At 50.1% G+C, this 121012-nt stretch overlaps 5 protein-coding genes across 15 annotated transcripts; 2 read left to right on the top strand and 3 right to left on the bottom strand.

Annotated features, from left to right (window-relative positions):
* Window positions 1–7792: 7792 nt before the first annotated feature.
* GUCA1B (guanylate cyclase activator 1B) lies at window positions 7793–16303 on the top strand. The gene is made up of 4 exons (XM_006190649.1): window positions 7793–7996; window positions 13669–13818; window positions 15228–15348; window positions 16176–16303. Exons 1-4 carry the CDS (start codon window positions 7793–7795, stop codon window positions 16301–16303), a joined length of 603 nt encoding a protein of 200 aa, XP_006190711.1.
* A 2232-nt stretch (window positions 16304–18535) lies between these two features.
* GUCA1A (guanylate cyclase activator 1A) lies at window positions 18536–95352 on the bottom strand. Of its 3 annotated transcripts, XM_032463072.1 has the most exons (6): window positions 93663–93725; window positions 92026–92058; window positions 23595–23925; window positions 19976–20125; window positions 19522–19615; window positions 18536–19228 (listed from the first exon to the last, which is right to left on the bottom strand). In XM_032463072.1, exons 2-6 carry the CDS (start codon window positions 92052–92054, stop codon window positions 19056–19058), a joined length of 777 nt encoding a protein of 258 aa, XP_032318963.1. In that variant the 5' UTR covers window positions 92055–92058; window positions 93663–93725; the 3' UTR covers window positions 18536–19055. The 3 variants fall into 3 exon arrangements, with proteins under 3 accessions (XP_032318963.1, XP_032318965.1, XP_032318964.1); XM_032463074.1 differs by lacking the exons at window positions 92026–92058; window positions 93663–93725 and adding an exon at window positions 95272–95352; XM_032463073.1 differs by lacking the exons at window positions 92026–92058; window positions 93663–93725 and adding an exon at window positions 24171–24562.
* LOC102503789 (uncharacterized protein 114841037) lies at window positions 27388–99697 on the bottom strand. 8 transcript variants are annotated; one of them, XR_004313593.1, is made up of 6 exons: window positions 99681–99697; window positions 95993–96161; window positions 93663–93728; window positions 92026–92058; window positions 31666–32169; window positions 27388–28708 (listed from the first exon to the last, which is right to left on the bottom strand). XR_004313593.1 is itself a non-coding variant. In XM_032463075.1 (5 exons), exons 2-5 carry the CDS (start codon window positions 96026–96028, stop codon window positions 31840–31842), a joined length of 465 nt encoding a protein of 154 aa, XP_032318966.1. In that variant the 5' UTR covers window positions 96029–96161; window positions 99681–99697; the 3' UTR covers window positions 31650–31839. The 8 variants fall into 8 exon arrangements, 7 of the variants coding, with proteins under 7 accessions (XP_032318966.1, XP_032318967.1, XP_032318970.1 ...); XM_032463075.1 differs by lacking the exon at window positions 27388–28708 and having other exon boundaries at window positions 31650–32169; XM_032463076.1 differs by lacking the exons at window positions 27388–28708; window positions 99681–99697 and adding an exon at window positions 95272–95398 and having other exon boundaries at window positions 31650–32169.
* C20H6orf132 (chromosome 20 C6orf132 homolog) lies at window positions 47980–80312 on the top strand. Of its 2 annotated transcripts, XR_004313591.1 has the most exons (6): window positions 47980–48383; window positions 58950–59056; window positions 72146–72215; window positions 74164–77197; window positions 77837–79326; window positions 79803–80312. XR_004313591.1 is itself a non-coding variant. In XM_032463070.1 (5 exons), the coding sequence occupies exons 1-5, from the start codon at window positions 48239–48241 to the stop codon at window positions 77952–77954; spliced, it is 3474 nt and encodes a 1157-aa protein (XP_032318961.1). In that variant the 5' UTR covers window positions 47980–48238; the 3' UTR covers window positions 77955–80312. The 2 variants fall into 2 exon arrangements, 1 of the variants encoding a protein (XP_032318961.1); XM_032463070.1 differs by having other exon boundaries at window positions 77837–80312.
* A 3937-nt stretch (window positions 99698–103634) lies between the features above and the next one.
* Window positions 103635–120598, bottom strand: TAF8 (TATA-box binding protein associated factor 8). Its single transcript, XM_032463069.1, is given in 9 exon segments — window positions 103635–103778; window positions 110325–110348; window positions 110350–110468; window positions 111966–112113; window positions 114811–114935; window positions 115971–116033; window positions 116357–116455; window positions 119562–119718; window positions 120512–120598. Coding segments are annotated over 9 exon segments (924 nt in total). The 5' UTR covers window positions 120557–120598.
* Between the last annotated feature and the right edge of the window lie 414 nt (window positions 120599–121012).

The raw sequence follows: 121012 nt of genomic DNA, 5'->3' as shown, positions 1-121012 counted from the left end.
GCTGAAGTTAGAAGAACTTTAATTAGAATTTGACAGGAAGTTTGTCAAAATTATTAAAAAGTTTCACACAATCTGTTATCAGAAGCATTCTAAGTAAATCTGTTCTCTAAGAACCAGATCTAGTCCTGCACCAGCCTACTTTTAATAACAAAATCCATTTACCTAATTCAGTTTAATCTTATTTCAGCCCAACCATGCATGAAACTCCTTTCTTAGGGCTCCCCTTCTACAAACTTTTCACAACTTTCTGTATCCATATTAGTTTGTCTTATCTTTTCCCATCTAGAAACAACCAGCTCTAGGACCACATCACTTATTTCTTAACAAAATGCAATTATATTTCTCATACTTTTTTCTCCTAAAAACATATATCCTACTCTCCTACTATATACCAAAATGCCTCCCCCATTATTGTTAGTAATTTAATTACATATTTAAATTAGAATCCTCAATTCTTAAAAATTTTTAATTTCTAGTGGATGTTTCAGTATCTTTGTTTGGAATGACCTAGCTATTCAACTATTCAATAAATTTCCATTATTTAATTTAATTTAGCATAACTCTAAAATTTCAAGTTGCCAACTATCTGGAGAGAATTTTAAGTAGACATTCTTAAAACAACTATTTCTAAAGAGTTCACCCAAAAGCTTTTCTCATTTGCATTTCATTCATTTATAAGAAATTTCATCAAACCCAGTTAATTTTTTTCTTTCTGCTGACAAACTGCAATGGAAGCAATATGAACCTATTGACTTTCAATAAACCTAGGTACAATAAAAGACATGTCTGTATTGATTATATCAATGTGAATGAAAAATACTGCAAGCCATTATCAGTAAACAAAGGATGCTGAAGCCATCAAGTCAGTAGCCGCTGCTGCCACCCCCACAGTGAGCTTAGGTGCAGACAAGCAGGCAGCCTCCACAGCCACCCACGCTGGTGCCCTCTGAGGGACTCAGAATAAGGACAGGACACTGGCCCTAGATAGTTGGGTGCTTGTCAAAGCAGTGATTTCAATGAGACCAGACATTTGCACCTTCCCAAACATAGAAAAGTGCTAAATTCTTTAACTTGAGATGTCTGGTTTTCTTTAGCAGTAATCTTTAATGTTCCAACTACCTGGTCTTTGTTATAAAACGCCTATATATCCTGGCTCCTCCCCTACCTCTTCGGAGCAGTCCCTCAGAGCCATCTGAGAGGCTGTCATCCTGGGCTGGAAGGGGTTCGAGTCCTCAGCAATGTCCCCCGAATAAAACATAACTCTCAACTTTTAGGCTGTGCATTTATTTCAGTCGATGCCAACAAGCTTAAACTACCTTTAACAACAAATAATCAATTCAGTATTAAATATTTCCTAGATCACATGAACCTGAAATTTGCTCTACCTTCTTTTATATTTAGAAGTATTTAATTTGTAAGCACTTACTTTTAAGTCAATTATGTAGTGCTTACAAGTTATAAAGACAGAATCAGGGATCTCAGTTTTTCCACTTGAGTTAAAAAAAAAAAACCCTTTTCCCCCCTTGAGAGGCCAGGTAGATCATGTGCATCTCAAAGGCACAGGAAGAGGAATGCAAATTCCTCCTCTAACAGCTTTTACAGAAAACCCAACCGGCTTTTACAGAAAACCCAACCTGCTTTTACAGAAAACCCAACCATCTAGGCTATTTTCAGGAATTTTTTTTTTCCAGTTCCTAAATATCCACTTCAACTTAAAGAAATAACAGTAATAGACAAGTATCATTCACTCATATGCTTCACTTTCAGCAAAAGCAGGAAGAGAGAATAGGATCTGGACTCAAGTACTGACACACACACACACACACACACACACATACTCTCTCTCTCTCTCAAGTTAAAAGCCAAACTGCAGAAGGCCCACTTTGATAGCACAGCAGAGCCATGAGGGGCCATTGTTCTCCAGATCTCAGGGAGTACTGAGCCCACAGTGTTACAATAAAAAATATTTTCATTCATCTATCATTTTGCAAAATACACCCTAGAGGGACTCTAAGATGGAACAGCGCTCTGATCATCCATACTTAGTTATTCACGGCCAATGTGGTCAAATATCAACCAAATAACAATTCAGAACGGTCTCAGAGTCACAGTCCCTTAGCCCCAAAAAGGGGGATTCCCAGCCAAGGCCCCGTCAGTCCAAAAGGGAAGAACCCCAACCTGCGCCCCATCAGAGATGAAGCTGAACGAAGGACCAAGGCTAGAAAGGGAAAATCCCAACCAATGCTCCGCCAGCCAACAGGGAAGGACAACCTGGTGTCGTCACACTGCCAGCCCTGCTACTCACCAGCAGTGTCTTAACCAACCAGTGCAGGCACTGACACACATGCAGACAACAAACATGGTCCCACAAACAAAACATCAAGTGAGGCGTAGCCCCAAGAGTTCCACTTCCACTCCCAGACGGAGGCCTCCAGAGTGGCTTGCCTCCCAAAAGCGAATGGGCCCAGAGTGGCTCCCAGCGAGCCCAGAACCACTCACTTCCGGGAAGGGAAGGAGCCCAGGTGGAGCAGGTAGAATTTTCCCAACCTGCTCAAGCCAGCGTGGCTCACACCAAAAAGATACACACAAAAATACAAACAACAAATAAGCTACAGTCACACAGAAAATCAGAGGAGGTGAAATCTAAAAATTCCACTTCCACTCCCAGAGGGAGGCCTCCAAACAGATGGGCCCAGCTCTCAAGAGAACAGACCCAGAGTGGCTCATTTCCCACAAGGGAATGAGCCGGATGGAGTGGAGAAAATTCCCAGCCTGCGTGAGCAAGCTGGAGCGACTCACCTGCAAGCGACATCGAGTGTGGACGCAGCTCTGGACCTTTCTTGGCTCCGAACAACTTCATGCCCAGGCGGCCGGCGCCTGTCAGGGGGACTTCCTCCCAGGTCCCTGGAGTGAAGTGAGCTCCTCCGGCAGCTGCTGGGGACCCAGGGAAGGGGCTGCCATGGGCACAGACTCCTAGGCTGGCTCCTCAAAATCGTTACCCAAGGCAAGTTCCTGTGCCTGATGCACAGTGAGGCCAAAAATATACCGAAACGCTGGAGCTTGGGAGCAGAGAAATGTTTATTGCTGGGCCAAACAAGAAGACACGACTCCTGCCCAAAAAACCCAGGATTCCCCCGAAGGATTGCAGCTGAGCATTTTTAAAGGAGGGGAGGGGCGTCCCAGGGTGTGCGATCAGCTGTGCACTATTTTCAGATTGGTTAATGGTGATCAATCCGTAGGCACCAGAAGGTCTGGGAGCTACGTGCTCATGATTATCAAGGAGTTAATTTATTCCATTTGGTGGTGGTTTTAGCATCTGAAGAACTCAGGAAATATGCATGAGATACTGTTATCTAGATGCTCCAGAGAGGAGCTGCAGCAGAGGACAGGGGGAGGGGTGTCTCCTAGGAAGGCCCCGCAGGGTCGGTTACACTCCTTAAATCCTTACTATGTTACTCAGGTCAAGCTATCATTCTCTCCGGAATCCTAATCCTCTTTAAAAGGATATATTTATACCTCAACAGCTCAGCGGTATTTAAGGGCAGGTCATGGGCAACTGACCCACATGAAAAGCCAATTGAATTTTCAATTCCTCGGCCAGAGGCTAAATCAAGTTCAACTTCACTCATACACTCTCTTGAGCACAGGTGCTGTCCTTTAACCACTCCTCAGTGTTGCTTCAATAGCAATAAACGCGAAGAGCCGGACGGGGATGACACCGCCCTCATACAGAGCCACAGCGGCTGCTGGCGGGTGTTGTCTTCAGATGTGATGAGACGGGTACAAGGTTGAAAAGCACGGAGGCCTCTTCCAGCTCTAAAGTCCCAGGATCTTTTCACATCAGCAAAGCCCTGCTAACCCAGGCACTCTCAAAGGAGTCAAGAGCAGTTGTCCTGTGAAGTTAAGAAGTACTAGCTCACATGAGTTCAGCACTGACTATGCCGAGCACTTTGCTCAGTCACCTAACAAGGCTTCGAGCTCCTTGTCTGGGCCAAGCACTGTTCTAGGCTTTGGAAATTCTGCAGTGTGTATGGCAAAGTCCCTCTCCTCAAGGACCTTAGACTAGTGGGAAAGACATAATAGGGGGGAAAGGTAATAATAAGATCATTTCGGAAGCAGTAAAGCACTATGAAGCAAGTAAAGTAGGTAATGTCAGAGTCACTTGAGTAGCTATCTGAGGCTAGGCTGGGAAAGTTCTCTCTGGGGAGGGGAGGATGTTCAGAAGGAGGGGGCCATGTGAGGGTCTGGGGAAGAGCGGTCCCAGCAGCAGGACCGATCAATACGTGAAGGTCCTTGAAACCTAGAATGTTTGAAGAAAGGACTCACCTGGTGAGTGGTGCTGAATCTGCTGGCAGGTGGAGTAAGAAAAGTAGGTCATTGGTCCCCACTGTAGAGTCTTCTCCACAGAGTGATGAGGATGAGCTTCCAGCTGGAGTAAGTTGAGGAGAGAATAAGAAAGGAAGATGATGCAGAACATGCTCAGTTGTCTATCGCTGCCTTAAGAGACACCCAGCACTTAGTGGCTTCATGACATCCACTTTGCATGCAGAGCTGCAGTTTGGTCCAGGCTCTGTGGGGACACTGTCTGCTCCATTTGGTATCAGCTGGGTTGTCTGGAAGGCTGGGGCTGGGGTCGTCTGCAGGGTCACTCACTCCCACACCCACATGGCTGGTGGTTGAAGCTGGCTGTCAGACGGGATCCCTGCGTGTGCTCTGGGCTTCCCCACAACATGGTGGCCGCGTTCCAAGGACAAGTCCTGAAAGAGAGCCAGGTGCAAACCCCATCGCCTTTGATGACCACACCTTGGAAGTCACCTGGTGTCACTTCTGCCCATTCTCTTCACTGGGTACCACAAAGTCCAATCCAAGTTGAAGAGAGGGAGAAACAGACTCTTCCCCTTGATGAGATGAACATGTGAGACCAGGTCTATTGCTGTGCCATTTTCAGAAAGTAACATCTTCCACGAGGGGTTTCGTTGTAAAGGGAGCCAAAGTTAGTACAGTAGCTGGAGGACAGGAGTTCTCGGCGGGGCCAAGGGACCCAGTAGGCACAGGGCCTGGGCCCACAGTATCTTCAATTTCTTTTAAATGTTTTTAAATTTCTTTTAAAATCAGAAGAAAGAATTAATATAACATAGTCTAGACTGGACTGGGTTATTTATATTCATCTTTATACCAATGAGTGATAAAATAGCATTATTAATATTTACTTTTGTAATATTTAATTATCCATATTTATCTTATGACCTGTGAAGGCAAAGTGGGCAGGTCCAGGAAAGTCATGACGGGACCCCGAATGTGGGTTTTGTTTTATTTTGTTTTCATAAAGGTGATAGGTAAGTCCGTCTGCAGACAGGGCTGATCTATTAGCGATGGATAAATGGAGGCTGCAGAAGAGAAAGGGGCTTCTGTGGACGTGCAGGGCTTGAGCAGGCAAAGGGAGGTGACATCCAGACAACAAGCAGAGGGGCTGTCAGGTGGGGCGTGGGGAGAGGGACGCTGCCTCCGTCAAACCAGGAAAAGAGGCAGAGGGTGTGAGCCCGGTGCAGGGAGGTGTGTCTGCGGTGGAGGATGAAGAGGTTGTCTGATGCACCTACTTCTCTGTGAAATAAAGTATGTGACAAGGTCATCAGCTGAACGTGGGAGCAAGGGGAAGTTCTGAGGGCAGAAAGCGTCATGAAATAGTCACCTCCAGGAGCAAGGTAAAGTCAGCCAAGGAGAGCCTGCAGAACGACTGTCTGGTATTACCTGCAGCATATTTTCTGAATTTCTCCAGCTGTGTTCAGCCTCGTGGGTGCTGACTGGGGTGTCAGTGCATCATTGGCGGATGGCCAAAGCCAGCTTCAGGTTTGGGCAAGTGAATAGTCAGAGGGAGAGTGGGGAGAAAAGACCAGGTCTTGGCAAGGAAATGACAAGAGTTCTGGGCTGTGGTGAAGCATAATGAGGAAAGTGAGGCTATGACAGATGTTTAAAAACATAGAGATCAACAGGTTGGAAGTCTCAGTAGGGCTGGTGAGTTGAAGCAGTGAAGCTGTTCAAATGAGTAGACGGAGAGGTGATGTTGGTGTCTGAAAGTTTCAGACGCTCTGTAGAAAAATTCATGGTATCAAGGCCAACAGTAGTGGTTCTCAAACTTCAGATGACTTGGAAGCACCTGGAGGGCTTGTTAAAACACAGGTTGTGGAGGGGGAGGGTATAGCTCAGTGGTAGAGGGTATACTTAGCATGCATGAGATCCTGGGTTCAATCCCCAGTAACTCTATTAAAAAATAAATAAATAAACCTAATTACACCACCCCCATACACACACACATACACACACAAACAAAAAGAAGTTAAAAAAATTTTTTAAAACCCCCACAGGTTGTGGCCCCATCCCCTAAATTCTTCCTTCTAGGAGAGGGAGGCCTGAGAACCTGCATTTCTAACAAGCTCCCAGATGTTACAGCTGCTGGCCCAGGGGCCACAGTGAATGGGTCCAAGGTGGGGTGGAAGCAAAGCTCTTTGGAACTGGAGAGATCAAGGGCTTTTGCAGCCAAAGGGTGGAATGGACCTGATGTCCACCTGATGCTTTGAGTCGAACAGTGACGTCACCAGTGAATGATGGCTCCAAGGATGAGTACAAGGGGGATGGAGTCAGACATGGCCCTAAAACGACAGGCATTTTTGAGGGGAAAAAGGTGGAGGCAACAACTGAACAAGGAGGAGGCCATCCCTCCTCTCCAGACCCCAAGGAATGTCTGATTTGAAAGAAAAACCCATCAGTACTTGAAAAGATGACAGAGGAAGTGCGCTTCCTCCTTCAGGAATGGCAAGGAAGTTAGAAGAACTTTGAGAGATGAGGGACCTATGGAGGCAGGGAGCCGAGGGTGGGGGCTCGGGCCTGGAATGGACAAAGCCATTTGGGCATGAACGTCCAATGGCAGGCAGGCAGTGAGACGCCAGGGAAGGACTGACCCTAAAATCTCCTCAAAAAATCAGTGCTCCAGGTTTTCTGATCTCTTAGTGGGGTCATTTTTATGTTACATTAAAACAAACATGAGTTTAGAATTGATTCAAAAACAAGTTTGCATAAATCTTTAATATAAAATTAAGAGCCATCAGAGATATAAGCCCCACTCCCAGATCCTCCTCATGGTCACTCTGGAGAAAAAGTGGGAAAAGCCCTGCTCACTTGGTAGATCTTGGGTGAAGGGTGTAGGAGAGAAGCATTTGTACTTTAAATTGGGAAATGGAAAACTTTCTAGACTCACGGACATGATCTGTGACGGAGCTTCAGATATCGTGCTGGGGACGGAGTTAGCTTGGGGACAGAGCTGCTCAGCCAGAGCCCTTCACATCATATATTCTGGAGCAGCATGGTACCCAAGGAAAGCGACAGGGAGCCTGTGTGAGATGGGAGGGTCTCAGCCTGCCTTCCTAACTCGTCTTCACTACTCCTCCCTCCCTCTGCCTGCTTCTCCGTTTTCCTCCCCTTTCCATTTTCAGAATCAGCTTAGTTGAGTGGTTGACAAGAGGAAAGGGAGGGGTGAGGCTGGGGGAGCTTAGCCGACTGGAGGTCGGACCTTCCAGGGGAATCTTCTAATGATCTTAGGGCGCTTAGCTAGGCTGGTCCTGCCCAACTGCCACCAGCTCCCTACACTGCCCATCCTGTTCAGTTGGCCAGGAGATGATGAAGAAAGAAGCTGGCTAAACAGAGGCGAGGGAGGAAGAGGGCCAGAGCCTAAAGAATCGATAGGAAGAAGCCAGGGAGGAGGCACAGACCCTTGCTCCCTGACCTTCTGGGCTCCAGGATGGGGCAGCAGTTCAGCTGGGAGGAGGCGGAGAGCCGCGTGGTGGACGTGGCAGAGCTGCAGGAGTGGTACAAGAAGTTCCTGGAGGAGTGCCCCAGCGGCACGCTCTTCATGCATGAATTTAAGCGCTTCTTCAAGGTCGCAGGCAACGAGGAGGCCACCCAGTATGTAGAGGGCATGTTCAGAGCCTTCGACAGGAATGGGGTAAGGCGCCCTGAAGGGGAGGACCGATGGTTCAGGTCTCATCCCTGAGCTAAAGGAGCATCCTCGGTGGGAGTTCCGGTTCCCCAGTCCGCCTGTTCTTCCCCTGCTCTACTTTCCTCTCCAATCCCCTCTCGCCTTTTCTGTCTCCCTCTCTCCCATCATTCTTCCTTCTTGTCTTCTCTCCTGTCCACCTCTCCGCTCTCCTCTTCCTCTTTCTGAGAGCTGAAGGCACTCTGCAGAAAGGCACACGGTCCAGGCCTCTCTCCGTGTATTTACGGCCAGGCCTCTGCAGCCAGAGAACCTGGTTTTTCACACCCTCCGGAGCCCCGGTCATTCTGAAGGGACTCCAGAGCGGTGCTAAATGGACCCAGGATCTTGGCACAGCTCATGAGCTCCCCCTTGTCGGGGTCCTTCGAAGTGAGACTGGTCCGCTCTTCCCTCCAGTAATGCGTGGACGAGGCTCCTGCTGGGACTGGGAGGTTGGACGGGTTATTGCAAAAGTCCCTTTCTGCTCTTCAAGCCATGAAAGATTCCATGCAATTATCCACCCAGGGGATTTCCTCAAGTCCGTGGATGCCACCAGGAGCTAAGAAAATAATATATTTTGTAAATATGACCCTGGGAATTGAATTTAAAAATGGAAACCCCTTCATTATTTAAGGCCATCCAGTCCAACGCCTCTGTAATCCTTTAAACCATTAGGTTTGCCTCAAATACCTATTTCAGTCCCCCCAGTTGAGGGGGACGTGGACTGGACCTAGATAATTAATCTGGAGAAAGCGTCAGTACCCCAGTTCTTTGTGCGGGGAGAGCTTCACTTTCTAGAGTGAGTCACTGGGATGCTGCTTCAGGTCCGACCCTGTCCCTGGTACCAGCCAGCGCACATCCCAGCGCCTTTCGGGGGTGAGAGGGCGGGGTCATCGTCCTCCCTGCAACAGAAACCTCCTTGGAGATGAACCCTGATAAACGCCTTCTCGGGGCCCCGAGTGAGCCTCAGACTTCCCCAAGCTCCTCTCCAAGGGCTCCTCTGAGTCCGCAGCAGCCCTGGGAGGGAACAGGCAGAGGCTGTCATTCCAAATGCAGTGATAAGGAAACTGGAGCAGAAGGGAGTGAACTGATTTGTCCAAGATCATATACTCAGGGTCCTGAGTCCCAGGAAAGTGCTCCTGCACAGACGGCTATTTGTTGGTTGTCTTTTTGTTTTTCTTTTTTAAGAGAGAAAAATTTTTTTTGAAGTGTTGAATGTCATAAGAAAAGTAAACAATCAGGCCATATATGGCAAGGCTCACTAGATAATGATATCGATCTTCTCCATATTCATTTAAAAGTCAACATAATAACAATTCAAGATCTAAAAGGAGTTATTAAGCCCTTGGGAGTAATAGAGCTGAACCTCTTATACCTCATCTCTTCTTATAAATCGGCATATAATATTCATCAATTGTTTAAAAATTTTTTTTGCTTTATTGTTATTTATTTATCTATTTTTAGGGGGCAGGTAATTAGGTTTACTTATTTATTTTTCAGAGGAGGTACTGGGGATTGAACCCAGGACCTTGTGTATGCTAAGCATCCACGCTACAACCTGAGCTATACCCTCCTCTCTTTCATCAATTGTTTTTAAAATAACTTTTTAATTTTGACATGATTTTAAATTTACAGAAAAATGATAATAGTACAAGTAACTCCCATGTACAATCTATCCAAATTCTCCCACTGATTACATTTTGCCTCACTTGCTTTACTAGTCTCTGTGTGTAATGTATTATACGTGTATATGTACATACATGTAATATCTAATACGTACATATGTGTGTATATCATGCCTAAAAATATACACCTATATTTTTAGCAAAAATTATAGACATGACACCCTTTTACCCCAAGTATTCTAGTGTGTATTTTCTAAGACTAAGGTCTTTATCTTAACCTAATAAGTGATCAAAACCAGGAAATTCAACATTAACAAACTCTATCATATAATTGCCAATCCATTTTCAAGCTTGGTTGATTATCCTGGTGATATACATTATAGCTTTTTGGTTTGTTTGATCATATATTGCGTTTACTTGTCCTGTCTCTTCCTTAGCCTTTAATTTGAAATTTAAAAAAATTTTTTTTTTTTATTTTTGGGGTAGATAATTAAGTTTATTTATTTTTAGTGGAGGTACTGGGGATTGAACCCAGGACCTTGTTCATGCTAAGCAGAAACTCTACCATTTGAGCTATACCTCCCCCTAATTTGAAACTTTTAATCTCAGCTTTTCTTTATCTTACTTGACTGACATTTCTGAAGACTGCAAGTCCATTAATTGGGTTTTGGCCTTGCCTTGTGATGAGATTCGGGTTGCACTTCTGGCAGAAATGCCCCAGAAGGGATGCTGTGTCCTCCTCGTGCATCATCTTGGGGGCATATGACGCTGGTTTGTTCCATTAGTGGAGTGGCTCACTTCAATCATTTGGTTATGTGGCCTCTGCCAGTTCCTGCCTCTGTAAAGTGACTCTTTTTCTTTTGTGATTAATAAGCATCTCAGAGAGAGGTACTTTGAGACTAAATAACTATCCTGTTACTCATTAAATGTTTATCTACTGGGTTTGGCATCCACTCATAATTCTCTAATTCCGCTGTCCCTTCTCTGTTTGTTAGCTGGCATCCTCCCGTAAGTAAGAGCTCTCCCAGTGTTTTCAGTTCCTCTGTCAGGGGCTGAGCCTTCTTTCTTTTCTTTTCCCACTTAGTCTGTGTCTCCAAACACATCCAACTCCACTTCCCACCTTGGCACAGTCTTTATATCAGCAGATCTCGGTTGTGGGCAAGTGGTCTGAGATTCCTGGGGGAAATCAAATCAAAAGAGTTCATAGATCTAGCTCACACGACAAAATCTGGGGTGGGGGAACCAGGGTTTTGGTGGAGGCAAGGAGGTAGGAGCACCTGGTCTGTGCTGCTGTTCCCCCTCCAGGTGGGGCAGTAATGCTCCTCTGCGGTGCTTGCCTGTGATATACCGAAATGAAAGAAAGAGGAGGGTGAAGCTCAAATATCATTCGGGATCCTTACGTAATGAGTGTTGGGGGTTCAGGGCTGGTTCACACAAGCAGCCAATCCAGGATGAAACGAGGCAGGTAATCCCACAGAGCAGATCACACGCCTGTCACTTCTGCTTCAGCTCTTGAGTAGACAGGCATTTCCATCATCTTGGGTCCCCATGAGTAATTGAAGCTGACAAGGGCCCAGGCGCAGCAGATGAGATTAGCCCCAGCTGGAAGCTTTCCAGAACTGGTCCGGCGGGGCGGGGTTTGAAGTAAACTCGAAGGTGAGATCACTTGTCAGGAAGGGGCTGCTCCACAATGTGCCTCGTGTAAGGCGAGGGGTCATTGTGGAAACCGTTTCATGTTGAGCCAGGATGTTGAAAACAGAAGGTTCTAGACAGAGAATGTGGGGGAATCTAGAGATCTGGAGAGTAGGGATTTGTCAGTGGTTTTGGGGTTTTGTTTTCATTTCTTCTCCCCTTGGTGCTAGACACCAGGCTCATTTTTTAGGCAGTAATAGACCTTGCAGGAAAGAAAATTCTCCACATCTGATGAACTGGAGAAGGCATGTAGCTTGAAAGACTCTACCATTTGCTGGGTGGGAATTGCTTGGGCATCTTATTCAACCTGAGTCTCAGTTTCCTCATCCATAAAATGGGGATAACAAACCTGAGGGAGATGATGTATGTAAAATAGATGATCCCTACCAGCCATTCTGCATACATCTTCCTACTCAATTCTTCTTAAAAAAGAAACATAAGTTCTATTTTAGTAAGCTTAATAAATAATAATTACTAATAAAAATAGCCTTTTAAAGAACAACCAATTATCACACTGTACACCTTAAACTTACACAATGTCCTTTAAAAGGCTATTCTGCAATTACATCTCAATAAAGCTGACAGAAAAAAACCCAGAAACAAGCCAAATAACCTTCAATGAGCAAACAGAAAGCAAACTAGGGACCATTCAAACAACTGAGCACCATTCATCAATAAAAAGAAAGGAACTGTTGATACACGTGCAAATTAGGATGCACCTCAGGGCACTGTGCTGAGTGAAAAAAGGAATGACTTACTGTATGATTACATAGCATTCCCAAAGTGAAAATATTATCACGATGGAGCACAGATCAGTGGTCACCACGCGTTATCGTTGGGAGAAAGATGTGACTCTTAAGAGGTAACATAAGAGAGTTTCTTTGTTTTGATAGTTACTCAAACCTACAAAATTTTGTAGAACCAGAGGGGAGGGGCAATACAGGGGTAGAGGCTAAGAGGTACAAATTATTACATATAAAATGAGCTATAAGGATATATTGTACAACCAGGAAATACCACCAATATTTTATAACTATAAATGGAGTATAACCTTTAAAAATTGTGAATCACAATATTGTACAACTGGAGCTTATATAATATTCCATGTCAACTATACTTCAATTTTTAAAAACCTACAGAGCTGTGTACCTACAAAAACAGTGCATTAAAGACCAGTGGGCAAAAAAGGAACAAACAGCAACTGCTAAGAAGGTACCCTACAGAAATCACTAGAGACGTAAGAAAAAATATGTGTGCCCAAAGATGCTCATTGTGTAACGTTAAATCTCAAAGCCATGTTCAGTAAGAGGGACTGCACAGTATTCTTCAAAAAGAAAAGAAAAAAAAAAAAGGACAAGTTTAAATAGTTTTGAAGGCATGGGGAATTTTAAAATAAAAATCCAGGAACTAAGACTATAGCTAGTCTGACCTCAATTAGGTAAATATATGGTGGGGAGTGTTGGGGACCAGAGGAATCACCTGAAGGATGCTGACTAAAACTCCTCAGGTGTTGTGGTGGGCTTCTTTTATTTTCTTGGGTTTTCCTTGGGCTTTTGCTGTTTCCCTCGTTTTCGGCCGCGTTCTCCTGTTGTTCACACCTTGCACACCCAGACACCCCTTGATCTGGGACTGAGGCTTCCAAGTAGCCTGAGCCAGTGGGGCAGAGGTGCTCTGGGCCAGTGAAGCCATTTCTGATTACAAAGTCATGTGAATGACAGACACTTCTGGGGGAGCTAATGATTCCAATTTTTGATCTGGAGACCTGAGCTCCCCACCTGGAAATGCATGAGGTCCTGCTTTCTAATCTCCTTTCAAAATTACGTTAGTCTCAAATTCAGACTTAAGTCAATCATTTCTTCACTGATTCATAAAAATCTCATAAGTGACCCGGACTCTGGGCTGAAGTGGCACTGAGCTAGGCAGGGAAGAGGAACAAAAGCAATGCAAAGCCCTCTCCTTCCTCCTGGAGCACACGATGTAGCTAGAGAATGGGACATACTTAACGAAGCAGTGAACCATAGAGTAAGTGGTAGGTGCTGCGAATGTCAGAAGAGGGAGAGAGATCACCGGGGCTGAAGTGGTGTAAGAAGGAAGGCTTACCTGGAGGAGGGGACCCTTGAGCTGAGCCTTGAAGGACAGGTAGGACTGCGTGATCATGGAGTCTGGGAATGGATCCCAGCGTGGAGACCAGTACGAACACAGATGCAGAGGCACACGGAACAAGAGGAAGAAGCGAAGTCCTGAGTTTGTAGGGATGGTGGCCTAGAACAGGGCTCACACCTGTGCTCCAGGCGGGAGGGAGCCTCATAGCTCCCACTGCCAATGCAGGACAACACCATCGACTTCCTGGAGTACGTGGCAGCCCTGAACCTTGTGCTGAGGGGCACCCTGGAGCACAAGCTGAAGTGGACCTTCAAGATCTATGACAAGGACCGCAACGGCTGCATCGACCGCTTGGAGATGCTGGACATCGTTGAGGTCAGTGTCTGGGGGTAGGGGGAGCGGGGCAAGCGCCTGGGCACTGCTGGGTGCTGGGTGCTGAGTGCTGGCCACTAAAGTGGGGGCCCCTCCCCTGGGGCTGGGGGTGGGAAGGGGCATTGGAATTATTCAGAGTGTGCTTTCCAGCCACTTTCCAACCAGTGAAACTAAGCTAGAGATCAGTTACAAAAAGAGACCAAGAAAATCCCCATCTGTTTGGAAAGTGGGCAATCTACTTCCTAATTCTCCACAAATCAAAAAATAGTATCACACACACACATACGTACACACAAAGTATCGTGAACTGAATAATAATGCAATCATAACAAAACCCGTGGAATGCAACTCAAGTTGGGCTTGCAGAAACATCTGTGGCCTTAAAGTGTATATACTAGAAAATAAGGGAGGCTGAAAATCAATGATCTGAGAAGTCATCTCAAGAAATTAGAAAAAAGAAGAGTAAATTAAGTCCAAAGAAAGAAAAACAAAGGAACTAATAAGGAGCAGAAGTTAATGAAACAGAACACAAAGGCACAAGAAAAGTCAACGAAAACAACAGTTGGTTCTTTGCAAAAGTTAACAAAGCTGATGGACTGCTAGCAAGAATGAGCCAGGGGAAGAAGTCCTGCAGCTCAGACCCTGCAGGCTACCTGCAGGAACCTGGTGTTCCCCAGAACTGCACTGCGAGGTGGCGGTTGTCGGTCCATTTTATAGATAAGGAAATCAGCCCACGGGAGTTGTGTGGTTTGTTCAAGTTCACCCACTGGGAGGTGCTGGGCTGCCTGTAACCCCTGAAGCTCCCCAGCACTGTTAGTGGGGCCAGCTTTGTGCCAGGCGCTGTGCTGGGAGGTAAGGCTAGAGGCATGTGTCTGTCCTCAGAGAGCGCCCAGCCAAGGACTAAGGATAATCCTCACATTTTTCTGTCTCCTCCCTATTTCACTTTCAAACGTGGCCTCGTTGCCAGAGGAAACAGGGCAAAGGAGACTCCTGTTCTTTTCCCTCCAATCCAAACACCTGTATCTCCCGGCATCCTATTTCACACACATACACACACATCCATAAGTATACTAAATTATCTTTTCCTCTCTGAATCTTGATGGTTTAGACCATCACTGTGCTGTCCGCATCCCTCATTAGAGGTTTTGAGTGTTGGCTAAGACGCTTACAGTGGAAACAGCAGTGGCATAGGGATGGAGGCATCTTGTGAAGGTGCACACCACGGTTGGAATTAGGCCAGTGGGAGCAGTCTTAGCACAGGTCACTTTTGATTTGGATCAGGGTCCTGTGGTCCTCAGATGCACAGCGGGGGTGGGGGGAGCACTAGGGAGGAGGTGCTGAGGGACGTGGGTCCTGGGGGAGGGGGAGGAGCGTGCAGGGTCTCGTGGATGCCGCCGTGTTCTCTCCCGCAGTCCATCTACAAGCTGAAGAAAGCCTGCAGGGTGGAGACAGAGGCCGAGCAGCAAGAGCAACTGCTCACGCCCGAGGAGGTCGTGGACAGGATCTTCCTTCTGGTGGATGAGAATGGAGATGGTAACAGGGGCAGAGAGGATGTTGGCGGGAGGTGGCGGGGGGGGGGGGGAGCTGCTTGCTGTGGAGCACCCCCATTTCACATCTGTGTGACCTTAGTTAGGGAAGGCCCTTCACCTCCTGACAGTGAGATGAGTGTGGAGAGGGTTACATAAAAATAACAAAGGGTGTCACTAACACAGGGGGTTTGTGAGTGTGATTAACATTCCTATTGAAGTTGCTGTTGGAGGCCAGGCAAGCGTAGTGGAAAAAAGAGGAGCTTTGGAGTTAGGAAGGTTGGGATGCTCCATTTACCCTCTCAGACTGGTCTCAGTTTCCTCATCTGGAAAATGGGGATAAGAATGGTTGAAGGGAATAAATGGGGTCATGTACATAAGTAAGAGCCACTGTTAAGGCTATTTGGGCTCTCCTCTCCATAGCTGAGTACCCCAGCCCCAGGCTGTGCAGGGAGGAAGCTGGCTGGGAATACCCCAGAAGAGCCCTCAAGAACATTTTGAGGGCACCTTGGGCAAAAGTAAAACTTAATTCATTTGCAAAGAAAGTCCCATGTATGACTGAAGCGTTATGCTGTACACCAAAAACTGACACAACATTGTAAGCTGACTATACTTCAATAAAAATATATATAAAGGGGAAAAAAAAAAGAAACCCTTGAAGTTTCCAGGAGATCCCCAGGGAACGGGAGAATTGACAAGGCCCAAGCTTAGGTCCTGAGACTGCTGGCTGTCTGTGTAAGAGGTGTGGGCGCGCCCCAGGAGAGAAGGCCTCGCCTCTCGCCCCCACCCCCATTTCTCCCATTCCCATGACCGTCTCTCCTACCCCTTGCTCAGGCCAGCTGTCCCTGAATGAGTTCATAGAAGGTGCCCGTCGTGACAAGTGGGTGATGAAGATGCTGCAGATGGACCTGAATCCCGGTAGCTGGATCTCTCAGCCGAGGCGGAAAAGCGCCATGTTCTGAGGGGTCTGGGGCCCTGGGAGCCCTCCAAGACTCCAGGCTCATCACGTTTCCAGAGGAGAGGGAGGCTCCCTGGCTCGGCCAGCTTAGGCCCACTCTCATCCTGGCTTGGACTTCCTGGCACCCCTTGTGCAGGGGGTGGGCTGAGTGGGGACGGGAGGGGCCATTGATCTAAAATAGTCAATAGGGTCTGGTCCATTGGGAGGATTTCCAGGGTGGAGACGGGAACTGGTTTCCTCTGTCCTCTCAGTGGCTCCTGGGAAAGCTACGCTTTGGCTAGGTGATTGTGGGGCTCCCACAAATTCCTACATGGCTCTTAGCTGAAAGCAGGGAAAACTGAGAGATGGGGAGGGTCCCATAGACCAAATTAGCAATGAGAATGCCCCACAGTGCGAAACTGATTAGTAGAAGGGAGGGGCTGGCAGGTGAAGACTCTGAAGGAAAGGTAGGAGTTGGGGGGAGGGGTGGATAATAATTACATCCCCCCAGGACCCTGAGTGTTCATGGGAGGGCTCTTGTCTCTTCCTCTACAAGTTGTCCTCCCCAGGGGTGTTAGTAGGGAAACTTGCAACAAGAAAGGCTGTGGTCTTCCTGCCCTTAGTGGGGGTTCAGTTGTGCTTAAAGGGGCTATTTTAGCCCCGCCCTGGTGCTGCACCCCACCAACACCTGCCACCACCCCCCCAACCCTTCTTTCCCCTCTCCACCCCTCATCCTCACACTCACCTCTCCAACCCCCCACCCCCCAGCATGGACCCTCCACAATTCTCAGTCACAGGCCCACAAGCCAAATGTGTCTTCTTAAAGGACGGAGAAAACTTTCCTCTGTCTCTGGGGAGAATTGGGCACCTGCCACCCTGGGTTCTAGGCCAGGCTTTGCCTCCATCAGCTAGGTGACCCAAGACGGCCACTTCCCTTCCCTAACCTCGGTTATCTCATCTGCACGGGGAGCCGGTTGGACTAGACATGCTGTTTTCAGATTACTATTTTTTTAGATGTGGAATTCTTTTTGTCATACAAACTTTATCTGCAATCCCAGTACAGAAACTAGATTAAAAAGCAGTCGCTCTGGTTACAGCGGGTGCTGAAGAACTCAGAAAAGGAACTCATGTGAATAGATATGTGTTTGTGTTAATATGTGAAGAATAAAACTAACTTGTTGAGCCTGTAATTTCATGGGAATGATATCCATGTATATAAAGCTTCCTTTAGAAATAAATGTAGCAGAGAGTAGAGCTCAGTGGTAGAGCGCATCCTGGCATGCATAAGGCCCTAGATTCAGTCCCCAGTACCTCAATTAAATAAGTAAGCAAATAAACAAAACTAATTACCTCCTCCAACAAAAGAAATAAATGTAAAGTAAAAAGCAGTTGGTTAAAGAATCATAGTAATCCAGTTGAACACAGATATGCCCCCAAATCATGAAGGTGGTATGTAAACGCGGTTGGGGAAATGTCCTGTTTCTGTTCAAATACCCCCCAGCTCTGACCTCCAGGATCTCCCAAGTGGCTGCCACCAAGCGAAGCAGCAGAAATGTCAACCCCCTTTCTTTCCAGACTGTCCCTTTTCCACCTTCCCTCCATGTCTGTGCTCAGGCCCTGGCTGACTTCCCAGTCTGGGGTGGCCCATGGGATGGACGAGATGGGTGTGAACGAACCGCACCCTCTCCTCCCCCCGAGGGGCTCTCTGCAAGGTGAGGCTTCATCCCCTTTCCCCTTGTTTGCTCCCTCCCACCCCTGTATTTTTATTTATTCCCTGCACTTCCCCCGCACCCAGCTGACGTGAAGTCTCACAATTCAGAAGAAAGAGCATCTTTGAAAAGTTGATCACAACTGCTCCAGCCTATGTCTCTCCCCAGGTGTTGCTAAAGTCGGGGTGTGCCAAGAATGGGGCTAGGGCCCACCTGAAACAGACTGCTCCACTTCCCAACCGGTGTCAGGTGTCACTGCAGCAAGAGGGATTTAGGTTAGACCAGGGATGGTCAGGACACTTGCCATAAGCAATGAGTCAAAATCCCACGGAGAACCACATGGCACCACATGCCATGGAGGGGCCAGTGGGGGAAGAATGAGAGTGTTGTGCTGTCACTTCTGAAGTAATATGGATTTCCTCTGGATAAAGGAGGACTTTCTATAGCATCATACCTTCTCTTAGTGTATTTTATTATAATGACGCTTAGCCTGTGAGTTCCTTGAGCAAGGGAACTGTTCTCTTTGCACATCTAATATCTAGCATTAATTTGGAGTAGGTGTTCAATAAATGCTTGTTGAGGGGAGGAATGAATCAACACAGACCACATAAGTAGGCTCTGGGATCCTGGGGGCAGGATGAGCGTGTGATACAGCGCCCAGATGGAGGCTGCAACCACCATGCCTGTGGGATTCCATGAGTCCCGGGGAAGCCCTCCTCTCTCTGCCTCAGAGCTTCCGAGTCTGGAAGAGTGGAACAGGAGAGACTAACTGGGAGAGCTGGTAAAAGCTGGGGGAAGTGCCAGAAGGGGCTGGGGAGGAGCCTGACAGATGCTGAGGACTGGGCCCAGCAGGGAGCGGTCACCTCCAGGCCAGTCACACAGAGGGTGCCTTCAATGTGCCCTGCTCTGGACCCCCACCCCTGCCCCTCTGCTGCCACCATGCGCCCAGAAGAGGTGAGCTGAGCCTTTAAGTTCAGTAGACTCTATCTAGTATTAAAACAACAGTGAGACACCAGGCACCACCACATACACATTCCCAGTCCAGAAGCAGCTGCGCGGTGGGCTCACTCAGCCAGCTGCCTGCGCTGCCTCCGCTTCCCCACTGCCAGCCCCCTCCTCATCCTGCTCTCCATTCTGGAGCCTGCGCACAATGCCGGTAAGGTCCAGGCTTCGGGTCAGTGTATCCAGCAGCATCTGGTCCTTCTGGACGCCCTCCATGAACTCCTCCAAGGAGAGTTCCCCTGGGGTAGAGAGAAAGGGAATCATGGGCAGGAGGTGTTCACATCTGCTGTCGGACGCCCAGAACTGCAGCCTTGCAAGGGGGCCAGAGCCAAGGCTGGGGGAAGTGGCTGTGAGCAGAGGAGGCCAAGAAGCCAGAGACCAAAGTCTGGTTCAGGGAGCCCCAAAAGCCAGCTCTGTGGCTGGGCCGGAGGCAAGTGGAGGAGGTGGCCAGCAGATGCCCCTCTGTGCTGCCCTCTCCCCTCTTGCCCCTCTCCCCTGGCGACATCCCTGGGGACCCCCACTGAGGCCTCACCATCCCCGTTGACATCGATCTTGGAGAACACTGTATCGGTGAACTCCTCTGCAGTCATGGTCGAGTCGCTGCAAGGGTTAATAGCTCGGATGGCCTGGGAGGGAAGAAGGGGAAGAAGTGAGAGCACCCATCCTAATTCATCTCAGCGGTGGGAGTGGGACAGAGAGTGCTCGTCAGGCTCCCAACACCCGTGGGGAGCAGAGGTCAAGGCGCTCGAGGCCTCAGGTAGAGCTGGCACTGCGCTTCCACGGACTCTTGGTACAGAAGAGGAAACTGAGGTCCAGGAAAGGGAGGAAACATGTTCCAGGTCACTCAGCTGGTAAGGGCCTCAGCCGCCACAGGGACCCTCAATCCCAGTCCTGCCCCTTCCCAAGCACGTTCTGGCGGCTGAAACCCCAGCCCGGGGCTCTCAGCCCCGGCCCGCACCTGCCCGGCCCTCTGCACCTGGAGTTACCCGGATGATGGTGAGCAGCTCGTCTCGGTCGATGCATCCGTTGCCATCCACGTCGTAGAGCTTGAAGTACCAGCGCAGCTTTTGTTCCACCTTCCCCTTGAGGACCAGGCTGAGCGCCGCCACGTACTCCATGAAGTCGATGTAGCCGTCCTGGGCGAGGGGCGTGGCTGCCTGAGCCCACTCGTGCCCGGGACCCGCCCCCGGTCCCGCCCTCAGAGCCCCGCCTCCAAGGCCCCAGATGCTGAGCAGAGACCCCGACCCGCGCCCCTGCCCCTTGGCGCCCATTCCCTTTCATCCTCCAGGACACCCCGCATAGCCCACCCTGCCTGCCCCAGAGGTTGCTGATCAAATCTGATAAGCCAAGCCCCACTGGGATGTGAATGGCTGGTGCTGTCTCTTCACAGATACTTTGATTCTGGCAGTCACCGGCTGCTTCCCTGTGATCCTCAAACTTGAGCCCTTTCTGTCTGGGATGGAGTGCAAGATGTGTGTAAGTGGGAGGAGAGACACCGACCCCCGCAGGGATGGGGACGTGGTTTGGATGAGCTCTAAGGAGCCCGGGTAGGGGCTAAAGGTAGATAGGGAGGCACATAGCCCCTTTCTCACCCTTCACTTTATTCTTCGAGCCTCAGCGAACGCTACTGCGTGCTGTGATTGACTGAGGATTCAGAACTCAGTAACACAGAACGCTGTCCTTACCAGAGCGCAGTGCTAAGGATGCAGGTTTGAATCCTGGCTCCACCCTCTCAAAGATGTGGGATCTGGGACAAAGGATTCAATTTGTCTCTGGCCCTCAAATTCCTGATCTGTAATAGTTATAACAGTACCCACCTCCATGGGATTGTCTTTGGCTTAAAAGAGTTCATGTACATAAGGCACTCAACTCTGCCCGGCACGTGGTAGGCACTCAGTAAATGTTAGCTGTTGTTATTACTACCATTTCTATTATTATTATTAAGAGATCGCTATGACATCATTCAGAGACAACACATCTGGTCAGGACATTATGGAATCACAGAATATGGAAGCCCCAGGCAAGGACAGCATGGGGGCTTCCTGGAGGCAGCAAAGCCCTCATTGAGTCTTGGAGGGACTGGCCATGGGGGAAGGTGGTTCAAGACATTCCTGTGGGATATTTCCCCAGGGCCCTCCAAAAGTTCAGCAGCTGACCCTCTGCCTGGCCCTGCCAGCCCTACAATGGGGTCAGGAAGCAGGGAGCACAGGTCTGCCTCTGCCCACCTCCCCTCCAAACTGGTCCTCCAGGTCACACTCCCTGCTTACAGCTGTACCCTTCAACCCTGCCCACCCAGCACAGTACCCTAGGAGACAACTCTCTTCTACCTCAGGGCTGGCAAACTTTATCTATAAAGGGCCAAATAGCAAATATTTCCGTTTTGACAAGAATGGTGTGTTGTGTTCTAATTAGACTTCATTTACAAAAGTAGGCCAATGGGCCATTGTCTGCACTCCCCTGTTTAACTCCTCTCTGTATCTAAACTTCCTATTCTTGTGTCCCATCTCGTAGCCAGTCTGCTGAACTGCTTTATGCACGTGACAATGGGCAGGAGGAATGTTGCCCTATGTGATTTATGCTATTGGTGTGGACAAGGCACTTCAGATGTCACAAAGATGCCCTTCAGTTTAGCAATTATGTATTTAAATTAATGTATAGTATGTAATACATAACTGTTCCATAAAACTCATAATTTCTCATATAGTCATTTACTCATATAAAAATATTTATTAAGCACCTGCTGTGTTCCAGGCACTACTCTAGGTGCAAAGGATACAGCAATGGACTGGCAAAAGTCCATGCCCTCGTGGAGCTCACATTCCAGCAGGAGAGACAGACAGTAAACACAGTGGCTAAATGTTATTCACTGTCATGTATTAGAAGATGAGACGTGCTCGGGGTGGGAAAAGGGGATGACTAAGAAATGCCAGGGTCGGGGCTAGTTCCAGTTAGATAGGACTGAACCCAGAAGATCAGGGCAGATGGCAGTGGGAAGGAGACAGTTGATCAGAGACTTGTAGCAGAGACTTGTGAGCCAAGCAGAATTCTGGAGGAAGAGTCCCAGGCCCTAAGACGGGGGTGTGTGTGTAATTGAGGAGGTCAGATTTGGGACAGTACAGGTGGTGCTTGCATGTGTCAAAAACTGAAGAGATGGCATATGAATGACTCAGGGTTGATGGGTTTCCCCTACATGGTGTCATAAGTGTGGTTTTAGGGGTTCCTTTGGAGACATGTCTTGACCCAAAGGGTTTCCTTAGCAGGTGACAAGCCCAGTTATTTCAATGCACTTGGATGTAAGGTGTTGAGACTCAACCATCGACTCTGCCCCCTCCTTTTCAGGGAAGATCACTTCCTCTGGAGCATTTTTGGGGTCCGGCATGATGATACCATCCCTCCTGGCCTTCAAACCTCGGGCTCCAGTATTCTGCCCCTGGTGCCCGTTACAAGAAAGCCCTCGGGCACGACGATGCTGCCCTTGAGGCTAGGACTCAAAGCCCATAATCTGCTTTGGTCCCTTGATCCTAATATTAGTGAGTTTTAAATAGCCTCTGAGCCCCAGCTTTCCCTAGAAGCATCACCTACGATGGTATTGGGACCCTCTGGGCAGTGAGGGGAGCCAGGAAAGCTCTGGGCAGCCTCTCCCTCGCCTGCAGTGGACACGTGGCAGCATCATGTCCTCACCTTCGTGGGAGCACCAGCCAGGGTGGGGACCAGCAGGGGTGGGGAACTGGGTTTGTGGATTTGGGCTCTTTTACCACCACATTCTGACTGAATTCTTCCAAATAAATGGAACAGATTAACTAATGCTCCCAACATCCATGTCAGATTTGGGTGAATAAGCTGGGGCAGTAGTGGGGAGGAAACGGGCTTAATGGGTGGCCCAAACCCTCTTTTGGTGCCCCCTTCTCAGGAAGTCCTCACCCAATGTGTCCAGGTGATTCTTTGAGAAGACATATAATGTGACCACCGTGCAGACCTTCAGTCCCTCTTAGGATGAACAGGTGTCACTGGGTATTTTGGAGTTGGAGTAGTCTGTGTTCCCTGGTGACCAGGCAACCCTGACTGTCCCCAGTTCTAGTGTCCACAGACCATCACGGGTGACCCAAGCAACGTGGGCTTGCCCATCCCAGACCAGCCGGGCTGAAGCTCATCACTCTGCTCTCTGCTTTCCCCGCATCTTCCTCTTGCATCCCAGGAGCATCTAAAGGCCTGTGCAAAAGCATCACGCACAGCGCCAAGCACTTAGAAGGTGCTTGACGACTGTCTTGCAAGTGTTCACACTTGTTCTAGAGCAAACAGAGTGGGTGTGGAAGAGGCAGAGGAAGTTGCTAGGTTCAGCCTCCGAGTACACTGATCGGGGCTTCTGTCTTCCCCTGGAGAGGGAGGGACGAGGGCTGATTCATCTCTGAACCCCCAGTGCCTGGCTCACAGTAGGTGCTTAATGAACATGAGAAATGTGGAATCCCTGATGTGGACACACAACCTCCCAGATAAATAAAGACCCAAATAAACGGAAGTCACTCCTCCAGCTGACACCTGCTCCTCCCCACCCCCTTGCTGGCCAGGGGCGTCCCTCCAGTGCCCCCCACCCAGACCCCTGCTCACTTTGTTGAAGTCAAAGGTCTCAAACATCTGCTCCACGTACTGGGTGGCCCACGGGCTCAGGTTCTTGAGGCCGAAGAACTGACGGAACTCGTAGAGGGTGAGCTGGCCGGAGGGGCACTCAGTCATGAACTTCTTGTACCACTGGTGGCACTCGGTGCTGCTCAGCTCCTCCACCGACTTACCGTCCATAATGTTCCCCATTGCTGAGGCCGGCGGGAGGCCAATGCCCAAGATGGATGGGCTCTTTTCCTGTACCAGGCAGCCGGGCTTTCTAACACTGGGCCCGCCTCGCTCACGGGCCTGAGTCCTGCAGATCTGAGCAAGGAAGGGCCTGATGAATCAAAAAGTACAGGGAAATGTCAGGAGGAGGTGAGCAGAAGGGAGAAGGTAATGGGGGCTGCACTAGCCTACACCCAAATCTAGGGGCTGCCAGAGAACTTGTGTTAAAAGTCCCCACTAAATCCTTGCAGCCAATGGAGACCGCCCCTTGGGAAGAGGAGTGAAAATAGAACAAAGCTTATAGGAGCCAAGGCCCCGGATTACAGCCTTGAGATGTAGGTGAGAGGATTTTCTTACCCAGTTTGCAATCTCCTTATCCCTTCTTACTGGGACAGAGTGGGTGGCCAGCCAGCAGCTGTTCTGATCCTGTCACCTCCACTCCCTTCTCCTCCTGTTTTGAAGGGTCTCAGCATTTCTGGTTCCTGCTCTCAGATGTGGAATTGAGGTACTGATGAGATAGAGCTGGTTTCTCTTCCAGAGCTGGGCTGACTGTGGCTTCTTGATAGGGCTGCGGTGTACAGTTATCCAGGCTGTGCACTGCACTTGACTGTCACAACTGAGGGTTTCCAATCACACCAAGGATAGCTAACATATGAGAGCATCTGGGTGATGCAGAGTTTGTGGGCTTCCAAGACAAGTCCTGAGCAGATAGAGGGAACCCCCTCCTCCATAAAACTGCACAAATACACATAGCCACACACACACACACACACACACACACACACACACACACACTAACTAGCTCTGTTCTGGCCACATTCTCATATTCCTGGAGGTTACATCATTCCCATCCTAAGAGGCCTGAATTCCACCCTCCATCTGGCTCTAAACCTGACACCATCACTCCAGCGCAGGGGTGATAGGAGACACTGAGTGTGTGCCCAGGGGCCTGGGGTGTGTGTGAGTGAGAGCAGGCACGCAGGTGCATGGGTGTGCTGCTACCTGCTGGTCCTGGAAAGCTCCCAGGCTAAGCCTAGGGACCCATCTAGGCAGGAACAGCTTTCTCTGACCCCTCGTTGGATGCTCTCTGACCATAGACTTTAAAGTTGGCTCATTTACAGAGCCAACATTTAAGTGCATTTAAGCTGCATACTTAAGCCCAGAGCCAGCACTCTCACTGTCCTGCCCCTTCCCCGTTTCCCTCCCTCCTCCACTCTGCAGACCTTGCCTGGTCCCCTACCACAGCCAGAGGGAACCACCACACACATTTCTGCTTTCCCCAGCTGGCCCTTGGATACTTACCCAAGTTGTACTCTGAGGCTTTTGCACAAAAGTGTCTCTTATATTTGACAAAAGGACTGCCTTTTGGGGTGGCTTGCTACCACAGCTAATCTACCCTATCCTGACTGATACAAAGGCTGTGCAATTTTAAATACTGCACAAAATGTTATGAGTCTTTCTAGCAAAACTAGGCTGGCCGAGCTCCCCTCAGGAACCCCAACTGCCTGGGCCCCACCAGACTGCAAGCCTGCAAGGACAGGGTTCTTTACTCCAGGCCGTGAAGTACTTTTTCTTGAGAGTGAATACTCTGGAAGATTTTTTAATATACATGTATGTATATAAATATACTCCTATTTATATAAATTATATAATATAAATATATCATCACATATAAATTCACTTGTATAAGTATGTTATACAATCTGTATATTAGATAGCAGAGTACATACATACGCACCTCACAGTTGGCCAGGTTATGCATAGTAACTAGCCACTCAAAAATCTCTGTGGCCTAAAGCAACACAAGTTTATTTCTTACTCACACTACCTGGCTGGGTGACCTTAAGCAAGTACCTTAATATCTCTGGGCCTCAGTTTTCTCATCCTTAAAATGGAGATAATGGCGCCCACCTCACAGGGCTGTTAAGAGGGTTAACTGAATTGATACTAATCTATGAAAAGCATCTAGAGCAGGCGCTGATATCGAGGAAGAGTCCCACATTAGTTATTTCATTCTTTTGTATCCATTACATCTGCAGGTCTGGCATGCTGTTGACTTTAGAACCAGGTGCTGTTATATTACATCTTGGGCACAGCAATGTCCCTAGGTTAGAGCCTCTTGTCCCTTTAGCCCCACTCACTGCAGGCCCTGGACTGTTAGAAGACCTGTGTGGGGACAGACATCGACCTGTCTCACACAGGGAACTCTCCAGCTGCGGTCAGGCTGTAGAGATGGCAGAAGCCTTCATTAACACCTTATTAGATCCAACTCCATTCCCAGCTCTCTGCCCCCTTGTCTGCCTCTATGAAAGAGAGGCTAGAAAAGCAAGAAAATTGTTTTCCTAGCCTCTCTTGCAGCTTGTGGTGGCCACATGACATGGTTCTGGACAAAGAAATGTAAGTGAAGTTCTGTGTGATTTTCTGGGGAAGCTTTGCTTTCTTGATAAAAGTGATAAAAGATGCAACTGGTGCTGCCCTTTCCTACTTTTGCCCTTGAATGTGGATGCAATGCCTGGAATGTAGCAGCCATCTTGTGACCATGAGGTTTCAAGCAGAGGAAAGGGCCGAGAATACCAGAGATGGCAGCCATCATTGTTGAACTGCTCAACCCATGGCAATAACCAATGCCTCAACCCACAGTCCTGGTTATGTTTGAAAAATAAACCCCTATTTACTTAAAAAAAAAGCAAACTTGAACCCTCAGATACAGTTTGAGGATAGAGGCCTCAGTAAGTTGGTGATTCTTATGCAATTTTGTGAGAAAAGTGTCAGGCTACCCATCTAGGAGGGTATCCTGAGAGCTGAACAGAGAGAGGACCAGGACCTGGAGAAGGTCAGCTTGGAGAGATGGTCCAGCTCTGTCGAGGAAGGGCAGTCACCGCCTTCCAGCCACCAGGGCCAAGTTCTCTGTATCCACAGGCTGTGCCTCCTAGCTTTGCAGATGGAGGAGCCCAGAGTGATGGGGTCTGTCTCACTAGACACTGCTCAGCCCCAGCATCCCTTCCACAGGAGGACAACTCCTTTCAGCAGCTCAGGGCACATGGGAACCACCGGAAGCAGAACGCTGCTATACCTAGGGAGGGATCTCAGCTCCAGATGGAATGAGACAAAGAGGTCCTGAGAACTAGAGGAGACTGGGTGGGCTGCTTCTCTGACCATTCCTTTTGTGGCATCTGCCACATATAACCAGGGGTGGGGCTGGGGTGGGGAGATGTGTGCTCTGGGCCAGATCTGGCCTTCCCCTGAGAGCACTTTTCTTCCTTTCCATCACAGAAACTACTGGTTGGTCTTCTTGCAACTCTTTTTGCCCATTATCCTGAGAAAGTTCATTCAAAGGGCCCAGAGCTAAGGATGCTTCTTAGAAGACCAGAGAAAGACTGAGACGAGGATGACATTAACACTGTTGTCCCTGTCACTTGTGTATTTGGTACCTGTGACCAGAAGGAAACAACGAAAATGTTAACAGGCTCATCTCTGAGTCATGGGATCACCAGTGATTTTTTAGATCTTTGCTTTAAAAAAAAATCTGTATTTTAAAAAACGATTCATAATAAACATACATTATTTACATAACCAGCAGATAGTTATTTTTGAAAAAAAGAAATGGGAGTGTTTCACCTCTCTTTCACCTTAGGGGATCAATTTAAGATACATTGCAGGGTTGGGGTGGGGAGAGACTGGGGTCTGCCTGCTTTGATCAAGTTCTCCAGAGCATTTTTTTTTGTCAGGGGGGCAGGGTGGGCTCCTCCACTGAACTTGCTTGGGGCCCAGGCTGGAATCCATGTCCTTGCAGAGCTCCCTCAGGCCCACGGTTTGAAATGAAGGGGTAGTGGAGAAGGTGGCTACTCATCTTTCCCTACTTACATCCTCCTCACTCTTCACATGTTAGTACAAAATCCCCCTCCTCTGTGAAGCCTTCTGAATCTCTACAGAATTCACCCTTCCAGCCTCAGCATGCTGACATCTGGCTTATGAGTTATATTAGCTTTTTATATTATATAACAAAGTACCACAGAGTCAGCAGCTTAACACTGTGTATATTTATTATCTCACAGCTTCTGAGAACCAGGAGTCCACCAAGCACGGCTTTACTGGGTCCTCTGGCCAGGGTCTCACAAGGCTGTAATCAAGGTGTCATCTGGGTTGTGTTCTCATCTGAAGGCTTGACTGGGGAGGGATCCACCTGCACCTCATTCACGTCATTGGCAGAATTCATTCCATGTGGCTATAGGACCGACAGCCCTGGCTTTTTGCTAGATATCATCTGGAGGGCACTCTCAGGTCCCAGAGGCTGCCTCAAGTTTCTAGAAGCTGCCTACAGTTCCTTGTTACATGGGCTCCTCAACACGGCTGCTTATTTTGTCAAACCAATGGGGAGACTCTCTCTCCCATCTGCTAAAATGGAATCCTATACAATGCAGCCTAAATCAGGGAGTCACACCCATCACCTTTGCCATATTCGGTGGGGTAGTAAGCTTCAGGTCTCTGCCACACTCAGCGCGAGAGGCTAACACAGAGACGCGAGCAACAGGAGGTGGGAATCATTGGAGGTCACCTTATGGTCTATGACGGTCACACTTCTATAATAACATAGACATAAAACACTCATTTATTTCTGAAATTATAAGCAGCTGTTTGATGCCAGCCTACCCTCAGGAGCCCAGCAGCTCCCCTGTAGAGGCCACTGTCTATCTCTCTCTTGCAGCATCCCAACCCCTAGTACCACGATTCCACGGTCGTGTGCTGGTTATTCTGTTTGCCCCTTCCCCACTCATTCTCCATCTTCCTCTGTCTGCTCTGAGCCCCAGGAGGCTGACCTCTGTGGACTGGATCACCTGGGCACCCTGGCCCTCTGGCTTCAGTTGGGTTCATCCATTGAGAAGCACTGAAGGAGACTGGAAGGAGGGAAGAGAGAGAGGCTGGGTGTTTGTCCCCCTCCCTCCCTGGCTGGGTCAACGATGGGCCCTGGGCCCTGGTTGCCTTCTTCGACCCTCAGCTGCAGCTCCTGCCAGAGCCCTCTCTAGCCTCCTGTGACAAAGCTCCTGCCTTCTACCCTCTGGGCACACCCTCAAGCCCCTTAAATATGCCCGCTTCTCTGTGAACAGTCCTCTCATTAAACTCTCCTCAATTACCTTTTATTTTTAACTTTTTAAAACATTTATTTATTTATTTATTTGGGGAGAGTGGTAATTAGGTTTAGTTATTTATTTATTTTTTGGAGGAGGTACTGGTGATTGAACCCAGGACCTTGTGCATGCTAAGCATGCATTCTGCTACTTGAGCTATACCCTCCCGCCACTGCAATTACCCTTCTGAGAGTAACTGCCCCTGAGACTGACAGGGGCTTGAGTGCAATAAAATATTACTGACTGAATTAATGTGTGCATGATTAAAGAAAGGATTAAAGAAACCTAAAGTAGGATGGAGTTATCATCAAACATCCACGGTGTTCAAGGCCCCATGTTAAGCTTGGTGAATAGGCTCGCAACAGCCCTGGGGAGCGGACGTCATTATTTCTATGGGCAGAAAAATCACATTCTGAGGTTCACAAGAATTTTAAGGGATGGTACCAACGTTTTTCCACCGCATCACCTTGCTTTTAGCCTGAGTCTTGACATCTCTGGGGAAAGCCTGGATGGAGCCAGAGGACCCTCTAAGCCCCTCAATCCAGTGCCTTCCCCTGTGGCCCTTCTGCCTGAACAGTCCCACTGACAGCGAGCTGGCTCCCATCGGTCGTGGGGCTGTAGCCCCATCTCCAGCGCAGGTGGAAACAGAATCCCACGGCTTCCCAGTCCCAGAGCCCAGCCTCTCCATCTCTAGTGACCTCTGGCAGTCCCTCCATCCTTCCCCCAGAGACATAGATGCCAAGTCAGAGGGGACTGGGGTCCATAACAAGGCATCCACAGGAAGAGGCGAATACACAGGAGGGCTACAGAGAGGTGGAGTGGGCGGCCCATGCAGTGGACACGTGAGAGAGGTCTGTGGGCTCCCCCACCACCACCGCTGCTCTGTCTGTAGGAGCCTGTCCTGGGATAGATGCCAGGCCAGGCAGAGAGGATCCACTGGGCTGAATTATGCCCGGAAGAGGGAGCAGGTGGGGTGGGGTGCAGAGGTGGAAGCCATGCCCGGAAAGCCTCCTGGGACTCCCTGACCCAGACCCACGCAGCACCTGGGCCAGCTTCTCTAAAGGTTTTCTGGAAGCTTCCATGGAGGCTGCTCTACCAAGGTGAACCTCAAGGGGGAGGCCTTCTCCAGGAGAGAGGAGGAGGCGTCAGTCAGGGGAGTAAAGATGCTGCCGCACCCGACCCCGAGAGGCTGTCAGGTCTGGGAGGGCAGAGATGGTTCCTGTTCATCTTTGCAGCCCAGGGACCCAGCCCGCACTAGGTGTTCAACCAGTGTCTGCTGGATGGCTGACTGGAGGTAGAACTTTGGGTCGTATGTAGACTGAAGACTGGCATTTATCGCTGCCTCTTTTCAAAAGCCCACTAAAATGGCAGTAAACTTTAAAGCTGCAAATCCACAGAGACCAAGAGAGAGAAGACAGCAGATGAGAGGTTCTAATAAAATTTTGGACACAGAAAGCGGATGGATGAGTGGTGTCTTATCAGTGAGCGGAAAGTTGAAACCTAAGTGCTTTCAAAGAGAGGGAGGATGTGGAGGTTGGAACACACACAAGGCCTATTCCTGCCACAGGACTCCGGAGGCTAGGGAGGTGGTTGCAGAGGGTGCCCTGAGGGCTGGGGTGCAGGACAGGGTGGGCAGAACAGACGCCTCCAGGTGTCTATCCCCTTCTGACCCTGGTGGAATGTTGTTCTGGAGATTTGAACTGGAGAAGTCCTAGCCTCTAGGTATATCTCAGGAAGAGAGAAGGGCTTCTCTGGAAACTGGGAAGTTGGGGGAAAGTCTGAATATGAAGAGACCCTCCACTCCCCAACCCCCACCAACCCAGCTCCTTCCCACACTGGCTACGTAAACGCCAACATCCAGGCAGGACAGAACTGGTCCAGATGCTAAATGGCCTGCTTCCAGCCAAGGATCACCAGGCATATACTGCTTCTCCTAGAATGAGATGTGATTCCTAGAAATGAAACCACCCAGTGGTGTGCTGGTAAATATTTAACCACTGGCTCTCTGGGGAAAAAAAAAAAGAAACCCTAATTTGTAGGCGTTTGCCAGTTTCCGTGGTGTAAATACTCTCACCGTGGCCAATTTCAAGCTACCAGGGTGAAGTCACTGGTTGTGGAGTTAGGAGATGCTCAACAGTCGGCTCTCACAGGCCAGACTGAGCTGGTGCCAGCCCACCATTGGATCCACCCCTGGATGGCCGTGACCAGGGACTCACTCAGACCGCTGCTATGAGTCAGGTGCCCTCTGCCTTCATCCCCCTTCTCTGTCAACCATGGTCCAGGAGCCTAACTAACCTTAGCGTCAGCTCTGCTGGGCCAGAGGAGACACTTAAGGTGAGAAATCCATCCCTCACCAACAAACCACAAATCAGAAGAGGCAGTTTTATGCAAAACTGGGGCTGGAGAGGAAGCCCCCTGGAGACCAGGTCTGCTCCCTGAAATACTCTACCAGTCTCTAGTGTCTGCTCCAACCCTAGGTCATGGTCAGTTGTTGTTGGAGGGGTTGCCAAACCTGAACCACTGTTGGTGTGGCCATTATGGGTTTTGCTTGGGACTCAGGCTCTGGGGGCACAGGGAGTTGGGGTTACTTTTGGGGGAAGGGGATGAGAATCAAGTCCTTCCAAGTCTCAGGCTCCTGGACATAACCTTGCTGTCCAACACCCCTGAGGCCTCAGTTTACCCCTCCACAGCCACCCATTCAGATGCCAGAGAAAGGAAGGACAAACTTTTAATTGTTGCTGAGAAGCAAGACCTCCTTTTGCCATTGTTGATGGTGGCCAGGGCATAGCCATCGGAGCCTGAGCACTTTCTGCTCCTCTGAGAGTGAGCAGCCCCTCCCCCTGGGGCCTGAGATCGTCAGGGTGAGGGTGCAGGATGGAGAGCTTCCGACTGGCACAGGCCTACGAGCGCCACAAGACCAGGTTGGCAGGAGGCACGTCGAGGCGCTTGCGGGTATGGTCAGTGTCCCGGCGGTACAGGTAGCCACAGGTGGGCTTCTGCAAGGTGTAGAAGGGGTTCAGGGAGTTGGAGTACTGGGAGGTGTAGAAATTGAACCTGAGCTTGTCCGGGTTCTGCCCCCTTGGGTCCACCACCACCGGCACATAGGCCACCGCCAGAGTCTGCTCACGATCCTGCTTCCACGACAGGGACAGGAGACGGTGTGGAGCTTTCACCTTTTGGCCTGATGGTGGCTTTGGCCCATGGCTGGGTCCTGACTGTTTCTGTGAGTCCTGGGATGAAGGAAAGATAGGGGAGAGCTGCTGGGGCGTCGGACACTGGGACTTTGACTGTGGGAACTGGGGCAGGAGGGAGGGGAAGGGGGCACTGGTCAGAAGCCCGCAGAGCTACCTGGAGCCCAGCTCTGCTGGCCGTGGAGCCAGACACCTCCGGACAGGGGAAGGCCTTCAAGGTCCACTGACTTGACATCTACTTCGGCAGACCTCAGTGTGCTTCTTGGAGACACCTGCCAGCCCAGAGGCTGGGACCTGGGGGTCATCTCAACACCCCCACTGCCCCTTCCCCCTACATCTGGTCCATCCATCAATGTCCTCCTCATCATCCGCTCCACCACTCCATCAGGCCCCCATCCTCTCTCCCCTACAGGTACTCCAGCTTTCTACCAAATCTTCCTGCCTAATCTCTTGCCTTTTCAGCCTGTGGCTCATACTCACACAGAATTAATCTTTCTATATTAAGGGCCAGATCACATGGCTGTCCTCAAAGCATCTTTTGCTCTCTGCTGCCCAGAAAATAAAGGCCATGGACCCCAACCTGGAAGGCAAACCTTTAAGGACAGGGCTTCCCCGTCCCTGTGTTCTAGCCATATGGTCTGCCTGTTACCTCCTGGTCATACCGGTCTTTCCAGGCCTCCACTGCCTTTGTTTAGGCTGCTCCCCCAGCCCAGCCTGCCCTCCCTCCCTCCCATCAGGAAAACTGTCTTTCCCTTTCAGCCCTGAGCTCCTTAAGAGCAGTACTCTCCCACCCTTACCCTTGACATAACAGCCTCCAAACTCCTATTTCTTCTTTTACTCCAGACCAAAGCATTGAGTGAGTGAGTACTCAATAAATATTGGTTCAACAGAGCTGGATTCTAGTAAGAGGTCGCTCGCCTTCCAACCAGCCAGCCCATTCTATTTTGGAACCTATGTCATTGTTACAGAGTGTCCGCCACCCATCACCCGTAAACACTCTTGGTTGATGTGGTGTGGAGGTCCAGCCTCCTAGGAGTCCCCCATGCCCCTTTATCACATTGTACTGATGTTCATTTGCTCCTCTGTCACCGCCCTTCTCCACCAACCTGTGACCAAATAGTCTTCCTCACCTGTGAACCCCCATGCCGCGTCCCAGCTGCTGGCTGTCCTTTCACTAGGGGGTCTTCATAGCCGTGACAGTACAACCCGAAGGGTGAGATGCCTGAGTGTCAGGTGGCTCTGTCCCACTCCCCCCAGGCTATGTCTGTCAGGGGGGTCCATTTTGTCCCTGCTGAGCCTTGCAGTCCCTGAGAAACTGGGAGGGAACCCCTTGCAGCAGAGTTACTGGGAGTTGAACCCCTGCCATCTTAAAAAAGAAATCCCCTGTTCTCAAGTCATAATGCTAGGCTCCTGTGCGTTTAATTTACAAACTCTTTGCCCAACTCAGACCTGCCTGGGGCTTTTCTCCAGGGCAGCCTCTGCTCCCATAGGCTCCTACCAACATACTTGTGCCCTCAGACCTGCACTTCAAAATTCTTCCTAGTCAGCAGCTCTCTTGACACCTCCTCCAGGAAGCCTCTGGTGCTGCAGCCTCTGCCCCCATCTCACCCTCCTCTGTGCCTTCAGGCACTCCTCTTGGGATGTGGTCCTTCCCTGGGCTCAGACTAGGGTAAGGCCAGGGTGTGCATTTTAAGGAGGTGCTCACACTCAGACTCGTGCAAGGGCACCTTGAGTGCTTCCTCAGAAGTATTTTGTGCCCTCAGTGCTGTGCTGGCCTCATCTTAATCCCAAATCATGGTTCTTCTGGGCTCTTGTTAATGTCCCAACAGCCCAAACGACTCCCAGAGGTCAGGACCACATCCTATTCACCTCTGTGTCCCTGGGGCCTAACCCAGCGCTGGCACACAGCCAAGCTGGAGACAGGGGTGAACGAGCATTCAGTAGCCCTTCCAGACTCTTCCAAGCTCAGCCTTGGGTTGCAGATTACAAGCAGAGGGGCAAACACTGGAAACGAGGTCATGACAGTGAGAGTCAACGATCGTTTTTCACCATGATTTCTGAGCACATCGCCAAACTCTAAGTGGACTATGTGCTGATCCTCACATTAACCTTTTAAGGAAGGTGTTATTAGCCCCATTTGTAATTGAGAAAACTGACGTAAGGAGGTTATTCCCACGTTTAGGCTAAGAGGGAGTCAGGCTGTGATTTGAACCCAGACCTGTGCTGGGTTCCACACCCTGTTTTCCGTGATATGTCCTGTGTCCACAGCACTGTGGAGACAGGGTCCGCCGTTCATTTCTGTCACCTTGCTAAGCCCTTGCCAGGTGTGCTGGGCAGCAGGTGAGCAGCCAAGGCGGCCCCTCCCCAGGCCCCAGGCTCGCTGGTGAGAGAGGCAGCTCCACGTCCCAGTGTGACAGGGATGCTGTGGGGTTCTGAATGCTGGATTTTGGTTCTGGCTCTTTGGCCCCTGCACAGATGGGATGACACACTGGGAAGTGTGAGGTTTATTCTATGAATTACCTCTGAGCACAGCAGAGGATGTGACATTAGTGGCTACATTCATTCATGCAAAGCTACTCCTGAGCGCCTCTTGTACACCAGGCTCTGGGTGTGCACATAACAAAGACACTGCGCTTCTGAACACAGATATGAAGCCCGGTGGAGCAGGGCTCCTCGGCCTCGGCCCCTTTGACATCTTGGGCTGGATAATTCTTTGTTGTGGGGCTGTCCTGTGCATCGAAGGATGTTTAGCATCAGCCTTGACCTCTGCGCACTAGATACCAGAAGCACCCTGTCCCTCGCCCCCTGCAGCTGTGACAGCCGAGAACTTTTCTCGGCATTGCCTATGCTTTCCAAGGGCGGTGAGAATCACGGCTACAGAGTCCGTGACAATTTCTTTATTTTCAGTGTTGAGGCTGAAGCCTGGCCCTGAAGAATTTTCCTTTCCTGGGCCACAGAGTTGGCTCGGGTGTTTTTGTGTTAAGCATGATTCTGAGGATGTGGGGTTCTTGTCCTCCTGACACTGCTGGAGGGCTCAGTCTGTAGCCACAGAGATGAGGGAACTGCCGAGGCCCCACTCCCCACCATCCCCTGCTCCCCAGCCATCTTGGCCACCTGGATCCTGCACCTCAGGCTCAGGGGCTGGTGTGAGGGGGGACCGAGGCATGTGCTTTCAGGAGAGTTGGGGGCTCTGACCAGAGACCCCACTGAGGGAAGGGCAACACTCTTTGCATCTACCATGTGCCAGGCACCAGCCACTCAGCTTTGCAAAAGCCCCGAAGAGGCATTTTGAGATGTTACTCCCATCTTTTAAATGGGGAAGCTGAGACTCAGGGAATCTAAGTTCACATAGTTAGTGAGTGGCGTGCAGGAACCTTGCAGAAGCCGCATGACCAGTGACAAGTTAGTGCAGGGCTCCCCTCCCTGTCTGCCCTGGCCCAGGCCCGGGGTCCCCCATCAGACATGCCCCAGCTGCTGCTACACTCAGGACCCTGGGTGGGGGACCCACGACCCCCAGCACATCCAGGGATGAAGGCCTTCACAGTAACTGGGGCAGAGGGACAGCATGGGGAAGAAGAGAGGGAGGAGGAGCAGGAGGAGGAAGCGCAGGCAGCCCCAGCCTTGCCCTGCCCCTTCCAGGGGCCCAGCCAGGTTCCGGGTGACTAACCTCAAAGGGCTGAGAACACCCCATCCCCTCCTTGGGCCCAGCACCGGAGGGAGGGTGGGGCCCGACTGCATACTTTCCAAGTTAACATCTGGTTTCATTTAACCATCTCCTCTCCTCTCCAGTCTTCCCCCGTCAAATGCACAGTCTGCGTACATGTGTGTGAGTTTTAGAGAACTGGTTCACAACCAGGGGTATTCCACCCCACAGCAGGGGACATTTGGCAATGCCTGGAGGTAGTTTTGGTGGTCACAGCTTGGCAGGGGATATTCCTGGTGCCTAGTGGGTAAGGCTAGAGATCGTGTTAAACATCCCGCACTGCACAGGACAGCCCTCACGGCAAAGAATGATCAGCTCACAATGGCAAAAGCGCCGAGGTTGAGAAAACTAGTTTAGAGGTTTAAGGAAGACCCCTGTCTCCCCTATCAGCTTCCTGCTGGCCCGAATCTTCCCATTCCATGGAGGGCAATGATGCTTAAAGGGCAAGGAGAGGGTCCCACCAGCCCCTTCCCTCCCTTCTGAATCCAACTATCCTATTTTCACTTGGGTTTTGAGTGAGACAAAACAAGGAACCGGACCCCCTCCCTCAGTGAGCCCCTCTTGCAGGCAGTGCCCTAAGGCCTTTTAGATATACATTGTACATGTCTGTCCCTTACACTGGGGTGTAGAATGGGGGAGCGGGTGACTGGAGGGCAGGACTTTCTGCGTAGGGCAAGAAGACCTCATATATGACATTCCTTTCCCCGAAAGGGAAGACTCTCTGTCCTCCCCAACACTTCAGGCCCCCTGCCCGTCTGCTGGCCCAGCCCCATGCCTGACAGTTCCACCATTAGCACCTCGCTTTTTCATAGAAGGCCCTGTGCCCTGTCAAAATGCAAAATGCACTGGGTGAGGCAGCTGGTTACGCCTCCTGGGGCACCTGGTACTGGAAACGTGCCCGGGCTTTGGAGTTTCAAGGTCTGAGCTCAGGGCCTGACTCTGCCCTTACAGGTCAGGCATCCCCGGGCAAGTCGCGGAGCCTTTCTGAGCTTCAGTTGCCTCATTTGCAAAATGGGGGCTAACAAGTCGGCCTACTGCTGCAGCTTCGTGGTGGGGGTGTGATGAGTCATGGGAAATTTAACAGCCAAGAGTCATTATTATCAGTCTCGTCCAGCAGTTCCACCAAGGTTTTAAACATGCTGAACCTTTATGAGTGCATGTTCGCCTCCAATGGGGCAGGGGGTCTGCAGGGAGTCAGTGAGGCGGCCACCAGCGGGCCTCGGCTTCCTCTGGGGTCCATGTAGCAGGGGGCCTGGAATTTAAGTTCCAGTTCTACCACCCACTGGGTACCTGATCTTCCAGTAATTTATAATTCGCTGTCCCTTTTTACCATCTATGAAGTGGGAACAGCAAGAGAATCTCTTGGGTTACCATGATTGAAGGAGATACTCCCCATAAGGTGCCTGGCCCTTCAGCACCACATCAACGTTAGCTGTCGTTATTACTTGTCACAAGTTTGCCTTGGAGATGGGCTTGTGCAAACTAACAGTCCAGGAAGTGTCTTGGGGAAGTGGAGAGACGGGAACCAGAGGAGGTAGATGGTGGCCCACCTCCTGCCCTTCTCCCCCAGGAGACGATGATGGCTCCACAGTAGGAACAAGAGTTGGGCAGTGTCACTGGTGCCTAAGCCTTTTGTAAGAGAACCCCAGTTTCCAGCCACACAGGAGGGCGGGGCTGGGGCCTTCATTCTCCTTCCTGCCAATCAAACTTCTTGTGACCTTGGGTTGCCCTGATCCAACATTGTGATGTCATCTCACCTGGGACATCCTTGACCAGGCCTTCCTTGGTGGTGAGATGGAACTTCTGGTGGCCAGGGGCTCCAGAGGTTTTCAGGGACTCTTGGGAGGGTACTGGGATGCTGAGGAGGGAGAATGTGTATAGGGCCAGGGGCATTGTGACACCTCTTTGACAACACAATTCCTTCTATCTTCCTACGGAGATACAGGGACAGGGCTGAAGGCTGAAGTTTCAAGGTCTGGAAGGGTCTTTTAACCTTGATAATGACTCACTCTGCAATTCCCTCTTCCCACGATTCCCAGGACCTCTGAGCTGCGGGTAGTGGGGTGAGTGGAGATAGGAGGAAGTCATACTAGTTATACAGGTACTTCTGAAAGTCCTAGTGTGACCACAGGCCCCCAATATGTCACCAGAAATGGTGCAGAAGAAATGTACCCAGCCAACTCTCCCTTCTCTTCCTTCCTCTCTTTCTTTCTACCTTCCAAATTACAGAGATAATGGATGGATGCATGGATGGATGGATAGATGGACACAGAAACCAGTGAATGGGCACACAGATGGAAAGATGCATGGCTGGATGGATAGGCAGAGAGGCAGGGGAGCGGATGGGCAGATGGATGGGTGTGGGTAGGGGGATAGATGGTAGATGGGCAGACCCTCCTCATTTGAGCCCTGGTCACCCTAGTCTCATCTCTTTCTATCGTTTCCCTCACTTTGCAGCAGCTACTTTCTTAAATATGTCCTGCTGCCTTCCCTCTGAGCCTTTGTATTTGCTGTTCTCTTTCCTGGACCACTTGAAACAGAATGTTAGAAGATGAAGGGATGGATGGATAGATGAGTAGACAGGTGGCAGGGTGGGGTGGCCATGAGTGAGTGGATGGGCAGATGGTCCGTGAGCGGGTATATGGCAGGTTGTTGTGGTATAGAGGATGACATTGCAGGCCCAGGAACCATACATTTTGAGCCTGAATCCTGACTCTACCATTTTACTAGCTGTGTGACCTTGGACGAATAATTGACCTCTCTGTCCTTCTGTTTGCTCCTCTGTAAAATGGGTGGACTTAATGTATCTAACTCATAGAGTTGGGCAAAGCACTTAGGACAGTGCCTGGCACAGAGTGAGCACTCAATAAATATTAGCTATTATCATGTTTAGGTGGGTGATTGGACAGATGGTGAGGCTGCTGAATTGGCATCTTGTCCCCTTCCGCTGACCACACATACCTCCTTAGGGTCCCATCTTCCTGATGATGCCAACTTGGTGGGCACCTTCCAGGAATGTGTCAGAAATGCCACAGGCAGGAATGCCCTGGGCTGTTCCCTGGGCTTGGTGGGGGAGGAGCGGTGAGGGAGGTGGAGACAGCTGGTGACTTCCTGCCCTCGCCACACTGGCTTGGGCTGGGCCTAGGACTAGGTTCCTTCCTGGCACCATGTCGGCGCTGACTGTTGGTTATTAGGTAGACTTTGGGGCCCACAGGCAGGTTGGCAGTTGGGGTGTTAATGACTTGGACGCTGTGCTCAGTTCTCACACCCTGATGGTAATACCCCTAATTTCTGAGGAGGCTGGGAGGAATCAGGAGGGGAGGTAGGCAGGGAGGAGGGTGGAGGAGGGGCAGCAGCTGATCTGCAAGGCTCTGGGGCTGACGATATCTTGCCTGAGAGAGGCAGGGAAAGAGGGAGCGGGAGCTGAGAGCAGAGCCGGCCAGCTGAGTGGTGGGAGCTGAGTTATATTGTTATTATAATTTCTAAGCTCCAGACAACAGTGAATCAGTCCTGCCTCCTGGAAGCCCACCCTTTCTCTGACTCTGTCACACGCCTAGCAAGACCTTGTGTTATTCCTCATCAAAATTCCTAGAAGGTAAGGACTGCGATCTGTACCCCACAGTGCTCAGTGGGTGTCTGGGAAGGATGGGCAGAGCTGGTGAGACTCAGGGCTGACTTTGGGAGCTCAGGCAGACCCAGCGACCACTCCCACCGAGGCCAGACACACAGCCTCTGCCCCACCTTCTCTGCTGTTGACCTGCAGGCACGTGGATTTCGGGGTCCTGCTCCCGCCTTGCTCTAAGTAGATCCGGTTATTTGAACGTTCTCTCTACTCCTCATTACCTGCTGTATGATTTGGACAAATTACTTAACCTCTCTGACCTTTACTTGAGTCTTCGTTGGACTTCAGTTACAGGGAGCTGAGTTATTCCTACAGCTCACTTCGTGGTGCATTATCCTCACTGGTCCATAAAGGCCTCCTCTCTTGTAGTAATTTTCCCACTTTATCTCCAATCTCCAACCACATTCTCCACCCACCCCAGCCAGAGGCAACCATTCTAATGTGCTTAATGAGTATCTTGTTCACATGTGTTCTCGCAAAATAAATATTGTTTTGTGTGCAGGTGGTGTTCATGTGCATGAGTGGTTTTGTGTATTTTAGATCTCATCCTGTTGTTTACTTTGATCGCTACCTGCTGTTTTTAAGATCCATCCATGTTACTCTACGAGCATCTAGTTCTTGCTTCCAGTTGCTCTGCATCCCCTCCCCACCAAGGTGTCTCCAACTCTCCATCCCCACAAACAACACTGCAGTAACATCACATCCAGGTCCCCTTATGCACCTGGGTGATGGTTTCTTTGGGGCCTATTCCTAAGAGAGAACTGACTGGTCCTGGGGTATGAGTAGATGTCGTTTGAAGTCTTCTTTTCTCCATCCATAAAATGGGTGGCTTGCCCCCTTTCTTGCAAGGCTGACTTGATGATAATGGGTTAAGGCATGTAATCCACACAGCCCAGGCCTGACACAGGAATGATGCTCAGTGAATGGAAGAGGCAGCTGCTGTTTCTTCCAGGTCTCAGGGAGAGAGAGACAGACAGAGACAAAGACAAGCTGGACTCAGGAGAGGTCGCATGAAAACACACCCAGGGCTCAAAGTCCCAGTTCAAGTGTTGGTCTCCAGACCCCGTGAGAAGTGTGTGGGGCTGTGCTGATTCCCAGAGGGTAGGGATTGCTTTTGAAGGTTAGAACCTCTCACGTCAGAGCACAGGACTGTGCAGAGGAGATGGCTGTGCCCAGGATATGCTTCCTGCCTCCCAGGGCTCGCCTCCCTTCCCTCCGAGCCTCCCCATGCAGGAGGCACCAGACAGCCTCACCTGATGTTCTGTCTCTGCTCTGCCAGCCGACGTGCATTTTAACCAGAGGAGAAACTGAAATGGAGCAGGACCCTACGGGGCCGTCCCAGGACAGACCCCCCACCCTATCCCATCATGTCCTCTTGTGTGTAGAAAAACTATAGTCAAAGAATAGATTTAATCAGGGAAACAAGAAAATACAGAAACAAAGAGAAATAGTCAAGCAAAACAAACTAATAATAGTTCAGTCATTAAACAAAGTCAAGGACCTTTAGTTCCTCCTCAAGGGATATAGATAATATTCTGAGCCATGTCCTTTGAGCTGTCTTGTAGGCACTGAAACCCCCACCAGGTGGAAGAAGTTAACTGTACGATGACCAGACTGTAGCCATGACATATGCTGCCACAATTCCAAGAACTGACTTCAAAGAAATGGAAATAAGCCAACCCTGGAACTGAAGGTTAACTGTACTTAATCAAGATGACGCTGATCAGACCCCTGCATGGCTTATCTGCAAGATGACTGTCAGAGCTGACTGTGCTGTTCCGCATGCAGCCCCCTCCCTTCTCTTGTACACCCCTGAAACTCACCTTTAAAAGCTCTCACCCACTGACTGTTGGGGGTGGGGGGTTTAGCCTTTGAACAAGAGTCCACCCCCCACCCCATGTCCCCATGCCTCCGGAATAAAGCAAACTTTCCTTTCTACAAACATGTGCCTCTCTTTGTATTGGCTTTCGAGTGGTGAGCAGCTGGACCTGCGTTTTGGTAACAAAACCACACCTGAGTAGAGGATCCCACTATCCCATTTTACAGATGGAGAGACTGAGTCTCAGGAAGACTCCATGGTCTCAAAGGAGGTTTGTGGCAGAAGGAGCACCAGACTCCACATCTCCAGGTTGGTCCCCACCCTCCACTGCGTTTTAAAAAAAGAAAATTGCATTCCATACTAAATTATGTTCTTTGTTATTTGTAGAGTTTTATGTTAAAACAAATAATCTACCAACAGAGCACATTACTGAAAAGTAAGGAACCGCACAAGTAGTCCCTGGCACCCCCCTGAACCATCTCCGCCGTCCTGTTCCCTGCTAACCCCTGGCTGTTCACAAATACGCTTCATCTACCTCTAGTCACAAACTACATGAAATTTTGTTTTTTGCCTTTGTACTTAACAATCTTCTTCTTCTTCTTCTTCTTTTTCTTTTAATACACACACGTGATTTCAGATTGTTAGATGTGTTTTACAATGGGATAGTTTTGCCTGGCCGTCAAGGTAAACTTGTAGACACCTGCCCTACTCGGTTTCCTGGGCACCGGTGGAATTTTCCGTCTTGAGGTTCTTTGTGGAATCAGTATGGCTCTCTTGCAGCCTCTCAGGGCTTCTGTTCCGTCTTTGCTGTTCTCTGTTTAGCATCTCCATGCCCACAGTCAGGGTAGGGAACAGGGGCGGGAGCACGCAGCTACTAAGTACCCGCATGAGTCAGACTCTCTGCCCGGTACCTTAACCCTCTATCTCGTCGCATCTCATCACAACCTGACATTAATAGCCCCTGTTTTACAGATGAACCAACTGAGGCTCAGAGAAGTGGAAACTCAGCCAAGGTCACACCCTTGCTAAACAGCAGAGTCGGGATTCAAACCTATTCCCCAGCAAGGATCTCTCCCACTCTGCCCACCAACAGAACCCATGGTTACAAAGGGAAATGAGTCTTTCCCCAGCATCCCTGAACATACCACTCCCCACCCTAGGCTGGACCCTGGGTCCTCACACTCTCAGGTTCCAGGCAATGACTTTGAGGCCTATCTCAGGATGTAGGAGTCCAACCTAGCCAGACTTCCTTCTAGCCTGACTGCACCTCCTGGCACCTGCCCAGCCCAGGAAAGCTGAGAGTCGGGGCATTGAAGCCCATGCTCCCTGCAGACTGAAGGAAAGAGTTTTAGGAGCTGGCTTGGTAGAAGGGTCTCTGGCCTGGAACAAGAGGCTGGCCCAGGGGCCCTGCAGCCCGGTAGCACGTGGGAGTTGGTGTGGCAAGAGTTCTGACTTCTGTCCCGTCCCCACTGGAGCGCTAGGTGCAGAGACCTGGGGTTGGGGGAGGTGACTCTCAGGGTCTCTCAGCCCGCCCTTGCCACACTCAGAGTGCACTCCCCCAGCCAGGAGTGTTTGGCTTTGTCGGAGGAAAGACCACAACCTTGCCAAAGGCCTGGCTGGGTCTCTAGGGAGAAGGCAACTGCCAGGCCCCAATCCCCCTCTCATTCCAGGATTGCCCAGTAAAGTCTTGGAAGTTACTAAGTAATTGTGGAGCTGAGGTTTAATTACAGGATTGGGCCTCCGGCTGTTTCGAGGGGAGCCTGTGATTTGGCTGTTTCTTTTACTGGGGGAGCAGGTGCTGTTATTACATGGAGTAGGGCTCAGCAACAACAGTCTAGGGGCGCGGAGCCTGCCCCAGGGAACCGCCAGACTCCCCACCCCACCGGCACTGGGATGGAACCCGGGTGAATGGGTGGCGCAGGAGCAGGGAGAGTCCTGACGTCCAGACTCTGCAGCCTCCAGACCTGGTGTTCATGGGCCACCCTGGCTCCCCCTTTCCCTCCATCCTCAACCAAAACTAACCCAAAATGCAAGGGGACCAGAAGGGGGAGAAATGAACAAACCCTGACGGAGTGGCCCCTGTGCGGGCACTTCACACCCATTATCTTATTTAATCTTCCTCACAACCCTCCCCACTGGTGCTGTTTTTATTCCTATGTTACAGATGAGGGAACCAGGCTCAGAGTTTTTTTGTTTGTTTGTTTTGTTTGTTTTTTGCAAACTTCCCTATATGCAAGCTGTTTGCCAAGCCCTTCCTTTCTTCCTAAGAAATATTCCACGGCAGGTAGGTATAGCTCAGTGGCAGAGCACATGCTTAGTATGAGCGAGGTCCCTGGTTCAATCCCCAGTACCCTCGTAAGAAAAAAAAAAAAGAGAGAGAGAGAGAAAACAAATGTCCCACAAACTAACAACTTTATTCTTTTACTACCCGGAGTACACATGTCCCCATCTTCCTTGCCTGCTTGTATCCATTAACCAACTGATTAACCAACTAACCAATCAATGAAGCAGCTGCCCATAGCCCCTCAGCCTCCACTTTCTCCTTCCCCTAGCCCTTCATCCAGCTGTTAGATGATCCTTAAAATACAGCTGTTACCACCAGTCACCTTGCCTGCTCTGTCACGAGTACCTGTTCCCCCTAGGTAACCACTGACTCTAGGCCTGAGCTTCTCAAATCCTACCATGTTCCTGAATCACCTGGGGATCTTGTTACAAAGCAGATCCTCTCTGGGTACCAGTAATGCAACAGCTCACTGACTATTCTAATGGCCTTAAATTAACAGTCCTGTTTTACAAATGAACAAACTGAGACCCAGAGACATTGCCCAACATCCCGGATGGAGGCAGAGAGCCTCTGTTTCTAGGAAGATCCCAGGTGATGCAGACGCTGCCAGTTTGTGGCAGACCATACTGCTAGACTAAACTCTCCTGCCCAGTTATTTTTTCTTTAATTTTTAAACAGCAAATACATTTACCTGGTTGGAAAATTAGAAAGTGTGAAAAGGCAATTGGTGAAAATTCCCCCTTCCATTCCTCTCCCCACGATTGCCAAGCTCCCCCCACCTTCACCTCCAGTAACAACTTTGACTAGGTTCTTACCTGTCGTTCCAAAGTTTCTCTGTGCCAAAACAAGCAAATAAGATCATACTTATCCTGCCCCAAATGGTAGCATACACATGCACTGTTTTGTCAACAGTTTATCACTTTATCTTGTAGATAACTGGATACAGTTGGCTGACTCATTCATTTTTAGAGTTGCATTTTTATTCTATTGTGTGAATGTGCCATAATTTATTTTACCAGTCACCTTGGGCTGGACAATCTGGGTTGTTTCCGATCTTACCAGATGACCTTTTTAAGCCTGTCCTACTCTGGCCAACCTTGCTGTGACCTCCCTCCCACCCTCCAATCCCCATTTCCACCATCCCAAGTCTCTGCAGAGATCTTCATTCCTCTGGCGTGCCCTTCCCAGATCCTCCACCCCACCGATTGCTCCTCCTCTGAATTTCTGTCCCTTTGTTAGCCTCCTCCTCAGCAATTACCTCTCTTCTTGTGCTTTCCCCTGACTCCCCAAATAGATTAAAGCAACCTGAACTCAAGAACCATGTCTTTGATTTCTCTGGATCCTTCCCAGCCGAGAGCTGGGCACAGAGCACTTCTCAAGAGTATTAGTTATTTGGTGGATGTTGTATATGAATGGAGCTGCTGGATGGTGGCTCTGCTGGGAATGGTTCAAGGTGTAACAGCCCAGGAGCTACCCAAGGTGGGAGGGACCTCAAGCCTCAGAGGTCTCCAAGGAAGAAGCCCCTATCTCATACCTGAGTGTCTAGAGCCCTGGGATGGGTTGTGATGATGTCCAGGGCATGCTGGGTCATCTGGGGTCCCCTGGTGCCCTTCCTATGGGGATGGTGGGAGGAGCCAGGATGTGGAGATGGGGGTGGGTGGAGGGATGGATGTTATGTGAGCCCTGGAATGGGCTCTTTCCCTTCTCTGTTAACATCTTTGTCATCCTCCTGGGAGCTGCCATACACAGGCCAGCTCAAATCTCAGTTCTTCCAAGAAGCCCTTCCTCCAGCCCATGCAGAACTCCCCTCCTCCGAATTCCTGCTGTGTGTATTAATGACAGCAATCACTGTTCTGTACTTAGTCACCACGGTCTGTCACCTTGAATTATGTAAACCTATCTCCCTGATAAGACCCCAAGATCCTCCATGGTAGAAATAAGAATTCTATAATTTTCTTCTATCCCCAGCTACCCCAAACCCTCAACACATCAGGCAACTGGGAGAGCCTCCACAAATACTCCTTGAATGAACAGGAATTGGTTCCAGGAGGACCATGGGAGCGGGTGGGGTAGGACACGGTGGACCACAGGTGTGTCATCAACCAAAAACATTTGGGGAGCATGAGTGTTTTTTAAAGATGCTCTGTCCCTCAATCCCTCCCCTCTTGGTGGAAAAACAATGACCTCACAGCCACAAGCCCTGAAGGCCTTTCTCATCCTGTCCCTTGACACTGGAGCAAGTAAAGGGGACTTTTTAAAACTGTCACTGTCATGAAAAACAAAAGCAGAGGACTGCACCAAACTAAGAGATTAAAGAGCCATGAAAAGCAAATGCAATGTGTGAATCTTGATTAAATTGGATTGGGGAAAAAAAACTAAAAACTAATATTTTAGTTTTTTAGTTTAAAAAACTAAAACTAAACTAAAAAACTAAAATATTATAGATGTTAATAGTGCACTGATATTAAATTTCTTGAGTGTGCTGCTTTGTGGTATTTAGGAGAATGTCCTTATTCTAAGGCAATGATACTGAGGCAGTGGTGGGGGTGGGGAGATGTGCCATGATATCTACACCTTTCAACTGTCAGCAAAATGAAAACAAAAAGAGTGTGTGTGTGCGCGCATGTGTGTGAATACAGATGGTCATTTTACTAGTCTTTCAAATTTTTCAAAATGAAAAGCTGAAGGGGAAGTGCCTGTGGTACAAAGAGCGGTGCCATTCTGAATATCTGGGACAAAGAGGAGGGAAAAAGCAGCGGGGGGTTCTGATTGGGTGGCTCAGGGTAGACACTCCAACCACCTGTGACATGATCACCCTCCACCCAGCCTTCCATTCCTGCTGCCCAGCAAGCATCTAAATCTAACCCCATGGCCTGACTCCCCTCCACTCTGCACATCTTTCACACAGTCTCCTTGGTCCACATCTGATGGGGCCTCCCCCAGTGGGCAGCCACCCCCTGGCTTAGCTAGAACAGTACTTGAAGCAGCTTCAAGGTCCACAGCTCGTCTCCCTGGAGAGTGAACTAAACCCTACATGGGCTCGACCTACCTTGAGTTTTTAAAAATTATATTCACTTAGAGGATGTGGAGAAAAGGGAACCCTTGTACACTGTTGGTGGGAATGTAAATTTTTGCAGCCACTATGGACAACAGTATGGAGGCTCCTCAAAAAACTAAAAATAGAACCACCACATGATCCAATGAATCCACTCCTAGGTATATATCCGAAGAAAATGAAAACACTAATTCAAAAAGAAACATGCACCCCAATGTTCATAGCAGCACTATTTACGATAGCCAAGATATGGAGGCAACCCCCAAAAAAGAATGAAATTCCGCCATTTGCAGCAACATGGATGGACCTAGAGGGTATTATGCTTAGCGAAATAAGACAAAGACAAATACCGTATGTTATCACTTAAATGTGGAGTCTAAAAAATTAAATGAATGAATATAATAAAACAGAAACAGACTCACAAATACATAGAACAAACTAGTGGCTACCAGGAAGAGGGAAGGGGGAGGGAGGGATAAAATGGGGGTAGGGGATTAAGAGGCACAAACTACTATGTATAAAATAAATAAGCTACAAGGATATATTGTAGAGCACACGGAATATAGCCAATATTTTATAATAACTTTGTTTTTCTTCCTTTTTTATTGATGTATAGTTGGTTTACAATGTTGTGCTAATTTCTGGTGTGCAGCGTGGTGACTTAGTTATATATATATACAGATATATTCTTTTTCATAGGCTATTACAAGATACTGAATTACTTCCCTGGGCTATACAGTAGGACTTTGCTGTTTATCTTATAATAGCTTTAAATGGAATACAATCTATAAAAATATTGAATCACTATGCTGCACACCTAAAACTAATATGTCGTAGATCAACTATATTTCAGTTTTAAAATATTCACTTAACTCCACAAGAAAAAAAGAAAAAGAAAAAGAAGAATTTGATGTAAAAAAAAAAAAAAAGCCAAGATTCAGTCATCCAACCTTCTCTTTGGAGCTCTGTCAATGAGGGTATTTCCCACGCTAGTCGGGATACTGGCTTATTGCTTTTCCTCGTTTACCTTTTTTTCCTATGGGCATTTCCTGACCCACTTTTCCGAGGGCCTCTAGAACCCTGCAGCGTGCGAGCTTTGGCCAGCCACTTCTCCAGTGCTGGGCGCCGCAGCCGTTTCCGAAGTTCCGGATTGACCAGGTCGCGCACCTCCTTAGAAGCAGGGAAGTCGCCCGCCTCCTCCCTTCCCCCGGGAAAAGAGGGATGGAGGAGGAGGCCCAGGAGGCGACCTGGGGGAGGGGGTGGATCGTCTTCCCGGCTAGGCGTGGGCTGGGCGAGGCCCCCAGCCCACTGGGCCCCGCCAACAATGGCCAGTTGTGGAAGGAAGCTGCAGGAATGCGGCCGGGGGAGTCGGGCGACAGGGCGGCGGCGGCGGCTGCCGCGGGGCGGGGCCGGGTCGCAGCGGCAGCCTCTTACCTGCCCAGGTAGCTCGCATTTCCAGGCGAGCGGCGGCTCCCGCAGCACCTGTCGCCCAGTACGCGGACGGGGAGGACGGCGCGGGGCATGGCCTGGTAGGGTCTCCCGGGGAGACAGTACGGAGTCCAGTCCCGGGCAGTGCAGGCGAGGGAAGGACGGTCCTCCCCGGTGCCCGCGTGGCCGGCGGCAGCATGAAAAAGAACCCGACGGTGCAAGGCACCTTCAGCAAACTCTTTGGCAAGAAGCACGCCAACCCGTCCGCCACCTCCCTCTACGCCGCCAATCCCCCCTGGATTTTCACCCAAGAGGCCCCGGAGGTGGGGACCCGGAACTTGGGTGAGTGTGCCCCGGAGCTGGAGGGCGCAGGGCCGCCCGCCGCGCGGCCTCCCTCCCGAGGCTCCAGGCTTTCGGCGGCCGGGAGAGCGGGCAACGCGCCAGCGCGGGGAGGAGGGAACACGTTGGAACCTGTGCGCTGGCCGGGCTGGAGCCTCTGGCGAGGGAGGTGTCTCTGGGAAAGGGAAGGAGGGGACCCTCTCAACAGCTAGGTCAGAGATCTTTGCGGCTCCCGCATCTGACCCTACTCTCCCGAGGTGTTTATCTGCCCTCCTCAGTGGAGGTTATGTTTGTGTTGTTCTCTCCAGAAAGGCTTCCCGGGGTTTGCGGTGCCCTCCCTCAGCCTTCCCCCGGCAGTACCGTGGAATCAGAAGTGTTCCCTCGATCTCAGGGCTTGGGGGCGGTCCCTGCAACCCCCACTCTTTCCGCTTCTTCTGGCCCCCTCCCAACCCCCAGTTCCCAGCCCTGGCCTCTCCCGGCCCAGGGTCACAGGCAGAGAGGGAGCTGCTATCTGGGTGCCCACACACTTGGCTCTGCCCAGGAAAAATCCACAGGAGCCGCTGCTAACAGGATACCAGTCTGCGCCAGACACCAAGTCATTTACTGGGGTCACAAGCTCTTGCCAGGTCAGCTTGGGGCCTGGGTTGCCTATGAGCTCAGAGGGAGGAGCTCCAGACCCGACATGGCAGGTGAAGGAAGCCCCTCCTGACTGCCAGCCGCCTGACCCCAGAGTCAGGGTCGTGTACCTGCAGGCATCTGAAAACACCGTGCCCGCCCAGCCTTTGGGCTCTGCCTGTGGGTCACCTTATCACTGTGGCTTTCTGCAGTTTGTCCCCTCTATAAACAGAGCTGGGGTGGGGGGGGGGGAACCAGCTGGGGGTGGGGACAGGAATTCACTTCTTGTGTATGATCTGAGTCTCTGGGCCCAAAGAGGGTCACCTATCACGAGTTCAGGACACAAGGCACCCAGACAGGTGAGGGCAAACAAGACGTTGCCTCTCCCTTGCCTGAAGACCTCAGACCAGCCCTTGAGCAGAGCTGACCGTACGCTGTTTAGCCCTTTCTGAGCCTTTTCTATAAAATAGTAAGCACATAAGTAACAGACAGATGACCTCTGATTGGAACTTGCATGTGAGCTGAGAGGGAAGGGCATTCAGCATTTTCAGAGCAAACAGCAGGAGCAAAGGCTAGGAAGGCCAGGGTGCTCTGGAGGCAGGGTTTAGGGAAACTAACAGATACATGCATGTTGCCAAGTAGAACTCTCTGAGGCTTGAACTTCTTGCCTGGGTCCCAAACATTTATTGATCCCTTCTTAGGTGCAAGTTACTGTTCTAAAGTCCTTGTGTTGTTAACTTATTAAATTCCTCATCCAGCCTACAATGCAAGTGGCATTATTCCTGTTTGACAAATGAGGAGACTGAAGCACAGGGAGGTTAAGTAACGTGCTCAAGATCACACAGCTTTAAATGAGCAAGCCAGAATTTTCTTAAGTGTACAAGTCACTGAATTTTTTGTCGACCTACTGAGTTGTGCCACCATCACCACAGTTCAGTTTTAGAAATTTCCATTACCCCCAAATTTCCCTCATGAGGCAGAGAGGGCTCCAGAGACCACACTCTTAGCAGACTTGCTGAGTTGACACTGTGCAAGGTAATTCAAGGCTGTATTTGACTGCACGGCATCTGCCTGAGAGCATCTCCTCCCAGCCCCCTCCACTCCTACCCCAAGGGGAATGCCTTACACATTTCTCTACATTTCTGCCTTAGACACTTTTCTACATTTTTGCCAGCACTGAACAGGCTGCTGGTGGGGTTCAGTCCTTCTAGTGAGAGAATAGAGGCATGGTGCCCTGTCACCTCCAGCCAGCTGCCACCTTTACCAGCAAGGCTGGAGCCCAGGGAGGCAGCTCCTCCCCTTCCCCTGGGCAGGGCTGGGCCTCCAGCTGACTCAGCCTGGTTGCACCATGTGGAGGGGTGGGAAACAATGTGCACCCATAAGGATGACTCTCCAGTGTTTCCAGGATGTTCCCCAGGGTGCCAGTTGGTGTGGCAGGGGTCTTCCTGCTGAACAGGATGTGTGCTTGGAGTTGGGGATGGGAGGGACCAGTGTTGGGGATTCTGGGATGTGATGGAGATCCCAGACCTGTTTTGGAGTCCGCCTCTGTCAATTATATGGGGGCTAGCCACTCTCTGGGCCTCAGTTTTTTTTTTTCTGTTAAGTGGGAATGGTGTCCAGACTGCTTACAGAATGACAGCTTGAGGTTTGTATATTGCAATACTGTGAAGAGCATTAAAGAGAAAAGCACTAAAGCAAGGATTGGTAAGGCTCAAATCTGGCCCATGGCCTGTTTTTGTAAATAAAGTTTTATTAGAACACAGCCAGCCACTCCCATCACTTGCAAATCATCTGTGTCTGCTTTCATGCTACTAAGGGCAGAGTGGTGTGGCTCACAGCAGAGACAGTGTGGCTCACAAAGCCGAAAATATTTACTAGCTGGCCTTTTACAGAACAAATTTGTCAGCTCCTGCATGATTTATTATCAGGTCATTGCCAGCCTTGAGCACTTCCTGCCCACACCTGCTTCAGTTCCTCTTCCTAACATTGCTGTAGACCAGAGGAAACCAGAGCCATGGAGAGGCTGTGATGAGGTCTCAAAGGGGTTGGGATTTGAGTTTCATGTTGTCCCTGAGTCTGTGACATTCTCTGAGATGCTGGAGAGCCTTTGGAGAACAGGCAATGAGATGGAGGGAGGAAAAATCAGTGTGGGAGTTTGTAAGGAAATTAAGGAGTAAACGCCTACTCTATGGCTGCAGCCATGTAAAAATCTGTTTGCACAAGGGTAGGCTGGGTGCAGCAGGTAAAATGCAAACAGTCATGTGAGGTGGTGACAGGTACATTTTTCTTTAAAGGATTTCCCTAACATTTATCCGGTAACTATTAGAAGGGCTTTGCTTAATGGAATGCAATCCTAATGAAGCCTCCTGCCTCCCTCCAGCCCACCCAAGGGTCTTAAAAGGCCACACAATTGTTCTTTAAATACATGAGAAAGCATAGGTGTGGATCTTTGCAAATCTCACGATAAGGGACTTGCAGGTGCTGGAGATGAGGCTACCAGTGGCTCTGGACTCCTCCCTTGCCTCTTGGATTAGTTGAGCCAAGCTTCATTATCTACAGCCACTTCCATCCCACCCTAACAGTAAGACGCCCTGCTTGCTTGGGCACACAGAGTCAGAATCGCTGGCCTAGGACCAGGTTCTGGATTTTTCACCAGTTCCTGGGTAATTCTTTTATACAGGAGGATTTGAGAATCCTGGGCTTTCCTCCCCCAGAGGAGCTGGGCCGCTCTCTTTCCTCTGAGGACTTCCTACGGTTCTATATAAATGTCTAGGGACTGTCCCAGCTCCTTGTCAGGACAACCCCAATGCTCCCTAAGGTGGCTGCTGGCTCTGTTATCCCTGCTCCAGGGGTCCCCTGTCCTGTGTCTCAGGCCAGGCTAAGGGGTAGGAAGCCATGAATCCCAGGGGCTGAGCATATGTTTCTGGCCAGGGGCAGGCTGGCTTCAGCCTCCTGAAAGCTGACCTGTGCTTGGCAGGGGCGTGAAGGAGACTTTTGTTTACTCCTGTCCCCTGGAGGTGTGCTGTGGTGTGCTGGCAGCTCGGTACATACGTACACACCCTCTCTGCCGCCCCATTGTATCAGCTCCTTTTGTTCCTGTAGTTCAACTTGGAAAGCCAGGCCCTCCCTTGACCACTGCAAACTGGCTACAGGGTGCCCTTTTCCTCCCAGCCAATAAGTTAATGACAACAACAATAATAATATCATCGTCATTGTTATCAGTTATTTGTTGAAATAGGCACTTGCGAAAAACTACACATGTTTTCTCAATTGAGGAAACACACTCAGAGGTGATAGGTTAAATGACTCAAAGGCCTTTCAGCTCAAGGCAGCTCAGACATTAAAGTGCATCGAGTCACCAGGACCTTGTTAAGATCAGGTCTGATGCGGTACTTGGGACAAGTTCCCGTGTGGAGTCCAGCAGGTCTGCAGACCACACTTGGAGCAGCGCGTCCTAGCCTGGAAGCAGGGCCCCTTGGCTGTGCTCCTGCCCCTCCAGTCCCCACCCGCAAGGCTCCTCCTGCTCTGCCCCCCCCCCCAACTCTGTCGCTCCCAGCTCAGCCCAGCCTTCAGCGTCCCCTCTGCCCTTGGACAAAGGCCTCTCTCCTGCGCCCCAGGTCAGGCCTGCTGGGGCTTGCTGGGGCTTGCTGGGACAGACCAGCCTTTTCAGGTTCCTGTCATGTGACCTTGTTAATTAGCCAGAAAGGGGCCCATCAGCCATTTGTGGGTTACATTCACATGGGGCCCCCTGCTGCTTCCTTGAGAGGCTGAGGCTCCCCTAGTGGCCTAGAATTAGACCTAGGCCCTCAGAGGGGTAGAGGTGGGGGTCTATTTTTGGGCCCTGGGTTACTCCAGTCAGGGAAACCAAATCTCCCAGCTAGAACCCTGCCCCTTTTAAGCACCTGGAATTTGATGAGACCTATGGCCAGTGCTCCTGGGGCCATGTGGGACTCTTGGCAATTTGGGGCCCCACACCATCACCCCAGCCCTCCTCTCACCTCTGCTAGCTTTGTCCCTCCCTTGAATTTGGGAGACTTCTCCATATTATCCCCATTTGACAGGTGGGGAAACCGAGCCTGAGAAAGTGCTTGGAGCCCTCAGGTGTTACATGGAGTGCTGGCAATGTGACCCCAGACCTGGTTCCTACTGCATTTGCTTCCTCTAGGCTTCACCAAGTGTACAGTTTCACTCTGGAAAAAAATGGGACGGAGGGGAGAGATGCTGGGTCCTGCATTATTTCCCAGCTGTGCGGGCTGTGACTAGAGGGCATTGGAGTCTGGAGTCAGGCTGCCTGGGCTTGAATCCTGGCCCCTTTGACTCACCAGCTGTGGGACCGTGGGCAGGGGACTTGACCTCTCTGTGCCTCAGTCTCCTCATCTGCCAAACGAGAATAACAGAGGTGCGTGAAGAGGGTGGGAAGAGCACTTAGGATAGGGCCCAGCTCGGGATACAGTGCCTCCCAGGGCAGACACTTACATTTTATCACTCATTTCCTCTCTAGTTGGAATTTGTCTAGGATTTGGGGAGTGAGCTAAGTGACTGCCCCAGTCCTCAGCCTCCATGGAGGCCTGTGGGCAGCTCTGGGGAATGAGGGGCACTTTACACACTCTCAGCCCTGTCCTCTGTGAGGGCAAAATATGCCGGAGACCTGAGGAGATGTTCCTTCTTTGGGGAAGGAGGACAAAGGAAGGGCTGGGAGTGAGGCGGCTGCTTGTGCCCAGCCCTCAGCTCCCCAAAAGCGGGCCAGTACCCGCTCCACTTAACACACACACACACACACACACACAGTACACACCCCACCCCAGACCGAGAGAACCACGTCAGCCTGTTCGGGGAGGGGCAGCGAGCCACATGCCATGTGTAACGCACCCTATTATTTATGCCCAGAGTCCAACACTGCACGTAGAGGGCCCCGTTAGTGCCCTGGCACCACCGCTGCTCTGAGACCTTGGACCAGCCCCATGCATCCGCGCCTCAATCTCCCATCGGCAAAGAGGGCAGCCCCATGGGTCCAGACTCAGAATTCTCCCCGACAAGAGCAAAGGACCACCTGCCTCCTGGTGGCTCTCCCCCTTGGGTAGAGTTGTCCAGCCTCCTCTCTGTCACCCACTTCACCTCCCTACTGTCCCTTCCTTCCTCAAGAGGTAGCTGGGCCCTCCTTTATCTTCTCAATTGTGGAGGGGGCTGCTTCCCAGGAAGGCCAAATTATGATGTTCACCCATAATTTATCATGGATACAACCTGATTCAAGCTCAGAGCCTAGGTCCTTGGTGGAGCAAGGTAGGGTGGGCATAGAGTATGCAACAATGATGATGATGGTGGTGACAGTGGTGATGGTGATGATGGTGGTGGTGGTAGTGGTGACGGTGGTGATGGTGGTGATGGTGGTGGTGGTGGTGGTGATGGTGGTGGTGGTGATGGTGGTGGTAGTGGTGACGGTGGTGGTGATGGTGGTAGTGGTGGTGGTGATGATGGTGGTAGTGGTGGTGATGGTGATGATGGTGGTGGTAGTCGTGACGGTGGTGGTGATGGTGGTAGTGGTGTCGGTGATGATGGTGGTAGTGGTGGTGATGGTGGTGGTGATGGTTGTATTGGTGATGGTGGTGGTGGTGATGATGATAAGTAGTCCTCCCAATTACTGACCACAAATTATCTGCTTGGTGCTACCTGCTGCCCACTTTATCTCATTCAGCCTCACACTATCCCACTCACTGGTGACATTTACAACAATGAGGAAACCGCATCAGAGAGATGTGGTAACACACCCCAAGGCCCCACAGTTAATAAATGATGGAGCAGAAACTGGAACCCAAGTTCAGTTGGGCTCTAAACCTCTGCCTTGACCCCACACCATCCAGCCTTCCCTCCCAGCTAGGAGCTGCGACTGGCCTGCTATCTCTGGCCACCAGGCCTTGCCCTTGGCCTCCTCCTAGTCCAGGCAGCCTCAGCCACAATGCAAATACACCTCAGGCCAATGGGGGGGTCAGGTTCTGAGGTAGGCCATGGAGGAGGGGAGCTGCCATCCCAGGCTGAAATCTGAGGTGGACCTCTCCTGCTGAAACAGGTATGGCACCAGGAATTATCTTCCAGACAGGTTTTTGGATATTAGATGGCATTTATGTACATGAAAGCAAAGCTGCCTTCCTTGCCTGTCAGTATATGAGGGAGAATTGTAAAGGAATCCTGTGCATAGTCCTGTCAAAAGGATTTCATTTGGGGGGAAACTGGGACTGTTTCAATGATGAGGTTTGGGTAAATGGAGACAGACCTGGATTTCCTCCTATTTTACTGCTGTTTTTTGTTTTGTTTTGTTTTTGATGAACTTGCCATGGTCTTGAGTTTGTATCTTGGTGGGGCTGTGGTCCACCTGGGCCTCAGGCTCAGCTCAGAATCTGCTTCCAGTTCTCCCAAAGGTACCTCCTTTCTCTGGAAGCTTCTGGGTCCACAGTGGCTCTCCACTTTCCTGCCTTCTGAATCCCACCTGTATGTTCCTCAGCTGCCTCTCTGGTCTGTGTGACTGGCTCGAGACCTCCCAGATCTCCAGGGACTCTTCCAGTGGGAAAAGGCTCAAGCAAAAAGGCAGATACAAAGGGAGTGTCCAAATTTCAGGGGGACAAGTTGCTAGGATAGGGCCCATATTCCAACTGAGTAGTCTCTTTGTGACCCCAGAGAGCAAGTTGTCCAGCCTCCTCTGTCTCCTGCTTCACCTCCTCACTGTCCCTTCCTTACTCAAGAGGCAGCCGGGCCCTCCTTTATCTCCTCAATTGAGGAGGGGGCTGCTTTCCAGGAAGATCTGTTCTAGTGTCCCTGACACTGATCCAGCAGAGCTCATTTACTTCCATGGAAAAATCCCCAAAGTTGGATTCTATTGTCTTTCTCTTTAGTTTTGGACCTTGAGCTTGAGAAGGTTGGAAAGCCCCAGCTTTCCTGACCTGACAACTTTGGAAGACCTAGTTGATGGTGGTGGCCACACTCACCTCACCTGCTGGTGTGCCTTGATTGCCCTGGGAACTGAGCCCGGGTTCTGCACACCTCTTTTTTTTTTTGCTTGAAGTAACATACATGTATGATCTTTTCAGTTCTGTAGGTCAGAAGTCTGACACTGATCTCACTGGCCTAAAATTAAAGTGTCAGCAGCAACACATTGTTCCTTTCTGGAGGTTCTAGGGGAGAACCTGTTCCCCCGCCTTTGCCAGCTTCTAGGGCTGCCTGCCCTCCCTGGCTGGGGCCTCGCCCATCTGCAGAGCCAGCCGTGGCCGGGCGCATCTTTCTTCCATCACACCGCGTTGACTCTGTTTCCCTCGTCACATTTCCTTCCCTGACTCTCAGCCACACCTCTTTGAACTAGGAACTCAAACTGGATTTCCAAGAGGTGCTCCTGTGGGGAAGGAGCCACCTGAGCCTTCCACCCCTGCCTCAGCCGCAGCCACTCCCCTTCCATAGGGTTCCAGAAAATGATCGCATTCTTAGAATGGGCTGCCCTGCTCAAAATCACCACAGACCAAAAGAGAACAGTGCCTCAGAATCAGGGCTGAGGCATGGAATCCAGGAGGTATGAAGAGTGTCTGCGCTGGGGTCAGATGGCCCCCGGCTCCGATCTGGCCCTGCCCTACCCCGCGGGGGCCTAGGGCGTGTGCTTCACCCCCGCCTCTCCAGCGCTGCTTCTTGGCTCCAGCCAAGCCGCCCTTACCCTCAAATAGCACTCCTCACATCCCCATCTCCCATTCCCATCCTTAAATGGTGAGATTAGAATTCCCCACTTTGGGAGCAGGGCACAGAGTGGTTCAGAGGTCAGCTCTAGAGCGGAGACTCCGGCTTTGCCGCTTACTTTAAGGCTTTGGGCAAGTTATTAGACCTCTCCCTGTGCCTCAGTTTGCTCATCTGTAAAACAGGATGATGGTCGTACAATGGAATGGGCTATTAATGAAATGAATTAATAATGTAGAAGATGCTCAGACTGGTGCCTGGCCTGTTACAACTGTCCAAGACATCTTGCCTCTTATTACATTATTATTACTATTATAGTGATCAACTTGCCAGATTGCTTCTAAAACTCCTAGGCATACAATAGTAGTGGCCATTAATATTGTGATAACTCAGCTGCAGAAAGGATGCTCCCTAGACCCCAACACTGGAGCAGAGAGTAAATGCAGTAATGAGAGGGAGGGCCAGCCTAGGGGCATGCCTGTGTTAACCCCCTCCCCACCCCAGTCCTATTCAGGGCCTGGCTGCCATATCATGTCAGATCTAGGACCTTGGTGTCAACACAGCACTATCTAGGGAATGTCCCAGGAAATCCTGGTGTCAACACACAGACTCTTAGAAGCCAGTGAGAATTGGGTGGGCTGTTGGGAGTGTCTGGTTATCTCTACTTTTGTTGTTTCTGATTGGGTTAAATCTGCCCCCTCTCCTTCCCCCACCTACCCCCTGGCATCTCCAGCTTCAGGCCTGGAGCCTGGCAGACAGGACTGAGGAATCATGTTTGCCCACAGTGTACGGGACAGGGCAGTGCTGGGAACTGGGATTTCCAGGGACGTGTGGAGCGCGGAAAATTTGCCATTTTTCCTCTTTGAGAGTTGGAGAGTCTTGAATGGACCAGCTAACTCTGGTGGTAGGGCAGCACACAAAGGACTCTGTGTCCTATTTCTGGGGTGCCCCCAGGAGCCTCCATGTCACATTCAAGGCCCAGATTCTCACATAGAGGGCCGCAGCTGGAGGGCTAGGAATTGGGGGTGAATGTGTTCTGATCCCAGGACCTCTCTGACAAGCCCAGTCTCTTTTGACTGAATGGATCATTGGCTTTCTTGCAATTTTCTCCCAAAGTCACGTGCAAGAGGAAAGGTCATAATGATTCATTCCCTGTTTCAGGTAGTAGGATTCTGCTTAGTTGGAATTTTGACCTTTCTCTTCTTTTCCCTCTGGCTACAGAGGAAGAGGGAGTCCCTCGGGCCCCAACAGATGACAAAAGCCCTTCTTGCTCCTGACCTGCATAGTAGGAAGTCAGCAGTGACCCCTGCCCCTAGGAGGTGACAGTGTGAACTTGTGAAATTCTCATCATGTGTGTTAAGGGTTGTGAGGCAGATGGGTTGATAAAACGTGAATGGCTCCTCACACCCTCCCTCTATGGTAGAAACTCCCAGAGCACAAGCCCAGCTGCTAGAGGAAGAGAAGGATTGTGTGTCATCTTCCTACAGGGGATGGGGGCCATATCTGCTGCATACTTAGCTATGTGCAGGCCACACTTAACTCTTCACAAGCGTCCTAGAAGGCTGGCATCACTTCCGTTGTACAGATGGGAAAACTGAGGCTCAGAGAGGTTAAGTGACCCAGCCAGTCAGTGGCAGAGCTGGGACATGTACTAAGTCAGGGGACCCTACTGTCCTATTCTTTCTGTTCTGTCCTCAAGGATGCATCAAACGGAGCCCTGGTCCCAACCATTGATGGTCTGGGGGCTAAGGAAATCTCAAGTTAGGGGAGTCCAGGAGTTGGTGCTGGACCACTGGGCAGCCTCATTGCTCTGCTTGTTCCAGATTAGAAATTTAAACACTTGAGAGAAAAGCCACCCTGTTTCCCTCCCTCTCTCAGAGATAAGCTCTAGTTGGGGCCTCGGATAGGCTCGCAGGGCCCCCAAAGGAGGGCCTTGTAGGAGTGAAGGCTCAGGACCTGAAGGGGGTGGATCAGGAGAGAGAGGGCTGTGAGGGTCTGAAAGCCCCAGGAACGCTGCAGGAGACCCCAAGAAACCACCCTGCAGCCCTTCCCACTCCGGCTTCAGTTGGCCCTATTAGCACACACTCTTCCTGTAGGAAATTGTCACTTAAGAGGCACTGGCCTGACTCAAACGGGCTACTGCAGGGTCTGGGTTTACTCACTGGGAACTGCAGGGCAGATTAAACTCAGCTGGCCCCCATGTCTTTGATCTCCAGCTCATGGTCTCCCCTCACTTGTCCCCTCTAGACGGGATCTATTTTGGCGACAACCGATTTGACACTGTGAGTGAGTCAGGAACCGCCACGCTGAAATCTCGGCCCAGAGTCCGACCCCTACTGACTTTTCTTCCACTGGTGAGTACTGTTCTGCCCTGAGGTCTGAGGGTCTGCTCTGGACGGGTCACCTCAGCTGCCACAGAGGAGGCAGTCCCACCTGCCCTGGCCCGAGTGGACATCAGCCTCACCCTCTGTCCGTTCCCCTACTTTCTGATGCCAACCCATGGCGGGTACTGGGAGGAGGCGTGGCTGAGGCTCATGGTAGGAAGGCTGGGATTAGAAGTGTACCTCCTCCAAGTTGAAATTTAAGGAGAGATTGTGGGGAACTTGTGTGCAGAGGCAACCAGCGGTGGGTACCTCCAGCTCAGCAGAATTCACATTCCACAGTCCTTGATGGCTGTCTGCTCCATGCCAGGCCCTGCGATGGATTGTGGGATTCAGGGATGACTGAGCCAGCATTGCTCAAGGAACTCCCTGTCTAGTGTAGAGGATGAATCAGTAAATAGACTGTTAGAATATAGGACAGAGTAGGGACAGCCGATCCAGCCACAGGGTATGGTCAAGGAGGGCTTCCTGGAAAAGGTGACACCTGAACTGTCTCGAAGGACAAACAGCAGTGACCATTAGGAGAAGGTCATTTGGGACCAATTTGCTCCCTTCTGGCGCCTGTGGTTGGGCTTTTGTTCTCTGACAAGGGAAAGAGACTCAAAGACAACTGCTGTGTGTGTGACTGGTTCTATTTACCGTGATGAGAGTTCCTGGGTTTTCTGGGACAGTCTAGACCAGTGCCGTCCAATAGAAATATAATGTACGCCTGGTGTAATTTTAAAATTTCTAGTAGCTACATTAAAAAGCAATGGTAAAATTAGTCCAAAGATGATCATTTTGACATTTAATCAGTGTAGAATATACTAGTGACATGTTTTACATTCTTTCTTTCATACTAAGTCTTCAAAATCCAGTGTGCTACACTTAGAGCACACACGTCCCACTTCTGACTAGCGACATTTCAAGGGCTCAGTAGCCAGTGTGGCCAGTGGTTACTGTATGAGATGGCTCAGATTTAGAGCTTGAACAGTCAGCCCCATAAATTCTAGACTCACTACTGTCTGTGAGACCTGGATCCTGGTTGGGACAATACTGTCACTGAGGTCATAGCATCCCACGCCTCCATGAGGATCTGTTCCGCCTTGACTGACAAGACACCTAACCCGGCTCTGTGTTCTCAGCAGCCCACTAGACCTCATGGCACCCCACGCCTTGGCCCTAGGCACCTGCAGGTTCTGCCCGGCCCTGATTGGCACAGCCACCTCTCTCTCTCTATCACCAATTTTTTCTGATTTGTCCAACCTCACCAACCAGACCCCAAGATTCTGGATGGAGGGACTGAGTCCTAACTCTCCCTGCTGCATCCGCAAGGTCCATGCGTGGAGGGCTGAGCACACAGACCTCTGAGAATATCACTTCAAGTAATTCCCTTTGTGCTTACAAAAGCAATTCATGAACATCACAGACAAATAGAGAAAGTACAACAGCAACAACAAAAAAGGTAGAAAGCGAGTGGGTCAACCGCCGGCCTTGTTTCCAGAGACGCATAAACTGTTACAGGGTTGCTGCACCCATACACGCAAGTGAAAAAATTTTGAGATTTTGTTTTTCATCGTTGGAGGTGAATTTGATTCTCTCCCTTCATCTACCCCCAACACACATGCTCAGAATTACAGTGGTGGGTGCCCTGGGCCGACACACCTGTACCTGTTCTGGCTGTTAAAATATTGAAGTAAGTGGCTGTTGCCCCTTGAGGGACTCTGTCCTGGTTCCTCCTTCAGATCTACACCAGCAACAAAAGGGTTAACACAAGGGTTAATGAGGCAGAGCTGAGTTTGTTCTGATTGGCCCGCATCCTGTATCCCTGCCTCCACCCACTTTGGGCCCCTTCAGTATTCTGTGTGGGTCCAGTCTTTCCGCCCTCCTCTCCAGAAGTTTGGGCCCTCTGGTTTGATCTGGTCTGGGCCACAGCATGACCTGGGGCTGGACAGACCCCAGGCAGGCTCCGCAGAAGACTCAGGGGCCCCTGGAGTGGGCTTGGCTGGCTGGTACTGGATTGGGAGCAGACCATCCAAGCAAGCCTCACACTCAGTCCCAGGAGATGGGGTCTTCCCCCAAGGAAGTGAACTCACCTTGAACCCACAAATGAAAGGGGCCTCGTTGGGTCCACACCAGTCTCATTTGACATTGGCAGGAACTGAATCCAGAAAGGGAAAGTCACTCTATGAACAGGCAAAGGCGGGTGGGGCAGCTTGCGTGGCCCTAGCCAGCAGCACCGCCGTGTGCTCATGGCTAACACTGTGGGGCACTTACTGTGTGTCAGGCACCATCCCAAGTGCCCCGCGTGTTAACAGAGTCACTGGAGCCGCCCTCTTGGGAAGATGCTGCTGTGAAGCCCCATTTTACAGGTGGACAAACTGAAGCACGGGATGGGGACATAACTTGCTTAATGACAGGCAGCTCATAAGAGGCAGAGCTGGGATTTGTAGCCAGGCTCTGGGGTCCACGTTGTATTCATGCCGTCCTACCTTCCCCCCAACTCATGACCCAGAAGCTTTCTCCTTCCCTCCTAGCACCAGCCTGCAGAACCACCTGCATCTCCCGGGTCTGCCTCTCTGACCCCTGTCCAGCCAGCGCTTGCTGGGTACCAGGTCTCTTGCCTCTTTCGGCTCATAGACCCCTTTGAGACCATATGGGCCACATATACACAGTTTTGCTTATAAGGGATCTCAGGCCCCTGGAAGCCCATGTATGATGCACCTGAAGATTAAGAACTCTGGACCTCATGGCCCATATCCCAGTCACATGTTTTGCTCCTGACTCAGGTGATAAGATACAGAGTAGCCCCAGCATCCTTCGTCACCTGCTCCTGGGTTGAGGGGAATCTGCCTCCTCTCCTTTAGGCTCTGGGATGGGCCTTTATTTCTTTGAGCTGGAGCAGGAGGCCGGGAGAATAAGAGGCAGGACAGAACCGTGTGTGGGTGCGGGTTCACACACAGACACACATGCGCACACCCTGCCCCACAGCCCCACCGAGTCAGGGTAGGAGAGGAGCCGGGGCGGTGGCCCAGGCCCTGCCCAACACTGTCCTAACCAGCTGGGCCTCGCCCCTCCCCGTCCTCCCTTCCCACACTCAGAGGGCACCTCCCAGGCCAGGCCACCCTGGGGCAGGGGAGGCTCAAGGCAGCGATGCCCAAGAAGCCGGGTGACAGGCCCATGATCTTCCTTGAGCTTTGTCTGGGCCTGAGCTGTCTTCTGAGGGCAGCGTTGTTGCAGGCAGTGTTCACAGGAGCCTGCAGAGGGATGGCTGGGAGAGGGGAGGGCAAGATGAAGCCGAGGAGGGCAGCGCCCCCTTCCTGGAGCTTCCTCACTCTGGGGTGAAAATGCAGAGGATGAAGAAATACTTTCTCAGGCAGCCAGCAGCCACAGGCCAATTATGAAAAGGACCTTGGGGTCCCTCAGTGACCAGGATGGGATCTCGATTGGTCCTCAGGTAACTGGCACCAGTCCTGACTCTGCTGCTGGGTTGCAGGGTGGCTGAGGGCCAGGCCCTTCCTCTCTGGGGGACTCTGGCTCCTCACCCATCAGTGGGGGTCACACAGGATGGTTCACTAGGGTCTCCCTGGCTGCGACTTTCTGTGTTAAAATAACACAGAGGTGGGGTTAGCTCCCTAGAGGCCTCCAGAAAGGCCAGACCACCCCCGAAAAGGATGGTGCTCCAACCAGCTACCAGGGCCACCCCACTTTCTGCACCAAGAGCTCCGAGGAACTGGATCAGAATTTCAAACTTCAGAGCTGAAGGGACCTCATGCTCATCAGGATGAGAAAACGGAGGCCCAGGGAGGGGATGGTCCAGCCCAGGCCACATGGCTCAATACCAGTGGAGACAGGACCCAAGCCCAGGTCTCCTTCGAATCCAGTCCTGTCTACACCTCTGTGGGCCTGGGCTGAGTGGGGAAAAGATCCTTTCTCCCCACTTCCTTCTGCCTCCAAGGGGAAGCCTGACCCACAGCTCCAGCTCCAGCCTGTCCCTGGCTTTCTAGCTGAGCTGATGGAACAGCTGCCAGTGGGAAGATTTGTTTCTCTCTGGGGCTGCCTCTTGCCCTACCTAGTCTGAATCAAACCATCTCCAGGGTGATGCATATGAGGAATTAAAAATTAAATGCCAATGTGGCAAATATGGGGAAACTGGCCGGACAGGTCCCCAGGTGTGCCCCGGGCAGTGAGAGCTCCCCGGGTCACTCCACCCTCTGAGTCAGGCGGGCCTGGCTGTGCCTAGGGAGGTGTCAGGCTGGGCTCCGGGAAGGAAGCCTGCCTGTTCTGGTCCCCGCCCTCAAATTCCTCAGCCCCCTGGAAGCTCCAAGATGCAGCCGAGTCAGCTGGATTTCTCCTTTCCACTTTTCTACTCCACCCCCCACCGCAGGAGCTCATCTCTGAGCTCAAGGCCCAGGCTCCCTTTGGGGTTGGGGTTTGAGCTCCTTAGGCTGAGCCGGGAAGGGTAGTCGTTATTGGCTATTTTTTTTTTATGGGACTAGAAAGGAGTTTATTAGGGGTACTCTGTCATAGACAACAGCGGGCCACACAGGTGAGAGATGCCTGAGTGAGCACCGGGGTGAAGAACAAGGGAAAAGTTCAACGTTATTGGCTTTTGAGCGATTCATGTGGCTGACTAACGTTAGCTGGAAGGGCTGTCGGGTGGCGGTGGGTGGGGGTCAGAAGCCTGCATACAGCTGTTGAGGTGATTGGTCCTGATTCAAGCCTAGGTCTGTCCGCTGTCCAGGGTTTTGGTGTTTTTTTCTCCCTGCTGTGCTGTGCTGTCCCTGTTGAAGGTTCCCAGGGGTCAGCAGATCCCATGTCCCTCGCTGAGTCTCTGACCCCTCCAGTGGACAGATGGAGCCCCCCTCCCCACCGTGGCCACCCCTCCTCTACCTGCCTGGCTCCTTCCCTCACAGTGAGGGCCTCAGCCTGAACCTCCAAAGCTCCATCCACACCCCCATCCTTACCCACAAATGGCCACCCCTTGTCCACCCCGTGGACTCAGGAATGTGCTCCCCCTGTCCTTAGATGGACTGATTGGGAAAGAAACTCTTGAAATGGACTCAAGGTCATTTAAGTGGGGGATTCTAGAGGTCTTGGTGTCTGGAGCGGGGTGACGAAGAGAGGTGGGTGGGTTCTGAGGGCACGTTCCCTTGACCCCATGGACTCCTTGCCTTGCACAGAACCAGAGCAGGGATCTCTGTAGCTCAGTCTAGGCAGGGCCTTGGTAGCCCAGGTCTAAGAATGGTTCTGGGATGACAGGCAGGTCCAGAGGAGGACGGCCTCATTGGTGGAATTCTCTGTTCTCCAGGAAGGGCTATGAACTGTAGCAGAGGGTGGAGGCCAGGGCGGGGAAGTAATTAATTAAGCCCTTTTTTAAATGCTCACTGGTTCCCAACTTCAGAGAAGCTGCTTTGTGGGGAACCCCCTCCCCTCCCCTGCCCGCTGCCCTCCAGGGCCAGGAAACAACAGGCCGGGCTTCAACCAGCTGGGGACTTGGGTGCCTGGAGGGTTTTCCCTGTGGCTCTCACTCTGGGGGCCCATGCCCCTGCTCCCCCAGCCTCCAGCAGTACCCCCAAACGTGCCCGGCTCTAACTCTGACTCAGGGTCACCTCCCTCACCCCCTGCAGCTCCACACCCCACCCTGAGGTGCCCCAGCCAGGCTCCCGGAGGAATCTGGTGAGGAAGTTTGCATTCCACACTGTGTAGCTAAGACTCAGAGCTGGCCCAAGCCCAAGGTCAACCACCATGGCCCATTAGCCCAGGCCCTGGTGACCCACCCTTGGGGTTTGCCTGGGTTCTGAGGAATCCCAGGCATGAGGAGGTGTGTGTCCCAGGCATGAGGAGGCCACAGGGGCAGGGCTGGGCCATCGGTGGGGTGAGCCCTGTCCCCCCTGGGTCCTTGGTGGTGCAGTAGGGGGCTAGTGGTGGGCATTGACCTCTGTGGGTCCGGCCCACTGCACCCCACTCCTCAGCCACGGCCACTCCCCTGCATGGCTACTGCAGAGCAGCCCTTGCTCAATGCCTGGGGCAGATTCCAGCCCTATAACTTTAAGGGGGAGATAACCTCATCCTCGAAGAGTGAGGGTTTCCCCTCCCTTTCTCCCTTCCTCCTTACTTCTTTCCTTTCTCCTTCTCTGAAATATTCATGGCCGAAAGGGGAGGAGGGGATTCCCGGTGACCTGACTCTGACCATGGGGAAGCACCCTTCATCTCTTCCCATCCAACCAGACAGACACATCCCCGGGGCCATGCCTGGAGCAGAGTGTCCACAGACTCAGGCCACTGTTCACCCACTGAGCTTTGTTAGGACCTGAGGGACGAGAGGCCGGGGAACTGCCCTCCCCTGAGTGCTTCTCAGCAGGATCTGTTTAGGTGTGCCGTGTCCCCGATGGCACGACCAGCACAAGGGAGGTGGGATCAATCCACCTCATCCTACAGATGCGAAAACTAAGCCTCAAGAGGGGAGAGAGGGGCACGCTCCCTGACCACGCACTGTGTATCAGATACTGTCTTTGATAGGATGGAGTTAAATTAACATTGCCAACCTGGTCTGCCTGCTTACCAAGTTCATGCTCTTTCTGCTTGATTACAAGAATTAAAAAGAAAATAACAATTGCATTGGGTGTTTTTTTTAATTATGAAGGAAACAGAGGTTTATTGTTAGGAACTAAATATAGAGCCAAGTATAAGGAAGAAAATATATATAAATAGCCTTGAAAGGGCGCCCCACCCCCAGCCTCGCTGCCCACGAGTCATCGTTGGTTGACTTTTCCTTATAGTAAGCTGTGATGGATTTTAAAGGGCTGCTTGACTGAGCTGGGAACCTGGTTTGCACCGCTCTGGGAGGTGGGTGAGGTGACCAGTGATCTTTAATTCTGGGTGTTGTCCAGGTGTGGGGACAGGGAAGGGCTGAGGCCCAGTTTCACATGAAGGGCCCCAGCTGGCAGGGCCAGGGCTGGACTCTGCCCCAGGCGTTGAGCAAGGGCCGCTGTGCCGTGGCCGTGCAGGGAGTGGCCGTGGCCGTGGCCGAGGCGCCGGGTGCTGTGGGCCGGCCCCGCAGAGGTGCGCAGATGCTCACTTGCATGTTCTCTGTTGTTTCCACTGGGCTCCAAGGGCCACACACCCTTCTCTCCTGAGTATGTTTGAGACACACACCAACCCCTGGGCAGCACCCTGGGGCACTGGGGGGACGTGTAGAGGGTGGGGCCCAGTCAGCTCTCCGGCCGATGGCAGCAGTCCCAGGCCCATCTGAAGCCAGCTGTGACCTCAGGCCCAGCCCTGCCGGCTCTGCCTCACCCTATGGCTCCTGGAAAAGCAGCTTCACGGACTCCACCTCCCCGCCCCACTTGTCCCTTCCCCTCTCTGGAGGCAGAGCACATCCCGAGGCAGTGGCGGAGGTCTGTCCCAACACCCTGCCTTGGAGGGGTGGCCCCAAGTGCCCAGGCCACCGCCCACATGGCATAGATGAGCTGAGTACAGACCTTGTGGGCCTGGACTCCCAGAACACCATGGTTGAGGTGATCCTTAAAGAGCGTTCACAGAGAGGCAGGGAGGCCCAGTGACGCGGTGACTTTCCTCTGAGTTAATTGATTGGGGGCTTAGGTTTTACACCTCTCTGTCCTGTGTTCTTCCTACCTCTCATTCACTCACCCAGGAATTTGTTCACTCAACAAACACTTATTGAGTTGCTCAGTCTGCCCCAGGCATGTATAAAGGATCAGCTGTCCCCCTGCCCACAAGTAGGCTGGGCTGGTGCAGCAGCGATTAGTCATCTACCGTAGGCTCGATATGTCCTGGAGGAAAAGTGAGGGCGAGTACTGTTGTGGGAAAAAGGGCAGGCTCTGAGGTTCCAATATGGGCCCTGCCACTTCCTAGCTGTGTGACCTTGGGGGAGTACTTAGCCTCTCTGTGCCTCAGTTTCCTCTTCTATAAAATAAAAACAATAACCTGGCCTCTCAGGGTTACTGTGAGGATTAACTAGGTTGCTACATGTGAAGTGCTCAGAATGGTGTCCAGCACACAGTAGGGCACCTAATAAACGTCAACTGTAATAGTAATGCATCCAGGGTGAGGAACACATTGGGAAGAGAAATTAACTTGGGCTGAGTTTGCCAAGGAGGGCTTCATGGAGGGGCATTTAATCTGGGGTTTAAAGGATAACTAGGAGTTTGCTGGATAAAGAAGGGCATCCTAGGCAGAGTAAGAGCAAGAGCAAGGCTGGGGAGGCCTGATGAAATGTGGGAATGAATCCCAAGTAGCTGTAGTTGTTCCCAATGGGTGTGTGTGTGTGTGTGTGTGTGGCCAAATCATCTAGGGTTTTTTTCAAGCTATTTACCCACCCCCAGAACCTCCAAATACTCTCTCCACGGGGTGGTCTCTCTGCCAGCCTGAAGATCCCTGTTGCAGAGAGCCTATTTGCTTGTGAGTGAATTAGGTCTCCAGGGACACCGGTGGGAAAAAGACAAGAACCACTAGCTGCAGCCCAGAGTTTGTTGGAGTGGGTGGGAGAAGGTGGCAGGAGCTGCAGACAAGACAGCTTATGAAAGGTCTTGAGTGTCACGTAAAAGTCTTTGAATTTCATCCTTTGGGCCAATGGAAAGGTTCTGAGCAGGGAAAGGACCTGCTCTGAGATGCATTTTAGAATGAACATCCTGGCATGAGGTCTGAAGAATGGGGTGAGGCAGAGGCTGGGGAGATGATAGCAGTAGTCTGTCTGTTTGTGTCTGTCTGTGTCTGTCTGGGTAAAACACAGGGAGGATTGAAATAGGGCTGAGCTTTCGGGGTGGTTGGAAGGGAGGGACTCAGGAACTGCAGGCAGAGCTGGGTGATGAGCTGGGTGTGTGAGTAATGACCAGATGCCTGGAAAGACAGTGATATATAATTAGCTGTGGGTCCTTGGGCACATCACTTAACCTCTCTGTGCCTCAATTTCCTCATCTGTAAAATGGAGGGAGAAATAACACCTATCTCGTCTCATTTGTGAAAAGTGAATGAGTTAAGTGATGGAAAACCGCAGGAAGAGCGCGTGGTACAGAGGACATGCTAAGTGAGCAGCAGCCGTTGTTATTATTATTGTAAAAGTTGGGAGTACTGGGGGTGAGAGAAAGAGGTGACTGAGATGCTGACGTCTGGCCAGTGGACGGAGAAGCTCTATCTTCCTCAACATTTTCTCTTTTGATGTTCTTGTCTTTTGTTTGCTATGTTTTGCATAACTTAAAAAATTTTTGGGGGGGAGGGAGGATATAATTAGGTTTTGTTTTATTAATTAATTAATTAATGTATTTATTTAATGGCGGTACTGGGCATTGAACCCAGGACAACGCTGGGTTCAATTGTGCACGCTAAGCACATGCTCTGCCACTGAACTATACACTCTCCCCTTGTTTAACTTTTTTTTAAACTTTTTAATTGTAAGATACATATAGCATTAAATTGACCATTTTAACCATTTTTAAATGGGCCATTCAGTGGCATTAAGCAGACTTTCCTAACCAATCCTAATGTGCAGAGAAGTTGTAGGAACAGTAGAAAGATCTCCCTAGAAGCTCCGCCCAGATTCACCACATTTTGCCTTTTTACTTTATTTTCTCCCTCCCTCCCTCCCTTGATATACACACATTGTTTCTCCCTAAATTGTTAAAGAATACGTTGAGACAGTTGGGGCCCTTTACTCCTGAATGCTTCAGTGTGCGTTTCCTAAAACCGAGACGTCCTCTGCAGTTAGCAAATTCAGGAATTTAATATTGATATGACAGTATATCTAACAGACCTTTTATATTCAATGATTGCCAATTGTCCGTTAAGGCCCCTCACAGCACACCCTTCCCCTGTCCCAGGATTCAACCCAGGGTCATCCATTGCATTTAGATGTCACCTCCAAGCCCTCTTCTTAAGGAGGCTTTGCCTCAGTTCTCTGAGCCTCAGGGAGGCAGGTGAGGAAACTCTGCTCCCATGGAGAGTTATTACTCACACCTGTGCATTTGCACACTACGCTCTGTCACCATCCAAGCCAGGGCACTCGATGCCAGCTGCCTGGGTCCCCGTGGTGAGTGAGGAGAGTGATGTACCTTCCGGGTCTGTTTTTCTAAGACTAGTATTAGAATGAGTTTGCATTTGCCTTCCCTGAATCCTCACCTGTGGAAGAGACAGCTCGGGGAGACACACCGCGCCCAGGTGGGTGTGAGGGAAAGGACCAGGACCAGCTGGGGCCTGGGGATGCGGGGCTGTGTTTAGTTCAGTACTGGGGGCTCCTGAAGGGGTGAGGCCAGATTTGGGGACCTGCCCCAAGGGTGGTGCTGGCCCACGGTAGGTGCATAAGTGATAGTTTAACGTCACCGTCGCCCCTGCTCATCCACGGTCACACATGCACTGGTGAGGTCACACATGCCCTGCTGAGGTCACACGTGCCCTGCTGAGGTCACACATGCACTGGCAAAATCTAGAGCATGAATGGAATCCAAAGACTTTTGACGAGTCCCCCAGGTCTTTCTACTTTACAACTACGTGCAAAAGAGTAATCCGAGATCTTAACCCTGGCTTTTGAAGGCCTGGCCTTTATCTCGTCAAAATCAGAGTGTACATACTTGATGGGAGTTATCAGACAATCAGTGGGGGGGTGTGTGTGCACTGCATCTCAGAATGTCTTGGGAGACACTCCTTAAACAAGCTGGCCCCTGTCCCTGTTTCAGGATGACTACGTTTGAGAGATGTTAAGAGCAGGTGCGTAGCCATGTGAATCGGGCGGGCATAGGCAGGGAAAAAAGACTGCTGATGGAGCAACGCCGTTCCAGCTTCTTTAAGAACGAGATCAGTTGTTTGTTGCCCTCAAATGACCAGAGAGTAATTCTGAGATGGCCCTTAGTAACCCAGGGTCTTGTGGATATTCCTGAAACATCTACCTCGAATCTCCCTTCTTATAAAACTGTTATCTTATTAAACCATTATAGCACGTATTAAGCCATTAAGTCCGCCAGCGAGGAACAACTTGGCTTACTACACGTCCAGCTTTGTGGAATTCACATAAGGCATGTCCCTTGGCTCCAAGGAGCAACCAGGTCTTGTTGGAGGAACTGGGGGAATATCTTGAGAGAAATACGGGCCCCCTTATGGGGCCAGGCTGAGGGTTGCTCTGAACAGCAACAGGTCAGTGTGGGCTGATGCAGACAAGGGATGATAGCTCCTTAGGAATGAAAACAAGAGCTAACATTTATTGAGCTTTCACTACATGCCAGGAGCTAAGCGTTTTTGGTGTACTGCATCATTTAACCCTCACCACTTCCCTAGAATAGGTAAATTCTAGTTTTATCACAATTTCGTAGACAGGGAAACAGAGAAAGCTTACGTATCTGGCACAGTCACACAGCTAGTAGGTGGCAGAGCTGGCATTCGCATCCAATCTGACCCCAGGGCCTCCCCCTTCTCCACTCCCGCCCTCCTAGAGCGGCTCCGCTAATCCTTGTGGGATGAGAGACTTTAGGGAAGCAGAATACCAAGGGGTGGGAGCTCCACAGACCTGGCTTTGGCATCACCGGTTGTGTGACTGTAGACAACTTATCAAATGTTTCTAAGCCTCAGTGTTCTTCCCTGGCGAGTGAGGGTGTAGCATCTTCCCGGAGTGGTGTGATTGTGATCATGTGTTTAGAGCACAGAGCAAGGGGTATAATGATTAGAAATGGAAGGCAGGAAGAGGGGCACAGCCTGACCAACACCCAATGTCAAGGATGACTGTAAACCAGAAGTGTGGGCTGGAAGGGTCCTGGAGAGGGGGTCGGTCTAGCTGGAACGTGGGTTGGCTGTAACAGGTGAGTGGGAAATAAAAGCTGGCTGGGAAGGACGAGGCCAGGGTGTTAAGGACCTTGAAAGCTACCATAAAATGCTCCACAGCTCTTCCAAACAACAGGTGTGTGGATGTTGTTGACATATGGAAATGCGTGTTTGGGAAAAAAAATAGAATGCAAAATAGTGTGTATAAACCGACAGCTGTGTAAACGCTTTCTGGTCCAAGCCTGGGGGTCAGAGGGCACCGGCAGTGCTGTCCATACTCCAGTTCACTGCTTTTTACCTTATTTATTTTTCTGTAAATGCCTAATAAAAACTAAGACTGAACAGGAGGCCAGGCTGAGGGGTTTGATTTTTAACTTCTGGACATCCATAGGGAGTTGTGGCAGATTTCTATTTGTTCTGTTTTGTTTTAAATGAGATAAAATTCATGCACAGCCAATTCTCATTATTTACAGTGTATTTGCAAATTCACCTACGCACTAAAATTTACTCGTAACCCCCCAAATCAATATTCCTGATACTTTGGACATGCACAGAGCAGTGAAAAATTTGAGTCACCTGGTGCCATCTGAGGTTGAACAAGACACTTTGTTTTAGCTCATACTGTAAGTAAGTGTTCTCTTCAGTGCCGTGCTATTCATATTTCTTTGCTTTTTGCTGGTGGTTTTGCTGTTTAAATGGCCCCCAAGCATAGTGCTGGTGTGCTGTCTGACATCCCTAAGTGGAGGAGGCTAGGGGGTGCCTTACAGAGAAAATACGTGCCTTAGGTAAGCTTCGAAGATGTGAGTTATGGTGCTGATGGTCATGAGTTCAATGTCAGTGAGTCAACAGTAGATTATTAAGTGAGGTGTCTTTAAACAGAAACACGCATAAAGCAGTTATGTACTGATCAGCTGATGGAAGTGCTGTAAACAAGTTTTACAGGAACCTAACGCTGTATTTCCCTTGGGCATTGATTCAGTTTTTGCAAAATCTCTTCACGGCAACTTTACAGACCCTAACTACCACGAATAACAAGACTCGACTGTATCATAAAATTCACCCTTTTAAATGAGCCCTTTTATGGCTGAGAGGTATAGTTCAGTGGTAGGGTGTGTATTTAGCATGTGCAGGATCCTAGGTTTAACCCCCAATACCTTCATAAAAAACAAAAATGAAAAAAAGTAGCCCTTTTATATTTTAGTATAAAATGCAATCATCACCACCACTGCAGATTCTCCAGGAGTAAAAGCTTCATGGGGCAGCGATTTATGAACGGTCTGTCGTTCCCTGTCCCCTAATTGTTCTGCTCTCTTTCAGGACGCCCAGGAGAACCATGGACTGGCTGTGCCCACCCCCTCTGTCCCAGACAGCTTTGCAGACAAACAAGGTAAGAGGACGCCAGGCTTGGGGCTTGTCTATCTTTCTTTTCTTCCTCCTTAAGCCCAAGCATCTGGCCCCCTCCACGGCTGGTGGTCAGATGGGAGTCCTCCGGCCTCCTGGCTGCTGGCCGCAGCGGGTGGGAGTTGAGAGCCAGGGTGGAGGCCCAGTGGAGGAGGGACGGTGAGGGCCCGGGGCCAAAGCAGGAACAAGGGTGGCGTGATTGGTAGAAAGAACCCCAGAGTCAGGCAGACCTGGCTTTGAATCCCAGCTCCCTGCACTTAGCTTTGCTCCCTGGGGCAAATCACTTAACCCCCTTTACCTGCGTATCTTCAAACGCACCAAGGGCAAGACAATCTCAGTTCTGGAGAAGTGAATGAAGTACTGGATGGGATGTAAGTCACTTCTTGTCATACAGCTTCTCAAAACCCGCCAATGACTTCCCCTGTCCCCCAATGAGAAGGTTCTTGCCAGGACCGCCAGAATCTGGCCTCACCTGGCCTCATTACCCGCTCACCATTCTGGCCATCCAGTCTCCTTCAACCTCCCGCATGTTTCCACCCCTGCATCTGCCCAGACTGCTGTCCCCTGCACGTGTGCACGGCTCTCTTCCTCCCTCCCTCACTCAGCCGGGGCTCCCCTGACCACCCTATTCAAATCGCATCCCCCAGCACCTCTCCTGGGTTTTCCCCCATATTACTCATCAGCTAATGTGGTAATAATTTACTCAATGTATTATGTTCTTGTCCGTCTCATTGTCCCATTAAAACACAACCTCTAGGAGGGCCGATATTTTGACTATTTTTTGGTTTGTTATTTACCGCTGTATCTCAGCTCCTAATGCGTGGGTGCTCAATGGATGTTGGTTTCACCCTCCGTCTCCATACCCTTTGGTTTTTGTTTTGAAGTCAGCTGGCAGAAGCCCTTCAGAGCTGCATGGTCCCGGGTTTGTTCTGCTCTGGGCTAGAAACTGAGAGGAGGGGAGGGGATGGAGGTCACCCCTCAGAGAGAAGGGCCCAGTGCATCCTGGCACTCTGCAGACTCTAGGGAGGGGGACTGCGACTGGGGCCAAGCAGGGGGATGTGAGCTGCTGGGGTCTGGGTCATCCAGGTCCTCTTTCTACACTGTCTTGTCCATCCCATAGTCCAGAATCTGTTCCAGAAGTTCTTTGTGAGGCGGAAAGCTGGGTTGTTGGTAGATTCAGGGTCTTTGGAAAGCAGGAGTTGCTCATGCAAATTTCTCCCTCCCAAACTTTTACCCAAACTTCCTCACTGAGCAGGCCTCCAGAGCTCTGCCCACCACCGTCCATGACTTTCTGTCTCCCTCCCACTTTCTCTGTCTGTCTTACACAGTCTGAAAAGTTAAGTCAAAGTGGTTACCACTCATTAAGTGCTTAATATGGGCCTAGTACCGTGATAAGCTCTTTGAATTCTCTTCCTTAATCCTCACAACAGGTTTATGAGGTAAGTACTGACGTTACTCCCATTTAACAGATGATGAAACTGAAGCTCAGCAAGGTTAAATTAATTAAATGTCCAAGGTCACACATCTAGTAAGTGGCAGAGCTAGGATTTGAACCCTGGCCTTTCTGGCTTTGTAGCAGCCAAGGTGCTTGTAAGAAACAAACAGTGCACTCAAGGGGCTAACTGAAGAGACTTAGCAAAGGGATTATATGCAGGGCTGTGAACAGAGCAGAGAAGGGTGGGCGTGACCCTCGGGAGCAGATGGAGGAGATTCAGTCCAGGCTCAGAGGCTGTGCCATGGACAGGCAGGGACCCCTCCCTAGAAGGAATAGGGTCCTTCTCATGACTGCTCCTCACTCGGTGTTCAAAAGGAAAGGCAGGAAACCAGCTGGCTACTCTCTCAGGAGCCCACCTCGCCCTGCCCTGGGCACTCAGAGATCCTCAAGCCTATTCTGCCTACTCGCCCTCCTCATCTCTGCCTCTCCCTTCTTCCAGGCGCCAGCACACTTGTCAACGGCAACCTCCGACTCTACAGCTCTATGGGGGACCTAAGGCCTGGGCACTATGGCCAGGACGCCTTCATCCCTCCACCTCCCCCAGGCCCTGCCCCACCGCCACCCCTATACACGTCACAACCTCAGGGGGAGTCCTCACCCCCACCCCCACCTTCTGTAGCTCCCCCACCCCCGCCCAGCACAGCCCCACCTCTGTCCCCAGTATTGGGGGCCCTGTCCCCTCCATCCACCCTTTCCCCCCCCTCCACACCCACCCCTCCTGACTTCATTCCCCCTGCCCCACCCTTGGCTGTTCAAGCCCCACCACCTCCCCTTTTCCCAGCCCCAGCGCCCCCAGCTCCTGTGCCTCCTCATACACTGGAGACACACCTCTTTCCCACTGGGGGTGTCACCAAGTGGAAATCAGAGGTTGCGCTGAATGGCAGGCAGCCTGAGGTCCCCAGAAGCAGCCCCCCCAGGAGCCCGGCTGAGCCAAAGGGGAGCCTCCTAGGACCTCAACCGGAGTCCCACCTCACCTTCCCCCGCTCACTCAAGGTGCCTCCCCCGACCCCAGTCAGGACTTCGTCCATCTCCACTCAGGAAGCACAAGGGGCTCTTCCCAAGGAAGAGGGGGCCACCAAGAAGCCCCCCAGTCGACTCCCACTGCCTCCCAGCTTTCACATCCGCCCCGTGTCCCAGGTCTACCTGGACAGGGCTGCTGAGCCAGACCACCCCGAGGGGCCTGGGGCTGCGGCACCAGCCAGCCCCAGGCTGGGCCAGTCCCAGGCTGGGACAAATGTACAAGCTGAGACCCCACCTCCAGCCCCTCCCCTGCCCCCTCCTCCACCCCCACTCCCTCCCCCAGCACCCCCTCTCCCCCCTGCTGCCCCTCTTTTGCCACCTGCTGAGAAGGCAGCCCCTCCACCTGCTGGGTTGATGAAAAGCCCCAAGTCCAGCCCTCCTGCTCCCAAACCCAAACCTGACCCCCCAAGCCTGGAGGACACAGCCTCTTCAGAGTCTGTGGATTGGCGGGATCCCAGCCAGATGGAAAAGCTGCGGAATGAGCTGTCAGCCTATCTCTCTGGCTGCAGGCGAGAGGACCGATGCGTCAGTCACAGACCAGGCCCAACTACAGCCTCTCAGGGAAAGGAGAGCAAGAAGGGCCCCAGACTGCCAGAGAAGGAGGCCCCCACAAGCCTGCCAGAGAAGGTGACCCCCCCAAGCCTGCCACAGAAGGAGGTTCTCCCAGGCCTACCACAGGAGACCCCTCCAGGCTTGCCACAGAAAGAGGCCCCCCCAAGCCTGCCACAGAAGGAGGTTCCCCCAAGTGTTCCTCAGGAGAGTCCCTGCAGCCTGCCAGAGAGAGAGGCTGCCACTGGCCTGAGCCTACCCCCTGTGGACTACATCCCCCAGGACTCGCCAACTCCCAGCGTCTGGCAGATCAGGAACAAGCTGGAGGCCAGGTTTTCCTTATCCGCAGAGAAGGAAGCCAAGCCCAGCACAGGGTTGCTGCCTCCCAAGCCACGGCTAGAAGGGGTAAGAATCTTTGAAAACAGGGCTGAAAATGGCAAATTCTCCAAGCCTGTGGCCAAGAATCCGCCAGCTCCATCCACCACTCCTCTGCCAACCACGCCACGCCAATCCAAGGCCATGCCTGGACCAGCCACACCACCCAAGGCCACACCTGAGCCCGTCATACCATCCTTGGCCACAACTCTGCCCACCACATTATCCCAACTGACAGCAGAGAAGAACCAAGTCCCAGCTAGGCAGGGGGAGAAGCCAGAAGGCCAAGGACTTGCAGTGCCCTCCAAACCAGAGACAGAAGGGCGCTCCTCAGAGGCCAGTAAGCCTCCTACACAGGAAGCCCTCTCATCTCCAGCCCTCCCCACAAAGATATCTCCTAGCCGAGAAGAGGTGACATTTCTCTACAAGCCCCATCGCAGCCAGAACAGCCCTGGCAGAGAGGTGGCCGTGGTGATGCCCACCCTGTCCAGAGGAGAGGCTGCAGGCTCAGGGGAGCCTGTGGAGGTGAAGGAGCCCCAGGGGCTGCCAGCCAAACCCCAAGCCTCAGCCCAGCCTGCTGATCAACTCCTCAGGCACCCCGTGACAGGGGAGGTGGTGGAGCGGGGCTCCCCGATGGCCCTACTCCTTGCAGCCCGGCAGAGGGCACAGAAGGGGAGGCCCAGACGAATTGCCCTGGGCCGGTCCTCCCTGCCAGGGAGTCTCCGTGTCCATAGCCAGCCCGAGGCAGGCTCTGACGTCATCTACAGCCATAGCCAGCCCAACTCCTTCACTGTGGTCCCCAAGATCTCCAAGGAGACTGAGGACCCCCAGCTAACCTCGCCAGGACAGCCCAAGGTACCCAGTCAGTGGAAGCCCCAGCCCAGCAGAGACCCAGAGGGCACTGAGCCCAGCCGCGGGCACAGCTGGACAAAGGCGGAGCCCCAGGCCCCCGCGGCCTGCGAAAGACGAGCGCTCTCCAACCTCCCCCAGGGCCGCCAGCCTCCCAAGTCCTTCTCTTCCCCTCCTTCTCCTTCCCGCAAGAGGGAGGAGGAGGAGTTCAACTTCGAGGTCATCCCACCGCCGCCAGAGTTCAGCAATGACCCCGAGCCCCAGGCCCTCCAATATGTGGGGCGCCGGGGCTCCCCTCCCCGGAACAACTTCTCAGACTCGGGGCCGCCCCGAGACGCGGGCCCTCCTCGCGGCTTCTCGCGCTTTCCCGCGGGTGCGGACCCCGGCGGCGGGGCTGGGGGCCTGGAGCGCTTCTCGCACGGGGGCCGTTCGCTCATCAAGAAGCGCCTGTACGTCGGGGAGCCCCACCGCAGCTCCGGGCTGCCCCGCTGCGGTACCGGCTCCCCCAACTGCTTCGGGCCGCCTCCCGGAGGCCCGGAGATGCGGCGCGTCACCTCGGCGGGCCGCACGCCCCTCGGCGGCCTGCACCCGCGGAATATGTCCCTGGAGGGCGCCGTCCGCGGGGAGGCCAAGTTCAAAGCGCCCGGCGGCGACTGCGGCTGCGCACCGGCTACCGGCAGGTGAGCTGCGGGCGGGGACGATGGCGGAAGCCTGGGCGGGGAAGCCAGGTGAGATAGGGGCCCTGCCCTGGAACACAGGGGAGCTGGCCAGGCCGCGGCTGTCGGGTGCGGACATTTGGTTTTCTCCCCTCTGGCTCAGGGCAGAGAGAAGGGGGAGGGAGGCGCATGTCACCTGGAGAGGGCGCTGTTGGCGATTCCCTTACCTGCTTCCTTCCTTAACTCCCCTTATCGCCTTTGTTTTCTTTCCCCCACCTCCCGCTTTCCCCACCAGCTCCCTCTTCTCTCTTCTCTCTCCCTCCGCCTGGATCCCAGTGTTTTCAAGCTAAGTGTGGGGTCGGGGGAGATCTGAGTGGTCCTTGGGTGCTGGGATTTCCCAACACAGAGATGTGTCTAGAGCCAGGCTAGGAGTTCTGAGCAGAAGGCAAGTTCTCCGTGGCTAGCAGGGCCTAGACAGGAAGGAAGCCATGTGTCTGGTGACAGTACTGGTGGACTGGGGTCCCACTCGGGTTGGTAAGCCCCTGGGCTTGTGGGGCAGACCCACAGCACTGAACCACATCCTTCCTCTTGTGCCCAGGGGGGAGATGGAGAGGTGTTGGTTAACCAGCTGCAGATATTAACTTCATCTCCCCCCTCACCCAGGTCTCCCCACGGCAACGCCCACTACGGAAGCTCTATCAACACATTCACCGTGAGGCCTGGGACCCGCCATCCCATCTCCTATGCCTACTCGGGGGCCCATCGGAAGGCCCCATCCTGAGCCCAGGGTTTTCTCGGTTCTACTCTGAGGGGTCGGATCTGGGCACTTGTTTTTGTGGGGGTGGGAGGGACAGCAGGTGTTAGGTAGCCTCACTCACTGAGGAGTCTTTGTTTCCCAAAGACAGACAGACGACGAGTGAAGTTGTGGCCCAGGAAGATCAAGGCTGGATTTCTGTTTCCCAAAGCACTAGTGTGGCTGTGGACTTTGCAGATGGGGGTGGGAGAGGGAAAGAAGGAAGAGAGGAGGAACCTTTAAGGACCCGGGGCCCAAATTTTCGCTGTCTGGTACTATTTGCTTTAGCAAGGCTTATTTAAAGCAGTTTTCCAAGCAGACCTACTGAGTAGGTTCTAAAAGCAAGGGCTGGGGCACTTACTGAATGGGAGCCCATCAGGATGGCTGTGATCACCACTCAGGCCCTCATGAAGGGCCGAGGCCCAGCCCAGTCCTGGCGAGGGTGTAGGGTGCTACAGGTTCATCTCCTTATCCTCCATCTGTCCACCAGCTGCCACTCTAAGAATGGCACCTGGGATTCCTAGCATAGCCACATTGAGGTGGGACCAGGAATCTGCATGCATAACACATAGTGAAGGTACTGGAGCAAAGTGCTTTGTATTGACCAAGGGTGGGGATGGGAGGCTTTTTGGTTCATTTCTCTCTGGCCCTTAGCTACAGGAAGGCCTAGAGAGAGAAGGCTTTGGCAAGTTGGGGATGGAAGACAGGATTAAAGCTTGCTTTTCTACTCAGACCCAGGCAGCCATGATTTGGGGGATGGGCCCAAGGAGCCAGAAAGCCTGGGGCTTAACACCAAAGGCCTCACATGGTCAGGTGGCATATGGGATTTGGAGGGGCACTGTTCCTAGTCGCCCCTCCCAATCCCAATACTACAGGCCCCCAACATTATCAAGGCCTTAAAATGTGTCACCAAGATGCTGGAAGGCCTTGGAGAGTGGGAGGTGACAGAGATCGAACAGGTCTGAGAGGACTATGCTGTCAGTGGGGAATGTGACTTGGAAAGTGAAGAGTGGCAAGACTGGGCCAGTTTGGAGCGGGGGAGCCCTAGCAGTAGGGTGACCATTTCATACTTTGCTTAGGAAGTCTGGGTTTCTATCTATTTTCCAGTGAATTGGAACCCCTTCCACTTTCAGAAAAGTCTTGGTTTGGATGATGTATTGTCACCAAATATATCAAGATTGGTTCATCTTCTGTCTTCAGGTCTTGGGCTGAATTCCTGGGATCAGGCCAAGGCAGGCTGCCTGGGTAAGGAGGAAGAGGGGTGCCCAGCTCAGAGGAGCAGGCCAGGAGCGGCAGCCAGGAATCAGTTCCCCTTGGGGGCGTGATGTTGGACCTTTGTGACTTGTGCTGACCAGCCAAGGTACTGGGGTGTAGGGACAGTGGATGAGACACTTGAGGGAAAGAGTGAGGGGGTGGGCAGGTGCCCTGATGGGGCAGGATCTGGTTACTGGTGTTTGAGGCAAACCTCACCCCAGTGCCAGCACTGGCTCTATATATATGTATGTATTTTCCCTGTACAATGTTTTATAAAAGAGTTCACTAATTTATCTGCTGTGTTATGGCTGGAAGGGTGGGTTGTGGACTCTCCCGGCTGCATTTTGCTCTGGGGTGGGCGGGGAAGGACTGATTCTCACTTGGCTTGGGAAATAAATAGGCCACTTTGGAACTGGCCTCCAGCTCTGTGGCTATGGATTGCTGATTGGGAGCTACTGGGGTGTGATGAGAGGTGGGAGAGCTCAGCTGGGGAGGGCTGAGCGCAGGGTGCTGGCTGAACTGGTGAGCCATTATGCTGGGCCCAACTCTCTTTTCTGACCCTTAAGTTTTCTCATTCTCCAGATCCTTCAAGGGGAAGGAGCAGAGCTGAAGTGGGGTGATAAACTGTGCCCTTAAGCAAGTCTCTGACTCTCTGAATCTCAGTTTCTTCTTCTGTACCATTGGCCCGATAACCTACCTCATAAGGCTGTTGTGAAGATGAGAGACAGTCATGCATTCATTTAACAAGGATTCGAGTGGCTACCAGATGGCAGGCACTGTGCTTAGCATGGATATCCAGCGATCAGCACACTATACAACCCCTGCCCATGGAAGACTGTGGGCTAGTGGAGTAGAGAAGATGAAAGAACACACAGAAACATCCTGTATTATAATAAGTGGTAGGAAGGGAAGGAACAGGAAGCATGAGAGTAGCTGGAGGGCTGCGGAGAGGAGTGGATTCACTTTGACTGGCTGGTCAAGGAGCGCCTCTTGAAGTGGTGACATTTAGGCCAATTGAGTCCAGACATCCAACACATGTCTGGTACTCCGTAGCTGCTCAATAAACTGCATCTTTGGGTGATGACTACTTTACATCTGCGTGTGGCCCTTCCTGGTTTTCCATAAAGCTTTGCCATGGTATCTTTAAGTTTTGCAGAAGAGGACACTGAGAGCCAGAGATCGTCTCAAGACAGTGTCAGAGGGAGCACTGTGTTTCCTCCTATGTCTGTGCCTTCTGTGGGGGGGTTGTTGGAAAAGGGAGGTGACTCATTCATTCAGCAACCTGTGCTCCCAGGAAGGGCCTCTCCTCTCCCATCATGGGGCTCCCTTGTTCTGTCTCTCGCTGTCCCCTGCCCTCTATTGCAAGGCCCTCATCTGTTAACAGTGAGGACAGGACTCCGACTCCCAGTAGGACGTGGGGCCCTGCCTCTGGCTGCTCTCGCCTCGCCTGACATGGGGGGGCAGTGTGGATAGTGGAGGGTTGGGGGATCAGGGCCCCATGTCTGGTTCTGCCTCTGGCAAGCTCTGTGACCTTGGGTCTCGGCTAGCTCACCTCAAAAGTGACAAGGATGGACTTGTGCTGTATGTGGGTCTTAAACTTTGTGGGTCCCACACCTCTTCTAAAAGCTGCTGAGAGCTGTGGCTCCTCACCCAGAAAGATGCCCCCAGCTGCATTTTTACACCTAATTTCAGGTACTCCACAGATCCCCCCAGACTGGGCTCCGAGGACTCCACGCTGAGTGCTCCTGATGCAATGGTGGTCAGGGGAACCTTCCACCCACACTTACTTAACTTTGACAGTTTTGAAAGTGCATTCCTTCCCTCATTGACTCACAGCAGTCCTCTCAAATGTGTTGGCCTCGTAATACAATTCCATGTTGTTGAGACAGTGAAGGCTCCAGGAGGAAAACTGAATTGCTCTGAAGAGCCCACCTGACTCCAAATGGTTTATCTGCGTTCTCACAGCTGCTCCCTTCTGGCTGTATCCATTCTCGCCCACTCACCCCTCTCCAATCATACCGCCCCCAAACTTTCTACCGTCCTGTCAGAGGAGGGATGAGGGAGTGCCTGGGGAGGGAAAAGCTGATAGAAAAAGTTAGTGGATGTAGGTGGCACAGGTGTTCCTGAATCAGGCTAGTCCCACCTTGGTTTCTGGCACCTCCTCACTGCTCCCTGGACGCAACCCAAGCCCCTGGTGAGGCCCAGTCCAGCCTAAAGCAGCAGCAGGGGCTGGGCTTGAGGGCCTGCAGTCAGCAATGCTGGCAGAGCCCTGTTCTCCCCATCCAAGAGGCTTCCTCCTGCTCCTGCTGCAGGAAACTGCAGGCTAGAGGGACCTTCCACCTGGGAGATGTGAGAGAGAGGCTTCCTCCGCGCTGAGCTGTCAGGCAGGCCTGCCCCTGCCTGCTCACCCCACCACCTGTCTACCCCTGGCAGCCCTGGCCGCTTTCATCCCTGCAGCTCAAAGGCGATGCTGGCTTCCCATCATTAGTCAGCTGCCCCGGATTGGTGGCCAGTGATTCCGCGCAGAGGGGCTGGGTCTCCTCCTTCCGCAGCCCCAGGGAAGGCAGGCTGCTGCAGACTTTCTGTTGGGGCCTCTGGGGATGTTTCTGGCCAGTAAGGTGAGAGAAGGGGCGCTTCTGGGAGGGGGTGGAGGCCAAGGCGATGCACTGGATTTACCTGGATGATCCTGAGCCCCCTGCCCGATTCTCAGAGCCCTGGATGCTTGGTTAACACTTGGCACAGATGAGCCACTCCTCCCTCCCTCCCCTCCTTGAGAGCTGTGCTCAGCTTCTCCAGAACGTGCTCTGATCGCCTCCTGTCTTCCAGGCTGCTCTCTCCATACAGGTGTCCCGGCACCCTATCCTCGCCCCCAGTCTGATTCCTCTCTAGTTTCCTTTTCAGGAGACAGTTTCACCCCCACCTCACCTGCACCGAGTTCCCCATTTCTAACTTGAATGTGCCCCCAGCCATGTCCATGTGGGTGCCCGGCCCACCACTCCAATTCCGCCTCTCCAAGGGGGGTTATTCTTCCCTTACTTCCTTCTCACACCATTATGAGACCAGAGCAGCCAGACCCAGGGCCTCACTACTTCTGCCCCACTGCTTCCTCAAGCTGACTCACTCTACAAGGGCTGGCCTTAAGTCAGAGCTCCTGCAGGCAGCCTTCCCCAGCCCTGTACTGCTCCGAGACCCCTCCGTCCTCCACAGCTCTGTACCCGCTTCCCGTGGCTGGCTCTTCCTCATCCTTCAGGCCCAGCTGGACATCTCCCATCCCCTTGGCCACACCAGCTCCTGTGAAAGCCCCCTGGTCCCCCTCACACGTGTTACTTGCTCCACATCTCCCTCCCCCAGCAGCTTGGAAGCTCCACAACGCAAGGATGGCCTGTCCTATGCATCACACTCTCCCCACTATCTAGTGCTGCTCCTGACACCAGAAGAAACGAATCTGTGTTTGTTGAATGACTACATGTCAGTATTTAATCAAATTCTGTCAAGCACTATTTAGGTTCCTTCACGGCAAAAGCCGCATCTCCCATGGACTTGTGACCACATAACCCTCTTGTTTCTCATGCTGAGATTCCTTTGCTGCACAGTTATGGTTTTTGGGATGGGCCTCTCGGGTCTCATCATCAAGGTGTCAGGATGCCTTGAAGCAGCTCCTGCCTGGTGGGCTGAGACACAAGGCCCTCTAGGTAGAAGCACGAAGAGCCGGGAAGTGATGGTGCCGGGTGAGGTCGATCTGGTCTTTAAAAAGGGCTAGGGCGTGGGGGCCTTGGGCAGCCCACATATCGGGTCAGGGGCCGCCTGGAGCTGCCAGTGCCAACCTGCCCAACAACTCTGTGTTTGCTCCCCTTCTGACCTCCTTCCACCCTCTGTACCATGACTGGGTGCTCCAGGACCACGGGGAATGTTTCTGCCAAACGTGGAGCAGACAATGAGAAGAAACAGCACCCCCGGGGGCCAGGGTAGCAGAAGCTGGTCAGGACCAACCTGTCCTGTCCTGATCACTGTCCTCCCCCTACCTGGAGAGCCCCTCCCTCAGGAAGAAGGCTTACAGCTCTCAGGTTTGGGTTTTTTTCCCGTTAAACAGTGAGCGTCCTGCATAGGGACCTATGCGGGGAGTTGGGGGGGACCCAACATCATTATCCCTAGTGCTGCATGGGATGCTCCCTTCTCATTCTTTTTTTTTTTTTAAGAACATTTCAATCTTTTTTTAAAAAAAGTTTTAATGTCCATTTTCTCTTTTTTTTTTTTTCTTTTTGGGGGGAGGAGGTAATCTATTTAATTAATTATTTATTTTTAGAGGTGGTACCGGGGTCAAACCCAGGACCTTGTGCATGCTAAGCATGGCTCTACACCTTGAGCTATACCCTACCCCACCTTCCTTCTCTCATTCTTGAAAACTGTCTTTCTGAAATCTTGTCTTCCACAGGTGAGTCTTTGGACTCCTTTCACATTTTCTCACTGCAGAGGGCTATCTCCTGCCACTTCTTGTCACTGTCATTTTCTGAGCTACTCAGAGAGGGTTTGATAGGCCTTTGCTTCCTCTCTCTCCCCCTCCCTCCCTCCCCGACCTGTGGATCTTCCTGCCTTTCGGCTCAAAACTTTCCAGCATATGTAAGGTAGCACAAAGCTCTATCAGTTCAATCCCACAGTGCTAGTGGGTGCTAGTCGTACAAGGCAAGGGGCCAGGCAAGAGGCTCAGAGTCCAGTGAAGGACACACACACATACACATACACATAACTGGAATATAAAGCAGGAGATTTCAAAGTTCTCCCATCCAGGTGAGCTGGGCTGGTCAAATAGAGCAGGTGACCACATGGGATGCACCGTTGGCCTAGCTCTGTGGGTGGCCCCTCTTGCTGGCCTGTGACCAGGTCATCAGGGCTGCCCTAGTCCTGTGACCCGGGTGGGAGCGCGTGCATGAGAGGGCAGAGGAAGGAGGGCCACCATCTGTTGTCTTGTTTTCCGTACAGCGTTGGATGCTCAAACCCTTGGTAAAACATACCTGTTATTGCTGACACAAGCACAACACTATTGTCTTTGGTGACCTCTCTTGGCCACTTAAAGCTGCCCTTGACATTCACTTTAACCTGATTTCTTTGGGGAGAGTGAAGGAGAGTGAGGAGAGGACATCTGTGTCACTTAGTGTTGAGCACTGAGGTCCTTGTCCCATGAGTCCAGCCTGAGTCCCTGTGTGTGAACCTTGTGTGCACACAAGGCCGGCTCTAACCAGTAGGTGGCGCTTTGCTCACAGGTGCCTGACTTCAAGCCCAGGAGTTCAGGGTCAGATTCTGCTGAGATTGAGAGGGGTCCTCTTAGAATCCAGGCACGGAGCTAAGTGCTGCCCTGTGTGCCAGTATTTCTCAAACTTAAGTGTGCATCAGAAACACTAGAGGACTTGTTAAAACACAGATTCCTGGGTCTCATTCTCAGAGCTCCTGATTCAGTGAGTTTTTGGTAGGGCCTAAGAATTCACATTTCCAACAAGGTTCCAGATGGGGCTGCCAGGCCTGATGACCCAAGGACCGCACTTTGAGGATCGCCGCTGTGCAGTACCCCACTTAATCATCCCACCCTTCTCTGGGCAGGCAGCGTCCAGTTACCAGTGAAAAAACTAAATTCCTAACAGGCCCAGTGACCTTGCCTCGGCCACACAGCTGGAGAGTGGTGAAGACCCTCACCTCAGGGTGCCGTGGCTGCGGTGGGGGTACTAGCATCCTTCCTGGTTCCAGCAAGGGCAGAAGGAAGAGACAGCAGGGTAGGGATGAGCAGAGTACTGAAAGGAGGCATGAGGCACTGCTGAGCTGGAAGTAATCCCCGTGTGTCCACAGCATTTTAAAAGCACTTTTGCTTCTACTGAAATCTCACCTGGTGATACTGGCCAATGGACACTCAGACCACGGATGCCCTACTGCCGCCCTGACCCCCTCTCTTTCCAGCACTGAAGCTCTGGCTCCCCCAGCGGCTGGGAGGGTGCCGTGGCTGACTGCGCTCAGCTGAGGCCCACCCTGGACTGCCATTTCCGTGGAACTGCCCTTTCCACGAGAGCGCCACCTCATCCAAGGTCATGCCCGCTCCCTGGGGGCAGCGCACATTCACACATTCACTGATGGTCTCTCTTTCAACTCAGGACAGCTCTGGAGATTCATCATAGCCCCAGGGCGGCCCAGCTTTTTCCCTCTGCCCCGCCCCCTCCCCTGCCCACAGGTGTGCATCCTGAAGGCACACGTCCTGCACACAAATCTCAGTCTCCCAGGAACCCGTCCTGCAACACCTTGGGATGTATCAGCACTCTTCTAAGCATTTACACAGATCTCCTGGAATCCTGCCAACAAGCCCAAGAGGGAGGTATTTTTATTACCCCCAGTTTATGGATGAGATAGTGGAGGAACAGAAAGGCTAAGTAAGTGTCCCAAGGTCAGAGCTAGGAAGCCATACAACCAGGATTCCTATGCAAACAGACTCCAGAGCTCTGAAGTATTACACAACATTGTCTTCCAGAACATTCCTGTGGTCATGCCTCAAGGAAATTAAACAAAGGAAACAGCTGAAGAAAATATAATCTGATTTGAGGCAGTAAAAAATCTCTACTCCCCCCAGTTCTTTTCCGCCAGCGTCTCGCTGGTGCCTGAACATGCAGCCCCGGTGCCTAATTTAAGCTCAGTGGTTCTTTTGCTCCCAGGGGACCTTTGGACAATGTCTGGAGACATTTTTGTTGTCAGCCCAGAGGGATCCTCAGGGCATTTAGGAGGTGGAGGTCACAGATACAACTAAATGCCCTACAATGCAAGCAAATCCAACCCCAGTGTCAGTAGTACTGAGGTTGAGAAAGCCTGTAATCTGGCTTTAGAGCCTGGTCTCCAGGCTGCTTTTACCCTGAAGGAGTCCCAGGGTGACTGGGGAGCAGGCTTTGGTGAAGGTGGTCAGAAATGTTTGAGCATGGGGGTGGGGAGAGGGTTTGGAAGGCAAACCTGCTTGGCAACCCTTAAAGAACAGGTATTATTCCTGTTCTTTTAACAGATAAGGAAACTGGAGCACCAAGAAGTGACATGAGTAGTGAGAAGAGAGAAACAGGAGGGCCCCGGAAACTCACTCTCTCTCTGTCATGAGAGCAGCATGTCAGCTCAGCAGGCCCATGTCAGTGCAGGGGACCGCACCAGGCTTCCAGGCCCACGTGATCCACCCAGTCTCTCACCTCTGACCTCGTTCCTGCCACTCTGTCTGTTACTCAACGCAAGCTCCTGTGCCTGCTGCAGAGTGAGGCCAAACAATACCGAAAGGTAGAAGCTTGGAGCAGAGGTTTGTTGCTGGGCCCACAAGGAGAACGAGCAACTCATGCCCCCAAAAGCCCCAAGAACTCTGAACGGTTTCAGCTGAGCATTTTTAAGGCCAGGGAAGGGAGGGGCAGCCCAGGGAACGTGATCAGCTGTGCACAATTCTCTGACTGGTTGATGGTGATCAACCCTTAGGCACCAGAAGGTCCGGGGGCTATGTGCTCAAGATCATCAAGTTAACTTCTTCCATTTGGTGGGGTTTTTTGGTTTGTTTTTAGCATCTGAAGAACTCAGAAAATATGCATGAGATATTATCTGGGTACTTCAGAGAGGAACTACAGCAGAGGGTACTGGGAGGGGACTGTCCTGGGAAGTCCCCACAGGGTTCTGCTGGGTTACAATTACCCCTTTTTCTTTGATACTCCTTGATCTTGAGGAGAACCAGGTTGGACAAGCAGGGGAACAGTATTTGGACAGAGAGGTCAGACATGAACTCAGCAGAGGAACTCGGTTTCACCCTCTAATCCCGTTCCATCCCTCCCTCAGTCTCTCAGGGAACCGGGCGATGACCGCTCGGGCTGCTTCCTGCTGAAACGTGGCGTGTGGGCCACCTCGATCTGGGGAAAGGACACTGAGTCGGAAATATTCCCGAGTTCCAAGTCCTGGATCTGAGTCTTCTATCGTTAGATCTCATTCCCTGGGGAATTCAGGAGACTAAGCTGAACACCAGCCTGGACCTGGCACTGTGGGGGACACTTGCAGCCAGCTGTCTATTTTTATCTGAGTAGGTTTAACTTTCAATGTGGTGTTAACATTTGTATAACAAGAGCCATTGCCCACTACACGTCTCCTTTTTTCTGCTAACACCTGATCTAAAGTAATTTTATTGTGTAAAAATTTAAGTTACAAGAGGAGACCTTGAGGTCAGAAGGTTGCAGCTGCCATCTGCCAGCAACACCGCTTTGAGAATGGCTAGTGGCGTCCTGAGTCTGACACAGCTCAGAAAATCCGAGTTCTCAACAACCCAGGAACACGTCTGAAATCACATCTGCAATGGCCACCTCGTTTTACCTTGGATGTCTGGACCACAGCTACTCCATTTAGACTTTCAAATGCATCCCCCTCCTCAAGGCCAAACAAGACGTACAATGCAAGTCCCAAAGGCCACGCAGCAGGCCGCTTTGGTCAGTAAAGTTTGAGTCAAACCATGCACAGGCCAGAATGACTTCCCATACCACAATATGTACCGATTTTTCCATCATTTCCCCTTTTGATTACAAATCTTTCAATAGAAAACACTGATGATCAAAATACCTGTCCCTTGATGCGGCGGGGGGATGGCTCCTGCCCCCGGCTGAGATCATGTCCCCCGGTGCGAGGCCTCCTTTGCGTCTGCCTAGTTATCCATGTTGGGGAAGCTAATCAGATGTCGTAACAGGCTCAGGGGTATGTTAGTGGGGAAACATTTTATAGGCCATACATTTTGTCACTTACACCCAATTGTTACACAAGCACATGTGCTTCTAGCAATTGACTCAAAGCAGAGTAGTTACGCTCTGTGACAGCTCCATTAGAGAATTCTCTATCCTAAACACTGGGGGCAATACTGATGCAGAGATAAGTATTTGGTAAACAGTTCAATTAGAAAACAGATTAAAAGCCAGTAATACTTCAGACAACCAAAAAATTATAACCATACTCATCAGTTCACTCAGTCCTAAGCAATCAATCCATTTTACTAACAGTTTTATGAAATCAGAGTTTTCACTAGACTTCTTAAATATCCTACACTGCTCAGCAGTATGATTTACAAGAAACCCGTACTTGTTCAAAAATCCTTTTTATGAATCTTCTTGAAGATAAAGCAGTTTTGCCAAGCATCAGCTTACCTGTCCATGAGTGATGGAAGACCCAAAAAGGCAAGGCAAAAGATCCAATTATAATGTTTTTGACAAAAAGCTTAATCAGATTGCTGTGACATATGTTAAAAACTAGAATCATGACTGATAGCATTACACCAGGGCATGTCCAGATTTTAGAAACTCCACATAATTTCTGGAATATCTCTACGAACAACATTTATCCATCCCATATAATCTGAAGAGGTTTATCACTCCTTTGACAATGCTTCCCACGTAATTCAACATACCAGTCAATTCCAGTTAGTTTAATATTTCTTTCTGAGATGTCTCATGGGCCCTCTGAGGCATCCCAAAGCCAGGTGAAGTCAAAAGGACTTTAATTAGAACTTGATACGAAGTTGTCAAAAATAGCAAAAAGTGTCACACAATCTGTTGTCAGCGGCATTCTAAGTAAACTTGTTCTCTTAACAGAGAAGAACCAAATCCAGTCCTGCGCCAGCCCACTTCCAACAACAAAGTTCATTTGCCTAACTAAGCTTGATCTAATCTCAGCCTGACCATGCACAGAACTCTTTTTTAAGGCTCCCCTTCTACAAACCTTCCACAATTTTCCATATCCGTTAGTTTGTCCCTTATTTTTTCCCCACCTAGAAACAACCAGCTCCAGGACCAAATCCTTAACAAAATGTAATTCCATTCCTCACACCTTTCTTTTTTTTTTTTTTTTTTTTAACTCAAACATATATCCCACTCTCCTACTATATACCAAATGTTTCTTTTATTACTTCTAGTAGCCTTAATTACATATTTATATTAGAATCCTCAACTCTTAAAACTTTTTCATATATATAAACATTTTTTATCGAGTTATAGTCATTTTACAATGTTGTGTCAAATTCCAGTGTAGAGCACAATTTTTCAGTTATACATGAATATACATATATTCATTGTCACACTTTCCCTGTGAGCCACTTAAAACTCTTAACTTCTATTGAACGTTTCAGTATCTTATTTTGTTTGGAAATGACTGATTTATTCAACTACTCATTAAACTTTAATCATCTAACATAATCTAGCACAAGTCCAAAATGTCAAGTCACCAAATAGCCAGAGAGATCACGTTTAAGTAGACATTCCCAAAACATAATCATTTCCAAAGAGTTCACCCAAAAGCTCCTCTCCCCTGCATTCAATTCACCCATAAAAATTTCATTATACCAAGATAATTGTTTTCTTTCTGCTGACAAACTGCAACAGAAACAAGAACTTATTGACCTTCAGTAAACCTAGGTACAATAAAAGCAGTGTCTGTATTGAGTATACCAACAAGCTTAAGCTAGCTTTAATATCAGATATCAACTCAATATTGAAGATTTCCTAAATCACATCAGCCTGAAATGTGTTCTATCCAGCTTCTTTTATACTTAGAAGTGTTTAATTTGTAAGCACTTACTTTTAAGTCAATTAAATAGAGGTCATTTACAAGCTAATTTTAAGTAAAGACAGACAGAACCAGAGATCTCATAGTTTACTGCTTGAATTTAGAAAAAAACTCTTTTTTCTTTTTTCCTTGAGAGCCCAGGTAGATCATCTATGTCTTAAAGGCACAGGAAGAGGAATGCAAGTTCCTCCTCCAACTGCTTTTACAAGACCCAACCATCTAGGCTATTTTCAGGCTTTTTTTTTTTTTTTTTTCAAGTTCCCAAGTAGACAATGTGTGTGTGTTTTATTCACATGCCTCACTTTCAGCAAAACCCTTTGGACTCAGGTACCAAGACACTCACACACCCAAGATAAAAGCCAAACTGCAGAAGGCCCACTTTGATATCACAGCAGAGCCATTAGGGCCATTGTTCTCAAGATCTCAGGGAGTACTGAGCCCACACAGTGTTACAATAAAACATATTTTCTTTCATTTATGGAAGCATAGATGAAGATCTCACAGTTTTGCAAAATATATCCTAGGGGGACTGTAAGATGAAACAGCGTTCTGATCATTCATATTTTTAATTTAATTATTCACAGCCAATGTTGTCAAATATCAACCAAATACAATTCAAAACAGTCTCTCAGGGTCACAGCTCCCTAGCCCCCAAAAGGGGATTCCCAACCAATGCCCTGTCAGTCCAAAAGGGGAGAACCCCAACCAATGCCCCATCAGAGATGAAGCTGAACGAATGACCAAGGCTAGAAAGGGAAAATCTCAGCCAGTGCTCCGCCAACCAGGCAAATTCAATGCAATGAAAGGATACTCTGGTGTCGTCACACGTGAGCACTTGTTACCCACCAAAGACCTTTCAACTGGCCAATGCCAGTACTGATACACACACATACACAGCAAACATCATCCTACAAACAAAAGATCAGATGAGATGTAGCCCCAAAATTCCATTTCCACTCCCAGATGGAGGCTTCCAGAGTGTCCTGGCTCCCGAAGGAGAATGGACCCAGACTGGTTCCCAGTGCACCCAGAATGGCTCACTTCCTGCAAGGGAATGAGCCCAGATGGAGTAGAGAAAATTCCCAGCCTGCATGAGCAAGCTGGAGGGACTCACCCACAAGCAACACAGAGTGTGGATGCAGCTCCAGACCTTTCTCAGCTCCAAACAGCCTCATGCCTGGGCAGCCAGTTCTTGTCAGGGGAGAGCCTCCCAGGTCCCCGAAGCAAAGTGAGCTCCAGCAGCTGCTGGGGACCCTGGGAAGGGGCTGCCTCCAGCCAAGGTGGACCTGCCACAGGCAGACTCCTAAGCTGGCTTCATCAGAATTGTTACCCAAGGCAAGTTCCTGTGTCTGATGTAGAGTGAGGCCAAACAAATCGAAAGGTTGGAGTTTGGAGGAGAGAAAGGTTTATTGATGGGCCACGCAAGGAGAACGAGTGGCTCGTGCCCAAAAAGCCCCGAACTCCCTGAATGGTTTCAGCTGAGCATTTTTAAGTCCACGTAAGGGAGGGGCAGCCCAGGGTATAGGATCAGCTGTGCACAATTCTCTGATTGGTTTATAATGATCACTACTCAGGCACCAGAAGGTCTGAGGTCTACATGATCATCAAGTAGTTAATTTCTTCCACTTGGTGTTGGTTTTTAGCATCTGAAAAACTCAGGAAATATGCATGAGATACCATTATCTGGGTACTCCAGAGAGGAGATACAGCAGAGGGTATGGGGGAGGGGTCTGTCCCGGGAAGACCCCATAGGTCCTGCTCTGTTACATGTCCCCTACCACTCCATGTGGGCCACACTGTGCTCCTTAACATGCTAAGCCCACTCCTGCCTCAGGGCCTTTGCATTTGCTGTTCCTTTGTCACTGAATGCTCTTTTCCAGCTATCTGATCTCAATTCAAATATTACCCTCTTAGAGAAGACAGGCCTTCCCTAAATACTCCATAAAAGGGTAATACCCTTTCTCCTTCATATTCTCTATCCTCATTACCATGTTTTATTGTTTTCCTCCTCAGCACTTATCACCATCTGATGTACAATATATTTATTTGTTTATCCTGGCCCTCCTCCTCCTCACCCCCAAATGATTTATTCAATGTCTACTTTCCTCTGGTACTACTTTTTAATTTTATATATGTATTTTTTATCATTTATTGTTCTTGTTATAATCTGCCTCTAATCCATTGTAGGATAACAAGAAATACAAGAAAGGAACTAGCTCATTACCATATGATCCAGCAATCCCACTCCAGCATGTATCTGTAAAAGATGAAAACTCTAATTCGAAAAGTTGCATGCACCCCAATGTTCACAGCAGTACTATTTACAACAGCCAAGACATGGATGGAAACCCAAGTGCCCATCAACAAATGATTGGTTTAAGATGTGGTATATATACACAATGGATTATTACTTGGCCATAAAAAGAATGAAATATTGCCATTTGCAGTAACATGGAAGGACCCAGAGGTTATCATACTAAGTGAAGTAAGTTAGACAAAGACAAATATTATATGATATCACTTATATGTGGAATCTAAAAAAATAATATAAATGAATCTAAATACAAAATAGGAGGTGGAGGGTATAGCTCAGTGATAGTGTATGTCTAGCATGCACAAGGTCCTGGGTTCAAACCCCAGGACCTCCATTTAAAAAATTAATAGATAAACAAAATAGAAACAGACTCAGACAGAAAACAAACTTATGGTTACCAAAGGGGAGAGGGAAGGGAGGAATAAATTAAGAGTATGGGATTAACAACTACAAACTACTGTACATAAAATAGATAAGCAACAAGGATTTACTGTCTAGCACAGGGAACTATATTCATATCTTATAATAACCCATAATGGAAAATAATCTAAAAATATATATATATAACTGAATCACTTTGTTGTATACCTGAAACTAACATGATATTGTAAATCAACTATATACATCATTAAAAATTAACAAAAAATTAAATTTTTAAAAAAAGGAACTAGCTCGTGATCACAAAGTTAATGGCAGAAACATTGACTAGACTAGTCCTTCTGAGGCAGGAAGCCCCATAAAAAGACTGGCAGGACCCCCAGGCAGGGCCACTACTCTCCTGACAGCACCATCCAGTTCCCTGGCCCTGAGGCTCTATCTCACTTTTTGCCTCTGAAAAGGCTTACTTACCCCTAAACTCTATTGGTTCCCTGAGTTCACTCCTGATTGGTTATTTCCCTCACTCCTGATTGGTTATTTCTCTCCCTCCTGATTGGTCCATTTCTACAAAGCTTGTTCCTAATTAGTCAACTATTGTTACACCTTATTTGCATATAATGTTGCAAAGTGTAAACTGGCAGCCTATAAAAGCCTGTGTAAACCTACAGAGGGGCTCGAGAGCTTGGAGTGTTAATTTCTCTGGGCCCGCTGTTGTAATAAACCTGAGTTCTCCAACTCTCCGAGGGCTGCTTGGTCTCTCGCCTGGGTCCAGGTTGCTGTCACAACTGAGCTATAACACTGAGCTGTCACACATTTTTTTCTGCAACACTTCTAATATTTTTCCACCAAGATTTCCAATCAGCAAAGTGAAGAGCAAACTAACGTGCCCTCCCACCTCCTCAAGCTTTAGGAGAAAAGTTTGAAGCTCCTCCTGAAAAAGCAAAATTTATTTGAGGCTTTACTTTTCGTGGACATTTTGCTCTTTATTTCCTGAAATTTTTACATTTATTCGACTCTAAAATCTTTTCCCCAAAGTTTTTCAGTCAAAGTAACTTCACCAACAAGGTTCCCAATGAGAAAGCTGGGGCTGAAAGTAGGTGCTGACCTGGGGTCCCAAGGCTGCCTGTGCTGCGCCCCCCACTCCCCACCCCACCTCCAGGGAGACTCACCGAGGACGTTACCAGTAGCTCTGGGCCCTTGGGCTCGTCCCTCCATATGAGTTCGGCCTTAGTTTCCTGAAGGGATGGGGTTTTTTAACTGTTAGTTCCCACTCCTATGTATGTAACAATGGGCTTTCTTTCTGAATACATTGGAGGGAAGAAGCCGAGGTGTGGAGGCAACAAGGTGGCAGTGACAGCAGGACAGGACAGTGGCAGGACTGATGGCTGGACAGAAGCTCCTGCAGGGCGTGGGCCCGGGCAGGGCTCCTGGGTGGTTGAGGGAGGGAGGCCCTGGGGTCCCCGGAGCAGAAGCCTGCTCAGCTTGGCTGTCTTCTGTGCCCTAGAAATCTCTGCCTCCATGGGACCCAGGAGATTTCTCGGCGGATCTCTCCTGGGGAAGGTACCCATGTACACTTTCAAAAGAGGGTAGAGCTACAAGCTCGCCCGTGCCAACATCTGAAACCATGAAGGCCAAGAACACAGCGCTTCGGCTTCCCCCTTTCCTCTCCCGCCCCCTCGGCATCTGTGAAGCAGTGAAGGGGCAGCCCAGACTCTCACTACCACCCCCTGCTCCAAGGCTCACTCTCACCCTCAGGAGGGGTGCTGGGTCCACAGCCCAGCCCCTGTCCCCCCACCCCGGGTGACCCCATCTCTGTGGGGAGGGAGGCACCTCACCTGGGAGAGTAATGCCAGTCCCAGCCCTGAGTCACACAAGTCGTCTCTAATATCGCATGTCTCAGTAGCGCCCCTTTGAGGTGTTACTCGCCCACACATCACAGAAGAGGAGGGTGAGACTTAGAGCAGTCCAGTCACTTGCAGACAACTGAGTGGCAGGACTGACTGCAGACCTTCCAGGCTCCAAAAGCAGTCACCCCTCCACTCAACTCCACTCAAACAAAACCACGGCAAGAAACCATTTTCTACCCATCAGATTGGCAAAGTTCAGCAAGTTGGGAGACCCTGAGGTGGCAAAAGTGCAAGCAAACAGGCACTGAGGCGAGAGTGTAAGTTGATACATCTTGTGAGAAGAACAGGGCACATCTGCCCACAGCTGGTGGGCACGTGCAGGGAAATGACTCTGGCACAGAGCCACTCGCCACACTGACTCCTGAAATAGCAGAAGGCTGGACGCCACCTAAGCATCCATCCACTGGGAATGAGTTAAGTAAGTCAGCTACGGTAGAGCTATTACAATGGAACAGTGCAGCCATGAAACAGGATGAGGAAGCTTTTTAGTATTAGCATGGGACCATCACCCAAATACACAGAGAGGTGGGGGGAAGCATAGATAGTATATACATATCTACCATCATTTAAAAGGGGAAGAAAGTACATACAGGCACTTGTGTCTGATGCGTAGACTATTTGCTGAAGAATGCACACGACAATTCTGATCCTGACATACTGGTGGCCTCCAGGAAGAGAACTGGGAGTCTGGGAGACGGGGGTGGGGGGCGGTGCTTAGTTTCACTTGTATCTTTTTCTGTCTTTTAAATGTTATACCGTGTGCTTATATTATCCATTCAAAATTGAATAACTTCTTAGTAAGGTGGGGGAAAAAATCGGTCATAAAGTGGAGATGAGGGAGAACCACCTGCTTCAAAAGGAGGAAGAATACCTTGAGCTTGATTCCAGGAGTCAGGGTGTCCATGGGAAATTGTTACCCTTGGGCCGAGGGCTCCCCACTTGCGCCTGAGCACTGTCAGGTGATGCTCAGAGAATTAAACACTTGTTTCAGTGTGAGCCTGAGTGGAACAGGAGAATGGCACACCCACGATGAGTGGTTGAAGAGAATTCATAAATGAATGCATAACAAAATCCCAACGAAATGCAATTAGAATCTGGGGCCCCAGGGTTCTTTTGTGATGGCAAACAACTGACAAAGCCCAGGTCATTCCTCCTGGACCCACACAGACACTTCTAAGAGCCTCTGAGGACCCTGGCCCTTCTATTTAAAAGCCTCTCAGATCATCAACAGCTCACCTGGGTAAAGGTAGCTGGGGCAGCACCTTCCAACCCTGGACCCCACCAGTTCAGTTGACCCCTTTCCTGGGGCAACCCTGGTTCACAGTCAGTAGACATGCTCCAAAACCCAACCTGCCCAGGGAGGTACAATCTGAGGGCCAATGCCACGGAGGGGACCTCTGCCAGCTTTACAAGGGAGGAGGCTGGTTACAGCCGACACCAAAGTAGCCTCACAAGAGGAGACAGTACAGGAGGGCACTGGAGCCTCAGGAGCTGCGCAGGGGCAGTCAGGTGCCCCCGGGCCCTCTGATGCTGGGCCACCTGCCCTCCCGCCTTCCCTCAGGCCACCTCGGCCCTCGCTGGCCCTTGCTCACCTCTTTCAGAAGCTCCACTTGCTCATACCTCCCCATTCCGACCTGAGCGCAGGCTTCTCCCTGAAGTCCTCAAGTTCAACCCTCTACTGACAGCTGTTCCTCTGTCCTGGTGAGTCGTGTTCAGTGGGTCCCTCTGTTTATTTGTCTCCATGACTACACTGCGAGCGCCCTGGGGAAAGGGAGTTATCCTATCCGTGTGATTGTGTTTCTTCCTCTCCCTGGTACAGGGCTCAGTCTGCAGGGAGTTGTCGCCCTGGCTCTCCTGGGGCCAGGACTAACTTCCTCCCTGGTCAGTGTGTTTGCTAAATGCCAGAAAAGTGAAAATAACTGAAGAAAAATGATGTCTCTCATCCTGTCCAGCCAGAATGCCCCTTTGATAAGCTAAGTCAACTCCTGTCACTCCCTCGTGTCCCATCTTGCTCCGAATAACACCTAAAGCCCTTACTCGGGTCCAGGAGGCTCTGCACTGTGTAGGCCCTGCTCCCTCCTGGTCCCACTACCACTGCTCTCCATGCACGTGGCCCCTCCATCCAGGTGCTTGCTTGTCCCTCTCCCTGGAACGCTTTTCCACGTGGTGGCCTTCTCAGGCAGCTCTCCTTCCCCACCTTTTCTAAAATGCACCCCCTGCCAAGCACCCAGCCCCTTTCCTCTGCCCGTCCAGATCTGCTCACTCTCCACTTCACCCTGCGCGGGCCCTGGGAGGCTGGCAGCTACTGTGTCGTGCTTGGACAGGCCCTGTGCTCTCTGGCTTCTGTTCAACAAAGAACAGGCAGGATACTGGAAGGTGGGAGGGAGGAGAGGGAGGTCAGGGTATCTGTCCCTGGACTGGCACTCCCCCTGCAGGTTTGCTGCTGCCCCCTGGCCCCCTTGATGACCCACGGCCCTGGTTCTTGGCAGAAGGGCCTCACATAGGCCCCCCTCCAGCTCTGGTGACTGCTCCCTCCCCTCCCTATAACTCACCCAGGCCCAGCTACCTACGCTGTGTTCCGCTACACCTGCCCACATCACGGGAGGTGATCACTTTATTAAACCTTCCTCAAAGTACCCAACCCGAGGATACTGTGGCTTTCCTTTCAGGACCCCGATTCACACCTGACATTACACATCTAATGTCTGTGAGCTGTCTGGCCCCCAACTAGACTGTAAAGGCAGAGAATGTAGCCGCTTTGTTACACTCTGCTGCCTCCCAGCGTCTGACTCAGCGCCTGCCCTCAGTAGCTCAGTAAATATTTGTTGAAGGAGTGAATGTAGAAGGGAAGGATAAATGTCATCTGGAGAGAGGATACGGAGGCCGGAAGGACAGGCAAGATCTTCGGAGGTGAGGGGGAGGAAGAGCACAAAGGCGCAGGATGCAGCAGTGATGAGGGCAGCCGTCCCCCCTCAAGGAATAAAGACCCCTTTGTGTCCCTCTTAGCATGTCTCCACAATCTATAACGATTTTGGTTTTGTTTTCCGTGTATGTCTCCCTGCTCAAATGGATTCCCTGGGGGCAGGGGCCATGTCTGTTTTGTCGCTTGTCCTTAGAGCCTGGCACAGTACCTGACACACACTGAAGACACTAGATCCGTACTTGTTGAATAAATGAAAGGAATGTGAATTCTCCCAAAAGAAACAGCCACTTGGCAGAGGACCTGGAAAGCCAGGTTGGGCAGTTTGGATGCAGAGTGGGACGGACTGCAGGTCTTAGTGTGGAGGGGGAGGCGACAAAGTCCAGGGGAGGGGGCGACAAAGTCCAGGCTTGTAGGAAGATGGGCCTGGCAGGGGACACAGGCTCAAGAAGAGCAGGGAGGCTGCTGCCCCTTCAGACCAGCAAGGAAGGAAGAGGTGGCAGAACATGGTGAGGGGCAGGTGCAGATGGAGAATGAAGACTCCGGACCATTTGGAGGGTGAGATGGCGCTGTAAGGCCCGCGGTCCTGGCCCAGGTAAGCGCTCCAGGGCTGGCTGCTACTGGCCCCGCTGTTTCGAACTGCTGTCCAAAGTGGGAAGGCTGGGGAGTGGAAGTGGTTTGGGCAGAAAAGTGAAGCAAATCCAATCTACCACGTTGCTTTGAAAGTATAACCAGGTAGCTTAGTGGAGAGCAAGCTACCGACAGACAGATGCTGAGAATCCCCGGGAGGTGACAGCTGGCGGTGGAAGGGCAGGCGAGCCATCTCCTGGGCGAGCAGAGGACTATCTGGGGCCAGCCACAGCTGGGCAGGTTGGAGAAAGAGCCAGCAAGGAAAAGGGAGGCCATGAAATAGAATAATCAGGAAAAGAGGGCAATGTCATGAAGGCCAAAGAGACACCTTTGAAGAGGAAGGGGTGGCCGATGGGTCACATGTCAGCAGCGAAGGCCCAGTTGGATGTCACTGAGGGCCCCATCCTAGAGGAGCACCAACTGTTGGCCTCTGGGACGGGCTGGGAGAGCCGAGGGTGCCAAGTCAAGTGCGCTCAGTGTTCAAGAGGGGTTTCCTGCCTGTCCCAAAGGGCAGTCCTGGGCACACACCCTAAACCTCATTTGTGTCAGATTCAGCTGTCCCCTGAATCCATTCTTTCCTACTTTCCTTGGTGACAAGGCTCCCAAATTTTACTCAGACACAGAGCCACATTTCCTCACTTGCCGTGCAGCCTGGCAAGGCCACGTGACTAGGAGGGGGCAGCTTCTGGGCTTTGAGCTCCCCTTTACACACCCCACCACCCACTCCACTGGAATGTGGACCCAGCAGGTGGGGGGGCAGCCTTCTTCCAGCACACGGATGTGAGCATCACCCGAGGCGATAGACGAGCCATAAGACAGAAGACTTGACATCATCAGGCCACCAAGCCAGCCTGGGCCACCCACCCAGACTTCCGTAGAAGGCATACAGTTCTGCCTTAAGGTGCTGTATTTTGGGGACTTTTTGTTAGAGCAGCCTAACTCGAGTTGGAATGTACCATTAAATTCAGTAGAGATACCATAATTATCCATTTTATGGAAACTGGTTTGGACATTTAGGGATTTGCCCACGACCTCACAGCTTGTAGGCTGTGGTGGGGCCACAAACACAAACGTCACCAAGCCTTGGCTCACTGAGCCACGTGGCCTCTACGTTGAGTGACTTCAGGCTCCCAGAAAAACAAAGCTCAGCTCCTTTTATGTTTGTTTCCCCACTGCCTTCCCCTGCAAAAAAAAAAGCCAGGCTATTTTATTACTAGTTTCTCAGTTAACTTCACTGATCACCTTTTAACTTGGTCAGAAATTAAGGAAAGGGGCCTGTATCCTGACCCCCAGGGCCAGAGGTGGGAGGGACTATCCTACACTTGGGAGATGTGAAAACCTAGTGCAATGTCTGGATCTTATTTTAATCCTGATTCATATAAGCCAACTATTAAAAAAATTTTAAAAATCTTTGCAACAACTGGAAAATTTTGAGTATTAACTAAATATTAGGGGATATTAGAAAATCACTGTTCATTTGTTAAGTGTGATATTGGCATAGTGATTATCTAAAAAAAAAAAGTCTTAACCCACAGAAATATGCCCCTCCCCCCAAAAAACCTAACCTTTGACAAACGTACAAACATAATTCAATGGAGGAAGGGTACCTTTTTAACAAAAGGAGCTGGATCAATTGGACATCCACAGGCAAAATAGTGAACCCAACCCAAACCCCACACTTTATAAAAAATTTACTCGAAATAGATCAAGGACTAAAATGTAAAACATACCTATAAAAATATTAGAAAAAAAATACAGAAAAAGATCTTCAGGACCTAGGACCCGATGAAGAGTTTTTAGACCTGTACCAAAAACATAAACATAAAATAGAAAAATTGATAAATTGAATTTCATCAAAATTTAAAACTTTTGCTCTGCCAGAGATCCTTGTGAAGAGAATGAAAAGACCAGCCGCAGAGTGGGAGGAGTATTTGTAAACCACACATCTGACAAAGTTCTTGTATCAAAAATATATGCAGCATCTCCTCCAAAAATAAATAAACCTAGTTACCTCCCCCCCAAAATAATTAAGTAATACAATAACGAATAAAGTATTTTTTAAAAAGAATATATGAAGAAACCTCAAAACAAAGAAACAATCCAGTTGGAAAACGGGCAAAAGATTTAAGTGGATAATTCACCGAAGAGCACACACAGACAGCAAAAGGCACATGAAAAGATGTCCGACATCTAACCATGGAGGAAATGCAAATTAAGATCATAAGATATTAGTGCACAACTTTCAGCATGGCTAAAATTTTAAAAAATTATGACAACAAATATTGGTGAGGATATGGAGAAACTGGCTGCCTACATTGCTAGCAGGAACACAAAATGGTACAGCCAGGCTGAAAAGAGTATGTTTCTTTTAAAATGAAACATACAGTTACCATAGGACCAGAGTTGCCTTCCTGGGCATTTATTGCAGTGAAATGAAGACTTATGTTTACATAAAAATCTATACACAGATGTTCATAGCTGCTTTATTCGTAACAGCTCCAAACTGGAAACAGTCTAGATGTCCCTCCTTGTGTGAATGGTTAAGCAGACTGTGGTACATCCATTCCTGGCATATTGCTCAGCAATGAAAAGTCAGGAACTGCGGACACACACAACCACCTGGCTGGCTCTCACTCACTTATGCTGAGTGAAAAAAGCCCACTTCAAAAGGTTACAAACTTTGTAACTCCATTTATATAACATTTTAAAAATAAAATTATAGAGATGGAGAACAGAGCAGTGGCTGCCAGGGGCTAGTGATGGGGAAGAGGAGAGGTAGATGTGGTTATAAGGAAATAGCATGAAGGAACCTCGTGGTTATGGAAATGTTCTGTATCTTGATTGTGAATCTACACATGACAAAACTGCATAGAACTACACACACACACACACACACACACACACACACACACACACACACGAAATGGTGAAATCTGAATACTCTGTGGACTGTATGTATGTCACTTTCCTGGCTTTGACACTGCACTACAGTTATTCGAGATGCTCCCACTGAAGGACTGGGTAAAGGGTACACGGGACCTCCCTGAACTCTTGTTTTCTTTTGCAACATCCTGTCATCTATAATTACCTCAAAAAAGTTTTAAAGGTCTATCAGAGATGCATAATAACATATTTACCGATTACATGACATAGTTCTTAGATTTGTTTTTAAAAATACTTTAGGAATTAAAAAAAAAAGAAGTAGAAGAAATAGATGAAACAGAAGTGAAAAGATGTTCTGTAAGTGTTGCAGCTGGGTGAAGAATATATAGGGAAAATATACTTTCCTGTCTAGTTTTGTGTTTGCAGATTTTCCAAATAAAGTTTTAGTTTGAAAGGGTACTCTGTCCAACATAAGGTCTAAGCCTTACTTATCTGTACAAAGCCTTTCTCACTGCTGTAACTTTTGCATACAAATTCACTTCAAAGCTTATAATTCTGTTGCATTTACAAAGTTTTTATTATGACCTTTTATTAAGAGCATAAATCACATACTTAATTTGACCCTGTTTACTGCTTTTTCGTATTATGAATTCCCTCAAAGTTATAAAAAAAAAATAAAAGCTTATAAATATACATTGAGGATTATGCACAGTTTTTACACAACAATAGTCGGGTCAGTGTTTCAGGTTAACATCTCCCAGTGTCTCATCCAGAACAGAATTATAGCAGTGCAGCCTCTGGGATCTCAACAGCAGAAACGGCAATTCTTTCCCAAATCCTACGGCATCCCTCAGCATAACAGCATTCAGCAGGTGTCTGTTCTGGATGGTAACAGGAAGAGCTGCTGGGCTGACTGCTCCCGAGAGCAGGTGAGAACAGCCAGCTGGGAAAGTGTCCACCCTGCATGGGCCATGGCTCAAACCTGGGACTGTATTTAAACTCAGTAGGCCAAGAATTAGCAAAGCAAAATTATAAACTCAGAGTGGGTCAGCGCAGGCCCAACTGGACTACTTTCAACTGTAAGTTTCAGGTCACTATAAACCAGAAAAACTCTTACTTGGTCCAGAGTTGGGGAATCAGATTTTCTCACTTAGCATCCCCTCTTTGGTTACTGACAAGCGGCACTTTCCTTCCAATGGGATGAAGCACTTCGAGGACAGTGAGGTCAGAGGAACATGGAGCTTGCTGTCAAGACACAAACACCAAGTGTTTCAAGTTTTCAAAATCACCAAGAGGATGGAAGGTTAAGAAATGACTGCGGAAGCCGAGTATGAGGAAAGTTCCGTACGGATTTGTTTACCCTGTGTTAACTCCAACGTGTCAGTGGCATTCATCTTCCTTAGACTTGGTTTTAAAACCTCTTCCTTTGGAGACCAGCCTGCCCAGCATCTTCCTTTTTTGGTTTGGAGGGCACATCAAGGATGAAGTCTTCTCTCCCAGGAAGCAAAGAGGTTGGACAGATTCAGACTTGCAGGCTCCTCTCTGCCCCCTTCTGCTATAAAGTGGGCACGTGGCCTTCCCTTGCTGCTGACCTCTCAGCAGAGCGGCCAGGTGTCTCAGCTTTCAGAACACAAGGCCAAAATCTCATCCCCAGCCGCTCCCCGACCCAATCCTTTTCTTGTTTAAAATCGGTGATTCCTCTATCAAGTCACAGCATAATATATCCACTGATGTAGGCTCTTGTCAAAGAAAACCTTTCTTCCCAGGATGGGGCAGGACCTAGCCAATCCCAAGCACACACTCCACAGAGGGACAGTAAATGATCAGTCCCTCAGGAGAGGGCGCTGCCCAGCCCTAGGGAGCTTTCATCACATGCAGATGAGAATCAGGGCTGCCTTCTGTGTCATCCTCCTCACATGAATGCATCTGCTCACACCTTCTGACTCCGGCCGGCCCCAGATCAGGATTCATGTGTTCCCAACATGCTAAAGGAGGGAAAATCACCTTCGATCAGCTCAACAGGGTATTTGGAGCCCAGGTGAGGAGAGAAGAAAGAAGGAGATTCTAGGAGGATAAATTGGTACCACAAATTGTCAGTCAATAAAAGGGGTCCAGACGTCCTGAAATACAAATTAAGCAAACAGTCTTTCTGGCAGTGAGCAAAGCAGGCAGAGCCTTTTCTTTCCTGCCACCTTCCCTGGTCTTCCAGGTTTCAAGGAATCAAGTCCCATGATAATAAATGAAGTCCCCGGCCGTTTCTATGCCCCATGGCATGGCCCAGTTGGTTAAAAAAGGCCTTGTTGTTACAGTCGTATCTTCGTCAACCCAAACGTCCAACGAAAATAGGTCAATCTCAATAGAGCGTCTGCAGTTAAAATCATGCCCAGTCACACCCTGGCAGCCTCGGCTCAACCACCCTCTTCTTCCCTTGAGTGGCTTTGACTCTCCCAGGAGGGTGATGTCCGCGTCTCTGCACAAGGCAGGCTTCCTTCTCAGCTCACGAGAGGGACCTAGAAAGAAGAGGAATCCATGGAGCCTGCCTGGGGGGCCGCCTGCCCTCCTAGTGGGGGAGCAATGGCTGGGCTGTGCGGGTTGGTCCCTGGGCTGCAGGAGGCTCAGGCTCTATGCACGAGAGGTACACACGGGAGACGAGGAAGGAGAGGAAGAGGGACCATATTTCCTCTCACCAGAGAAACTTTCCCCGAGGTCCAGACCCACTGGTGAGCCTCTCTTTGCCGCCAAGGAGCAGAGGCGCCCACCTCGGCTGGCCAGGGAGTCCTCTCTGCACCCCAGCCTCCAACTCACTTCTTCCTGCGGATCTTGGGTTTCTTCACAGGCCGCAGGTAGGGGTTATCGATGACGTTCTCCTCCCCGTTCCGGCTGCCCGACAAGGAGGGGTTCTGCTGCAGGACAGATGTGTTCTCCTTCTCGGCTCCAGAATCGTCCTTTGAGCAAAAGCCAAAATAAAGCAAAACACCAAGGGCATAAGGAAAGAGATCGTGCCCATGAGAAGGGCTACTATCAGCATCCCTTTCATCGAGAAATGAGAAGCCCACCTTCTATGCAACGTGCCTAACTCTGCCCCAGACGACAGGAGGCCAGGCAGCGCTGGCTTGTGGGAGGAAAGCGGGAGCAGCAGCCTTGACGCAGTGGAACACAGAACACGGACCCCTGAGCCTCCTAAGGAGGCAGGGACAGGAGTGAGAAGGAATAGAGACCTGGGAGGGGTGGGGCTCAGGGGCCATAACTAAGATGCTTCAGGGAGGAAGCCCAGTCTGGGGAGAGATCAAGAGAAAGAGAGAAGGCCCTCAAACCTCACAGGACTGAGAGGTACAGGGCCAGAACAAATCAGGGGTGCAAAGCATCTTCTGGACCAAAGCTCATGTAAATCATAGTCTATTTCCCAATTCTCAAATACTGGGTACTTGCAACACAGTACCAATGATCATATCCCAGAAGAGGCCAGAAACTTCTTGAGCCCAGAGGGCTCAACCAAGGAGAAGCAATGCATGCTGGCCCCACCTGAGAACTTCATCTAAGATCCCCATCTCTGGCCCGTAGATCAGGCCTTTCACTGTGCTTTTTTTGAGGAAAGTGATTTTGGAGAAAAGTTTGTAAGTTTGTATGTATTCAATATGATCCCAGTTAAAAACTGTTTAAATCACAATTGGGTGTGGACACAGGAAGAAGTAAATTTTAAAGACTGCTTCTGGGAATATAGGTGATTGAGTCTCCTCTCTTTCTTTCTTTATTTTATTTTATTTTTTTTACTCTCTATTTTCCAAGTTCTTTAAAACGAGCAGAAGCTGCAGGGGAAGGGGGAAAAAAAACATCACAGGAAGAAGTTGACCTTGAAGCTCAGGCCTAAGTGACTGTAAGTGACCAGAAGCTGGTTGGGCTGTGCCCCCTGGTGGCAGGCCAAGCGTTCTGTCACTGAGATTCCTGTCCTGTAACTAGAGGTAAAAGAGGACCTGATTTTGGGTGTGGGAACAGCTCAGTGGTATTTTGGGTGTGGGAACAGCTCAGTGGTAGAGTGCATGCTTACCATGCATGAGGTTCCTGGGTTCAATCCCCAGTACCTCCTCTAAAAATAAATAAACCTAATTATCACCTGCCCCCCGCCCCAAACGAAAAAAGAGGACATGACCTCAACCAGGAGATTGTGCTGTCCAAAGACAGCAGGACAGAGGATGCTGCAATTGGATGGCAGATTCTCTCTCTCGACTGCTGGCCGAGGAGGCTGGTGCCAGTCTGGGCTCAACGAGCCTGAAGAGAGTGAATGGCTCTGAGGTTCCACTGGCACCGCCTCTCACTGTCCGTCAACCCTGTTCTCCCTGGAGACCCAGTGCCATCCAGAGCCCCTGAGCTTTCCCTCTCCAACACCAGGGTGACCTATAGCCACTGTGGACCTCCTGGCTCTCTTGAAAGTGAGCCCCTGGCTGTGCCAGACCTGGCCTGCCCTGGATACCTGGCTCCCCACTTTTCTTAATGGCTTGTTTGAGTAACTCACTCCCACCTCCCTCCTATCATTTCTCTACAGTAATTGGTCTAGCTTCAAAGTTACTGGAAGTTCACTTCAACTGTGCCTTAAGTGTTTCCTGAGATAATACAGGTGGAGGTGACATGGTCAGGGGCGCTGAAGAGCCAGTCCTGGGGCCACTGCTCGACGCTCCCTCCCCCGTTCGTCTCACCACGCCTCACAAGTGGGCCAGGACGGGGCACAATAGACTTCTCTTCTCCCAAGTGGAGCTTCTGGAAATGCCATTTTGTTTGCCCTCTTCCGGGACAGGCAGCCTTGAGATGGGAAGGGATGGGAGGAGTAGATGAAAGAAGTAAAGTACTGAACTGAGATTTGTGAAAAAGAAGGGAGCAGAAAGGTCTGTAAGGAGCAACTGGGGCCTGGAAAGGCCAGACTCAGGCAACGTGTGTGCACTCTTAGTGAACCCCACACTCCCGGGGGTGACCGTGTCAGTCTCACAGCTTTCAACCCCACTTCCACACCGTCTCCTCCTGGTGCCCCTCCAGCCCTCACCTCTCTCCTGACCTCCAGGCTTGCACAGTCACTGGCACTCAACGTGGTCAAGCAGGCATCTCCGATCCAATGTGCCTGAAACTGAACCCCAGACCCCCGCCTTGGCATGAGCAGCTCCTCCCACAGTCCTCCCATCACAATAGACAGAGACCCCCATCCTTCCAGTGGTCCAAGCCCCAGACTCCACAGTCATTCCTACATCTTTTCTTTCTCTGACATCCGACAGCCACATTTGTTAGGAAACTTCTTGGCCTTTCCTTCAAAATCCAGGCAGAATCTGACCACTTCCACTGTCTCTACTGCGACCACTGTGGGAGGACCCACCATTGTCTTTACTGGGACAACAGCTTCCTCACTGCCCTCCCTCCACAGTCCCTTCTCTGCCTGCCCCATTCTCACCATTGCAGTCGATGCTCCCTAGAGAACTCTGGATCTGTCCCTCTGCTCCACACCCTCCCACGACTCCCACTTCACCCAATGAAGACAGTTCATAAAACTGCTTACAAGGCTCTTCCTGATCTGACCTCTCCCCCGACCCACTGCCTTCCACAGCCACACCCACACTCGCCTCTGTGCCGTGGGGCCTTTGCACTGGCTGTTCCCTTTCCAGAACACTCTTCCCCAGATATCCACATGGTTCACTCCCTCACCTCCTTCAAGACTCTGCTCCGATGTCACCTCCTCTGTGATGTCTACTCTGAGTACCCTATTTACAACGGAAACTTCACCCTTTACCCTGGACCTTTCCCTACTGTTTCCCACCCACCCCACAGCACTTTCATCTCTAACAGACCATATAATGACGTACTGACATACTATGTTTATGGTCGCTCCCCCACTGCCAGGATCCCCAAAGGCAGTGGTTGCCTCTGCTCTGTTCACTGATACGTAAGCACCCAGACAGTATCTGGCACCTACCAGGTACTAAATAAATCCTTGTTGAGTAAATGAATGGTACACTGTTCATAAAAGACTAAAAGTTTAGACACTGGGATTGCCTGCAGAAGGCAGCTAGTACAAATATATCAGAAAAAAAATCCTATTATACACTAACTTTAAATGAATAGTCCCTTTATGTTCAAGTAGATGGAGAAACCACAGCCAAGTTAACCAAAGTGCCTAGCAGCAGTCCTTGAGAGATGTGTCATCAATAGAGGAAAGAGCAATTTAAAATACCAGTTACTAAGGGGGGAGGGAATAGCTCAAGTGGTAGAGCACATGCCTAGCACGTATGAGGTCCTGGGTTCAATCCCCGTTCGCTCCTCTAAAAAGAAAGAAAGAAACCTAATTACCTCCCTTCCAACAAACAAATAAAATACCAGTTACTGACTTCACTGTAATAATGTTGGTCCACAGGGGACTAGCTCAATTCAATCGTTAAACCCACACAATGCAGCGATGAAGCAGGGGCAGAAACCCTTTGTGATTTGCTGTTTGTGTCTGAAACAATTAAAACCATCTCTAGAAGGATTCACAAGAGCCTAGCGAGACTAGCGACACTGGTTGCTTTGTAGGAGGGAAAGTGAACCAGGACGGGCAGAAGAATTGTCACCATATACCTTCTCAGACATTCTGAATTTTAAATATAGGATTGTATTTGCCAGGCCAACAAAAGAACAAGCCTGACTGATTGCCCATAAATTGTTGCTGGAATCCTTTTCCTGAAGTCTTTTTATTTGTTTATTTTTCACAGAAGAACATATGGCCATACAGTTGCTGACGGGTGGGGGGCACCACGAGCTGCCACCGGCCAGCACCCGACAGAGATGAGCTCATTGCATCTCGGCTTCTTTTCTGCCCCTGAGGCAGGTGTTTCTAGTTCTATTTGTATTTGTGAGGAAACAGGCTCAGATGTTGGGTGATGCAACCAAAGTCACTTAGCTGGAAAGTAGCCCTGTCTGGATTCGCAGGCAGGCCATTCTGACTCGGAGGCTCAGTTCTGTCTACTCTTTGCTGCCTGGCTTGGCATCCGGGGTCCTGGAGTCCTCGGGTGACTCCTGGCATCCGTGCAGCCTTGGTTCCTCACCTCTGTGACCTCACCTACAGCAGTAACTGGAGTGTGAGATAACACACCTACAAGCCTTGTAGCTACTTTGTACTTACAAAGGGATGGTGATGTTTGCTTAGAAGATTCCTCCTTCTCAGAAGGTGAACCTCATCTTAGTCCATGACCCAATCACCACATCTCAGACCAAATTAACCGAGTCCAAAACAGAAGTGCAGAATAACAAGTTCCTCTGCTTTATGTAAAGCCATGGGCTCCCAGCCCTAATTCTGAAAGGAATAATTCAACATTAAAGAAACATGCGTTCAGGTGTGGGAGACCATCAGCAAATCAGAGGCGGCACTGGCACTCTCTACCTGCATCCTGCAGCTGCCGGCTGCTGCTGCTGCATCGCACCCTGGAGAACATGAGGAACGCCCAGTCCAGCTACAACCACTAAGCCACCCTTTGCTTAAAAGCCAGGGCCCATCTGAAAGGATGGGTGAATACAGTAACCTGACTATGAGGGTCCTGTAAGCCTTAGAGGCATTAGAGCTCCCAGCAGGTCTGTGACTCTACCTGGCACTTTCCTCAAGAGGCAGGAACAAGGGTGGGCCTTATCCTGTTACTCATCGAGAGCAACACATCGCAACCAGAAGAGAACATCCCCAGGTCCCAACGAGCACACCTCATCCTGACCTTTGTCTCTGTGCCCACACACTCCACCTCCTACCCTGGCTCTGAAATGTCCACAGTAAGGCTAACCCCTCCTCTCGGGCACTAGATCCCCTGCCCGCTCACCTACCAAAAACCATCATCCCAAAATGTTTCTTCCTCTCCTGCACCAATTTTCCCTCTACCAGACCATTCCCATCAGCATACAAACATCCTGCTATTTCTTTTACCTTAAAAAAACAGGTAAAAACCAAAAGGCGGCCAGTGTGACTAAGGGAGGGAGTTTTTTATTTAATTTAAACTTAATTAGCCACATGCGGCCACTGGCCACTGTAGTGGACAACACAAGGCCATCCTCACTGACTCCAACTTCTCCTCTCGTGTTCTCTTTGAATTCACTTGCTCTCGTGCTTCCTGAAATCGCTCCCGTCAAGGTGACAGATTATACTCGCGCTGCCAAATCTAACGGACCATGTCTCGGGCCTCACGTGACTGTAACTAACTGCAGCTTCTGACACAGCTGATCACTTCCTCCCTTGGCCTCCGGGACACCTGCACCCTCCTGGCTCTCCCATCTCTCCAGCTATGCCTCCTCGGCTGGTCCCCCCTGCATCTCCTCATCCTCTGAACAGTGCAGAGCCCCAGGTCTCAGTCCCGGCACCTCTTCTCTTTTTGGTTCTCACTCGTTCCCTAGGCGCTCACCGAGTCTCGCGGTTTTAAACACTACCTACACGCGACGACTCCCAGATTGGCACCTCGAGTCCTAACAGCACCCCAAACTCCCTAACTCCTCTAACCATCTCTCTACCTGACATCACCACCTGGATATCTAATAAGCATCTCAAACTCACCCTGTCTAAACCCCAACTCCTGGCTTCCCCCAGACACCTGCTCCACCCAACAGTCTTCCCTATCTTGGTGGAAGGCAACTCCAGGTTTCTTGTTGTTTAGGCAAAAAACCTTGCATTTATCTGGGATTCTTTCTCTCACTATCCACTCTATAGTTGGCTCTGCTCCAAAAATAATCTAGAATTTAACCCAATAACCTATCAGACCAGGTCTTTACTTCAACCACCATCTCTGCTTCTGCCCTTACCCTCTACAGTATACCCTCAACCCACAACCTGCCGGATCCTGTCACCATCAGACCCTCACCTTCCTCTGCTCTGCACGTCCAGTGGCTCCCATCTCACTGAGAAAAAGCCCACATGTTAAATACACCTTTACAATCGGACTCCCCCAGGAGCTCTGTGACCTCACCCTCTGTTCGTCTCCCCCTTGTTCAGGCCACTCTGGCCACCCTGATGATCTTGCTGCTCTTCAACACAATAGCTCCCACCCCTGGGGCCTTTGCACCTGCTATTCCCTCTCTGAGCAATGCTCCACTGCCAGTTATGTGCAAGCCTTGTTCCCTTCAGGTCTTCACTCAAATGTCACCTTCTCAAACACCACACTCCCCAGGCCTAGACCTACTTCCCATCCCCTAATTTCTTATTTTTCTCTCTTATTGGAGCGCAGGACATTGTGTCCAGTCTGTCTCCTGCTAACTCCTCAGCACCTGGCACGTGCCTGACTCTGGCAGGTGTGCATTCAATATTTGTTGAATGAATGGATCCCTAGGATACAGATTTCTCAAGCTAGAGATCATGTCACAATTGGATCATCATGGGCCCATCATGCAAGTCCCTAACATAAGGCCAGAGACCTGAGGTAGGTCATGTGCAATGCCCAGGGTGACAGGCTGAGAGCAGCATGGGCTCCTTGGGGGGCAGGCGGAAGCAGGCAGAAGGCAGGACCCACCGTGCTGATATGAAGAGGGAGGTTTCTCCGTGTCTGTCTGCTCATCCTGCTCCGAGGAATCCGTCTCTTCCATTTGTTGCATCTCCAGCTCAGATGGAAGAAGAGCAGTCAGGTAGGGGATAGTGAAAGGTCTGGCAGCGATCACTGGAGGATTGGAAGAGAGGCATGATTCCGCTGTCACGGAGCCCTTGCAGCTGGCCGAGAGCCTCCGATCAGCGAGCACCACCGCAGGACAATAAAGGCTAACGTGCTCTGAGCACTTAACCACGGGCCAGGCCGCGTCCTACAGGCTTTACACGGTGTCTGTAATCCTCACCTCCACCCTATTAAGTAAGTACAATTATCAAACCCATTTTACAGACAGGGAACCTGAGACACGGAGAGGTTATGTGACAACCTCAAACACACAGAAAGTGGCAGAGTGGGATTTGAACTCCGGCCATATGACCTCAGAGCCCACTTTTACCAAGTACAACTAAAATCAGAGACAGCTGGGGCCAAATCCTAGCAAAGCATCAGCCTCGTGATCTTATCCCCAAGGTCAGTTAACCCCTCAGCCTCGTGATCTTATCCCCAAGGTCAGTTAACCCCTCAGCCTCATTTCTAAAGCAGGGATCTGGATCCCTTCGGCCAATATTGGACTTGAGAACTCCGCATGGAAGTGCACCTGCTGACCTAGAGGGCACTTCAGGTGAGTGAGCAATCCAATTATTCCAAAAAGCACTGAGGAGAAGAAGAAATTATTGATTTGAAAAGAAAAGAAAAGAAAAGAAAAGAAAAGAAAAGAAAAGAAAAGAAAAGAAAGTCTCCATGTATACTTCCATGGTAGAATATCATTATCAGAAGACACTCTAATATTATTTTTAATGTGGCTCAGATGTGGGGCCCTGCAGACAGAAAGAGCTAGGTTTGATGCTATCTGCTTGCTGCGTGACCTCGGAGAGGTTACTTCATTTGTCTTCTCTATAATCCTCGGCTTCCTATAATGGTGGTGGTAATGATTCCTAACTCAGAGGCTCACCTGAGGACTTCATGCAATAACGTGCAGGAAGTGATTCGCACAGGGCCTGGCACTTATGACTTAGCTGCTATGGCTCTAGGCCGAGGTGCACAGTGAGTAGGCAACAGGGGCCTGCCAACTGAAGGAATCACCCAAACCCCTCTGCCTCATTCCCCGGTGGAAACACTGAGGCCTATGGAGATGAAGGAACTTGGTCACACAGCAAAAGGGTAGGGTTGAGATGAGAAATTAAATGAGCTGGGCCCTGTGAGAGGACACCGTGGAGGACAAAGGCCAGAAGAGGTTCTGAAACTGCTCCCTGATGCCAGGGTCCCTTCTACCACCAGGGCTGCCGCCTCTGCTATGTAAGCCTCTCTGACGCCTGGCGCTCAGTCACCCTCGAGGGGAACCTCTACTCCACGCACTTCAAGTGCCCAAATGCAACAGAGGCCATTCCTGTTTGGGAGTCATTGGTGGGACAGGCCCCCTAAGCCCTGGGAAAAGGAGGCAGAAATCTGAAGAACGAGTTCCATCTGCGGTAAGGACAGAGCTTATCTGCTTCTTCCTACCACGCTAAGAGACAGGGCAGATGGGTGTGATCTCAAAGGACAAGATAGGGCCTGCCAAGGGGAGAGACTCACATGGAAATGTGCTGACGTCATCTTTGAAAAGACTCTGGGTCTCGCCTGTCTTGGCCATGAAACGGGTGAGTGCCCGCTCCACGTCTCGTCTCTGGGACGCAGCCTTCTCCCGCAGGACCTGGTAGTCTGACACGGGCTCGCGGTACGTCTGGAGAGAGAACAGCAGAGACACCAGCATGACATCTGCTTTCCTTGGGTCCCTGCCTCGCTGGTGCTATGTCCTCCCACCCTTTAAATAACCCACTACTCACTACCGTCACTGACAGCAGACGTCCCCCAGGGCAGTGGAAGGGCAGAAAGAAAGCAATGTAATGATCATTAATATTTACTTTTAACCTTAAAAATTAAGAAAGGTACAAATATTCATTATAGGGATTGATACCAGGCCTTCACTTAGCTCTGCTGACAGCTGGACTCAGGTGTCAGAGATGCATCCTGAAGGAAGAGTGGGAACCCCCAGGGAAGCCCTGATGGGGACACCTGGGATCCCGCAGCACAACGTGGCGTCCTGCAGTGAGTGACTGCGCGTGGGGACTTGCAGATTGTACCTCTTGTTTTCTTCACCCAACCCTCACAAAACGGATGCATTGTCCCAAAAGATTCCCTCAAAGAAACAGACTGAACACATTAATTTCAGTGCAAGTGAACAAGAAACAGGCCTGACACCCGCCCCTACTCCTAACTTTGAGCTTTTGGGCAATCATGTTATGGCATGAAAAAATGATGGGGACCTAGTAAGAACAAATTAGCCAAAACATTTAAAATTATAAAGGTAAAGGTGAAACTTTAACAATGAAATCAGTCTTGCACTGCTCCAGACTCCTCTAAAGTAACTATTCTTTGTGATGTGGAGGTAGGGTTTTTAAAGGAGGTACCTGGAGACACTTGCACTGCTGTCCAAGTTAACTCAGTGTGTCACCTGTACAGTTACACTTAGACACAGAAATAGGATTTTCTGGCATGTTTAAAATCTTCCCAGAATGAAGAATTTGACGGGATTTTTGAACACACTGATTAAAAACATTAAAATGCAAGATCTTCCAATTATTTTAAGACAACTGTTTGACATTTTAAAAGTTGGAAATTTAATAGAAAAATGTTAACAAAATTCTTTAAATAATTGGTAAATGAGAATAAAAAAATTAGTTTCATGGTTTATTAAGGGCAGCCAAAAATGCCATCTATCTTTGTATATCTTTGTCAACTATGAGAGCTGTTAAAGTATCAAAATAAACAGAACTTAGAATCAAACCAACTTAGAATTCCACCAAGTATTCAACCAAGATTTCAAAAAATCAAAAGCAGAGGCTGTTACATGGCTGCCACTAAAAAGGGGCAAACAAGTTTCCTGCACCTTTGATAAGGATCAGATTATCTTTTAATGTATGTTATTTTAGTACAGTGTTACATTATAACATTCATGTAAATAGACAAATACTAGAATATGTGCTTAAAGTTTTTACTGACATAGATATACTATAAGAGAGTTAGAAATAGTTGTGGATTGAATTGTGGCCCCCCCAAAAATAGACACGTTTAAGTCCTAACCCCCAGTCGCTCAGTATATGATCTTATTTGGAAACACAGTCATTGCAAGATGCAATTGGTTAGGGGGGAGGGTATAGCTCAGTGGTAGAGCTCATGCTTAGCATGCATGAGGTCCTGGGTTCAACCCCCAGTACCTCCTCCCCAAATAAATAAACCTAATTACCCCCTCCACCAAAATAAAGTAATTAAATAATACAATAATAAATAAGTAAGTAAAAAACATTAAGAAAAAAAAAGATGCAATCAGTTAACACGAGGTCACACTGGAGTAGGGGGTACGAATCCCACATGACTGGTCCCCTTATAAGAAATGGCCACGTGAAGACAGAGATATAGAGAGGATGCCAAGTGAAGACACAAGACTGGAGTGACACAGCGACAAGACAAGGACGGCCAAGGACTGTCTACAAAGCACCCACAGCTGGAAGGAGGTGGGGAAGGATTCTCCTAAAGGTTTCAGAGGGGGCCTATGGACAACTTGATTTTGGACTTCCAACCTCTAGAATGATAAAACAATAAACTTCTGTTGTTCTAAGCCACCAAGCTTGTGGCACTTTGTTCCAGCAGCCCCAGGACACTAATATAGAAACCACAGTCCAGGGCAATGGCTGTGCTGCAATGGTGGGTGACCACCTATTCCTCTTGCCCCCATATCCTGCGGTTGGGAGACAGCTTCTGAAGGACTTGCCCCAACACCCTGCATCACGGCCGTGTTTGCACCAGGACATGGTGTGGAGGTGGAGACAAAGGAAGCGAGTGGAAGCACCTCTGGGGACTCCTGTGCAAGTGGAAGCACCTCTGGGGACACTGCTCGATGCAAATAGGAACACGATGGACCATGGAAGACAACTCAACTTGTCCCACACAGACCCAGAGCTCAGTTATGAGGGGCTTCACTTCATATTACCAAGTACGTTTTAAATAACCTTTCCCTGATTTCAAAAATAACTCTTTCCTATCGTGGAAAATTTGGAAAACCCAGAAAAGCACACTCAAAACAATGGTACTTATAATCCCACCAAGAATTACTACCAACATTTTGTGGAACATGTCTTTTCTGTACGTGGCTAGTACTTTTGTGTTTGGGTGGGACAGGCAAAATTGTGCCAGCTTCAGTTTGTTAACTATATATTTGCCAGCAAACTGGAGACCATAATTCTCCTTTTCAATGAGGAGAGACATTCTGAGTTCTGAACTACCTTGTTGCCAACAAACTTCTGGACTCCAGCCTACCAGTCAATAGAACTGACTCTGCTTTTGTACCAGTCACAGCCCCTAGCGGGGCCTTGTCACTCACCGGAGTTTTGATGTAGGTGTGGGGGTCGGGGAACTCGGGGAAATGGCTGGGGATATGCGGTGGGTGGGGTCGGTTCTGTCCTGCAGTGAGGGCCTTGGGGGTCACTGGCTGATTGGTCACTGGAGCTGCAACAGAGTCACAACCAGTTACTTCTCCACCCCAGGCCTTGGGTCTCTACCCAAACCCTCCTTTTCTCAAAGTAAATGCTGGACCTCAATGTTCTATGCAAAAGGCACATTGCACGTCTATTGATAAAAGGTCTTTAATGGCTTGAGGCCCTGAAAAGGCCCTCCCAACCCCAATGATGCCCGGCCCTGCATAAGCTGGGGTGACAGACCCATCCCCAATGATCTGCCTGCCTGTCTCTTAGGGAGGTGAGTGGGTGGCTGTGACAAGTAAATTAAGCCGAAGAGCAGGCTGAAGAACCAGGGCAGTGAGGTGGGCTGCTGACTCTTTTCAAGAACCTGGGTAACAAAGACAAATCCTGAGCCAGGTAAAGTAGGTGTAGGCTAATGACAACACGAGGGAGCCGCAAGTGGCACCTTCCACTGCTACTCTGAGACAAGTTCTTAAAAAGATGCCAGCCTGAAAAGAGTGATGAAAACAAATCTAGTGAATTCTCCCCAGGTCCCACAAGCCCAAATGAGTGACCCCAACTCAGTTCATGGCACTCAGTTTGTCTCAGGCAGAGGTCATCAAACTTTGTGTGTGAAGGGACAGAAACTAAGTATTTTAGGTTTTGCAAGCCATACAGTCTGTCACAACTACTCAACTCTGCCATTCCAGCATGAAGACAACCATAGATAATAAGTGAACATGACTGTGTACTGATAAATGTTTATTGACAGAAATGGGCGGTGGGCCACATCAGGCCCATGATCTCAGGAAGAACAAGAACTCTCACATTTTTGAGCCCTGACTGCTCTTCTGGGCTGAGACACAAGAACCACAGCAGCATCTCAGGGACGGCTTCTGGTGACAGAACCTCACATCCTAATTCAATTAGCCCGAGTAAAGAGTACACTGTAAGTAGCCCTAAATAACAGAAGGGAGTCTGCAACGAGGCAGTGGCTACACACCAATCCCCGCCCTATTCAATGAATTCATCCCACCAGCATTAACTGAGCACTTACTGAGTACCTCAGTTGAGAGTTACTTACGGGCAGTGATGACCATCCTCTGAGATCGTTTTGCATAAGCAGGGAGAGTGTCCACATTGAAACCTAAGAAACAGGGAAACAAAAATCACTGCCCAGACCATGGGATATTGAACAAAGAAGAGGAAGTAATCCTGTGGCAAAGTAGCTTAAAAAACCAACTCAGGAGTTTGGCTGCCACTCAAAAGAAGCTCCAGCAGAATCCCCCAACAGGGAGTTAGGTGGTCTCTCAAAGAGGTTCAGAGGAGTGCTCTTTTGATGACTCTCATAAGCTAAAGGCAAACCAGGAGACTCATGAGGGAATTCAAGAACACTCAGCAGACGTGGCTGACTCTCTCATACCTCCAACTCAGTTGCACCAAAGAAATGGAAACTGGAAGTGTACTCACCCATCTCGACAAGGGTGACCACAATATCTGACAGTGTGGGCTGGGTTCTGGCTGTGTGCTCACAGTAAGACTTGGCACTCCTCCCAATTTCTGAAATGTCTGGGAAGGGATCAAAGGCATAAAGTCTTATTCTCAGTTCCTGAACAGTTAAACGTACAATTATCGCATGAGCCAGCGATTCCACTCCTAGGTATATACTGGAGTGAATGGAAAAGGGGGACTCAAACAGATACCTGTTCATCAGTGTTCATGGTAGCATTATTCACAACGGCTGAAAGGTGGAAACAACCCAGTGACCATCCACAGAGGAATGGGCACACAGAATGGGGTCTATACATACAATGGAATATTATTCGGCCTCCAAAGGGAATGACCTCTTGACACCTGCCATAATACGAATGAACTTTGAAAACATCATGCTAAGTGAAATAAGCCAGACAGACAGTCAAATATTTTAAGATTCCACGTTATGAGGTACCTAGAAAAAAGAATATCACAGAGACAAAAAAATAGGTTAGCAGTTATCAGGGGCTGGGAGGAAGGAGGAATGGGGAGTTACTGTTTATGGATACAGAGTTTCTGCTTAGAATGATGCAAAAAGTACTGGAAATGAATACTGTTGATGGCTGTACAACATTGTGAATATATTTAAGGCCACTGAATTATATACTCAAAAATGGTTAAAATGGTATAATGGAAAAGTATCTGAAAAAGAACAGTTTTATATATCTATCTATCTATCTATATATCTATAGATAGATAGATAGATATATATATATCTGAATCACTTTGCTGTACACCTGAAACTAACACAACACTGTAAATCAACCATACTTCAATTAAAAAAATGGCTAAAATGGTAAATTTTATGTTATGTATATCTTGCCACCAAAAAAAAAAAGGGGAGGTCTTATTCTCTGGCTGTCAAGTTTTTGTTTCTTCTACCCGAAGCTGAACCTCTTTTTAAGTCATGCTGAAGTCCTTCAGGGCAAATGGGAAGTATGAGGCTGGACTCATACTCATGAATGGACTTCTGAGGTTGATGGGCAGTTCCATGAAAACTCTGAAACTCTGCTGAATTTTGCATACCAAAAAAAGCCTTTTTCTGGGGACAAATCCACAGATTTCATCAGAGATAAAAGGAGACCCCAAAGGTAAGGACCCCTGCTCTAGGGGGCCTAATGGTGCAGAAGGAAAGAGCAAGGAGCGCTTGGTGGGAAGGCTGTCTAACTGAAGACCTAACACCAACTTGTCATGCTACCCTGAGCAGGTCACTAACTGTCACTACTGTACTAGCCTCCATCCATGAAAATGGTGGGCAGCATCTGTTTACCAGGGTGGGGGAGAGTCTAATTAAAATCCTGGTGAAATACTTTAGAAATACACCAGGTGGCAGTTTGGGCAGTTTCACCATTTGGGCTTTTTCTTACATATCAGCAGGATCCTAGGATGTCAAAGGATACACACAGAAAATGTAGAAAACATGAACTTTGCTCTGAACGCAAAGATACAGGTCCCTAGAAACAAGGTGATTGTAGTCAACAAGCACAACAGTTCTGCCTGGTGATTATCACTTACACAAATCCTAATACTTTGATATTCAGAACTATCGCCAGCATGGAGGCATCCAAGTCTCAGCAAGCCCTCAATGTAAGCCATCCATCTTTGGTATTCCTTTCACTGAAGCAGCGGATTTTTATACTATTTTCAAACCATTTAGTTCTAATACTCTTGGCTTTTCCAACACAACAACAACTCCATCCCCTTCCGTGGAAACCATTTCTTCTGAGAGAAATAAAGGCCTCTTGTCCAGTGGTATAAGAAAGAACTACTTCAACTATTAGGACCTATACACTCTGAATTACAAGATCTTTGCAAAAACTGAATTCTCATCTGCTGGGAATTATTAGTCCATTCTTTCTGGACAAAAGGTCTCAAAGTGTGGTCTGGAAATCCCTGGACATCCCTGAAATCCTTTCCAGAATACACAGGTCAAAACCATTTTCATAATGAGACATCCTTTGACTTTTTTACTCTCATTCCCTCCAGTACTTTTCCAGAGGTTCTATCACCTGTGACACCATCGTGGCTCTGATGGATAATGGGATGTGTGCTTGTGCATTCTTATGTTTTAAAATGTTCTCAGTTATTTTTCCTAATGTGGCAAAAAAAAAAAAAAAAAAAAACCTCTCTATATAAAGACAATGAATACTGAATTCCTTGGAGTCCTCAACATTTAAGAGTCTAAAGGGGTCCTGAGATCAAAAACTTTGAGATGGCTGCTTTAGGAAAACATTTGGTATTTAAAAGTTCAAAACATCAGCTGCAAGAAGTTACCCCACCCAAATCAAGCCCTTTCTGGGGCAGTCCACATCTAGTGACTGATCAAGATTGGAGTACAAAGGAAGGACCTTTTGAGCCTGATGTGGGCTACTCCGTGGGCGATAATCGCACCAGAACTAACGCCCCACTGAGCTGGCCTATCTTTGTTCGGCCTGCACTACAGTTCAACTTCTCTCTCTGCCTAAACCTTTCTCTTACTTCCATTCATAGGGTTGACTTCCCCTCCAAAACACCTTAAATAACCCTATCCCTCATCCCATCCTACCCACCCCCCCAAAAAAAGGCCCAAGCACGGAGCTACACTGCACATGCAGAAAGGCCTATGTAAGACCATTAAGACCATTCCAGATTCCTAAACTCCAAAATATTTCCTTTTAAGTGTTTTTTCCCAATTCTATAAAATTTATTCACCCTCACTCTTGTATCACATAATATAGCATGATTATATCATGTGTGGCATTTATTTTATGGGAATTAATCCTGACTCTTCAACAAAACTGTAAGTTCTTTGAGCATAGAGAACAAACAGCAATAATAACATCTACAAGTCATCAAGAGCTTAAACATCCCCAGCTTTGACTGTTTTACGTATACACCTCACTTAACATTAACAACTCCACAAGGTGCAAATTATTATCCTGTTTCAAAAATAAGCAAATTGAGGTTCAGGAGGTTTAGTGGTTTACCCAAGCTATTAAGTGGCAGAGTGGTAATGTACACTCAAGTCTATCTGATTCCAAAGCCTGTAAGTCACTTTACCATGTTCTTCTTTTTCTAAAATCCTCCCTAACATTATCACACTGCAGATACAGAATAGATGTTTGGTTGACTGGAAGAAGGCCTATTGTTTCCTGGTACTTACAGCTCTGCAGCATCTCTGTCAATGTTTCCACAGATGCTTTCTCAGCGCTCTCAAACCCTGCCTCTGTCAGCAAGGAGCTCACAACCACTTGCAGGGTTCGCCTCCGGGCCAGATGGTAGTTATCAGCAGGGTTAGTGGACTGCTTACTTCCTGATCTCTGTGAATCAGCAGCCCAGAAAGAGAACATTTTCATCCACATGACAGGGATGCAATCACATAGTTCAATACCGTCAGTGGCAAGCAAAGGTTCTTCTGCTAAATACTTCTCAGTGCTTAATAAGATGTGGTAGTCCCTGATACGCAGATTTATAGCTCTTGGCCAAATGAGCAATAATTGAGTACCCAAGGGGTTCTAAGTTCGGAGACAGACTTTCTGCCTACCTAAAACGTACAATTCCAGTAACGCAAAACGGCTGTTTTCTACTTTCTATTTCAGCAGATGATCAGAATATATAACTGAAGAAACATGCATGATGGGATTGAATTCATATCTATTTCCCAGAAAAAAAGTGATCTCTCTCGTTCCTCTCATTCGCCACACCACTTCACTAACAAGGAAAATTAAAACAACAAACACCGCACGATGCAGAATACAGGGCAAACGATAACAGCACAGACAGTAGGAAAGCGAAGTATTTGGAAACGGGAATCCCTCCCAACTTTGGCGGACCAATAAGAAAGCGAAAACGGCATCATTGGACCAATCAGGAGGTGTTCCGGGTTCCCAACCCCCCCAACAGAGAACAGGCCAATCAGTACGCAGGTCCACCAACTCAGGAGGCCGCCGCCAAGTCTCGAGGAGGGGCGGCATGTACGGCCTGAAAGACCCTCCTCCACTCAGAGCTCATGGTGGGGCGGGATTTCTGGGTATGAGCTTGTTGCCCACGCTAGGGGGAAGTTACAGAATGCCCAGACTTTTTCGGCTTCCGCCCCGCGCCTCCCACCCTTACCGTTCCGGAGCCACCGGCCCCGGCAGTAGTCGCTGTGTCGGCCATCTTGCTCTGGCGTAATGCGCGCGGGCGCAGGGCAGGATGGGACTTGTAGTCACGGGGCGGGGCGGCGAGGGGGCGGGGCAGCACGCCCCCCTCTGGGCTTTCGGAGGCCCAGCCGGGGTGGGGGATGCGTCTGGTGACCCCCGCTCATGTGACCTTTTGTGAGCGATGGGTTCAGTGAGCCCCGGAAGTGGTCAGGAAAGTGAGCCCTCGGTTTCACACCTATTTTAGAGTGAAATCGTTTTTCATAAAAAGCGCATCCCTGGAACGCTCCAAACTTGCCTGATTGTTAGCAACACCTGGCTGCGTACCCCCCGGTCCCCGTGGTTTACTCTCTGGAAGAAGGGTCTGGGAGTCTGTATTCTTAAACCAGGTGTTTCTCCTGAGCGGGAAATTTGGGGAAACCTTGCTTTGTGCTGGCGGCCCCGCAGCCCGCCAATGGCCCACTTGGAACTAGAG

This window comes from Camelus ferus, chromosome 20 (genome assembly GCF_009834535.1).
Source record: "Camelus ferus isolate YT-003-E chromosome 20, BCGSAC_Cfer_1.0, whole genome shotgun sequence".
Lineage (NCBI taxonomy): Eukaryota > Metazoa > Chordata > Mammalia > Artiodactyla > Camelidae > Camelus > Camelus ferus.
The sequence above is the reverse complement of the archived record's forward strand: the minus strand, read 5'-3'. Positions and strand labels throughout refer to the sequence as shown.

Coding starts and splice junctions, on each gene's coding strand:
- GUCA1A (XM_032463072.1), bottom strand. CDS start 92,054: ATGCTGGAGTGGGATTGCTGGATCATATG. Junction 23,926..92,025: donor TGGGATTGCTGGATCATATG/GTAATGAGCTAG, acceptor TTGATTCATCAG/GCCCTTCCTTGCTCAGATCT. Junction 19,229..19,521: donor GATCGATGTCAACGGGGATG/GTGAGGCCTCAG, acceptor TCTCTACCCCAG/GGGAACTCTCCTTGGAGGAG.
- C20H6orf132 (XM_032463070.1), top strand. CDS start 48,239: ATGAAAAAGAACCCGACGGTGCAAGGCACCTTCAGCAAACTCTTTGGC. Junction 59,057..72,145: donor TACTGACTTTTCTTCCACTG/GTGAGTACTGTT, acceptor GCTCTCTTTCAG/GACGCCCAGGAGAACCATGG. Junction 72,216..74,163: donor CAGCTTTGCAGACAAACAAG/GTAAGAGGACGC, acceptor CCCTTCTTCCAG/GCGCCAGCACACTTGTCAAC.
- GUCA1B (XM_006190649.1), top strand. CDS start 7,793: ATGGGGCAGCAGTTCAGCTGGGAGGAGGCGGAGAGCCGCGTGGTGGAC. Junction 13,819..15,227: donor AGATGCTGGACATCGTTGAG/GTCAGTGTCTGG, acceptor TCTCTCCCGCAG/TCCATCTACAAGCTGAAGAA. Junction 15,349..16,175: donor GGTGGATGAGAATGGAGATG/GTAACAGGGGCA, acceptor CCCCTTGCTCAG/GCCAGCTGTCCCTGAATGAG.
- LOC102503789 (XM_032463075.1), bottom strand. CDS start 96,028: ATGGGGAGGTATGAGCAAGTGGAGCTTCTGAAAGAG. Junction 93,729..95,992: donor AAGTGGAGCTTCTGAAAGAG/GTGAGCAAGGGC, acceptor CCATCCCTTCAG/GAAACTAAGGCCGAACTCAT. Junction 32,170..92,025: donor TGGGATTGCTGGATCATATG/GTAATGAGCTAG, acceptor CCTTCATCCCAG/GACTCACAGAAACAGTCAGG.